This window comes from Pygocentrus nattereri, chromosome 11, assembly GCF_015220715.1.
Source record: "Pygocentrus nattereri isolate fPygNat1 chromosome 11, fPygNat1.pri, whole genome shotgun sequence".
NCBI classification, from domain to species: domain Eukaryota; kingdom Metazoa; phylum Chordata; class Actinopteri; order Characiformes; family Serrasalmidae; genus Pygocentrus; species Pygocentrus nattereri.
The window spans coordinates 39072903-39215969 of record NC_051221.1 but is presented as its reverse complement, the minus strand read 5'-3'; the positions used below and the strand labels follow the sequence as shown (position 1 = coordinate 39215969).

Sequence of the window (143067 nt, the reverse complement as noted above, 5' to 3'; positions counted from 1 at the left end):
TCAGAGACTGAAAGGAGTAAGCCCAATCCACGGGTAGAGGAGCTGCAGCAAGAGATTGCCGACCTCAAGGCACACTTTAATCAGCAGATTCAGCATGAAATTAGGAAGGTATGGCTTTAAAAAACGATAGTCCTACTATTCTGTTAAACCTCACTTATGACCATTATGCAGGTTTCTAATGAAATGTGAGCTTTTGATCAGTCGGAAAATCCCATTTTTCCTTACCTCATACTTTGTGTGCATCATGTTTGGCGTCTGAAGTTTCTTTCTTTAGTCTTTCGGTGGCACGGCAGTAATGTTGCTTAAATTTAGCATTGAAACCACGCAGTCAAACCACGTGCCTAAATCATGGCACACTTGCCTCAAATGACATCAAGTTGTTGAGTAGTCTGTTTATATATTGCTGCTGTCGGAAGAAAACCTCGCATCTCCGTTTTTGACGTTTTTTTTAGTTCATGTCATAATATGAAAATGCCTGTTCTTTACATTGTGTGTAAATTTCATGATGAATGGACCAAAAGAAACGGCCCACAATTCCTTAGAAAAATGTCTGGTTCCATTGACTTACATTAAAAGTAAAGTATGTTTTTTCCTTCTCCTGTAAAGTTACCTTTTTGGAGATACAAGGTTTTCATCCGACTATATATATATATATATATATATATATATATATCAAATAGACTTGATTACTTAGATTCTGACAATGTATATCATCTGTAATGTTAGCCTAAGGTATAGGGCCATTTGTCCATTTTTATAGATAATATCTCCTTTCTATATCTTTTTTTTGCTCTGTATGCTAAATTTAATGTAATCAAGATTTATATAATAGCATTTTATATTTACACGCATCTTTGCAGGTTACTCAGACAGAAGAGCGTTTGCGGGAGCAGGCACAGTTGGAGGAGGCGCGAGTGGCCAGTCTAGAGGAGAGGGTCTCTGAGCTGTCGGAATTGCTGGGTGCTTGCGAGAAGGCCAGGCAAAAAGACCAACAGAATGCTCAGAGGCTACGGGAGCGCATCCTTCAGCTGGACACGGAGAACAAGACTCTGGCCATCGCAGCCAGCACTAGGACCACTACATCGGACCTCAGTATTGATGAAACAAACCTAGATGTGAATGTGCTGAAGGACAAGCTGGAGAAGGTGAAGAAGCTGCTACAGCTGGCTGCACAAAGGTCTCAGGACCAAACTTTAGAGATTGAGAAGCTAATAGAGGGGGATGCAGGGCGAGGAGGTGAAGTCTCGGATGGAGAGAAGGCCTCAGTGCTGTACTACCAACAAGAGCTGCGTCAGCTGAAGGAGGAGTTTGAGCGCTACAAAGTACGGGCACAAGTGGTTCTGAAGAACAAAAACACAAAAGATGGCAACCAAGCCAAGGAGCTAGAGGAGGCCCGCGACCAGCTGGCTGAACTGAAAGAGAAATACATCAACCTGCGTATTCACTCCGACGAGGCAGAGGCCCGGCACAAGCGAGAGCTGGAGGAGCGCCAGCAGGGGCTGATGGCCCTTCAGCAGGCCCATAAACAGGAGCAGGAGAAACTAGATGCTCAACACAGAGAGAACTTTCTACGTCTGGAGGAAGAGATGCACAAGCAGAGGGATCGCACCATGGCCCTGCTCGCAGAGAAGGACCTCGAGCTGGAGCAGCTCCGAGCCACTACAATGATTGGCCTTCGAAGGCAGAGTGCAGGTGATGGCACAGCAGAGAGAGGAGGTGGAGTGGACGGAGATGACGTAGAAGGTGGTGATCCTGCTTATGATGATAGTGAGATCATTGCTCAGGCGCTGAAGCTGGCTGGCCCAAACGAGCCCACTTTATTGCTGTACGCTGAACAGCTGGCCCGGAAGGAGGTGGAGATTGCCGCCTTGCGCAAACAGAAGCATCGGCTGGAGGAAGACGTGCATCAGCTGCAAGGGAAGTTGATCGCCAACGGTGAGAGACATGAGGAGGAGGTGGCCGAGCTACGTGCACAGCTGGACAAGCGTATTCGCGACCAGGGCAGAGATGGAGCCAACTTGGAATATCTTAAGAATGTCATCTACAGGTTCCTCACACTCCAGGACTCGAGAGGGCGTCAGCAGACACTCACAGCCATCCTGACCATCCTTCACTTCAGCCCTCAAGAAAAACAGGCTGTTGTGAAGCAGCAAGCACAGAGCTGGTGGACAGCTGGGAAGAGATGATGAATCAAGTCAGAGAAAGCTGCAACGGTTTATTTATTTTGTAGTAGTTAAGAGTCACGTTTTTCAGGGTTTCCATTTTCTGTTCTGAGGTACCAAATTATGCGCATTACCTGTATGACGATTCTGACGAAAGCTCATAATGTTTGTGCTGTCTCTCACAATCCATATGAATAAGCGCTTTATCTTGCTACTAACTAAGGAAAGACATTTACTAGGACATACAATCAAGAGACCGAGACAGCCGTTATTTGGTTTTTCTCTCTTTTGAAACTTCTGTGCGCTCCAGGAGCTACAACCACTACTATTAGAACTTGTATAGCCGTGTGTAATTATTATAACATTATTAAGCAATACCAAAGAAAGTGTCAGGTGTGCTGCTGCTTTGCAGTGACCTGTGAACCTTAAATAAATAAATAAAGATTTAGCCAGAGCAAGTGTCGCACTTCATAACCATGCAGCCAGTTATTCTTTTGGTTTTTTGGTAAGGATCCTCAATAATCTCTTTATCCATGCGTATTGATATTGAGATTATGGTTGTAATTAGGGGTGGGAAATATGACCATATTTAATCATATGACATCACACACTAGAATATGCTTTTATGAGCATTGTAGATATCATCAGTACTTAAGGACATTGACCAACTGCATGTTTTATTAGGTGGCTGGCAAGAAAGCTTTTTTAATTGAATTTAGTGCAGCTCACGGATGAGAACACTGAGGAAGTGCTGGGGCATTCTGTCAGCTCTAACTTCAGACCTCAGAAGAATTAAGTAGCGTGATACAGATCATACATTACGAAGATGTCTTTGTTACTATGATCTTTTGCCATATTGCCCACCCCTAGTCATAAAAGCATTATACAACAACCCTTCATAACATTCCAGTGTAGTGTTTGCCCTGCACAAAGATTTCTGATTGAAAACATCAGTTAATTATCAAACCCTCTGTGAGGTCAATCGTGCATGATGGCGTCCGTGTTATCCTCGGCCTCTACTTAGGCTTTATATTTGTCCATTTTCCTCATTGTCCAAATGTCACCTAATTGCAGTGTTGCACCTTCTGTATCTAATAGTAATAATTAGTGGTATGTTTTGTACCGATTTTTGATTTTTTTTGCTATAGATGGGTTGTAGAGTATCCTTATAATGTATATTTTGGATCCTTGATTTAAAACCGTGAAATTAAAACTACTTTCTCCCCTTCTCGAGGTGTTGGAATCTGTTTAGTGATGGGACGCCTGTGTAGTGCAGCCTGTCAGGTTTCTTTTCAGGGTTTTGACCAGGAATAATTATGCAACTATGAACAGTAACACCTTTATTCTACCACATGTTCATGAACACACTCGTACATCCATACATTACAATCCAAACAAGAGCGGCTCTTCCACGACCGACAACAATCTCACAGTAAACACAAAATAGATAAATAATATAAATACATAAATAATAAAAGATCTGATGCGAGTTGGGTGACTGTGAAATGAGACGTTCCAAATATTTCAGTATAAATACTGGGAACTAACACACCAGCTGTCTACTGACATTGTACTTAATAATCCAGATACTAATCCATACATTCATGATTGTTTAAGCTTTCAAAAATGTTACAATATTCAGAATGCACCAGTGTGCGCTCTTTGTAGGTATTACATTCAGCTCATCTCATATCTAACAACATCTCACTGCTTGGCAATGTATTCGGGGAAAAAAGCAGGTAGTTGGACCATATTAACAGAAGGAGATGCACAAAAACTGTAGAGAAACAGAAATAATGACGAAGTACAAGTTGAGGTTCGGTTTTCTAGTTGTATAAACACACTGGTGCTGGCACAGCTGCAGATTTCAAGTCTTCTGAAACCTGGCCCAAGATATCAGAGTAAGGCATTCACTTAAGCAGACAGACAACACTCGTACTCTACAAAGCAATATTCACAGAGATTCAAGTAGCTTGTAGTGAAGGTGACGTCGTCCTTTGCGTGACGGTAGTAGTGATGAGATGAGTCGTGTTCGTCTTAAAGTGGCTGATTAAACCCTCATTTCAGTCTGGAGCTACAAACGGCGAACTAGAATAAATAAAGCCACAGATTCATTCACAACTTATTATTAACTCTAAGCAGCCCAAGTCTGCACTGAACACTAAAGTAAAGGCAATGAATCTAGAGCCATTTCATGCTCAAGTGGTTCTTTGCGTGGTGAAAAGGTTCTTCCGATTGATGGAGAACGTGTTGAGGGGTAGCACCAAAAAGGGTCAAGCTTGTAATCTTACACAACACATTCTCCATCAATCTGGTCAAGTTTCACCCTGCACAGAACAATTTAAGCATGAAATGGTTCTATATAGAACCGATGGCTGTAAACAGAATCATGGCCTTTACTCAAACCCTTGAGGAACATCTTTTTAAAGTGTGTATTTCAGTGTAAGCTTTATTTCTTAACGTCTAAACGATGATAGTGTTCCAAACGTGTGCCTGTAGGGTTGTGGCACCTCTGAGATCATATAAAGTGCTAGAACAAAATATAGACCGTGCTAAAGTAGAAGAAACGTTTTTTTTATTTCTGTGGCCACAATGAAAGACTGAAAAGTCAGGTATCGTGAGGTCAGTACTGCATTTGTGTTTTGAAAGGTCTCGTTTTGCTTGTACGTCCACATTACGGGCTCACTGTTGTCTACAAGGCTTGTACCAGTGGGGGGTAATGGGAGGTCACTTGGTTACTTGCTGCACCTAAAGAAAGGCATTCATCCTGGACACAGATCTGTGTGAACACTACTCTCCGTAATATCTTCTACATCTACTAATGGGAATTCTAAAAAAGCATTGAGATGTAAACGAATTCATTCAGAGTGGTTTGATGTAAAATGATTAACTACAGAAAAACGTACAGGCTCAGATGTGTTCAAAGTGGTGGCAAGAGCACAAACACAGCCATTTCATTTACTGCCCATAACCACCGGTGAACCTGCACGTGGTTTATAGGTCATGTTTATGATGCTAAAATAGTGGAAAAGCTTAAAAATATTTTTCCTTCAATTCCTTGGGGACTATTTTGCCTAACAACACCCTGCATGTGCCGCTCCCTCATGAATAGATTAAAATGAGCTGATTACAATGCTTTTAGGACAAAACTATCATAAAACTACCGTAAAACAAAGTCTGGTTCGTATCACTGCTCGTGAACAATTCTGACTCTGCAAGTTTGTCTAGAACAAAGCATTTTACACCACATCACTCTGAATGAATGTGTTCATACCTTAACCACTAAAACATGCAGAACTTTAGAATAATTGATGGAGTTCCCATTTAAGAGTCTTAATAATAACTAAACTTTATATTAGCTGCATCGTCTCGACAAGCTCTAATTGTCTTGACACATTACCTCGTGAACATATGGATTTGAGGACCGCTTGACCGAGGCTGATGAGTTGTGCGTGAATTAACGTGTACCCACATTCTGTTTCATAACAGTGGTGCTACTAAAAAGGTTGGATGTCTATTAGACTTTTATTCTTTTTTTCTGTGCTGTTTTACAACTTCTAAATAACAACTCTGACATTTTAACATACAGTCGTAGGCGAAAGTTCGGCGCCTCTGGTCAAATCAGGTTTCGTTGATTTTCTTAGTGAAAATATGTTGCACGTTGTTTACAGAACACGCTTCTGCACATTTAATGCAGAAATACTGTTCATCTGATCGATTTCAACATTTTGGGGAAAGTGTATAAAATATGGCCCGTCATTTTAGTTTATTTGCATAAAAATTTGTTTCCTGGCAAGGATGTGTTTTACTTAGAAAATCAACAAAACATCATTTGGGTACTTAGGGGTACTTAAACTTTTGCATATCACTGTAGAGGCCTGAGATATTAAAGCACGTTTGGAATGAAAAGGGTTTCTATGAGAAGTTTGCAGCATGGAATGTGAGCTTAGGCATTTTGAATGGTAACTGGTGGGAGCCCACTATTTATACTTGGTCTGAGTAAAACAGAACGAATGGAGAACCTTGTTTTCAACTAGTAGTTCTCCAGCATGAGCAAAGGCTCCAAAGCCAAGTATTACAAAGCTGGTATTAACCCCCCCCCGCCCCCCCCCAACCCCATTTCCAATATACAATCAGTTATTGTCACCTGTCTCTAATTTATGACTTACCACACAAGTGAAATGCAAAATCTGCCAAAATGTCAGAGTTGTACCATTTTCTTCTTATTCTGAATGTGTAAGTGCACAGCTACTGTGATCAGCACTGCAGGGATGCACCGATACTCAATATTGTTTATGTACATATCTGCTGATGCCAACACATAACCACTTATAAAATGTAGAAATTGGGCCTAAATCTACCTGGATGAGCATTACAGAGAAACGTAGCGTGTCGTTACAAATGCAGTAAGATGAATCAAATGCAGGCATTTTAGCACAGTAGCTCAGCAAAGATGTTGGTCAACATGCCAAATCAGATGTTTGACCACCCTAAAAGTGATTTAAGAGCATTTTCATAAACTGTGCTTGGACCCAGTGTGACCATATACTAATCACTGCAACTAATGATCATTACAAAATGTATCAGCTCAATTATGGAGTAACTTAAATTGCAGGTGTCTGGATCAAACACGAGGACTGATTTGGCACCACACCTTCATTTTTACAGGACTGAACAGAGAACCTGAAAACCATTCTTGATCTATCACAGCAATGATAGTCTTACAGTCTTGAGTGGCGAACAATTGGTACCTGTTCATTTCTCAGGTGCTTTGCTGGTGCTGGTTAATGTCAGCACCGTATTGTGTGGTTCTGTCAGTCAGTCTCCTGGTAATTGTGTAGTTGATGGTCCTTGTAAGTAGCTTTGTTTTTTGGGGGTTTTTTAAAAGCCCCTTTTGATCAGTGAGCGTGGGTTTGTATGTCTCTTTGTCAGTGTTTGTGTAGTACTGTCTGCAGATCCTCAGGCAGAGAGCTGATGACAATCTGAATGTAGTTTTCCAGCTTCTCTACCAGCTCCTCCTTCACTGGAAGGTGATGTTTACGAGCTCTCATCTGGAGCAGAGGAAGAAAAGAAGGAGAGAGTAGCCCACAGTTAGTTCCATTCTTTCACAAGGAGTGAAATTAGTACACAAGATTAAGAATCAAGCTAAGACAAATAAACAACAACGTGGCGGACACTGAACTGCACTGAAAATAATAGTGACTGCGATGAAAGTTGTAAAATTATAAATGATTTGTTTGTCCCAACAAGCACAATCTAGATTCCACTGAAGAAAAAACAAACTATTAGGAGCACAAACGTTACTGTTAATGAATAGGTGGGAAATGTAGCTCATAAAATAGCTCAAAAGATCACAAACACCCTTCACATCCACATTCAGTGAAACTAAGCCTAGTGTGATGTAACAGCACACATTACAAGAATTATGCAGGCAAACTCTGCAACAAGTACAAATGTACGGTGTTATAAGTCCAAGAACTCAACCATCTCCCACCCACTGAAGTAGGAAAACATCAGCAGCCTCTTTATAGAGAAAACCCACCAGAGGCTTCTTACAGAAACTGTTTGGATGGTGCAGTGAGAGAGCATAATTACAAATGACAGGCGTGTGCTATTAGGACTGATGCCATTTTCAAATCTCTCTGTGCTCTTTCAGTTTTTTTCCACAGTAACTGCAAATTCCCCAAAAGAACACAGTGTTATCACTAACCAGCTTCTCCCGCAATTTTAAAACGAGGTCAACGATCTCCACTTCTGACTTGTCTTTGGTCCAAGTCAGCAGATCCTAAAAGCAATAAAAAGCGTAGTGATTAGCAACAATAAAACCAGCATAAAGTACATGAATACGCTGATTATGCAAACATAATACACATGAATATGCAGTCTTGTGCAAAAGTTGGAATATCCCTGGTCAAATGACATGTTCTGTTGATTTTTTGAAATAAGTTCAAACAAATAAGTGAAATAAGTGAAAATAAGTTAATATCCTCTACAGAGAACATGCTTTTTCACATTTTAATGCACAAATACGGTTTATTTGCTGTTTAATATATATTGGAGGGGGTGGGGGCATGAAAATGTGGCCTGTGCAAAAGATTTATTATAAAAATGATTTTAAAAATTTTGCATTGTATTTATTTCCAACATGTTAAACTCAGCAAATAAAGAGAAACTGTGCACTAAAATTAACAAAGAAATGCCATATTTAAATGTGTTTAATGTATTTAATGTTTACTTATTTTCACTTAGAAAATCAACAAAACATCATTTCAGTAGGGGTGTTTAAACTTTTGCATATGATGGTGCAGTGCTGTGGGAACGTCTTGGGCCTCTGGCACAAAGACGTAAACCCATTTATCTGGGCAGTAAGTGTGTATTTGTTAAAAAAAAAATCACTAAAATTAGAGTTAATACAAATAACCAAACAAACTAACTAACGATACATTGTAATATTATGTGTGTTAGTCTAACCATTTCTATAGCTCTCCTTGAAGTCCAGTATTTACATTTACCATCCAGTACCGCTTCAGCTAATCAGTCCTTTATTAAATGAAATCAGGTGCTGCTGATGAAACTTAACAAACACATACAGTGGAGAGCAACAAGAAGAGCTAAACTAGTGTTTTAACTGTATTCTCCTAACATAATAATAACAATTCTTGTTATATTTTACTGTTCTTATGTTATTTGTGTTTATCCTACTGCAATATAATGTTTAACTGCTAAAAACATGTTTTCTGCTGAGATTAATCGCAAACAAATTTTTCAGCTGCCCATTTTTAACAGGACCATGTATTTGAAAATGGAAAATATTTTATTCTGAATTAATGACATACTCTGAACTGATTTTGCTTTTGATTCAGTACTTACAGAATCACAGACAGCTTCTAAATGAAGACATTCCACTTTCTGAGTCATTTCCCGATGCCGGAGACGATACCAGCCATCGAAGTTAGGAGACCGGAAGAATCGCCTTAAAAACAACACAAAAATCTGTGCGTTAATACTGACTCCGAAAATGTAACTGCACAGCAAACACCACTGAAGTACTAAGTATTTATAAAGATTCATTTATAAAAAGATTCTGAAGATGAAGCACTACATAGGCATGTAAGTATTTTTAAAGCCAGTGTGAATGAATCCACTGAAAACCTCAAAAATAGTGTGTTACTTGTAAAGGCCCATCCAGTCCCCTTTGAGCATGGAGGTAAGTTGTGGCCCAGCGTGATCCAGAGTGGCCATGAACTCGTCCTGACTGAAGGGTCGGATCTGAGGAGGAGTCTAGAAGATGCACAAATAGTGGCTTTATCTACTCAATTTTACTGTTCCATACAGTCCATGTGTTTCAGTATGTGTGTGCTCCGTCAGCTAACCTTCCAAGGAGTCACAGATCTCTGCAGTGGCATCAGGCTGGCCAGGTATCGCTCCTACAAAACAACACAAGCGTGTGGTAGATAGACAGCCAAGAGATTTATCCACAGTTATGAGGGATGCACGATGAATCTGAATTGTATTGGCATCTGCAGATAATCGCTTAACAAACAAATACCAGCATCAGACACAGGTTTAGATTTGACCTACATTGAATATCTGATATTTATGTTTATTATACTCTGGAAAAGCAGAAAGCTTGGGCAATGCTGGGCTAATATTCTAAAATGGCTGTATTTTAAGATTAAGATTAAGTGACCCTTATTAGTCCTACAACGGGGAAATTTCACCTCCGCATTTAACCCATCTGGGCAGTGAAACACCACATACACACTAGTGAGCACACACACACTAGGGGGCAGTGAGCACACTTGCCCGGAGCGGTGGGCAGCGCCCGGGGAGCAGTTGGGGGTTAGGTGTCTTGCTCAAGGACACCTCAGTCATGTGCTGGCGGCTCTGGGGATCGAACCGGCGACCTTCCGGTCACGAGGCTGGATCCCTAACCTCCAGCCCACGACTGCCCCTTTATTTATTTATTTTTTTCAATTTTATTCATTATACTGCATTTATAATCCTCTCTCAAGTACCAATTTCTACACTCCTATGCAAAAAATGGGCCAAGGAAAAAATACAGTGGTTTTTACCGATGGTTTTGAGCTTATAACCCTTATAGAGGATATTTGGTCTCACATTAAACACAAACTTGACTGGCAATGTTTTTCAACAGTTTGAAGCCATCAGAGCTGAGTGGAAAATGTTTGACTCTTCTTTCTGTAAAAGGTTGCCCACCTACAACGTTTACCTACAAGACTTTAACATTTCAAGAAATTAAAGAGAAAAGCTCTCCCATGCTAAGTCACTTTACCTGTTTATTAATTGATTGATTGATTTGTTGTTAATACATTGAAAGTTTCATGTTTTGCCATTTTAGGCTTGGACATTTTTTTTTTGCACGGGAGTGTACATGTTTTTAAATATTTCTGTATAAACACCTTCGGTGATTTATAAAGTTAAATAAATAAAATCATCTGGTTGGCCTCCACTTTCAGAACAAAGACAAACACATTTGATTACTTTTGTGTATGAAGCTATTATTGGTTAGCTTCCTACATATTTGTCCATATTTTATTAACAAAAAGAATCCATACAATTGCACTGTAATGGCTATTTTTAAGTAAACGTTCTATTAGTATGTTAGTATTATGTTAGTACAGTCTGAATACGGTAGGGCAGGTTTTAGTTATAGTGCTTCATCGATCTGGAATATCCAACTTGGAATTAACAATGAAACGTGAAGCTGGATCAATTTATCTCCCTGAGTGATTCTAAGATAACTAATAAACAACCGTATTATTATGTTTGCTTTCACTATTAACTGGCTTACAGCTGTGCTTTTTTTTTGGTCCCTCTACTGCTTGTCCTTTTAGTTCTGTGTTCTGCCTTCTTGTCTAGGGCTCACATGTAAAACAGATTTTAATCTCAATGTGTCTACTCTGGGCGGCACGGTGGCGTGGTGGGTAGCGCTGTCGCCTCACAGCGAGGAGGGCCTGGGTTTGATTCGGTCCTCTCTGTGTGGAGTTTGCATGTTCTCCCCGTGTCTGCGTGGGTTTCCTCCGGGTTCTCCGGTTTCCCCCCACAGTCCAAAGACATGCAGTCAGGCCGATTGGACATGTTACATTGTCCCTAGGTGTGAGTGACTGTCTGTGTCTGTCTGTCTGCCCTGCGATGGACTGGCAACCTGTCCAGGGTGTATCCTGCCTTCCGCCCGATGACTGCTGGGATAGGCTCCGGAACCCCCGGTGACCCTGAGGGGGAAGCGGCTTAGAAAATGTGTGTGTGTGTGTGTGTGTGTGTGTGTGTGTGTGTGTGTCTACTTTGGTTCAACATAGCCTAAAAAAAGGAAACAATTCAATCCGCACACAACTCTCATATCGGTGCATCCCTCATTGCTATATATTATTATCCTTGACAGTGTCAACTCACAAAAAAACCCCAAATAGTAGTAAACTGAGACAAGTAATGACACAAAGGCCAACAGTGTCCTCACCAGTGGAATGATGAAGCTCTGAGTCAGCTCTAACAGATGCCGCCTTAAGATGGCGCTCTGCACCTCTGAAGGCCTTTTCCTCTGGATTCCCTAAAAAGTCAGAGAGAGAGAGAGAGAGAGAGAGAGAGAGAGAGAGAGAGAGAGAGAGAGAGAGAGAGAGAGAGAGGTTACACAGGGAGAACTTAATAAGACTATCATACCATCCACAGCTCTGCCCTACCTTTAAGAGTCTCTTGATGAGGGCTTTGTCTTTATGGAGAAATGTTTTGTAAGCCGTGTATATGCCTTGATGTAAATACAGAAAACAGAAATGAGATGGACACAGACAGATATTCATTTTACAATGTTCAGTCCAATTTGGTGAGAAAAGCTGAGTGACTGCTTTCAGACGTACCTGGTTTTGTGTCCAGTGTTTTCAACTTGGCCAGCTTCTTAACCTTAACCTGCTTTGGCAAATCCCCTGAAATTAGAGGGGCATCAAACATTAGATGCAACAAGACAGAACTGTTTGGAACCACAAGGGATTCAGAGGATGGATCTCTCACCGGACATCTTTACCTCCCCGAGACGCAATACATGAGGCCAGCACTGAAAGGTCTTGATGAAGAAGGGGTTAGTAACACCCAGTATTACATTAGGCCTGTAAATACAAACAAACAAACAAACAAACAAACAAACAAGACGTCGGGTCTTCTATCAGGTACAAAATGATCCTATAATGAAGCCAGTGCATAATAACATTCACTAAACCAGTCCTAACAATGTTAAATCATTACACTGAAACTCTGATCTCCCAGGGTAGCTTGGTTAATGAGTATTCTGTTCACAACGTTTAATTACGTGGCAATTAAATTTACTGACAATACAACAACTGTGTATAATAATTATTTGTGCTTACGGTGCCTGAGTCCTGGTGGTGTACTCTTTAAACTCACTGTCATGGATAGTAAAGTAGGGACGAAAATCACAGCAGTATCTCAGTGGACAGATGGAGCTGGGAAGAAAGGAACAGGAACAATTTAAACAACCTCATATACGATGGCCAAAACAATGCTGACACTCAAACATCACATCCATCTATGTTTAATGAGCATCTCGCCTCAAAAGCACAGGCATTTTGTATGAAGTTAGTCCCCCTTCACTGCTACTTCGCCGCCCCCACTCTTCTGGAAAGGCTTACCCAGATTTTGGAACATGGCTGTGGGGATTCACTTGCGTTCAGCCACAAGAGCATTATGAAGATGAGGTACTGATGCTGGGCGATAAGCCCTGGGTGATAGTGGGCAGTCCAGTTCACCAGAAAGGTGTTGAATGAGTTGAGGTCAGGTTCTTCCACACCAAGCTCAGCAAAGCATGTCTTTATGGACATTGCTTTGTACATGGAGACATCATCATGCTGAAACAGGAAAGGGCCTTACTCAAACTTTACACTAAGTTTGAAGCACACAGTTCTCTGGAATGCTATTTATTTTGCATCATTAAGATTTCTTCTTGCATTCACCAAACTCAGGATCATCCTTCAGACTACAAGACGGTGAAACGTTATTCATTAATCCAGAAGATGCATTTCCTCTTCGAGAGTCCTGCAGCAGCCTGCTTTACAGCACTTTAGGCAATGTTTAGAATTGCACATGATGCTCTTAGGTTGATGTGCAGCTGTTCAGAAACCCAGCTCATGAAGCCCCTGATTAACAGTTCGTGTTGACAGTTCTTGGGTTTTCCAAAAGCATGCTTTAGCACTCGCTGGTCCGTTTCTGTGAGCTTCTGTAGACATTAATAGTACTTACAGTTGATCGGGGCAGTTTTAGCAGGACAGGAACTGATAAACGGATAAACTGACTCGTTGGAAAGGTAGCATCCTACGATCGTCACATTGAAAGTCAATGAGCTCCTCAATACAACCCATTACACTGCCAGCGTTTTTTTTTTTTTTTTTAAACCTTTATTTTACCAGGTAAAATGTTTGAGAACCAGTTCTCATTTACAAACATGACCTGGCCGAAAGGCCCCAATAAAAATAGGTCCACGGCACATAAAAACAGATACATACAAAAACAAGTATGCATACCAAAAGTAAAACATAACAGAACAAACAAAAAAAATACAGATTTACTTAAAACAAACCAAAAAATATGAAAAAAGCAGGAGTAAGGATAGAGAAAAATGAGTATGTATGAGTATGTGCATTATTTTTATCCATGATTATTAACAAGAGCAACAGTCTACTATTGTATGTTTAATTGTATGCTTGAAAGTGGTAAGAGGTGTTAAAATTGCAAGTTTAAGGGTGGTTTGTAAAGTATTCCAATCATTTGCTGCTGAAAAACGAAAGGAATTGCAGCCAAAGGTACTGCAAGTTTTGGGAATGGTGAGCTTGATGTATTCACTTGACCTTGTGCGATATTTATTATTGGCTACGTGAAGAAGAGACGACAGATATGGTGGTGTTATGGCCAAGGTCGTCTTGTAGATGAAGTGAAACCAATGATGGAGCCGCCGAGTATGAAGTGAGGGCAAGCCCACCAGTTTATAGAGATCACAGTGATGAGTATTGAAAGGTGCATTAGTGGCAAAGCGGATGGCAGAATGATAAAGTGTGTCTAGTTTTCGAAGAACAGTGCATGATGCCATTTTATAGATGATGTCACCATAGTCCAAAATTGGAAGTTCCTCTAAGGAGATTGCATAGCTGTGTGCCCTTTTTACGCTCATGTTAGTAATGAACGTGAGTAAACTATCCAAACCCAGCCATAAGGAGTGTCTACATACTTTTGGCCACGTAGTGTGTTTTAGTTTAACACATCATGAATGTGCTTAAGCAGTTAATCAAAACAGTAAACAATGGACAATGGTTTGGAAGTTGTTTTGTTTTTTTGAGCTTTTAGAATTTCATTCTTTCTACGCTCTCAGCCTCATGTGTGCACAAAAGGGTACAAGACAGCAATGACCAAAAGCTAAAGGCCATACCTGACTAACGCCAGCACCGTCTCCGAGGAGATGGTTGGAGAGGGTGCCATGACCACGAGTGGCTCTCCTAGCAACATTAACTCCCAGAGCATCTGCAGGTGAATCAGGACGGACTGGAAGCACCTGATCGGGTCAAATGAAGGTTAAGTCACTCCAGAGCTGTGATGTAATAGTAGCGCCTTTATTTGTTTTTAACGTTAGAAGCGGACGGTTAAATAGCCATAAAACAGACACAAGCACGCAGCCTCACACTTACTTAAAAAGATCCAGCTCATGGATTGTAGGGAGAACCATGGGGGCAGGGAGAAGATTCTGAAACACCAAAGAAACAGAAAAGCTAATATAGACTACATCAACACGTCAACCTTGGCATCCCTAATGACTGCATATTTGCATATGAAAGCTGAGCTCACACCTCCTTCTGTCCCTGTCTAGTAGGACTTCCTCCTGGTTTGTCATCCTTTGAAGGAATCCTGGCCTGAAAGCAGAGCATTACATGGACCATAAATATAACCAGATCTTTATCTCTTTAATGGTGATTTTACAGTGTCTTCAGGGACTAAAAAACTATTTTTTTCTTCTTTGAAAAATTAAATATACACAAATTTCACCGCAAATGCAGTCAATGTGCTAAGACATGGAGTTGAACGTAATGGAAGTCTATATCACTGAAAACGTCCATTACTTGTTAGATACGATAGCCGTGTAAAACTATTTTTTTTTTTTTTAAGTTTTTACCTTTTTTTACCGTTTTAAACCTTTTTGGTGAACTATTCCTTTAAGAAGGCTTGCAAAACGTAACCCAAATATTCTGTACTGTTTTCATTGTGGGCAATATTTAATATTTCAATAAAAGTGGTCAAACACAAGCCATTAAACCCATTTTCAGTGAGAGAACACGTTCCATTCTTGCAGTAAGCTACAACCTGGATATACTTATAATATTTCAGGCAGGATATTCTTATACATTTATGCCTCATCTAGTGGATCTTCACCTGCATCACAACACCCATCACAGGTAGATTGAGGGTCTGGCCTGGCACAGGTGGGGGCCACTGGTCAATCTCATTACAGACTGCAACAGATTTACACATTTTATTAAATTTTCAATAAATTGCATTATAAAAAAGCTTATATCATGACTAAACAGTGCTTTAAATCTAGATTAGAGTTTTATAATCTATGTAAATGTAAGCAAAATAACAGATAGTAGGAGACTAAACAGAAAGTAGTCCAGCTGTCCTCACCGGCCTCCAAACAAGGCTCTAGCTTCTCAAAGTACTCCGGAGCAATAATCTGCAGCAGAGACTGGAAAAGCTGCACATATGGCAGTCTGGAAACCAGGACCAGTGACTAGAACAGAGAAACGAATAATAAGTGGAGCTGAAGACCAGGGACACGCCAAGGAAAAAGGTATTGTACAACATTTTTTTTACAACCCCTTGGGACACAAATTGTAACCCAAGTGTTCAAGAAGAACACTTCTCAATATAAAATAGCAAAGAATATGGGGATTTCAACCTCTACAGTACATGATATTATTAAAAGAATCAGAGAATCCAGAGAAATCACTCAGGCAGCACTGCAGTAAAAACAAGCATGAATCTCTATGGGCATTAGTGCACATTGCATGGGTGACTTGCACATCTGTGAAGGCTCCATCAATGCTGAACGATAAATATAGGTGCGGCGGGACGGGCTGCCATTCAGACAACGTCTTTTTCAGGCCTTTCTATTACGGCAAGATAAAGCCAAACCACAATATGCATGTATTACAGCCGCATGGCTCCATAGTGTAAGAGTCCAGGAGCTAAACTGGCCTTCATGCAGTCCAGACCTGTCACCACCGAAAACATTATGAAACGAAAATACGATAAAGGAAACCCTGAATTGTTGAGCAGCTGAAATCCTATATCAAGCAAGAATGGGAAAACATTTCAGAACTGCAGCAGTTGGTCTCTTCAGTTACCCAACGCTTTCAGCGTGTCGTTAAAAGAAGAGGTGACGCAAGTGGAAAACATGTATCGATATTTGATATGTTATCTTAACTAAATATAGCTTTACATGGTTTGCACATCACTGCAAACTATTTTTATTTACATTTTGCACAGCGTCTCATGAGCGAGGAATTCATGGTGTGGTGCTCAGAGCAAGCTGAGCACACAATTATTTAAGCACTCAAAAGGAATGCTGTTGTGTGAAATGGTGTAAAATACATACACATATAAATACTTTACACTAACCTTTTGTTCATTAATTCAACAGATTTCTGTTCTGCTTGTTTTTCTTAAAATATTTCAGAATCAGGTAATGTTGCTTAAGCATTTTTTACTCTAGGACATGAAATTAAGTAACATATTTATTTATTTATTTATCCCTTTTGTAAAATATTTTATATTTTGATAAATGGACACCGGCTTTACATTTATATTTCTATACATAAAAAACAAATACAGGACAGTTTGTTAATCTTCTTCTTCTTTCGGCTGCTCCCTTTAGGGGTCGCCACAGCGGATCATCTGCCTCCATCTTGCCCTATCCACTGCCTCCTCTACTTTCACACCAACCATCTCCATGTCCACCTTCACTACATCCATAAACCTTCTCTGAGGTCTACCTCTTCTCCTTCTACCCAGCAGCTCCATCTCCAACATTCTTTGCCCAATATATCCACTATTCCTCCTCAACACATGTCCAAACCATCTTAACCTGGCCTCTCTGGCTTTATCTCCAAACTGCTCCACCTTCACTGTCCCTCTGATCTGCTCATTTCTAATCTTGTCCAGCCTCGTCACTCCCAACGAAAATCTCAGCATCTTCATCTCCGCCACCTCCAGCTCAGCCTCCTGTCTTTTAGACAGAGCCACAGTCTCCAAACCGTACATCATAGCAGGACGCACTGCTGTCTTGTAGACCTTCCCTTTCACTCTTGCTGCTATCCTTCTGTCACACATCAGCCCTGACACCCGTCTCCACCCACTCCATCCTGCCTGCACCCTCTTCTTCACCTCTTTTCTACACTGTTCATTGCTCCGGATGGTTGACCCAAGATATTTGAAGTCATCCACCTTTACGACCTCTACTCCTTGCATCTTCTCCTTTCCACCTGCCTCCCTCTCATTCACACACATGTATTCCGTCTTGTCTCTACTGACCTTCATTCCTCTCCTCTCCAGTGCAAACCTCCACCTCTCCAGATTCTCTTCCACCTGCTCTCTACTCTCACCACAGATACAGTACACAGGACAGTTTGTTAACGCCCTTGTTTAAATGCAGCTGATTCAACTCATCAGGCAATTACCAGGTTCATTAAGATGTTTTTGTTATTTCTGTGCTCAAATCTCACCAAAATGAGTTGACCCTCCATGTTCAGAATTGATGACTGCTGACTAAGTGTAATATTAAAAAGCTGAATAATTCATCGAAAGCTAAAATCTACTAATACAGACTGATCTCCAATAACTAAATAAAAGCTATATAAGTTCCAGGCCATTTCCTGTGAACTAAAGACATTTATCCCTGTATGCTCTTTAATAAATTAGCTCCTGCATGCAGGTCTAAGGTGTTAAGCTCATACACTCACCTTTTGAAAGTAGCCCCTTTTGACAGAGACATCTTTGACTTGCCTGAAGTACACATAGCCGTAGAAATGTGCCAGTTCCTTCTAAAAAAAAAAAAAAAAGAGCAAAACACAAACAGAGAAGTGATTCCCTAAAAATGGTGAACTGATCTACTCTGATTGGTTCCTTCTCACGTGTTTCTTACCTGCAGTATTAGTGGCGCATCTCTGTTGTATTTGTCCTCCTCTCCAAACCACGAACCGCTGACTCGTCCCACAGACTGCCGCAGCCTGAAGCTGAATTGTGTGTCTCCAAGACAACCTGCAAAAGAAAATTATTCAGCCTATGAAACTCCTCTTTTACAATCGTTACCCACCCAAAACACCTGCCTCACCACCTCTTACAGATTCAGGAGCCACAATGTTAAAAGACATGGGACAATATAAAAGGAACTGTACGGGATATTTTTAACCACAAAGTTCCCTGAACACAAAGAAAGCCCTTTTCTAAATGGTAAAGCCAACTGATACTTCTCATCTGAAACGGTCATCTAATTTGTGGTCTGATATTTAATTTAACTCTCTGTTTTTGATAATAATGGTTCTCTGGCCAAAATGAAACACTTCAGCAAAAAAGAAAAACTGTTGTAAATATTCCCAATCGCCTCCGACGGCAGCTCAGCCGTCTCTAGGGTAAGAATTCTCAGTTCAGAAGCTAAAAAAACCCTTTCCGACAATGTACTTTAAAGGTGGGAGGAACTTTTGAAAACAGTGGGACTTTTTGAGCTATTTTTTCCCCTAGCTGGTGAATACAGAATGAAGCCAGGTAGATACCTTTACTGCTAGGAAGCCTAATATCTTATTGCAGCAATATAACTGTGGCAACTGCCTTCAGATCATCACTACAATACAATGGAGATAATGGATTATCAAAATGACAGAACTGTCTCACCAGATGTGAAGGACAACAAACTAAAAGCTAAAATTAGAAGCTGGCTGTATAGAAACCGTCCCTCAGTCTGACCCATCTTCGCTACCTGAGACTCTAAAAAACTTGTCTCGTGTGCATTTTGTACTGAAAAATGGTAGAAATAATAGCCAAGGTAGCCTCAAACCAGTCTGGCTATTCTTTGCCTGCGTCTCTCATCATCAAGGTGTTTCCACCAGCAGAACTGACACCCACTGGCCGTTTTTTCTTTATTGCACCATTTTGAATAAACCCTGAGCACTGTTGTGTGTGAAAGACCCAGGAGATCAGCAGTTATAGGAATACTCAAACCAACCTGTCTGGCCCAACAACCACGGTCACAGCCACAGTCAAAATTACTGACATCACATTTTCCCCCCATTCTGGTGGCTGATGTGAACAAGACCTGAAGCTGCAGGTCTGTGCCAAATGTTATTTATTGCGTAAAACAACAAAACAAATAATATAATATTAAAAGCTCATTTTAGACAGGAATGCACTACTAAAATGAAAACCCGAAACCTAAACTCAACATCTTATAACATATTTTTATTGTATTAGATTATTTACAACTTTAGATATTTCAGACCCACACACTGAAACCAGGCTTTTCATAGTTGGGATGCCTCCAGCTTACCTGAGTATGAATCGGGGAATGACAAGTAGCATATGCTTGTTTTCTGGGAAAGAAAATAAGTAAAAACATTGTAAACATATCGGACAGTGCACAGCAATTATTCACAAATCATCCATAATCGGCTAAGAAGTGGTCAAGCAAAATCTCCACTCACCTCCTTTTCTGTAAGTTTCACATCGTGTGGATAGATGAGCTGGATAACGAACAGAAAAAGCAAATGACTACACAGTGTGGACACACTTCAGTTAAATCCATGAAGCAGACTCTGAGACACCAGGACCAAAACAAGCAAATCCTGTGACAAACAAACAGTTACGAAGGGAAAATCTTTCTACAGGTCTAATAAGGAAAAATCTCTTAGAGCTCATGGTGTAATCATAAAGTACTGTGAGCAGTTTACAGGCAAGAATTATAATATCACGATCCTTCAAGACCTTTTCACAACACAAAATACGTATAATGATGTTTAGCTTTTCTGAGGCGTGATTAACTGGAACTGACATAGAAGTCAGTTCATGCAGCTGGTCGGAATTTTTTAGCCAGGTACTAACTACATCCATGGGATACACGAAAGGCATACTATAACTTTATTTATCATGATGATAAAATATCTTCATAGTGCCCAGCCCTACTATCAGTGATCCATTAGTTCTCTTAGTACAACTATTTGAACACTGCAGTTTGCAATCGATCAGCTTTAATAAAAACGGAATTCCACAGTATTTTCTATATTTCTCCATAGATGAACTGTTTAGATGTAAACTATCAGAAGCGTTTGATGTGAAAGACTCTATTCTGAAGAAAGTTAATTAGTCAGAATTGTTCACAGTGGTGGTGATAGGAACCAGACATCTCAAAAGTATCCTGCCTCTAAAAGCTCCATCATGAAAAGTTATTACACAAAAGAGCTATGAGCAAGATTTCCGTTAGGACTGACTGACTGACTGACTGACCACCACTGTAAAGAGATCTTCTTCTTCTTCTTCTTTCAGCTGCTCCCTTTAGGGGTCTGCCTCCATCTTGCCCTATCCACTGCCTCCTCTACTTTCACACCAACCATCTCCATGTCCACCTTCACTACATCCATAAACCTTCTCTGAGGTCTACCTCTTCTCCTTCTGCCCGGCAGCTCCATCTCCAACATTCTTTGCCCAATATATCCACTATTCCTCCTCAACACATGTCCAAACCATCTCAACCTGGCCTCTCTGGCTTTATCTCCAAACTGCTCCACCTTCACCTTGTCACTCCCAACGAAAATCTCAGCATCTTCATCTCCGCCACCTCCAGCTCAGCCTCCTGTCTTTTAGACAGAGCCACAGTCTCCAAACCGTACATCATAGCAGGACGCACTGCTGTCTTGTAAACCTTCCCTTTCACTCTTGCTGCTATCCTTCTGTCACACATCAGCCCTGACATCCGTCTCCACCCACTCCATCCTGCCTGCACCCTCTTCTTCACCTCTTTTCTACACTGTCCATTGCTCTGGATGGTTGACCCAAGATATTTGAAGTCATCCATCTTTACAACCTCTACTCCTTGCATCTTCACCTTTCCACCTGCCTCCCTCTCATTCACACACATGTATTCCGTCTTGTCTCTACTGACCTTCATTCCTCTCCTCTCCAGTGCAAACCTCCACCTCTCCAGATTCTCTTCCACCTGCTCTCTACTCTCACCACAGATTACAATGTCATCTGCTAACATCATGGTCCATGGAGCCTCCTGCCTGACCTCATCTGTCAACCTTTCCATCACCATTGCAAACAAGAAGGGGCTCAAAGCTGATCCCTGATGTAACCCCACCTTCACCTTGAAACCATTTGTCACTCCAACTGCACACCTCACCACTGTCTCACTATCCTCATACATGTCCTGCACCACCCTAACATACTTTTCAGCTACACCTGACTTCCTCATACAGTACCACATTTCCTCTCTTGGCACCCTATCATCTGCCTTCTCTAGGTCCACAAAGACACAATGCAGCTCCTTCTGACCTTCTCTGTACTTCTCTACCAACACTCTCAACGCAAAAATTGCATCTGTGGTGCTCTTTCTGGGCATGAAACCAAACTGCTGCTCACTGATCTGAACCTCTCCCCTTAGCCTTGCTTCAACAACTCTTTCCCATACCTTCATGGTGTGGCTCATCAACTTTATACCTCTGTAGTTACTGCAGCTCTGCACATCACCCTTATGAGCCTGTAAATGTCTATACAGAGAACCAGTTCACATCACACCACTTTGAATGACTTTGTCTACATCTCAGTGATTGAATTATGCAAACATTTTGAAATATTGCTGGAATTCCCCTTTAAAATCTCACCCCAGTACTCATTTTCCTTTGTGCAAATTTCGTTCAAAATATCTTGAGAACAGTGACTTGTGAAGCCAGTGTTGAGAATCAACCTGTGTATCAGCACACCCTGACGTGCTACAGCATAGCATCTTTTATCTAATGGGAAAGACTGACAAGGAAGAACAGCTTAAAGGGGAACTCCACTGATTCTTCAAAAATTCTACATAATTAAATGGTTAACATGTAAACAAAGCCAATCAGAGTGATTTGGTGTGAAAAGCTGCATTCCAGAGAAACGTACAGAGTCAGAATTGTTCAGTGGTGGTGATAGGAACCAGACGTCCATCTCTAAAAGCTCCCTCACTGAATGCTCTTACATGAACAAGATATTCATTGTTTAATGTTTGAAACATTGTTTTACTATCATGTGTGATAAAAATGTTGGCTTAAAATGTATCTGATTCCATCCATCCATCCGTCCATTTTCTAAGCCGCTTCTCCATCAGGGTTGCGAGGGGGTGCTGGAGCCCATCCCAGCGGTCATCGGGCAGAAGGCAGGATACACCCTGGACAGGTCGCCAGTCCATCACAGGGCAGACAGACAGACACAGACAGTCACTCACACCCAGGGGCAATTTAGCATGTCCAATTGGCCTGACTGCATGTCTTTGGACTGTGGGAGGAAACCCACGCAGACATAGGGAGAACATACAAACTCACACAGAGAGGACCCTGGTCACCCGGCTGGGGAATCGAACCCAGGCCCTCCTCGCTGTGAGGCGACAGCGCCACCCACCGCGCCCTTTTAATTTATTCATGGCAGAGGGGTACATGCAGGGTGATGTTAGATGAACAGTCCCCAAAAAATAACTTATTATTTTCGGTTCTATGACTACCATCATCAACAGACACGTGTAGGTTGACTGGTGGTTTTGGACGGAGTAACTAAAATGGCTATAGTTTTGTTGAATTCATTGCGACCCCTGGTTCCCATCACCTCCACTGTAAAGAAATCTGAGTCTGTAAGTTTACAAATGAACACCAGACCAGACCACTGTGACTCTGTTTACATCTCAAGGGCTGAGTTATTCAGAAATCTTGGAAAATTGGTAGGATTCCTCTTTAATTGCAAAAATCAGTATTTCTTTTATTGGATAATACAGAGTCGCTCCGCCTCCATCAGCTACAGAGCTTTAAATGACTAACATGAATACAGATGCATGCTGTCCTTATTCATTTATTAATAACACGCCAATATAACCGTTAACCGACCGGCAGCCTTCAGAGGCACCTTATCAGCTCCTCGCCGGGGGTCCAGGACTCCCTGTCACTGTGTTACCTCTATGGCCTGTCCGAGCTCCAGGTCGAAGGTGACCACGCACACACACTCCAGCCAGGCGGAGAAGCGGCTCCACGGCACACACGCCTCCTCCGCGCTGGCCTCCAGCTTTATCTTGTGAGACTCGGGACCGTCAAACGGATCCATGACGGGGTGAAACTCCCATTTCACTGTCGCTCCGAGGCAGCGCGCAGCCCTCAGCTCTTCCCCGAGCGGCGTCCTCAGCGCCGCCCCGCGGAGAGGAGGAGGAGCAGCAGCAGCAGCAGCAGCAGCGCGCTCTGCCTACAGTAAATAACCGGAGAGCGCGCTCCCGTCACACTTCGCCATTTTGAATCGAAAATATGACCGATTTCTTCTCGACTCGCATGTGAGCGCCTGAGTCCGTCGAGCCTCGCAAAGCTGCGTGAGCCGCTCCGTTTGACAGAGTGAGAGGTCCAGCGCAGCATGCGCCGTCCTCTGGAGAGATAGCCGCTTCTCGAGGGTCGGCGGCGGGAGAGAAATCAGCCGAGCAGCGTTAGCGTCGGAGCGGAGCTTCACGGCCAAAACACATCGGTTCTCCAACTCCACACCGAGCTGAGAGGTAAGTTCAGGCACCCCCGGAGAGCTGTGAAGCTGGGCCGGGCCGGGCCCGGCCGTCGGCTCCCCGGCTCAGCGGCTCTGCGTCTGCGTTCCCGCTGAGCTGAAATCGCTGGAGAGTTTGTGCCGCGGAGACTCACTTCGCTAACGCGCTAACTCACTGACTTCTCCAGCGGTGTCGGAAGCGCAACGAAAACCAGGATAATACCTCCAAACTCTGTCAGACACACGCGTACTGCCTCCAGACAGAGCACTCCCGGCTTAATTTGCGGGGGGAACGAGCTTGTTTAATGGATTAATTCGTGCCGTCCGGGTCTGTTGTTCCTAAAGTTAGTAGCACGGATAGCCTAGCTTAGCTTAGCTAGCGGTGCTAAAGCTAACGCCAGCTAGGTTAACCGTCTGGTCTCGCTCGGCGAGGCCCCGTATAGTTCAGCATGTACCCAAAACAGGCTGAACAGCACAATTAGCTCATGTTTTAAATGGTTTCGGGTTTTTTTTATCAGCATTCATACTACGCCTAAATGCGGTTATTACTTATTTGGTCGTTTGTTTTGCTACTTGCGCCCCAGAGAACGAGTGGTCGGGCAGTTCTCTGAGAACAACCGTCGCTCCCTTCAACTTAAACCCAACATTAGTTCTGCATTTCACACTAAGGCTCCACACAGGCCCGTAACCTCAATGCATCCACGCTTAGTTGGTGCGAAGTTGCCTTTTTTAGTGGTTTCTGTGGGATATAAACAGCCCAGCGAGGCGCAGGGGCTCTGTGGAATTGCTGTATCAGTTTTCCGGAGTTAAGATGCCTCTGGACGCCGCTGAGTTGTGCAATAAATGGCCACTTGTTTTTGCTCTTAAGTGCTGCCACAGCCCCTCACTCATCTTCTCGGCGTCTTCGCCCTGCTTAGGCCCGTGTCTTACGGCCTGTATTGTTTAAAATCACAACTGCTCGGTTCTATTTTAGTTTTCTTTCCTGTTTGGAGTGAGCCGAGGCGGGGGGGGGGTACATACTCGAGGGGCTGCTGTTTTACTGGGCTGCGTATTGTAATAGTATTTGCAGGGTGGACATTTGTGCATGTGCAGTGTGTGACGTCCACATAAAAGCAGGAAGCAGTTATTGCCCCCCACACCCCCAACACACACACACACTTTTTACAGGTCACTTTTCCCCCTAATGACATTTTCTGTCCGGTCAGTCTTGTCATCACGCCTTGTCCACTTTCAAGCATTGTTCCTTTCATCTGTCATCACCAGGGTGTTTAATGCTTAAGGAAGCATGTACCAGCTGCCGTCTTGAGTGTGCCATATGTACATGAATTGTAGTGAGGGGTGGACGCGTCCTTTGGCATAAATATCGTGTCAGATGGCGTGATCTTTTTGCCCATGAGAGATTTATGACTGCTTTATTTTCACGTTAGTGTTGTGGTACGCAGAACAGACTGAATGGGCTCTGCAGGGCTTATGGTGTACACACCAGTACAGAGGAACTGTGTGTGTGTGTGTGTGTGTGTGTGTGTGTGTGTGTGTTTACTGTTGGCAAGGAAGTGACCGTTGTATTGAACATTGTGTGTAAGAGGAACATTTCTCAAATTGATTTGCTGTGCATGCAAGCGAATGTGGTATCTGCGCACAGGATGAAGTTAGACTGAAAAGGACATTGTTCGTTTTATTTCATGTTTGTTTTTTCTTTCTTTCTCTCTCTCTCTCTCTCTCTCTCACTCTCACCTCTGGTCTCCCAGTGTCCTTCTAAGGCGTGTGTTCTGAGGAGGCCCTGGTGGGAAGTGGACCCCATGCTGATTAATGCCAGGCCGCTCTGTGCTCTCTGCATTCTGCCACTCAAATGCCTGTCTGCTTGTGGAGGAGGTGTAATTAAGGATTCGCTTATTTCATCTGCTGGTAAATCACCATGTTTATTCAAAACTTATCACTCATCCACAAGAAGTTGGATCGCGAGATGACTGGTCCTCATTGTTGCTCGGACGAAGTGTTGGAGTTTAATGCAGCTTGACCTTAATTTTGTGCTCTTTCTGGCTGAATCAAGTGCATAATAGTCTAACTCGGTATGTGTTCAGAATTAAACGTCTTCTCTACTTTACAAGTAGGGATGTCATAAGAAGGCTAATTTGGTGACAAGTCTGTGCTCCTTGGCTGGGAGGGGTACTTTCAAAATGTATTGGCTTCCAGATACGTGTAACTGTAACCTAGTCCAAAGGATTACTGTATTAAAGTAATTGTATTACTTTCCATTACATGTGGATTACTAATCTTTAATTAAAGATGTTTAGTTAAGTTTAAAAAAAAAAGAGAAAAATAATTCTAAGACTTGTTAACATGAATTTAACATAACCACACATCAAAAACAAAATCTGTGCTGTTTTATGAAACAGAATGAGAGGTAATGGGTAAGTTCAGAAATCAAGCTTTGCTCTCCAGAGAAAAAACGTGATTTTAACAGGGGGGGAAAACTAAAAGCTCTGATACTGAAACACAAGGGAAAAGGCTATTGATGTAGAATGGTCCAGTACATTGGAAACTCAATCCAGTACTATTGCCAAACTCAAGAGATCAGTCTGTTAGAAATCCTCTCTTGAGACACGTCACCAACAATAATTATAAATAGAGGCCATCATGTGTGTTCAATCTGCTAAAAGGCTGTACAGAATCATAAGGGTTCCTGTTGGTGTGTCATGCTGGGCTTTGATGATCGTAAATTTGAAGATGCTCCCTAATCAGCTCTCCACGGTTTCAGTCCTCAGAAATCCTAAGAGTTTAAGTGGGCATTAAAATAGGCATTGAGCTGATTGATACAAATAATAATGATCAACACAGATTAACGTTTTGCGTATGTCATTCGTGAACTGCTAAAGAAAGGAAGCATACAAGTGAAAGCGAAACTAACGTTGCTACTCATGAGACTTAATTTGCTGTCTCTCCACATTTCACATTGTTACTTAAAAGCAGTCAGGTTAAGGTTTTCTAAAGAAATATAGTTTACGGTCAGATCAGATCAATTTACCGCAGTAGAATCTGGTGACGTGGAAATCCAGGTGTTTAAAACAACACCTGATTTAAATATCTTCAGGAAAACGCTGCAGATCTCAGTTCTGCCTATAAAAAATAAAAATACTTAATAAAAATCAATAGATGGGCTGAATACGAGGTTGTGTTGCTGCTGCTGAGTGGGGGAGTCTTCAGAAGTCTCTGTAAAAGAACGAGATGGTGCCGTCTAAATGTTCTGCTGCTGAGAGAGCACTGCCAATTAACATTAACCTAGAACAAAATATCCTGCTTTTTGAGGCTGATGAATAAAGTATCATCTGCAGTGCCGTGTAAACATCAATCAATCAATTCTAAGTGAAAGTAAAGCAGGTGACAGGTTTCAAACAGGTCACTTTAAGTTCAGTTTGACGATTAATTAACTGCAGTCATTTAACTAAGTCATTATTGTTTTTGTTGGCATACAACATTTGATAGGCTTAGTTAATAGGGCCCATATCCTACACTAGTCTAGGATTTTAGTTTTCCCCCCTTTGAATCCCTTAATGACATTTTTGTGGGTCCATATATGGAAAAATAGTTCATTTGTAGTTCGCCTCTTTTTATCCCTTAGAATGAAACGGGCCGTTTTTGTGACTGTGCCTTTAAGACTGGAATATGTAAATAAGCTCTGTTTTAGGTCCAGTTTCCCAAAAGCATAGTGTCAGGATCATCTTAACTGGTAGAGAGAGTGTTCAGCACGAATTTTTGGGCTACAGTGCTTTCAGGAAACCCAGCTCTGATTGGCTGCCCAACTTCAGTGTGAACTGGTGGAGCTAAACTGCTTTAGGCTAAATAGATATGTAAATATCGTTTTTGTGACATCACAAAAACAGTGGCTTAAATAGGCTGTTTTTGCAGCTTAGTTTCCATAGATGTGCTGTGTGGAGAGGTGTGTTTTGAAACTGTTGTAAGGCATTGTTTACAGGCTAAATCAAGCTGTTATTTCAAAATTGAGGAAATATCAGTTTTTCATTTTGTGGACCTTTTAAACTACCTTACTTTTTCAGCTGTATTGTGTTGTATCATCCTTATCGTGCAGTCATGTGTGAGCTAGATGTTACAATTTTAGGTGGATTTTATTACAAACAAGCTTCTTTCCCCATGTCAGTAAATTGCCCTAGTTTTATATAGAGGGCGGGTGTGTGGATGCGTTCAGGCAGGCTTTCCTACAGTCATTGAGCTACAGAAGCTCTGACTACAGAAGTTTCAATTTTACTTTCACAGTCTCGAGATGCGGTTACTGTCAGTCCAGCAGCTGTATGTTTATGGATAACGGAAACGTATGTAGTGTTTACTAAATGAGATTTCTGTTTTTGTTGTGACAGCAAATGAGGTCTGTGAATCATTTTCTGTGGTTTAGTATCTGTAGTATTTAGTATTGACGTCTCTGCAGATTGATTTAAGTGGAATAGGCAGGGTAATGCATTTTTTTTTTTTTTGCTGATGGTATTAGCATTTGTGTTCCTTTAACCTTTGCTTTGCTTCTGCTTTTCCCATTCCTTTATCTTCAACCAATAATGCATGCATGTCTTTGTTCTCCTATACTGCTCTTTTGTCCTTTTTCTTTTTTTTTTTTTAAAGAGTGTGGTACTTATAGTCTAAATCTTTTTTTTTTTTTTTTTTTTTTTTTTTTTTTTTTAAACCTGTCATGTCTGGCAATTTTTGCAATCGGAATGGAAATCCGAATGCACTGATGTACCAAACATATTTGTTTTCACAAGAACAGCTCTATAGGTTACTAAAGCCTATTCTTGTTAATGTTTGTGTTTTATTTGTTTGGCCAGGCCTGACAGGCAATAAAGGAGAGAAAAAAGAGGACAGGAAAGAAAGAGAAGAAGGGAGGAAAAAAAAAAAAAATTATAATCAATAAATAAATCAAAAAAGAAAGAGAAAAAATAAATAAAATAAGTAAATAAATAGACAACTAAATAAACAAAAAAAGGAAAAAAAAATAGATATACATACATACACATATTCACATATCTATACATATGCATATACACATACACACACACACACACACACACACACAATTCTACTTATAGTCTAAATCTGCCTTGTACTGATCAAATTTAAGAAACTGATATTAGCTTGAGTTTGGTTAATAATTATTAAATTTTTTTTTTTTCATTCTTTTTCTATTAAAGAAAAAATCCAAGTTGTCAATGCTGATGGTAAACTGTGCTGTTTAGTGCATTTGTGCATAAATAAATGGTAAAAAAACATGACAGTTACAAAATAAAAATTGATATTTGATATAGATTATTTAAGTGTTTAGACGTGATTCATATTTTGATCACATGCTTACAGCTACTCGTGCTCTTTTTCCAGGTCTGTGCTTCCTTCTGCAGCCGCCACCATGTTCTGGAAGTTTGACCTGCACACCACCTCCCATATCGACCAGCTGCTGGACCGGGAGGACGTGACTCTGAGGGAGTTGATGGAGGAGGAAGATGTATTGCAGGAGTGCAAGGCACAGAATCGCAGGCTCCTACTCTTCCTGTCCCAGGATCACAGCATGCAGGAGTTGGTCAACCTGATCACAGAGGAACCCTCTTCTGACCTGGAGGAAAAAACACGCTTCAAGTAAGGCGTTGAGGAGTTAACGTGGCATTTTGTTTGGATTTTTACTTTCCAGAAAACTAGAAATTAAAAGTTGGCTAAAATCTACTTGAGCTGTTGAACAGATTGTGTTAGTATTGGATGCATGTCGGTCAAAAAAACGTGACTCTGTTGAATTGAGCTGTAGAGTCTCATACTATAGGTGCTGTAAGGTCTTGTGTGATGCTCTAATAAGCAAAATACATTTAGTGGCCTCTGTCAGTCAGGCCGATGGTAACCAGGGTTAAAATAAGGCTAACTGTGTGTGTGTGTATAATAATAATAATAATAATAATAATAATATAATTGGGATTCAAAAAAGGCAGCTATAAGCCAGGCCTGGCAAATCCTGGAAAATAATAGTTTGAAAATGTACACAATGTTCAAGGAATTTCTGATTTGAGCCACTACAGAATCTAGAAGACAAAAATACAGTGACGCCCAAGGCTAATGTTTGTAAAACCGACTGTAAATCTCAGCTAGCTGAGGGGAAGCATTCAGGATGTACATGTTGCAAACTTTGTGGAAGATGTTTTGACATTCAAACGCTGGAAGTGGAGAATTAACAAGCCAAATGAAAGGGAAACGCACACCACTGCTGCTTCTCACACCAAGACCTGCATGACTGGCTTCTTCAATGCGAGTCACTGCTCTCTGTCTGCACCACGGCTGCTAACCGAATACCAAGTGCTGCAGCTGCATTAAGAAAGTCTTGCTGACTAAAGAAATGTCTCTACTGTTGTTGACTCACTGGATTTACTATCATATGTAACTTTAGACATAATGAAATGGGGAGAGGTGTGTGTGTGTGTGTGTGTGTGTGTGTGTGTGTGTGTGTGTGTGTAAACAATGTGACTGTGTTATGTTTTTGACAAGATGCCAAACCGCTCATTAGGAAACCGGTGGAGGTGTTTGCATGAGATCTGACTGTTAAATATAGATATCTATACATTCAGAATTGTCAAATTGCAATTCCGTTCAAACTGCACTCTGACTAGGTAATCGTTTGTAAATCAATATGTAATGAACATTTAAATGTAGTGAGCAGCTGAGTTGTCTACATGTGAGATTAGTGCTGGGAGGCATTGATAACATGCGATATCTCATGCTCATATCACAGCATTAGGTGCTAAAGTTTAGCACTGCTGAAGTTAATAAACTCAGGCTTCATGAGGTTTTTATAATTATTATTATTATTAGTAAATAAATGACTTAGTTAACTATCAGGACTTGCGTACTGTTAGTAAAATGGACAAAATAAAATTTTATCTGTCAAATATATTGATTAAAATATCATGAACAGGAAAGCAGCATCATATGGTAAGTCAGAATCACAGTATACCAGTATAGATGTTATATCGTCCTACACTGCGCCACCTGTTGAGCATCGAAATGTCATTTTTGTCATGATTTTTTCCCACTGTGATGTATTTATTTTATTTATTTTTAATTGTTGTCAACAATAACAAGCCTCAGAGCAGTTGCACGCAGCCATTTCAGACTCATTTAGACTAAAAGCTGTAGTGAAATCTGCATCGTTCCCATAAATGCATTTTGAAGGGTGAATTGCCTTGCACTACAGAATAGGAAGGCAAAGCCGAAGTGCTCGGTATTCCAGTATTTCATTTTTATGTTCTCTTCTACATAAGCCTTTCTTTAATACAGGATTTACGTATAAAGCACTGACATGCGTCACCAATGTTTTTTCCGTGTGTTTGTTTATCTTGGGTTCGGAAATTGTGCTGCTGAAATTCTCTGGTATTTATTCAATCATGTGCCTTTAACAATACAAGAAATCCAAATGTAACACCAAACAATCAGTTTACATTACTTTAGCATAGGAATCCTTTGGATTAAGTTAAAGTTGTTTTTACTTGAATTTTTATTACGTTTGTACTGGAATGCATTAGACCATAAATGTACAAGTACATATCAGACCCTGTGTAAATAGGCCTTTGATCCTGCAACTTGACACTTAAAATGCATATTTATCAATTCAGATCTCTAGGTAATTCTACATTATAATAGAGACTCTTATAGCAGGCAGGGTGCACCACGCTGTCAGCACTCCTGGCGCTCATGATGCTGGCTCATCTGTCAGCCCAAATTGTGAAAAAATCATCATCATCATCAGGGGTGTGGCAAAAAATATCTTCAGTCTGTTTCCCTTCCAGTTTTAACTTCAGAAAGTTTCGTTCGTAGTTTTCTGAGAGAACCAATGTAGATCTCATTGCATCAAGACTATGTACATGCCATTGTGCTGTGTGGTCAGTGGTAGTCTTGTGTAAATAGGAAACCAATATGGTTAGTTTATAAAAATAGAGCAGAGTCATTAGCGTGTCAACTAGGTGTTGTTGATACAGTATTGAATGACATGTATTTTGCATTTGCACTTGGCATAGACAGGCATTTATATTGACTGCATGGTGGACTAGATTTTACTGTCTCGAATTATTTGCATGAAACAATGCAAACAAAGCAAGTCTGTTAATATGTGTACATCCAATTGCTCTTACTTTAAATCAGTAGTCAAGCAGTGCATGTGTATACTGGTCACTTTTACTACCAAGTGAAAAAGGAAAACAAATAGGCCACTATCCTCAGTTTAAGGGTTTGTTGTGATTAATTTAATTCTCTGTTCACATAGGTTTCCAAATATCGCCTGTGAACTCCTCACTTCTGATGTTACCCTCATTAATGATAAGCTGGGTGGAGATGAATCTCTGCTGGAGAAACTCTACCATTTCCTTGAGCAGGACCCACCCCTCAACCCCCTGCTGGCTTCCTTTTTCAGCAAGACCATCGGCAACCTGATCGCACGCAAAACGGAGCAGGTAGTCTCAGATCAGTTGTAGGACCATGATTTTAATCTTCACTGACAGACAGTGTGGTGATACGTGATATTGAGTGTGCCTGACTGTGTGCATGACTATTAAATTGTTGTTGTTGTTGTTGTTGTTGTTAATAATAATAATGTAGACTTATCACTTCTGGGCAAAGCGTGCCTGTTTGAATTCTGAATATGCTGTTCACGTGAATCATGTTGTTTCGAGGACTTTTTAATTTTAGGATGGGGGGGGGGTTGGGGGTTTGCTGTTTGCTATCCGCCAACAGTTCTGAGACAGAATCTCTTCTCACCCTAAACATAGCGCAGCAGCAGTAACTGTCATTATTTGGCCAGTCCACAGTTATAGTATTGGCCTTTCAGAACAAGATATCACTCAGAAATCATCGGGGTCAAAGCACTTCACACCTTATGAAGCCAGTAGAGTGTAAATGATGGGCAGAATTTTTATAATGGACGATTTATTATGAGGTGAGGTCTCAAAAGGCAATGTCTGACACTGACCTTTTGACCTTGGTATAGTAAGCAACAATTGTTTGCCAAATAAATGAAAATACCTAGAAAATAGTACAATTTAGTGTATAGTGAGGCAATTACTCCTGTATCACAATCTCAGAATGCGCAAGAATGTTAAAATGTAAAATCAGTACAGTGTTTGTTTTGTTTGTTTGTTTTTTCCCCCTCTCTCTCTCCCTCTCCAGGAATGATGCCACCAGTCCTGATACAGGGGATTGGTTTCTGAAGTTGTTAACGATTTTACTGCTGCATAAGTTTTCTTGTCATTCAAATAGTCATTCAAAAAAGTGCTCAACTCGTCATTGTTTGTCATAGTTGAGAAATTAGTATTCATGTATAGAAATAATTTTGTTAGTAGTTTCCTACTGTGGTCTAGTGGCAGACAGTGCATTTTGAAGTGGATATGCATTACAGGAGAACGCTTGTTGTAGGGTTTTTTTTGGACTTCTGCAATTCATTACTAAACTTGGGCACTGCGTTTGACTGCTGCCCAGAGCGCCAACTAGTGGATATATTAATTGACTAGTCTATGCAACCCCTCACTCAGAGCTTGTAATCAAAGGCATGCATGATTGAACATTTAGTAATTCTCAAGAACAACTGAAAATCTGTGTTCTTCCAGGTGATTTCGTTCCTGAGGAAAAAACATAACTTTATCGGTTTGGTGCTGAACCACTTGGATGCATCAGCTATGATGGACCTCCTTCTGCGCCTCATCAGCTGTGTGGAGCCAGCCCCACTCAGACAAGAGGTCCTCACTGTAAGTGCACAAACACCTTTTTAAGCTGGTTCCTTTTCCAGTATTTCATTTAGTTTCTTACACTTTCTGATCAGCAGTGGACCTGCTGTTCAAAACCTGCTCTTAGTCAACATGAACATCAAAATAGTGTGGTTTTCCATAGAAAATGTATTTTTCATAGTTTACATACAAAGGATGGGCATCAATTTGGCACAAGTTAATATTTTGAAACTCAAAAACTAAACAAATACAGCTCTTCCCTTTGGTGTTCCTTCCGAAGCTTTGCCCCCAGAACACATGCTCACGTGCTGCGGAGAATAGAGCGCTTAAATGCTGGTACTGACTGAGTTGTGAACAATTGATAAATCGATAAATAAATGAATTGATGACACAAGTGGACATACACTTAGCGTCCCAACATCAGCTAACACAGACACTTGCTAATTCTGCCTTTTTTTGAGTCTCTAGGATTTTATTAGTTTTTGATCCACTTCTATCTGAAGCTGATTTTCTTGCCCAGCATTGCAGCATGTATTACCAGACACTGTTCACAGGCAACTACATTAATTAACCACTTGGCAAAGTCACTTAGAGGGAAATGTGCTATAAAGTGTCTTGCACATCAGTGTGAGTGTCACTCTTAATACCATTCAAAGCCACACCATTGTTCACTCTTTTCTACCCTAGTTTGGTCATATTCTTTTCTTTGGTAAGAGTCATCATTGGTGGTGGCAGAATTGGCGGTTTTCACTACCATGGATGTAGGGCTTGATGCTCATATTAAATCATTTAAATTGTTTGAGCAAAATGTATCGATCGCTCTGATCTCAGTCACTTTTCACATGACCTTAGTCTCAGGAATGTATCAGGATTGTTTATATATTTGGTACGAGCTGAGCAAAGTAGGTTTAATTTCAGCCTCAACGTTACTTATATTTTCTGTGCATGGAGTGGAGCCCCTTCATAGGTTTGATGTATGTGGAAGGACAAATAAGGAATAATATACTCCAGTAAGCTTTGCTGGTTTGGGCAAACGCTGAATCCTGTGTATGATGACAGTTAGTTAATGTGCTTTTCAAGCTGTTTAGAAACCGCTTCCTTTTGTACCATCATTACTTTGAACAGCTACCCGGCTGTCACAATGAGTCTCATCGGTAGATTTATGAATGGCTAGATATGTAGCTAGGATATGGCTGGTTGACACACAATATGATTGACTACCAAGTAATTACGCCTCCTTGTGAATGTTGATTTTTGTAGTTTTTTTTCCCCCTGTTCCATTTATAGAGCCTGAGGAAGCTACAGAGACCAGATTGTTGTGTGGTTTTCTTTTTTTCTTGCACTAAACAGCTGTAACCACCACCTCGTTTCTACGCTCACTGTCCATTTTATCAGCTCCACTTACTGTAGTTTTTGTAGTTTTACAGTTACAGACTGTAGTCCATCTGTTTCTCTGATACGTTACCCCCTGTCACCCTGTCCCATCACAGAGCAGGCATTATTTGAGTGGTACATCATTCTCAACACTGCGGTAACACTGATGTGGCTTGTGAGTGTGTTTCACTAAAATGAGTGGTACTGCAGTATTTAAACACTGTCTCCACTCCATTTGACTCTCCTCCTTCGTTTGATCCACCTTGTAGATGTAAAGTCAAAGACAGTAGCTCATCTGTTGCTGTGCTGTTTGTGTTAGTCATTGTCTAGTCCTTTATCAGTGGTCACATGATGCTGTTGGCTAGGTATTTTTGATTGGTGGACTGTTCTCAGTCCAGCAGCGACACTCAGGTGTTTTTAAAAAAAAACAAAAAAAAAAAACTCAAACCTAAAAGTTGATGTCACTTAGAATAGATGGGATAAGCTTGTTTAATGTGATGAGCTTTAATTTGCAGGGGATAGATTTCTAAATGTGCGTTTCTGTTTGTTTGTTACTGTTTGTTCTACCAGTGCAAGATGTTTATGAATTACTTGTGATTTGACCAGCTTGAGGCTAAAAAGCTGACTTTTCACATAATTAATACATTTCTTTAATATTAAAAGCATTTGTCAGCACCGACTTTGTAGTGATTTCAGATTTCAGCTATAGGTGTTTTGTATGTCTTGTTGGTTGTATAGTTGTGGCAAGAATATTGTGATTCATTTTACTGTTTTACAGCGATCTCGCTTGTCCAGTTTTCTCCTTACTCTGTCTTGTTCAGCAATTACATATTATATAACTTTTGGCACAGGTGATCGGAACATTTACTAGCGGTCTTACCAAATCACGCTTCTCCGCTTTTTCCTTCTGGATTGCTTGCTGCTTTGTTTGTTTCCTTTTTGCTGAGTGCAGTTGAGCACAACAAAATTAAGCTTACTGAATTGAACTCTTAAGCATGTGTTTCTAGTGTATTGCCTTCTGAATGCAAAGGCTCATATGGCAAAGGCCCAAAGTTTGAAGAGTATGTTCCTTCTACAGTGGCTGAATGAAGAGCAGCTGATCCAGAGGCTGACCGAGCTCATGCAGACGGAGAGAGATGAAGAGGTGAGGACGTTGCTGGCTGACCCAGACCCCTTGGTTAAATTAACACTTCTTGGCTAGATAGGCTTCTTTGGTTTGCATGAACAGTGTGTATCGAGTGCTGGAGTATTTGCTTTTAAATCAGTACTTTACAAAACATAAATTGTATTTTATTAGAACTGCCTTTGTGTTCTTGACTGCAAAAAGTTAACATGCTGCATTTGTAAAGCTTGGACATATATTCTGTCTGTTGTGAAGTAATAATCTTTCATCTTTATTGGTTTTGCTTGTTTCCTGCAGAGACAATCGAATGCGTCCCAGACTCTTTGTGACATCATCCGTCTCAGTAGAGACCAGGCCAATCAGATGCCAGAGGCCATGGAGCCAGACCCTTTATTGACGGTCCTAGAGTCGTAAGTTTACTTGTCAGATGTCACAGATATTATCTTTAGTCTGCTTTTTTTTTTTTTTTGTTAAAAAGGCAGAAAAAGTGATTAATCAGTACCACAGGTAACTCAGAACTAGGCTTCCTCATTGTGCAAAGCTGGACTGTTATATTTTGCATGCATGGCAGCAGTACTTACATTTACATTTATGGCATTTGGCTGACGCTCTTATCCAGAGCGACTTACAACTTGATCATTTTACACAGGGGGGGCCAAGGAGTCTTGCCCAAGGACCCTTATTGGTATAGTGTAGGGTGTTCACCCAGGTGGGGATTGAACCCCAGTCTACAGCATAGAAGGCAGAGGTGTTAACCACTACACTAAGTAACCACCATGTGCTTAATATGATTTTTAAACACTACTTGTAATCAGGTTGAGATGTTGGTTACTAAACTTACGAAATGCCTCTGTTAAAACAAGCTTAGTTATAGAATCTTTCCCTTTTGTGGTTTTACAGAGTGGAAATGTAACTAATGAATGAGGTTCTTCTGTTTTGTTTTGTTTTTTCTCTCATACTGGTGAAATTAATCTTATGATGTATTGCATGAAATATTTATAAATATAGTGTGGCGCTGTCACTTGTGGTTATTACTAATAGCTTAATCTGTTGTTTTGATGGCAAATCATGTAATCAGCAGAAGATTACATGATTTACAAAGAAGACTCACAGTAGTCTGGGGACGGTGAACGCTGTTTCAAAACTATGATCTTTTGTTTCTTGAAATTCTGTTTCTTGAAGTTCAAGGTTGATTTGATGTATGTTTTGGATCTGTGTCTTGTAATTTTTGTTTTGTTCATTTACATATCAAGTAAACATGCGTAATCAAGTTGTAATTGAAAGTTGTGTTGAACATATATCTTGGAAAGGATTACTAATAAGTTTTATTTTTCTTTAGAGAAGAGAATGTGGCGCGACTTCTAAAGAGCATGTTTGAGGGGGAGAAGAGCGAAGCTTCTATTGTCAATGGAACTCAAGTGCTTCTTACCTTACTGGAGTCTAGGAGGTCAGGGTGAGTGGAGCTACATATGTAAACTCTCTCTGCTCTGTTTTATATATTACACATACACACACATGCAGTCCTTTGCAAAAATATTCAGCCCTTAAGTGATCAGCTTTGTCTAGATTACAACTGACACTCAGATTATTCTAGCTATTTTTAATTGCAGTCCAATATGCCATTAAAGTGCACTTTAGCAGATAAAAACGGGGTCAACTGGCGAGTCTCCGCATACAGCTTTCCTTCAGATTCACTGCCTGATCAGTGATCCTTGAATTAAGGGGAGCTTTAATGCAGATATGTACGCACATACGTACACACGCGCACCTGTACATAAGATGGAAATTAAGAAGGAGGCTTTTGTCTTTCTGTTTCAGGCTGGAGGGGCTAATGGAACTGTATTCTCAGGGATGTGAAAGGTCTTACACTGTCAGTGGCAGTATTCTACGTGCTATTGAGCCTCATCTAAAAGACTTCCAGCAACTCCTACTGGACCCTCCTAAGGTAAGATGAAGGGGAATGGAGTCTGTTATTTAGAACTGAGGTGCTGGGTAATATTTGCGTTGTGTACTTACGCACTTATTTACACGGTGGATAGTCTAGAAGTAACTGACATTGGCATCCCTTTCATTCCTGCTCCTTTTTCCTCGGGTATGGAACAGAAAAGTGCAATACTTACAACCGTTGGCGTTCTGGAGCAACCGCTGGGGAACGCCCGCCTTCATGTGGCCAGATTGGTGGCCTCCCTGCTGCAGACCAGCGACCACAGCGTCTGCCAGGAGCTCTGCAGACTTAACACCATGGACTTGCTGCTGGTGAGGGTTAAGCATTACTTGCATGCACACCATACACAACAAGACCATGTCATTATTATACCTTCATGTCTGTTGTTAAGTTCCTTCCACTGTCTAATTTCATATTTACTCCTTGCTCCTCTACTTTAATCTTAGGTAGCCAATTTCACCAGCGGAGCACAAGTTCAGTCGTAGCCTAGTATGAATGTAAATTGCCCCATGTTTGAATTTGAAAATATTAAAATTTAAATGGTTGCACCAGGTAAAATGGTTTCAGAGAGCGAAACATCACGTTAATTGAAATTGAACTACTCCCTGAGAAATGCGCTGTTTGCAATGAAAGGGATTTCTCAGAATGTTTTACATGTAATTTACATTACTAACATTGGTCTCTGAAATGTTCTAAACTCAGTTGCTGTTATTTAGAATTGTTTGGTAGCTATAATATTTTTGCAGCTCATCTTGCATTACATACGTTAGCTAGCTAGTTTAATTAGTAGAATAGAATACAACTCATTATTCAAACGCAGTTTTCATGTGGAGGAGGGAAAGCCGTCTGCCCATCCTGGAAATTTGTCCACATATAGCCTGTCTAGCATTTTAAAACTATGCTGCAGTCTGAAGAGCTGTAAAATTAATCTACAAACTTGCATTATTCCTTGTTTTTGACTATCGCATATTACTTATTGTAGCTTAAAATTATGGGCATTCCTGAACAAAACACCAAATTTTCTTCCCCCTGTCTTGGAATTTTAGCTCTCAGTGAACAGAACCTCAGTTTATCAGAAGATTGCCAAATGTTTTATTGTTAGAGCTTTTTACATTTACACACCACATTAAAGCAGATTAATGAATTATTACCGGATTAATTCACATAAATAATTTAATATCAAAGTAGCCATCTAGTTTGCCATGTAATAAACTCTTGTTTCTGTAATTATGCCTGTTCTGGGAGTAAAGCAGTACCTAAATTTTGCAGTCTTGTCAGACTGCTCTTCAGTAGTTGAATGCCGATAGTTAAATTCCGGTTCATGTAGTTCCAAAAGACCAGTGTTAATTCCCATTACTGTGTCTTGGTTATGGCTGTAGTCATTATCAGTTACTTGGCTGTTGTCAGTGAAAAACATAATTCTGTACACAGTGATCTGCAGTCATTTTATCCTCTACCAATTAAATGCTTGTGGTGCAATTTTATTTTAAAGTTACACATTTGACTTGCAGTTGCACTTACATTCACCTGGTGCAACAGAAGACGGTACTCCTTCTTTTTCACTTTTTTTTTCTGTTTTTCTTCATTTGATTTTTTTGTCGTATTGTAATGCACAGCCTCCCTTTGTAAATTTGAAAATACAAACTAATTTAAAATTGCTGACTCATTTTTTTTCCCTTTCTGCTTGCAGGATTTATTCTTCAAATACACCTGGAATAACTTCTTGCACTTCCAAGTGGAGCTGTGTGTGGCATCAATTCTAAACCACTCTGCTCACACGGGTCTCCAGATCCCAACTCTTCAGAACCACGATGAGAAAGCTGTTCAGGGCTCTGAAAGCCAGAAAGAGGAGGGGACTCCAGGCCAGGATAGCAATGCAGACCCAGCACACACACCCATCCACGATGCCTTGGTGGTCAATGTAATTACCACAGCATTCAGTGCAGGGCTGGGTGGTGGTGATTATTAGATGTGGCAAGATTTTTATAATAATAATTAAAAAAAAAAATTTAAAAAAATCAGGGTTATTTGGTAACTTTTTATTTATGCGTGGTAAATAAGAGAGTAAGATTACATATAGACCTTAAGATTATAAATGGCTTAAAGTCTCATTAATGGCCTATAAAACAAGTTGGTTATAACAGTAAATGAGAACGAAACTTGTAAATACATTTCAAATTATTTTAATGTAATGATTATAAAGTTATATGTTTATTTACAGCAGTTAATGTACCCCCATATGTAGTAAGTTATGCTATTTTTGTGCTATATGCTCTTTTAGTGATGCTATTTGTCTTTTTGCATTCTTCAGCTTTTCCAGCAGTGCCGTTTGGTGCAAAGGATCCTGGATGCCTGGGAGGAAAATGACAGAATTCAGTATGAGCTGCTTGAGTTTTGACTCGATAGTAATTATGTAGTATGATAGTAGATACTCGATTTTAATTATGGATGTCTGTATTATAAATGCTCTTCTACTTGTCCTTGACAACTGTGTTATTGTTGTCTGTAGGGCTGAAGGTGGCACCAGGAGAGGAAACATGGGGCATCTGACTAGAATTGCCAACACTGTGGTTCAGAACCTGGAGAAGGGACAGGTGCAGTCTCAAATTAGTGATTTGATTAAAGGTAGGTTTTTGTGTGTGGTGCTGTGTTGCATGAGCTTCAGTTTTGCATATTTTGTGTTATTGTATGTTGAAATTTATAATGGGTTTTGTTTTTTTTTCCCTTCACTAATTGCTGGTTGATCTATATAGGAATGGCGCTATAATTTTTTTCTTTAGTATTTTGAGTGTGCTACAAGAACTCTTATCTTAATTTATTCACAGAACTGCCTGAGGACTGCAGAGGGCGTTGGGAGAGTTTTGTTGGTCAAACTCTGAGAGAAACAAACCGGAGAAACACAGTTGACTTGGTACAAAGGACACGCAGGCTTAGCATTCATAAAACACTGTAGAAGACCGAATATATTCCAGTAAACTTGCACATCGCCTAAATAATCCACTTGTATCATGAACAAGAGCAACGAATGAACGAACTTGGCAGCACAAAGATCATTTCCTCTGAACAGCTCACACTCAGATTTTAAATAATTTTTTTTTATTATTTAAACACTGCAAAAACACACATGACTAGAAATGGCACATTGCATTCTTTTTATTTTGACTGCTGAAATAGCATCCAGTGATTTATCAAATGAAATTCATAATTCAGTGAATTCATTTTGAAATCTCACTCTCATCTGAACTCACATTTATAGCAGGTAAAAGATTCTTCAAAAATGTAATTAATAGTAGGACGTTAACTCGCATCAGCAGGATCCAATAAATGCAAATGTAAGCATGTTATCCAGATGTCACAAGGACAATTTACACAAAATGTTTAATATGTTTAGAATTTTTGTAATCGAACCAAATCTCCAAATTCTATGCTATTTCATATTTATACTTGAATTTGGAGTTCTCCACGTTGTGGATGTCAGAGGGCCCTAAACATTGGATGATAATGGTACAGTGGGCATGCAAGGGTTGGTGGTGGTGGGGGGGGGTCTAGATCAGAGTCTAGGATCAGAGTTTGAGCATTCACAGTTCTTTAAAAAAAAAAAAAAAGTGACCCAGATCCTATTCAAGGCAAAAAAATCCGATTTGTGCTCACCTGGTAAAGTGAAAACAATCTTTGGTTAGTGCAGTTAAACAATATGCTACTATGTGTTAATGTATTTTGTGAGAACACTGTAGCCTTGCTCTTAATTTGTGCCGGATGAATAGCATCCTGATGGTTTGCCTCATGTGTCTTGCCTGGTTGTAGGTGAGCACGCATAATCTGCATTCCTCCAGTGAGGATGATGACATGGAGAGCCCCTTCCCTAATGACCTGTCCATCCAACAGGTAAAGATAAGCAGTCAGTGACTGTATTTGACAAAACTTTATTTTTTTTTTTTTGTAGTTTTCTGGCAGTCATGTTTAATTTGGAATGTCATAATGTTGGATCTTCTGATCACAACTGACCACAAAAGTTTTTAATCTTCATTCCCCCTCATTATTTCATATTTCATATTCCCCTCCAGGCATTCTCTGATTATCAGATCCAGCAGATGACTGCTAACTTTGTAGATCAGTTTGGCTTTAATGATGAGGAGTTCAGTGAACATGATGAAAACATCAAGTGAGTTTTCTGACTCAGAATGTTGGTTTTTTTTTTTTGTTGTTTTTGTTTGTTTTGTTTTTTGTTTTTTTGCATATTTATTTTGATCCCTTGTGTTGGCTGAAATCATCCGATATGCCCTACATGGGTAAAGATGTGTTGACGCCCAGATATGTCATCCATCACATGGCTATTAATAGTAGAGATTTTGAAACATAGCCAGGCTCCCTTATTTGGATTGCCCACATACATTTGCCATGTAGTATAGCTTCATCGTTTATACGGTGTTTTGAATAGAATGGCTTGCTAAAAATGTATAGTAGTCTTTATTAAAAGGTCACTTTTGAGCATTCATGTTTTTCTTCCTTATGAAATCTTATGTTTGGTTTCTCTTTCAGTGCTACTTTTGATCGGATTGCTGAGATTAACTTCAATATCGATGCAGATGATAATAGTGTAAGTGCCTGTAGGTGCATGTGTCAAGCATATATCAATTCATATTTCATTCTTGATGAGCTGTAGTTAGTGTTTGAAAATGCAATTGTAATTGTAGGCCAATGCTGCTGCCTTTGAGGCATGTTTCAAAGAGAGAATACAGCAGTTTGATGACTGTGAAGAGGAAGAGGACATTTGGGAGGATAAAGAGATAAACTATGCAACTCAAGTGAAATCCCGATCTAGGTATTCCACCCAGCTGTAGATTTGTTGATTTAATATTTATTAGCCATGTTATTATCATGAGTAATGTTTAGTATTATTAGTTAACTATTAGTAAATGGTAATTATACACAGACCAGCCACTTCATTAAGTACGTCTACCTTGTATCTACAGTCTTTATCCATTCTATCAGGGGCGTTTACCATACAGGTGTACTTTATAGTTCTACAATTAGTCTACATTGTAGATGCAGAGGGACAGTAGTTCATCTGTTGCTGCACAGTTTGTTAGTCATCCTCTAGTCTTTCATCAGGGGGTCACAGGACACTGTTTGACTGTTCTCAGTCCAGCAGTGAGACTGAGGTGTTTAAAACCTCCAGCAGCACTACTGTGTCTGATCTACTCTCTATACTTGATCTTTACCAGCACAGCACATACTAACAGACTACATCAGTGTCACTGCAGTGCTGAGAATGATCCACTACCCACATAATACCTGTGATGGTCCTGACAATCTAAAATATGCAGAGAAACAGATGGACTATAGTCTATAATTGTAGAAATATATGGTAAGCGCTTGTGTGACCAGTGAAGCTAAAGCAGACAATAAGTGTAGAAACAAGTATCTGATTTTATTCTTATGGCTGATGAGTGTTTGAGATTTTATTTTTATATATGCATCTGTCTCCATCCATATATCCTTAATAACTAGGATCTCTCTCTCAGGTTTGGGGTGTCTTCGTCCTCGGACAGCTCACCTAAGGGTCCTGTGAGGAATGGGCAAAGGGGCCGCGGGTCGGCCTCAGAGGAAGAGGAAGACGAAGAAGGAGCCGCTCAACCCCCCACGCAAACGGCTACAAGCAAGAAGATGGGGTCACCACAGACTCCACAGAGTAAGTCTTTCTCTAAGCCAGTGGTCTCCAACCCCGGTCCTGGAGAGCTGTTTTCCTGCAGAGTTTAGTTCCAGCCTGTATCCAATAAGCTGCCCTGTCACTTAAATCTAATACACCTGATCCAGCCTGTCAGGGACTTGGGAATAGATCGATTAGCTGGAGGCGGTGTGGCAAATTGTGGTTGAAACTAGGCTGTGCTGGAAGGCTCTCCAGCACCAGGGTTGGAGACCACTGCTCTAAGGCATTGCTCACCAAACATTTCATCTTAAAGAGTGCTGGTCTACTGAGCTTCCATGCTCTCAGCCTTCAGGTTACATGAGTTCTGAATATAACTTGGAGTATAAAAATGTTTTTTTACCTGTGTGTGGTTTAGGTCCTGGCTGGGCAGCAAGTTTTGTTCAGGCAGAAGACCGCTCCTCCGGTTCCTGGGCCTCTGCTTCTGAGCAGGGCGGTGAGGAGCAGCGGAACACGGGTTGGGCCAATTTCACGGAGTTCCAGCCTTTCTGCAGGTAAGCTGAGACAGTGTGTTCTTAAACCTAGGCATTAGCCTTTTCTAGGTGCAGTCCAAAATGTAAACGCTGTAAAACTGTAAAAGCTATAGAACACGAGAGCTGAAAAATGGTTTTATTGTTCTGTTGATTATGGGTTTACTGCTCTTTTACACAAATGTGAAATGGAAGTTCTTTTTGAATCAAAGAACACGATTTAAAAATCAGGATTTCATACTTCTCTGTGTTTTCTGCTACCTTTCAAACCTGAATACACTGTTTTTGTTTTTTAACCACTTAATTTCTGTCGCAGCAGCTCAGAGTCCAGTAACTTAGAGAGCCAGCCAGAGCAGAACCAAGAGAAGAAATGTAAGTATTTTCTTTTCTTTCTCGGCCTGTGTAAATACAGTTAGTAAAAAAAAAAAATGTTAATAAATAAAACCTCTCTCCAGGCCCAGGAGAATGGGAGGGGTGTGGAGAACGGAAGGCTCCTCTAGTAGCCTCAGATAGCAGCTCTTCTGGTGGCTCAGACAGTGAAGAAGAGATGGGAAACGACAAGACCGAAGGCTCTCCTAAGACAGCCACCGGTCAGAAAACAGCAACCCAGAGGTACGTTATTGTAACAGTTTGGGGAGAGACATAATATAAGACATTTGTTCTTTAAAGCCACAGAGTAACTGAAGTTTGGGATATTAGGGATTACTTGGGAAGCAACTCTGGATGTGCACTTGTAGTAGCTCCAAATAATCGTAGTATATTTTATAAGCAAATAAATGAGTGAACAGAAACAAATAAACTTGCCTCACTGCCTCAAGCAGCTGTTTGAGTCTTATAAAATACCTTTTTGTCTTGTGGCCTTGAAGTGAGGTGCCTGCTGAATCTATGGAGAAGCTCACTATTACCGATGGGGCCCCTAAGGTCACAGAGTCGACAACGCCTACAGAGCCTGAGGCACCCAAAGGCGATTCAGAAAACACCACTGTGACAGACAAGAGGTAAGAGTCATTAGTAAACCTGATACCATGTGCACGTTGTAAAATTGAGCATTAGTTATTTTGCCATCGTTTGCGCTGGCGCAGTAAAGAAGCAACAGGTAAAGCATATTTAAGTGAGGGTCATGGCTGTAAATGATTAGTGCCGTAGGTCTTAGAATTTTTGATGTACACGCAATCAGCCGTGCTTGTGCCTTAAACTCGGCACAGTAAAAAGCTTCACCACATGCCAGTTTTCTTAGTTCACTTGCTACTTTTTTGTGCTGTCAGTTTTCCTTGGCTGTTGGAAGATTTACCTGACCAGATGACACTCAAACTTAGGTGGAAAAAAATCTAACATTTGATGCAGTCTGAGTGGTTTGAAAGTCAAAGGAGAGGCGATAAGTCTGATTGTCCGCTATTCGCACCGTTGTTCTGTTATCTCTTCCAACTGCTCCAAAATCTGACTAGAGCCAACCAGCACAGACTCGGCCAGACTGTGAATCTGGGCTAAAATTGGAGTAAAGGTCATGTAGTCCATCACCTGCTTAAGCGAACAGTGGTGGACGTTATATTTGGCAGCTTAAACTTAAACACAGATATTTGACACTTGTAACAGGCATTTAGGTAACTAAGCCTTTTACGCACTGTAGCGGTCTTAGTGACTTTTCAGTAAAAAGCTTGAAGCTTGACTGGTGGAGCCTGTTAGCCGAGTTATCTGCTGATCCTTTCGATCGGCTTGTCTGTTGGCTCTCTTCACTTAAAGAATGCAGACTATTTAAAGAGCCTTTTAACAGCAAACTGTGAACACATTGAGAAGGATGAACGTTTAATTATAGATCGAGAAACGTTGTTTTGATGGGATTCGTTTTACACGGGGTGCTGGGGTAATTCATGTTTTTCTGTGATTTTAGTCCCATTCATATCCACCATGTCTGAAATTTCGATGGACTGCCCACTCCAATCATTTTTACCTACTGTGAAACGAACTGTAGAAAAACCCCATGTATGAATTGCTGAATGGATTGTGGGAAAGGAGTTTTTCTTTGCCTGTTTTCTTAAGAATTGAGGCTCTTTTAGCATTTACTTACTATTTGCTGCTGCCCAAGCAGATTGTCCTATCTCAGGTGTGTGACTCCAAACTTTAAATCATTTAATTATTTAAGTGTAATGGTTTTTTCTTTATAGAAGAAAGTTTTGTTTTTTTTGGGCAAAGTTTAATGTTGGCTCTAAATGCCCAAGCTAATGTTAATGGCACACTGAATGCAGTGAAGACAGCTAGGTAGATGGTTGGAGTAAATTATGATTACACTCTTGCACTTTTACACCGTCTTCTTCCTCTGAACAGCTGAATGGAGTGTGTGTGTGTGTGTGTGTGTGTGTGTGTGTGTGTGTGTGTGTGTGTGTGTGTGTGTGTGTGTGTGTGTGTGTGTGCGTCTGCTATGCAGGAGGGTTATGATTAGATATCACAATCTTTTTTTCCCCCAATAGAAAGAATAAAATAGATATTTTGGTTCATTTTTAATGGTGCATTAGGAGTTGCTCTTCCTTCCTAAATATAAACTTTCATAACCAACCTGTTCATAGTGGTGTCTTTTTAGATTCTCTCAGATTTTTGTCTTACTTGATCTGACATGATCTCAGTCAAATGCTTGAATGATATTTGAACTGTGTAGAGCAGTGAAATATCAAGGATGGTGAAAATTTAGAAAACCTCTGCTGAGGCATTTTCATAGTTTAGGAAAGTGTAGTCTTAAGATGGACAGTCTGTCTGTTAAAGAATGCATCATCAAGGGAGTCCAATGCAACAGATGGAAACTACATAATAGGAAGGTGAAAAACATGCTGTTTTGTCTTTAACAAGATTTAATGCTTCTTTATCCCTCACAAACCTCAAAGCTAGACTTGGACATAATAAGGATGCATTAATGTGTAATGGAATGGCATTAAGGTCTTGTTAACTGCCGTCGTCCTTCTGTTCTTACACAACCCCTCTTATTTTTTCCCCCCTCAGAGTTGATGCACCCTCTGAAATCACACCCAATGGACCGATCTGAAAGCTTTTACTACAAAGCCAGACAAAAACCTGGTCAAACCCACTTTTGCCGCTTCCATTCTTAACCCCCAAAACCTCAATACCACTTTTGGTGTTAAAATAAATGATGCTGCCATGTTATTGGACCTGGATACTGCCAATCAGCACCCGCCAATGCAGGAAGAGGAGGCGAGGGGCATGTAACACAAACCAGTAACCAGAACAGTGCTCAGAGGAGTTAGTCTTTTTAATCCTTTTAACTTTGTATGAAATATGCACAGTTTTAATGTAGCAGTGATCTTTCAGTTATTGGAACATTAAGGATTCTTCTTTTTGTATGTTTGGTTTCCCCTCTTAATTCATTTGTGGCTGGAATGTTCACATGCAAGCAGACCGTTGAAACTGGGATGTAAAGGCCCTCATAGGAAAGCACAGGTCAATAAACCCTTCTGTAACTTAAGCCTCTTACAGGTCCTCACTCAAATCAAAATGTTGTTGCTTAATAAGCACTTATGCAAGCATTCACTGTATATTTAAGCACAACTGAAAAGTATTATTTAAACCTTTGTCCTTACTGAAGTGCATCCCGTTGATTCAGAGCGAATGAGGGTTTTTTTTCTTTTCAAAAACACCTTATCATGTTTATTTAGATAATCGAATGTTTTCAAAGTGCTTTGGGTGTTTGGTTTTTTTTTAATGATCGGTTATGGGTCGATATTCCAACTCTGAAATGGTGTCACTGCTTCTCCTCATTGTGTGCAATAATGAAATTTGAAATTTTGCCGTTTAATTTAAATTTTGAACCATTTGATATCAGAGCGTGATCGTGGAGCGGACTTTTTTTTTGCGCATGCATGCAGAGCATTATAAATCAAGCATATACAAACAACTGGTTTCTGTTGGCATCCTTTCTAAGCCGTCTGCTCACATAGAACTTTCTTTTTGTTTTAATTTTGGCTTTTCTCTTCAAGCCAGCACAACCTTTGCCTGTATGTATATTACCAAACATACTGCTTACCTTAACGAAATTGGGTCTCCTGAAAAAGCACTTCCATGAGGTGAACGTGTTCAACATTAGCCTTAAAATCCAGATCCTTCAAAGATGGGATGGAGTCGCTCCAGTACGTAGTGTTTCTTTAAACTTTGGCATTTATGTGAAATACTTTTTCCCACGATATCTTCCTGTGTTCTCACAGCCGGTGTGCGTTTCAAGTTGACCTGCTGCTGTTGTTTTGTTTTTGTTTTTTGTTTGTTTGTTTTTTTCCTCTCTCTACCAGAGGCAGGCACAAGAAGACAGCTGGATCGGTCCTAAATACGTCATACCTTCTCTGATCTCTACACGGACAATGCTGTGTACCCTGATAACAGACTGATGTTAAAGCAGTTCTATTCGTTTGAATCTGTCCGTAGCTCTAGTGCACTCAGTCGTGTAGTGTTTCATCACAGCCATCGTTTGTTTCAGGAACTTTTGGTCTGTTTTAGTTCATCATATCTCTACAAGTTTAAGATGGTACCAAATCCGTTGGATTACAGGATAGGGTTTTTTTTTGTTTTGTTTTGTTTTTGCATTATTTATTTTGCACTTAAAAAGGTGTTAATGTGGAAACCTGTGCACCCTTGATGCAGTGTAACACCGTTATTGTAAGCTCTTAAGTTCTCTGCCTCGGGCGTATGAAGCCTCAGTCGATTCTGCTTCTCTATCTATGACATTTTCAGTAGGTTTGTTTCCAAAGCCAAAAGTATGTGTTGCCTTCTTTTTGTTTTACTGTATACTGTTTTAAAGAATCTTATTTTTCATTTTAACCAACATTATTTTACATATTGTAGAGATTCTAATTTATGTGATCTTCTTCAGCAACCAAAATACCGCTTTCTGTTCAATTTTCTTCTCGTGTCTGGACTGGTTCTGTGTGTAGATAGCTTTCATACCCACGTGTGATGGTCTTCAGCCCCGTACACCAATCTTTAAAACGTCTCCTCTGTTTTATCAGGTCATGGATTTCTCTCAAAGGCTGCAGTAACTAAGTTTTAATCAGCAGTTGTAGTTTTAATTTAACTAATGACGTGACAGATGCTGCAGTTCTGCCTGCGTTTCTCAGGCGTGCTCCTGTAGTAGCACCGTTATAGTGTTGGACTCTGCTCCAACGCTCCTCATTCAAGAAACGCTTTCTTAAAATGTGTGGGAGCAGAGTAATCTCTAAACTAGGACCCATATTCACAAAGCTTCACACAGCGGGACCGCTGAGCTGGTCTCAGATTCCTCTTGTATTTACTAGGATTTAGTGAGGGGAGCAGATCTTGGAGCAGCACTCCTGTTCTGAGATGCTTTGGGAATCCAGGCCCAGCTTTGGGAACCAGTGGTTCATAGTTCAGGATCACTGGATCATCTCTCCTTGGTATAAAACATAACACCTTTTTAGTTCTGGCACAAAGTACTTTGTCATCAAGTAGGACGTGTTTGTGAAGAGCAGATGAAGGAGAGGCGTTACTGTAGTTCACATTTGAGTTTCACGGCTTAATTACTGCAGCTTTTGGTGGCTAGTATTTTTATGATTATTAACGCTTTTAAGACTATTCTACAAGTGTAGATCGTGTGTATTTCTACAATTATGTAATGAGATCTGCCCTCGAAAATGCGAGCAAGTTCCCAGACCGCAATAAGACGATGCAATTTTGGGAAAGGAAAAAAATGGGAGAGAATATCGATGATGCCTGTGATGCATATCATTCCTATAAACACAAATTATAATTGATTATATCCAACAGAGGAAAAAAAAAAACAACTACCATCTACGTTGACTTCTGTATAGACTGGGTCTATACAAGATTGTTGACTACAGCTGTATCTATATATTTTGCTAGATATTTTCAGATTTGTTTGATAAAATTATGTTCAATATCAGAAGTTTAATAAATCTGTTCTCATCAGAATTGAATTTACTATCCTCAGAGTGCAAAGGGCTGCTGTTCTGCCCACAGATGAAGCCGCGCTGAACCGTTACCGAGGAGACAACAGGTATCATGGGTTAAAAAACCTTTTAATGGGTCATCTTTTGTGTTCCAATCAAACTATGAGCTACGGCTTTTTAAGTTGGTGATGCTCAGGGTCGATTGCATTATGAAGCCTGAGGGAGTCTTTTGTTAGACTGACCTTCGTACAGCTGTGAACCAAGGATGTCATACCTTCACATATTGGCCAGTCATGGTGTAATTATGTTCTCAACACGATTCAGCTGCTTTCGTAGCCCCCTGTAAATCAAATTAGGTCCATTAGAAAAGCCACTAACCTGTGCAGTGCTGTGAACTCTAGGACGAGTAGAACACCCCCCAGTTTAGGATGTGGCTGACTGCTGAATTAGTGTTTGGGCTGTGCGTGACGTGGTGTGGCTGGTGAAGCTGCTGGTTATATGGCTCCGTGTAAGAACCATACAAACTACTCACTGTACTTTTATTATTATAGCTTGGGGAAAAAATAGCCGAGCCATACAGTGTAGGATTATTCCAGCTGTCCTTAAAATGTTGAATGAAAGCTAAAGATCTCCTGCATCAGTCTTATTAATTTTTTAAAAGCATGATTAAATCACGAAGATGTAAACAGTCATTCAAAGTGGTTTTAATGCAACATGCAACTGTGAGTTGTTTGCAGCAGTGGTGAGGAACCAGACCTCTGCAGCCTTTGTCACATCACAGAAGTGATCACATGAAAGGTTTTCTAAGGCGCTCTAAGCCAAAATAGTCCCCAAATGCAGCTTCATTTTCCAGATTTACTGTTATTTCACAGTCATCAGCGTTACTTACTCTCTCAGGGGGAAAAACAGTTCTGAGACTGTCACTGGGTCAGTTCCCCTCTTGTCACTGGAGTGGTTCCCTCAAAGGTACATCTCAGTATCTTCAGTCAGGGAACGTAACTGAACCATAATCCACACCCCGTCTCGCCTCCAGGCTTTTACTTTATTGTTCCGTTTTAAAACGTAAGATCATAAAAAGGTATAAATACACACTTTTCACCTGGAAAAACATTTAAGGCACTGTTGGGGGAAAAAACTGGATCTTTTAGGGAACATTTACATTGTACCTTGAATGAAAAATTATTTATACTGTATAAAAATGTGTAGATTCACTGGTTATTTTGCATAGTAGATCAAAAAAATCTATGTTGTAGCCATCACAACACCTGGTTATCACCACTAAAGAAAAACCTGAAATTTGAGGCGGTTTGAACCATTTCACATCAAACCACTGTGAACGGCTGCACATCTCAGTGACTGAGGTATAACTGTTTTGGTGGTGATGTATTTTATGGTTACATATTTTTAGTGAAGTCTAAAGAGAACACGTAACTGGTAAATTCCTCTGAACTGCGTCTTCATCCATTAGGAATCGGACACCACAGTGAGCGTCTCCTGGTCTACATTCACTTTGTAAAGCATTCCTGGGTTCTACAAATCCTGCAAGAGACATTAGAAACCCACTGGTGACTAAATATAAGGCTTTGAAAATCTCTTCATTCTAGGATGTAACAAAACAAGTGAATTGTGAAGCCAACACATATTTAATGAAGACCAAGTGAGCTTTAAAACAACAATCATTCATTCATGTTACAATTCAGAATTCCAGAAAAACGTAGCTCTCGGCTGGAGTAAGGACGGAAATTTGGCTTCTGGCTGGCTTGTTTGGGGTAAAACAAGGCACGTCGTTGGTTCTCCCATAACTCGAATCACACATTTCTCACTAAAACTCAAATGTACTGATGGACTCTCTAGTTCAACTAAAGGCAAACCAGATTTTACAATGTATCGGATGACAAGACTGACAGAAGTCACCATATAGACAAGACATAGAACTGTAGACGTAATACAGGTGACAGGCTTACATGTGACAAATCCACAAGGTGTCAAAAACAGCCGGCCACGCTACATTTGAGCAGAGACGCTGGAACGCCACAGCAGAGGAAGCTCAACCGAGGAGTCTTTTCCGCAGATCGTGACCGTCTTAGCTACTCCCGTCACAAGAGAAGCTGCAGATGTGAACAGCTACGATTACATCCTTCATTCGGTTTACAGGCATGATTTTATTTCAAAGAAAAGACGAGACGATGAAACAGAAATAAAGTATCAACATGTTGTCTAGAAAACATTCACATTTAAAATCGGATCCTTTGAACTACGTACAGACAGCAACAATCACTCACTGTAGTCTTTCCACAAAAACAACATTCTCAGACAAGGGCTGCACTTTCACACAGAGGGGACCTCAAATAGTTCAACGTTTTACAGTAGAGTGGACAGTTCCAGTACAAGAGATGCCATGCTTGGTTAGGGCAATGTGCAATGCATGGACCCCTAAAGACTGGGCTTAAGACCAACTACAGAGGAGTAAAGATACTAAGCTTTTTTAGGATTTTGCATAGAATCTCTGAGCCTGTGACGCTGTTTTTCACACATGCTGGCGTTTGAGCCAGTCTGCTTGTGCACTGTCTTCAAGAATATAAACCAGTACGCCCGTTCATTTAGACAGAAACCGAACGCAGTGGCAAAAGTAAAGACGGGTGCTTTACGATATCTGCGAAGGAGCTACAATCTTTTCTTCAAAAGAGATCACTAAAATAAATAAATAAATACAAAAGGAGGAGGAGGAGTGTGGCGTATGTTCATCACAACAATCTTTCCACTAAAAACCAGCCCAGATTCATTCCCGCAGCCACCCGACACCAAAACGATTGTCAAACCTTCCACAACACTAATCCCTCACAAACACCCGGAGAATATAAAAAGTAATGAACGCGTCACTCGGATCTCTCAAATCTGTCTCATCTGCTGTTTTTTTTATATTTTATATAGCTCAGCAGTGTCACAGTGGTGTAAATATATATTTAGGGCAGTTAAACGTGGGCGGGGCTTGGACAGAAGAACACGAAGGGGAGCGGTCACAGCAAGCAAACATACGAACAACCTGCTCAAATTACCGGTTTTGATGATTCTTCCAAGTAAAAATGCACACGCTCTACAGACAACACACTTACACACATACGCTATTTATCTGTAGACCTTAGTGCACCTGTTCTATTATAACTGCTTTAAGTTAACAGGAATAAAAATAAAAATCATTCTTGCAAAAAAAGTTAAAAATATAAAAATCTTTTTTTTTTTACTCCCACTATGTTCAATTCAGCAAATTAACAGTAACTGTTAGCAGTATAAAATGTGCACCCTGTAGAAGATGTTTAACATTTTTACTTCACGAAACCAAAAAAAAAAAAAAAACCTTAACTTGACCACCGACGCTCAAACGTTTGCATACAGCTGCAATTTAAGTGACCAAATACAACGAGCAAAATAAATCTACCAATGAAAGCTATAAACGTCATTGTTATCAGTACAGTACTAGCATGGATTCCCAACAGGAATTTCCCTAATGCAGCCAATAAGAGCCTATTATTGCACCTTTGGGGGCTATTCTGGAATGCTGTGTCTGATCCACTCGTACCAGTGCAACACACACTAACACACCACCACCACGTCAGTGTTACTGCAGTGCTGAGAATGATCCACCAACCAAATAGTACCTTCTCTGTGGTGGTCCGGTGGGGTCCTGACCACTGAAGAACAGGGTAACAGAGTATCAGAGAAACAGATGGACTACAGTCTGGAACTGTAGAACTACAGAGTGCAGCTATACAGTAAGTGGAGCTGATAAAATTAGTGTAGAAACAAGGAAGGTGGCTTTGGCTACGAACTACGCTGCCGTTTTATGTTGCATTAGAGATTTTAAGCCTCATTCATCAACCATCATTAGGGATGCTATCAGAGCTAATAAGTATAACTCATTAATAGTTATTAACTCATTAATAGTACAGAAATCTTAATACCACTGCGATACAGAGCGAACGGACTTGGCAAACACTCTGAAACCCTTTTTTGGTTTTCCAGCACACTCAATTGATGAGCAATGCTGTATGTAAATACAAATAGCCAGTTTAACAGGCATAATAATAAAAGATGAACTGCAGCACTGTAAATTTACGCTGGTGCTCATAACACATAAATGTAAAGACCTTTTCCATATAGTGGTGGAAGCTGGAAGAATTTTCAATCTTACTGGAGTTTGCTTTCTTTGTTTTTTAAGCTTTGACTGACTGGGCACATAGACTGTAGGTTAGTTGGTCCAAGAGAGCTGATGTTTCAGTCTTGTCTTCGAGGAATACATCCCTCCATTTCCAGAACTTCAGGCCAGCCTTCATACTTGTTGGACTCTGCGTTGTTCTTGATGTGCTGAGGACAATAAACCAGGTTTATTTGCCTTACACTGAATGAAAATTGTACAGACTACCGAACCTTACAGACTACTCTTTTAATAAATCTTACTTTTACTTGTCTATTAGCTTGGAATGACTGGAACAAGATGGTCCCAAATAAGCTGTATTTGGAAGACAAGGTGTGCTCCTTTTCCAACACTGATGTGAACACAAATGTCCAGACCACAGCTTCCTCTGACAATGTTTAACAGTTAGATTAACTGTGCAAATTCACCTGTTCAAAGGGACTCTTTGTTTTGATCCCCTTTCCTCCAACGAAGATCCAGTTGTCCCTGAAGCCCAGTGAACTGATATTTGAACTTCCCAGGTCTGATATTAGCTGCTTTGCCACATCATTCAGCCTGTTTGTGACCAAAGGAAATGATGAGACGTCAGAAACAATCGTTTTATTTTCTGACATGACACCTTCCGAATGAACTTTAGGCTGTAGTTTAGGTGGAGTTGAGACTGCAAATAGTAGGGATGCAAGAACTGGAAGGTTTTTGGCTAGAAACACACATTCAGACAATTTATTATTTAGATTTTGAGTGACATGGATGGATGGATGGATGGATGGATGTGTGTGTACATACATACATTTTTTGTATTTTATATATATACACATATATACATACATACACACACACACGCATACATACATACATACACACACAATTCTGGCAAGTTTGTCTTGTTAGTGAGCAAATAATGTTTTTTATTTTGTGTCCTTTGTTTCGTTTAGCGCACTCAGTGAGAGCTTTGGCTGTAAAGAATTTAGAATCGGCCATAAAAATAATATCAGCGATGCATCTCTAACAAATAACACGTTTTGTAAATAAATTCAAATACCACCTCCATTTCAACCTCAAATATCTTTCAAGACAAAAACTATATTGATAACTATAAATAACTCCACATGAAAAAGCAGACACTTTTCACAGAGAACATTCCTATTCCAGGTCTGGCTAAAAGAAAGCAGCACTCACTTTGTAGCGGAGTCATCAAAAGTGGCCATCATGACGATGGTTCCATCTTCGATTTTGTTAAGAAACTGGATAAGCGGGTTGACATCTGGAGAGAGTTGTATTTATCCAACAATTAAATCATGAAACGTCTATAAAAGAGTAGCTGCTTTAAAAACTGGAGCATTGGATCTTTTAAGGTTGCACTGTTGTGCCATCTACTGTCTGGCACTGGATGCAAACAACTTAGACTTGACTTCATATGTACATGCTACATGTCCACATGCAGGTCTACATGCTCTACAGCAATGCAGAATCCCTGAAAAAGCAAATGAATAGTGTGAGCATGGATGGGGGGAACAAATCCTTACCTCCAGCCCACAGGTCAAAGAATTCAGTCTTCATGAGCAGGCCAGTCCTTCCTGTAACCAAGTTCATGCATTACAGTGATTACCAGTGATGATGGCTAATTCAAGTCCACGTCTTCATTATAAAGCAGCAGAGCCCTACCATTGACCAGAGCGATGTTCAAACCCCTTCCCACGTTGTTCTTCACCCCACTCATCAATCTGAGGACAGAAATATCATGAATAAAACTGTAAAGCTCATGAAGGACTTTTTATTTCCCTCAAATTTGCACATCACAAATATGTGTATGGCTAAAAGTCTCGTTAACAGGTAATAATAGTAAGATCATTTTAAAAAATGCTGAGTCTCATCATTCGGGCCCAAGTTTAGTTGTCAGCAAAGCCGCAACCATCCATGGCCAGCAGCACAAGAGCACAACTGGTTTAGTTCCTCTTTCACCGTTGCAAACTGTGAGTGTCTATTAAGCCTCATGTTAGGACTCTTCCAATGTTACAGCAGTTTAAGCTGCTTTTATGCTGCTTGGCACTTCATAATGCAAAGTTGAGACGGAGGTTGGCAAGTAAACAGCTGCGGGAACTGGCAACATTATGGGCTAAAACAACAAAAACCTTTAGAACTGGATGCAAGATCCCACATTTTTTCTTTCATTTGAGGTCCATTCTCTCTTTATCCCCTAGAATTAAATAGGTTGTTTTTGTTACTGTACCTTTAAGACAGACATATGTAAATATGCTCTGTTCTGACTGGGTGCTCTGTACTGCATTTAAAAAGCAGTTTAGGCTGAAACACAAACAGTGAAAAACTACTTCAGTGTGAATGAGTGAGGCTAAACAGCCACGCTCCACACCCATTGATAAAATTAAGCACATAGCCTTGCAGTCTCAATGGACAAAGCCCAGCAGTAGAATGGGCTGTGCTGATGAGCTCAGTGACTTTAAACATGGCACGGACATAGGATGCCACCTCTGCCACGAGTCAGTCTGTGAATTTTCTGTCCTATTAGATCTGCTCGTGTCAACTGCAAGTGTTATTATTGTGAAATGGAAGCACCCCGGAGCAACAGCAGCTCTAGAGCAGTGGAAATCTATTCTGTGGAGTGATGAATCACAGTTCTCTCACTGGCGGGCTGGGATGATGGACGAGTCTGGGTTTGGTGAATACCAATTAAACGTTACCTGACTGACTGCATTGTTCCAACTGTAGTTGTGGAGGAGGAATACTGCTATGGCGTTATTTTTCGAGGCCCCTTAGTTCCAGTGAAGGGAAATCTTAAAGCTTCAGCAGGCCAAGACATTTTGGACAATTACATGCTTCCAACTTTGTGGGAACAATATGGGGAAGAACCTCTCCTGTTCTAGCATGAATGAGCCACCAGTGCACAAAGCAGGGTCAACAAAAAGGCGTAGCTGGGTGGGTTTGGTGTAGAAGAACTTGACTGACCTGCACCTCAACCCTATCACACACCTTTGGGAAACGCTTGTCTGGATGAATGGACAAAATTCCCCCAGACACACTCCAAAATCAGAAGAGTGGAAGCTATTACACCTGAAAAGGGGGGGACCAATTCCGTATTATTGCCTTTGGATTTAGAAGATAATGTCATAAAAGCTCCTGTGGGTGTAATTTGTAGGTGTCACAATACTTTTGTCCATATAGTGTATAATAATAATAATAATAATAATAATTATTATTATTATTATTATTAGTATTATTGTTATTATTATTGTTATTATTATTGTTATTATATATAAATAATAACACACACACAATCAAATTTGGGGTCATCAGTCTTCTAAAACTTTGAAGCCACAATAACACAGTCAACCGGAAGGCTTGCCAAAAGACCTGGAGTCACTGGAACACAGACTGAAACTAGGTTATGTGTTCAAATCAGACCAAAACACAGCTGTTTGCCCACAAAGGCAGATTAACTTGTAAAAGGGGAAAAGCACATATACTGTGTGAAATACACTGTGAGAACTGATCAGACCGTTCTGTGGTCTAAACACTGTGACGATCCTGGCGTCGAGCACTCTCAAGCAAAATCTGGTTGCTTCTACCAAAAGACTAAACTGGATCATCGCTGATTTTCCACCAATAAAATGAGCCAAGCAAACGTCTCCCAAATGACCACACTGCAACGACCAGGGCAGCATTCTGAGCTAAACCACACTGAAAACCTTCAGGACAACCGGAAGAGGAAAGGCTCAATCTAAAGCACATGGAGATACTCCGCATGGAGCTTGCTTGCTACATCTTCTCCATCCTCAATAGCAATACAGCTGAACTCAGTGATGCTCTCTCAGCAAAGAAATAGCAATGCATTGCATACCAGACAAAACGTAAGTTAAACAACACATATTATTGTATTTATATATTTGTATTGTATTTTACAACCATTTGTCTCTGTGTTTGCACACTGTGAAATTAGACCTCTGCATTTAACCCATCCGTGCAGTGAAACACCCACACACATGCACACTAGTGAACACGCACACTTGGGGGCAGTGAGCACACTTGCCGGGAGCAGTGGGCAGCCCTATACACAGCACCCAGAGCACAGAAGGTTATTGGACACTCCCTCCCCTCCCTGGAAGACCTCTACAGAACTTGCTGTCTCAGGAGGGCTTACACAATCATCAAGGACAGTACACACCCAGGACATAGGATGTTTGAACTGCTGCCCTCAGGCAGACGTTACCGACACCTCAAAACAAGGACAAACCGTTTTTTTTGAGGGGCAGTTTTTATAACAGGGCCGTATCCCTGTTAAACAAAAACTATACAGTTCACCGGTGGGCAGATGTTTCTGTCTGCCTACAGGGATAAGTGCAATGACCCATGCTGCTAAAAACAAAATATAATGTGCAATAATTGATGCTGCATATGTCAATTCTTCACTGTGTATATAGGAAAGCTTAGTGTGTAAATTGGAGAACTTAGTTAATTTATGCTTACGCCTGTATAGTTAACCGAAGCTCTAATCTGTTATTTAATTTGTTTATACTTTAAAACTTTTCTATTTTATATTTTAACTTTCTATTTCTATTGCACCAAGAGGGGAGGGGGGGGGCTGTAAACCAATTTCGTTGCGCAAATGTACAAGCACAATGTGTAATGACAACAAAGGTTAATTTCATTTCATTTTCATTTCATTTCATTTCATTTCAAGGGGATCGAACCGGCAACCTTCCGGTCACAGGGCCGGTTCCCTAACCTCCAGCCCACGACTGCCCCCTATTATTTGAGAGTGCCAATGATTTCTGAAGAACAGAAAAGTCAGATGTGTTTCACAGTAAAACCCCTTCTTGTCTTCTTGCCACCATGACTTCAGCACTTCCAAAACAGCCACTGCACACACATAACTTACACAGTGGACAGGCAGATGGGGGGGGGGCACATACTGGGCAGAAAACAAAGAGATACTTACATATGGTCGTCTAGGCATATTTTGGGTCCAACTACACTGGCAGCTCCACTGGCCATCTTAAAGGAGAAGTGGCCTTCAGGACAGGGCTTCGACAGACCGCATTTGTAACGTGACTGCTTTGTGGCTAAAGAGAATGAATATGAATCAGCTTATGCTTCTTATTTATTTTCACATGCATCCTTTCTTTTCTGCAATGAATGATCAAACGCACTTGTGAAGTACCGCCGTGCCCAGCTTAATGTTTTTCTTGCAACATCACAGCTGTTCTAAGTCATAAAGCATGTGTGTTAGTCAAGTGTTTAACTGAACCAGGTGTGCTGGAGCAGGTCAAACACTAGACTGTGCATGGCAGAGGAACTTCACGACCAGATCCGAGAAGGACAAAGCTGTAAACAGGGAATTTCTAGTGAGAAGAACTGCTAATGAGTAACATCATCTGGGTTTGTCAGATGAGTCCAATATGAATGGGTTCCTATGGAGTTTTTGTGCAAAATCAGTTTGTAAATCATTTTTGTAGAATAAAAAAAACACTCATTTCAACACCACGGTTACATTTTTTGAATGTTCTTTAACTTCAGTTATAGGACTTTCTAGCTGTGCTTCGTGTACGTTCATGACTGCAGTGAGCAAGAACTGCTTCACTCAGCCAATGAGCTGATCAGCTCACCAACCAATCAGCACTCAGTAGCAGTAACACTACTAGGCACCCTACTACTCCTACTGTTCGCTGTAGAAAGAACATACTGGTGTTTTCTTTCATTTATTTACAGAAAGAAAGACAGAAAGACAGAAAGACAAAGACAAAGCCAGAAAGTCAGACAGAAAGACAAAGAAAGACACAGAAAGACAGGCAGAAAGACAAAGGCAGAAAGACAAAGGCAGAAAGACACAGACAGACAGAAAAAGGCAGAAAGACAGACAGAAAGACACACAGAAAGACAGACAGAAAGAAAGACAAAGACAGACAGACAGAAAAAGACAGAAAGAAAGACAGACAGACAGAAAAAGGCAGAAAGACAGACAGACACACAGAAAAAGGCAGAAAGACAGACAGACACACAGAAAAAGGCAGAAAGACAGACAGACACACAGAAAGAAAAACAGAAAGAAAGACAGACAGAAAGAAAAACAGAAAGACAGACAGAAAGAAAAAGACAGAAAGAAAGACAAAGAAAGACAAAGAAAGACAGACAGAAAGAAAGACAAAGAAAGACAGACAGAAAGAAAGACAAAGAAAGACAGACAGAAAGAAAGACAAAGAAAGACAGACAGAAAGACAGACAGAAAAAGGCAGAAAGACAGACAGAAAAAGGCAGAAAGACAGACAGAAAAAGGCAGAAAGACAGAAAGAAAGAAAGAAAGAAAGAAAGACAGACAGAAAAAGACAGAAAGAAAGACACAGAAAGAAAGACAGACACAGAAAGAAAGACAGACGCAGAAAGAAAGACAGACACAGAAAGAATGAATACTCCCAAAAGCAAAAAGGCCAGATAAATGTGACAAAGTAAACACCAGTGTTATACCACACCCTGTGTTAATACCTCAGTTATAACACCCAGATCCTGTTAATGCCCATTGCGCAATACCACCTGCAAACCCAGAGGAATGTTTCGATCCCCAACATAGAAATATTATCACAGACTGACGGGTTTAGAATAAGTATAGTGGGTTAATCGATCCTGGGTGAGAACTACAAGCCTAAAAACCTAAAAACCTAAAAACTCTATGGCTTAGCTAAAGAAAGCACTAACAGAGGGTCCTCACTCGAGCCCTGTTAAAGTGATTCAGACTTTCTGATCATCTAAATTTGCAAAAATACATTTAATTCGTAACCTATACAGAACACCACTGACAACAAGGTCCCAAAGTGTACCTGTGTTCACGATACTGACAAAAACGGCCAAAGTCTAGCCTATCAGAGCCTGTTCTTTAAGAAATCCTACACAGGGCAGACAGGCTTTGTTCCCATCCAGCGCATGCATGGATTTGAAACAAAAGACAGAATCATATCATTTATATTAGTTATTTACTGAAGTAGTGAACATCACTGAACTGGTATTAGTGAAGGGTAATAAATTAATAGACTCACCAGCCTCTTCAACGGGGGCAGATCTTGCTGCAGTGAAAAGGGGAAAAAAAAAGTCAAATGTGCTGTTCGTGCTACAAAACATGGATCGTATAACATGGAAATTAAATCCGGAGCACAAAAACAGCAAAAACACATTTTCATCCTAATAACAGCTAAATTGCCACTTGAATACAAAAAAGTTCTCTTAATCAAACACTTAACTTCGGTTTCACATACGCTATATGGACAAAAGTACTGGGACATCTAGATGAGCTTGTAAATCCATGGTCATTAATATGGAGCTGGTCCCCTCTTTGCAGCTATAAAAACTTCCACTCTTCTGGGAAGATTTCTGCAAGATGTTTGCGTGTCTGTGGGAATTTTCTGCCCATTCATCCAGAGGAGCATTTGTGAGGTCAGACACTGATGTTGGACGAGAGGGCCTGGCTCAAAATCTCCGTTCTAGTTTGTCCCAAATGTGTTTAAAGGGTTGAGGTCAGATCTCTGAGCGGGCCAGTCAACTCACCCACACATGCCTTATGGACCTTGCTTTGTGCACTGGGGGCACAGTCATGCTGGGATAGAAAAGGGCCATCCCAAACTGTTCCGACAAAGTTGGAAGGGTACGATTGACCAAAAAGGCTTGATATGCTGAACCATTAAGATTTCCCTTCGCTGGAACTAAGGAGCCTAGGCCAACCTCTGTAAAACAACCCCATAGCATTACCTCTTCTCCACCATGCAGTCAGCCAGGTACCGTTCTCCTGGCATTTGCTCAGAGAAGCGCGATTCATCAGTCCATTCAATATGTTTCCACTGCTCCAGACTCAGGTGGTGATGTGCTTTACACCAATCCATCTGACGCTTGGCATCGCTCTTAGTGATGCATGGCTTGCACGCACCTGCTCGGCCACGGAAACCCATGCCATGAGGCTGCCAGTGGAGATTTGTGTTGATGTTAAAGCCAGAGGAGGTGTGAAGCTCAGCAATCATTGACTTACATTTACATTTACGGCATTTGGCTGACGTTCTTATCCAGAGCGAATTACAATTTGATCATTTTACACAAGTAGGCGAAGGCAGTGTTGGGAGTCTTGCCCAAGGACTCTTATTGGTGTAGTGTAGGGTGCTCAGTGAGTCAGCAGAGCGTTGGTGACTTGCTCAGCATTCAGCAACCCGCTCTGTAACTTTACATGGTCTGACACTTGGTGGCCGAGTTGCTGGGGTTTCTAAATGCTTCCATTTTTCAATACCACCACATCAAGCTCTTCAGAAAGACCTTTTCTTTTACAAACGTCTGTAAAGGCAGACTGCATGGCTAGGTGCTCGACTGTACACACCTGTGGCAATGGGACTGACAAACACCCGATTCAGAGATTAAGAGGGGCTCCCAATACTTTTGTCCATATAGTGCATCTGCCCATGTCAATGTTTTCTCCGCTCGAACACAGAAGAGCAGTTTCAGGTGTGTAAGAAGTTCAAGTGAAATGCCTACAATGCTGAGCGCTTCCACAGTAGAAAAAAATAAAGATCCAGATCACAGGCTGGGTATATTTACCGAACATACGGGCGAAATGAAAGTCCAAGTTAATTTCTAGGAGCTCAAAAGCCAGAAAAGCAGCCAAGAAGAAGACAGAAACCAACGCTGCCAGCTTCAGGATTCCTGTAAAAGAACACAGCGATGCCGAAGTGAAATAGGCGTTACTCAATTTATAAATAACCATAAAGCCTCACACAGTAAATTCAAATTAAAACTGACCTCCCGTTCTCATCATTTTCAGACACGTCAGGGAAAAGTGACTCAAACACCTGAAACACAAGGACAGACGTTAGGCTAAGTAGCCAGGTAAGTACCAGCTAACAGAGGTGGTTTGGTTTTACCCAAGGTAAAATATCACTCCAGTAAAAGTAGAAGTCCTTACTCTAGACCTCCACTTGAGTAAAAGTACTAAAGTATTTGCCTTCAAATGTACTTAAGTATAAAGTAAAAGTACTAAACGAGTAATTCTGGCTCTGATGTCCTGTTATCATTTCTATAACCAGACTGGCTTCATGAACTCATTTCAGGTGAAAGTCCTCCAGCGTCTCTCTTGGTAAACCAGTCTTTTAATAGAACGTCATTAATTAGTGACGCTGACGTCTATTAAAATGATCAGAAGCACAAAACACTGAAGGTAAACAGTTTCCATCAGGGAGAACCGAGTGGCTCTGAAATCACTTTTTACACACAAGCAAAGTTTCAGTTTAAGATTACTTTGTAAATTAGTTACAAGCTGAATAAAAACTGGCTTTAAACTCAGGATCACAGATGAGCTCCTTTACTGTGTTGATCTGTAGGCCTCTGTTCATAAACATAAACCAGCCCAAACTCATTTACTATAAAATGAAAGTGTTTGTATGAATTCAGAAAAAAAGAAACGCGTCAGTCTCGACTGCATATGTGGACATATTTCTATATTGAGCTCTATTTACACAAAGTTATGTTAGTTCATCATTTATGTTGAACAGACTCTCCCAAAGTTTTACGCTGCTGCGCTGACGTTGAACCGCGTGCTGCACTGGGTCGGTATGACCAACAGGTCAAAACCAGCTCTAAACAAAGTGACCGCTGGGCCCTGATTGGTGCTCTGGCTTTGCGCTTCTTTTGTTTTGACATGTTACATTTTTAAACACAGAGAAACCAAAAGGAACGACAGATTTCTCAAAATGCAGGAGGAAAAAATCGGATATTAGACTCTGAAATGTAGTGGAGTGAAAGGAAAAAGTCGCCCAATAATGGAAAATAGAAAGTAAAGTACAGATACACGAAAAAAAAAAACTACTTAAGTACAGAAACTAATTACATTTACTCAGTTACTCTCCGCCACTGGTAGCTAGCAACCTAGCGATATCCACAGATACATTTAATCCGACAACAAGCTGCTCTTTGTAATGAGGCAGATGACCGTGTCTTTATCGGCGTGGATGAAGTTTAAACGGGGAAAATTTCCTACAGCGAAGACACTCTGACCAGGAAGTTACATGCTAGCAAGGTTAGCTAGCTAGCTAGAAACTTCAGTAAAATCAACATCGAGGAAGCAAAGCAGGTCCTGCACATTCAGCGGAAACACTGCGCTAAAAGAGTAAAGTTATTACACAAACGCTCATGAACTAAGTTTAGCGGTTAACTGGGTTAACTAACTAAACTAACTAGCAAACAGAAGCAGCTGGCGTTAGCCGTGCTGGCGTTAGCGTTAGCTTCTCCCGCTTAGCTCCCCACACGCAGGGCTGTCCACCGACCCGGAGAGCCCGTTCACCCAACACACCTGCGCTGCCGGGCTGTAGTCGTTAACTACACGGCCAGGGCGGTATAACTACACAGCAGCGCTGACGCGGTTAGGCAGTGCTCCGGCTGAGATCCACCGGCGCTGGGTTAACGATAATTCGCCTCCTACAGAACCGCATCAGCAGCACAGCCTCCACAGAGCCTCCTCAGGCACCAGCGAAGCGACACACATCCAAAAGAAAGTAAATGCGAATCTGCTCCAAAGCGCACAAAGGATACAGCCATTCAAGAAAGTTCGGGAAACGACTAACCTGAGTCGGTCCGGTCACAGCACCTAACTGCCACGAACACGCCAACACGCAACCCCGAGATATGCAGGTCTTCCACAGACCGCGGAGGGGGCGTGGCCTTCAGTGACTGACAGTTCACGGGGCGTGTTTTCAGTAACTGACAGAGCATGGGGGCGCGGCCTTCAGTGATTGACAGCTCACGGGGCGTGTTTTCAGTAACCCACAGAGTCTGGCGGCGCGGCCTTCAGTGACTGACAGCTCACGGGGCGTGTTTTCAGTAACTGACATAGCATGGGGGCGCGGCCTTCAGTGACTGACAGCTCACGGGGCGTGTTTTCAGTAACTGACATAGCATGGGGGCGCGGCCTTCAGTGACTGACAGCACACGGGGCGTGTTTTCAGTTACTGACAGAGCATGGGGGCATGTTTTCAGTAACTGACAGAGCATGGGGGCGCGGCCTTCAGTGACTGACAGCACACGGGGCGTGTTTTCAGTTACTGACAGAGCATGGGGGCATGTTTTCAGTAACTGACAGAGCATGGGGGCATGTTTTCAGTAACTGACAGAGCATGGGGGCGCGGCCTTCAGTGACTGACAGCACACGGGGCGTGTTTTCAGTAACTGACAGAGGTATGGGCGCGTGTTTTCAGTGACTGGCAGCATGAGAGGGCGTGGCCTCTAGTGACTGACAGCGATTTGAGCAGATTTTCCAACCACAATCTAGACGGTAGGAGGAAGAATGTTGTTCAACGCTTTTTGTTGTTTCTTTTTGTCAAAAAAATCCACCCAGACTGGAAACGTGAAGAAACTATTGTGTCCGTGCGTCTCCAGAACCTGAAGTTCTGCTGCAATTACACAATATCAGCAACTGGGTAAAACTGGAATTCCATCGGTTTTTACATGGAATTCCATTTGTTTTGGATTTACCTCACTTACCATGATCAATATCATACATTAAAAAAAAACTTTTACATGTATAGGTTCACTGATTGTTTCAGGTAGCAACTAAAGTTGTTGTAAAACTACAAACTATATCTGTAGTAGTCATTGTGAGCCCTGGATCCTATCACTACCACTGTAAAGGAATCTGAGTCAGTAAGTTCCTCTACATTGAACCATTTCATCAGTGACCGCTGACCTTGTTCATATCTCAGCCACACAATTAGAGAAATGATTAGGTCTGTGAAGTGAATGACCCACAGCACAAAGTCATAAATTCAGTCTTGCTCCTAGAAGCTGCTTCATGTCACCTCATTCAGTTGGTGAATATTGGCGAGTCTCTCTCCAAAGCAGCAAGCTACCACAATATACTGTGGTTCGAAAGAAACAGGGTGATGGCAGCTCTGCTCCATACCATGGAGAAGTGTGATGCCCAGCCAAGACATGTGTCTGTGAGAATAGATCTCGAGCATGGACACCCACTCGGTTTGTGTCTAGGGCTGCAACATGCTGGACTAGCATCCCTGAGTTCACATGAACATTGTACTTGCTTTTCCTCTTAAGAGCCTCAAAGCATGAAAACAGACAATCTCAAACCATTGGACTCAGCTGGAGGCTCTCAGGAACCCAGCGAAGATAGCCAGGGTGACTACCTTGACGTGGTTTCTCCATTAGCTGATGAACTAGACACCAGCATCCTGGCTCTGCGCCACGTGGCCCCAAAAGCTTGGTATCCCTTAGTCAGACATCTTCAAGGAAGCCCATGCCTTACTACGAGCCGCCAGTTTGCCACACGGTCAAAGAGCAGTCCTTTTTCTGCAAAGGAGGTTCAGCACTCAAATGGGTCAACATGGAGAGCAGCAACCTGCCACCTAGAAGTTGACTGTCTCCAGTCCTCAGTGACTGAAAGGCAGTCATCATGTCCGTAAGGGCCATGAACTCATAATCATTGCTGATGGCCTACCGGGCAGAACTGGAGCTGCAAGATGAGTTTGTGGACACCAGAGGCCTCTTCAGCCCAGCAGTCGCCACTGTGCAGAAGCAGTGTGAAGAAAGTGAGAAGAAGACACCCCAGGAAGGTATGAATGCTGCTTTCATTGGGACCTCGGCAGAGGCTCGAATTGGCACTCACACACTACAGGCTGGGGCTCAGGATCAGAGCAAAGCCGAAGGAGGTCACCCTGCACCCAACCCCGATGTGGAGCCATCAGCAGCCTATTACTCAAAATTGATGTACACCTCGTCAGCAGGTCCATAGGTGGTGTTAATATGGACATGCCATGTATCAATGGCATCTACACATTTTGAGAAGAGGGGATTGTTCATCTATCAGCTCAAACCTCATTATAACCTCAACCAACCTCATCAGGCTCCTGAGTGTTGGCCAGCTTTGACCTCATTGACCTACATTGACCTCAAACTCAAAATGTCTTTCTATTTATTTCCTTCCTCAAACATAATTGCATCTATTACATTAGCATAAAAACATCTAGAATCTTGACATGAAAACAGCAGCATTGTTTATCCCTCAGGATTAAATGTGCAGCTTGTCAATTGGCCCCTCCCAGTCCAGTCCAAGTGTTCGTGTTGTTTGGATCTTCCATGTGTGTTTTTGTTTTGGTTTCCTAGTCCGGCCCCTTGTTATGGTCACACCTCCCCTGATTATTCTCACCTGTGTTTCCACCTGTGTCTTGTGAACCCTTGTTAACCCTCTTGTATTTAAGTCCTGTGATTTCATTAGCCTGGTGCTGGTCTTTGTTGGTGTTATCTTCTGTGTACCCCCCCCCCCCCGCCGTTCAATCCGTGTTGGCTCTATGACCCTGGACTGTCTCGACCCTGATTTTGGATTTGCCCATAATAAATCTCGCTTATCTCCGCATATGCGTCCGCCTCCTCGCTCCCCGTTACACAGCTTCTGATTTTTTTTTTTTTTAATACACAATGAGTATACACAATGACTGTTTATTTCAAGCACATTTTCAGGAAAACTTTTCTAGCAGCAGCTTCAAGGACAGTGTAAAGTACAGAGCTGAAATGATGGCATGTGAAAAGGAAGTTTACTCATGATAATATCCTATGCAGATTTCCTTGCATTAAGTACGTAACTGACACTAAAATGAACAGTTGAATGTTAAATAAGTTCTTTAGCCTGTTGGTGCAGCAGTTCTTCTGTAACAGTTTTGTTTCAGTGCATCAAACATGATCTGGTGGTTAAATGATGATATTTAGAAGGCAGGTGCAAAAACCTCAGACTCTTGACAAAACCAGACGGAAGACTTGCTCATTCAATGAGATCCTAAAGAGAGAAAAAGTGCAAGATTAATGTGATTAATTTGTGAAAGTCCACTGTAGACAGTTTGTAGAATATCACATTAACATTCAATTAAATACACATATTGCCAAAATTATTCAGTGACCCATCCAAATCAGTGAACTTAGGTGTTCCAATCACTTCCATGGCCACAGGTGTATAAAGCCGAGCCCCTCGGCCTGCAGACTGCTTCTACAGACATTAGTGAAAGAATGGGTCGCTCTCAGGAGCTCAGTGAATTCCAGCGTGGTACCGTGATCGGACGCCACCTGTGCAGCAAGTCCAGTCGTGAAATTTCCTCACTACTAAATATTCCACAGTCAACTGTCAGTGGGATTATAACAAAGTGGAAGTGATTGGGGACGACAGCAACTCAGCCACGAAGTGGACAGCCATGTAAAATGACAGAGCGGGGTCAGCGGATGCTGAGGGGCATAGTGCGCCAACTTTCTGCAGACCTCCAAACTTTATGAGGCCTTTAGATCAGCTCGAGAACAGCGTAGAGAGCTTCATGGAATGGGTTTCCTTGGCCGAGCAGCAGCATCCAAGTCTTACATCACCAAGCGCAATGCAAAGCGTGGAATGCAGTGGTGTAAAGCGCTGCCACTGGACTCTAGAGCAGTGGAGACGTGTTCTCTGGAGTGACCAATCACGCTTCTACATCTGGCAATCCAATGGGCGAGTCTGGGTTTGGCAGTTGCCAGGAGACAGTACTTGTCTGACTGCATTGTGCCGAGTGTAAAGTTTGGTGGAGGGGGGATTATGGTGTGGGGTTGTTTTTCAGGAGTTGGGCTCGGCCCCTTAGTTCCAGTGAAAGGAACTCTTAAAGCTTCAGCACCAAGAGATTTTGGACAATTTCATGCTCCCAACTTCGTGGGAACAGTTTGGGGACGGCCCCTTCCTGCTCCAACATGACTGCGCACCAGTGCACAAAGCAGGTCCATAAAGACACGGATGAGCCAGTTTGGTGTGGAAGAACTTGACTGGCCTGCTCAGAGTCCTGACCTCAACCCGATAGAACACTTTTGGGATGAATTGAGAGCCAGTCCTTCTCGTCCAACATCAGTGCCTGACTTCATGAATGCGCTTCTGGAAGAATGATCATAAATTCCCATAAATACACTCCTAAACCTTGTGGAAGGCCTTCCCAGAAGAGTTGAAGCTGTTACAGCTGCAAAGGGTGGGTCGACATCATATTAAACCCTATGGATTAAGAATGAAATGTCACTCAAGTTCTTATGCGTGTGAAGGCAAATAAGCGAATATTTATATAGAAATAAAGTGTATCTCTTAAATCCAAATGAACTTTAAGATTACTTTAATGGATTATTATTTCAGTGTTCATAGTCTTTTTAGGGAATCATTTTCCAGGACAACTTCCTTGACTTACAAATGCAACAGCTGTTGATCACCGAAGCTCATCCTGGAACAATGCACAACTGCAGATATGCTTAAGATTAAAGTAAACAGTACAGCCCCTGATTACCTCTTATTGACTGAGTGACACAATGCTGTACTCACACAAACCCTTTCTTCAACTAGTAATCATTTTATTATAAGCTGTGCTAATACGTCAGAAGTGAATGTTACACACTTTAAGAAGATTTAGTCTTTTAATGTAGCCTTGGTCTACCAGTGGTTCCAACGCAGTGTCCATGTGCTGTCTAGTTTGTCTACATGCAACACTGTAGCATTGCAAACTACACTAGATGTGAATGGCCAATCCAACTGGGCATCAGCAGCTAATAGGAAGAAAATCTTGTATCTCCATTTTCAGTTTTTAACATAATTTTAAAAAATACCTGTTACCCTTTGCATTGACTGTAAATTTCATGATAAATGGATTGAAGGAAATTACTCAAAATTACTTGGAAAAATGTCTGGTTCCATTGACTTATATTAAAAGTGAAGTAGGTTTTTTCCTTCTCCTGTAAAATTATCATTTTGGCGATATGAGGTTTTGTTTTCCGACAGTTTTTCTTAATGGGCCCAATTTTTCCATGACCTTACTAATATTTCAAGAGCTTATTTTCAAGTTTCTTATTTTCCAGTTGTTTTCATTAACTGGAAAACTAGTTTACAAAATGCCAGGTTGGCCAGAACACGTGGACTCGAAACCCAAACCTGACCCTAACTAAAATGTTGTTAAAAATCGATAGTGTTTGGTAACAATGTGATCATTTGAACCCAATCTATACACGACTATCAATATAAAATGTGGCTAAAATCAAGATATTTAGAAAAACCTTAACAGGATACAGCTTAAGGAGTTCTTTAATGGTGCGTCCATGGCCAGATCTACCATATGGCTTATGTGACTTGAGTGACTGCCCAGGGGCATCCAATGTCCAGGAGCACCAAAATGTTCACAAAAAAAATTAATAAAATAAGAATAAAGTAAAAATTACTTCAACTTAATACTTGTTGAAACATTCAGTTTGCTTCAAATCTATTCACACACCAGGCTTGTCAGTAACTGTCTGAAAAACAGATGTAAATAAGCAATAAGTAGCAGCGATATGGATGCCTTAAATTTGTTAGACAATTTTGTTAGTGTCTTTGTGTAAAACGTTAATTTGAAATATTAGGGAATGTTATATTCTTCGGCAAGCTTGAGCCCTGGTTGGCCTATCGATTTTGCCAAGGTCTTAACTGAGGAGCTAATTTTAGTTCAGTTTTTCTTGTGATGCATGAACATGACATGAACATACCAGCAAGCTGTTACAAGATTTCATGGAGATGTGGTACCATAAATACAAATACAAAGCCCAGGGGCACCAGAGTTTAATCTGGCCCAGAGCCCAGATGCAGTTGTATGCATTTGAACACCCCAGTCAAATTACATGTTTTGTTGTTGTTCTAAGTGAAACACATCCTCCATAGAGAAAAATCAAAATTTTAACTTTGTAACAAAATTATAACTTCTGCACAGGCCACTGTCACGATTGGCCTGTCCATGTGCTCGTGTTGTGTTTACTTCCCAGTCATGGCCATCTGCTTCTTTGTTTTGGTTTTCAGTCCAGCCCCTCGTTTTGTGACACCGCCCCTGATTGTTCCCACCTGCCCCTCGTTATCCTGGCATGTATTTAAGCCCTGTGTTTGCCCTGGTCTGTGCTGGTCTTTATTTGATGTTTGAGTTGTTTGTAAGCCTGTTCTGATGTGCTGTTTGTATAGTTTGGATTCCGGTGTGCTTTGTCATGTCTGTCCCTGAACCTGGACTGTCACGACCATGACCCTGGATTTGCCCTCAATAAAAGTTGCTTATCTCAGCGTATGCATCCGCCTCATCACTCACCACCGTTTAATCCAAAGACACAAAAACCAGAGTCAGACTCAAAAACAGTCCAAAGGTTCCAATCCAAAACCAGCAAAAGCACCAAAGGGAGATCCAAAAGAAGAATCAAAGAGTACAGAAAAGGTTCAAGGCAATCCAAATACATAAACAATGAGGAGCCGCGGCTTGGTATGCAGGTATGCAGGCAATACTTCACACTGAGTCAGTGTGCTGAAGGTCCTTAAATAGTCAGGTGAAATGAGCTGCAGGTGAGGGGTCAGGGTGCAACGAGGGAGAATGTCAGTATTCGGTGAGCCTCTGGTGGTGAGGACGGGTATCACACCTGACAGCCACATTTATGTTTTATTTTTCAGCCAAAAATATAAATAGAACATTATATATATATATATATACATAGAGAGAGAGAGAGATACAAATAACTGTTGATGTGGTTGAACTGAATGCTTGGCAAAGAGATTATGATGGAATTTCACACTCACATCATCTGAATCTTCTTGGAAGCTGGCTCGGTTACTGCTGGGTCCACTTATAGAGGTGATGCAGGGCTCGTCCTCATGTAGCTGAAGAGCAGAAAATCGGTATGTTGTTGACCTGTAGGGGGCAGAGAGGGCCAGTGAAATAAACAAATCTGCAACAGTGCACAATCACCAAGGGACTCTGAAGCTGTACCTTTGCCTGTAGTTCATTCTCCGGACTGTATTGGCAACTGCAGTAATGACGGCCAGCACTACGACCCCCACACTGACACCTATCACAATCTGCAACCACACCTGATCCTGTAAATCAATTGTTAGTATCGTAAATGGTACTACCATAATATATAAATAGAAATAGAATATATATATATTCTATTTCTATTTATATATGATGGTATGCCATAAAATACCAGAAATCACATACTTAAGATTACTGAACAACTAGACATTGTTTGAGGCAAGTGTGTGATTATTTAGGCATGCGATCTGCACGCTGCTAATTAGTGGGGTATAAGCTTCCATGTGACACAAAAGAAGATTCTTGAAGGGTTCATAAGGATCCATGAATACAGAACCATCAGTTCTATATAGATCCATTTCATGCTTAAACAGTTTTTACATGGTGAAAAGGTTCTTCAGATTGAAAGAGAGTGTGTTGTACACGATTCTATAAAGAACCTTTCTGAAAACGGTTCTATAAGGCCCAAAAAGGGCTCTCATTCTCACAATGTCAAGGTGTCAAGCTTATAACAATAAGCATGTCTATGTTCCCTGGGCAGAATGTAGAGCTCTTTATATGACACACCATGCATGAATACGATACGTAAAGGGAAACTATGGAAGAGTTTCCAAGGTAGAGTTTACCATCATTTATGTTTATCTCCTGTTCTTAGCTTAGCCTCTTTTCTTTGTCCCAATGTGTGTTAAACCATATAAGGAGAGTTTAAAGCCATTTATATACAAGATGTGTAATCTGTAAATGCAGTTTGCATAGCTTTAAGACGCTTATTCTGCTAAATGTTAAGCTGACAGTAAGTAAGTTTGATAAACAGCAGGACATTGTATTCTCCTAGCCTTCTCCAGTCGCCCTGCACTGTTGTATATTACTGAGTATATACTCTCACCGGCCACTTTATTAGGTACACCGGTTCAGTTGCTTGATTTTTTTGCTTGCTGTTGAATTGTGGACATACATACACACAAGAAGAACAGCATGAGCCAGCTAAACAAGTTTTGCAAATTAGAGCGTAGAATTGCATAACTGCTTTTCTGGTTTATGTGCAGTGGACTGCCCTTCCTTTTTTGTTGTTGCTAGTTATGTAGCCCTTAGCTTGCTAACTAGTAAATTAGCAGAATAAAGGAAAAAACTTGCCGTAATAAAAAATTAAAAAAAAAAAAGGTGAGGGCAAGTTGATGGGGCATCTTAAAAGCAGTATTGAAATGGAGGGTATATGTTGTCATTGAGGATATGCTCAAAGATTCCATTGTTAGCATGAATGCCAATTTTTTTAATGTTGTTAATCAGTGGCGGAGAGTAACTGAGTAAATGTAATTAGTTTCTGTACATATGTAGTTTTTTTGTGTATCTGTACTTAAGTTTTTCCATTCTGGGCAACTTTTTCCTTTCACTCCACTACATTTCAGAGTCTAATATCCGACTTTTTCCTCCTACATTTTGAGAAATCTGTCGTTCCTTTTGGTTTCTGTGTGTATAAAAACGTAACATGTCAAAACAAAAGAAGCGCAAAGCCAGAGCACCAATCAGGGCCCAGCGGTCACTTTGTTCTGAGCTGGTTTTGACCTGTTGGTCATACCGACCCAGTGCAGCACACGGTTCAACGTCAGCGCAGCAGCGTAAAAACTTTGGGAGCACATCCGTCACCTAAATGATGAACTAACCTAACTTTGTGTAAATAGAGCACAATATAGAAATATGTCCACATATGCAGTCGAGACGGACACGTTTCTTTTTTTCTGAATTCATACAAACACTTTCATTTTATAGTAAATGAGTTTGGGCTGGTTTATGTTTATGAACAGAGGCCTACAGATCAACACAGTAAAGGAGCTCATCTGTGATCCTGAGTTTAAAGCCAGTTTTTATTCAACTTAGTAACTAATTTATAAAGTAATCTGAAACTGAAACTTTGCTTGTGTGTAAAAAGTGATTTCAGAGCCACTCGGTTCTCCCTGATGGAAACTGTTTACCTTCAGTGTTTTGTGCTTATGATCATTTTAATAGACGTCAGCGTCACTAATTAATGACGTTCTATTAAAAGACTGGTTTACCAAGAGAGACGCTGGAGGACTTTCACCTGAAATGAGTTCATGAAGCCAGTCTGGTTATAAAAATGATAACAGGACATCAGAGCCAGAATTACTCTTTTAGTACTTTTACTTTATACTTAAATACATTTGAAGGCAAATACTTTAGTACTTTTACTCAAGTGGAGGTCTAAAGGGAGGAACTTCTACTTTTACTGGAGTGATATTTTACCTTGGGTGTCTCTACTTTAACTCAAGTACAGGATTTGTGTACTTCATCCACCTCTCTTGTTTACTGAAATGTAAATTTGGAGCATGTTTTAATTAGGGATCTACATAGAAGTATTATATATCTATCATAGAACCCTGGGAACATAGAACCCTGGATACATAGCCATGATCCCAGCCTCTGTTTCAGTGCGAAAAAATAAAAACGTAAACCTTGGACACCAAACATCTTGATGTTTTCCTGTTTTTTACTTTAAGCCCAAACACTGCCAATCTGCTTGATTTGAAAAACACCCAAAACCCATGATCACTACTTCTGAATGAGGAAATGTACTAATGTAAATGCAAATGTAATATTACACACTAGTCTAGGAAGGTGATGGCCTGAAGAGGAACCTTCACTGGAGTTACCACAATGCTTATTGGATGCATCCATATGACGCAGGGGACTGAAACCACCTTGACACTTATCACTGGGGATCTTGCGATACCTGTACACAATGCACATAAAGGTAAAATCATAGGGGTGTGACAATTCACAAAATGAATATTGCTTATACACTAGGGTCTTCATCTGATGCACTTTTAAATAGATTAAAATACACACTCACCGGCCACTTTATTAGGTACACCTGTTCAGTTGCTTGTTAACATAAATAGCTAATCAGCCAATCACACGGCCACAACTCAATGCATTTAGGCATGTAGAGGTGGTCAAGACAACTTGCTGAAGTGCAGGCCGAGCATCAGAACGGGGAAGAAAGGGGATTTAAGGAACTTTGAACGTGGCGTGGTTGTTGGTGCCAGACGGGCTGGTCTGAGTATTTCAGAAACTGCTGATCTGGGATTTTCACGCACAACCATCTCTTGACAGAGAACGGTCCGAAAAAGAGGAAATATCCAGTAAGTGGTCAGTTGTGTGGACGAAAATGCCTTGTTGATGTGAGAGGTCAGAGGAGAACGGGCAGACTGGTTCCAGATGATAGAAAGGCAGCAGGAACTCAAATAACCAACCAGAATCTCTGAGGAACGTTTCCAACACCTTGCTGAAAGTGTGCCATGAAGAATTAAGGCAGTTCTGAAGGCAAAAGGGGGTCCAACCTTTTACTAGCAAGGTACCTAATAAAGTGGCCAGGGAATGTATGTTGTATTCTGACATCCCTACATATTGGTGAGCTGCATGAGTGGGAGAGTGAAATAACACATGGTAAATGGCCCATACCCTTTTGTATAAAGCTCCTCCATCTCTCCATTTAAACAGATCTCCAGTTTCTTGTCTGAGAAGTTGGCTTCTTCCACACACTCAGAGCTGTTTTCATGACGATAGTAACCATAATCACTGCCATAAAGAGATATGGAGCTGTTACTGAGACTCAATAAAAGTTCACAATTCTATCTAACATGATTTTTTCATCACTCATCAAAGTGTCTCAGGCTATTGTGATTCAAATTCTCTCACCACATGTAATCTTCCCTGGTACAGGGACATGGGGTCTGTTGCTTGCTGACCACATAGTTCCGTCCATTTCTGCAGACAGACATCTTTCTCAACCTCCTATATGTTTCTTTGTAACCAAGGACACATCCATCCGTCTCTGAGGCTCCTCCATCATCAGAATGGGCCAGCCACTCCTCATAGTCATCCTCATTACCTGAGACATGAAGATCACAAATATTTAATATAAAGTGTGTATGTTTGAATGATTGAAAAACATTGTTTGGAACATTATTTTCAAACATACTTCTCAACAAAAGACAGATGTTTTATCTCCCAATACATGGCTATTAAATTGAAGATAGGTAATACATAGAAACTGGGATATAATACTGCATAATGCTTTAGACGGATATTGATTCTAATTTCTAGTAGTAGAATTTCTATTTTTTTAATGTAATGAAATATAATACAGTCAGAAAATAACCATTCCTACCAACAACTTCACAGTTAGTAATGAGACACTTCAATGTAATGTACCTAAAATGTAAAATGTCAAAATGTACACTTAGTATGAGTGCATTATGTTGCTCTCTTTACTACGAACCACAGATGCTCATTATCATTACTGTTAACGATGACAGAGGTAATGTTTTCTCACACTCTCTGGTTAGCAGTTGCTCAAAGTCAATGGTAACCGCGACCCACATGGGCCGATCATCATCTTCAGGTCGGTATCCAAACACACCGATGTTCATGGACTTAGTGCCAGGTTCAGACGCCAGGCCAGCAATAAAAAAGGGCTGCACAGTGAAATTATAAGTCTTCCAACACTGGCCCTCATCTGTGGAGAATCTGGGGAAAAAATTATGCATTTCCATAATAATGTCATATAGCATGTTTAATAGCAGATATCAAATGAATATATACATTTTTTTTCTTAGTGTAATTAAATGCATTCAGTAATCAATACATTATTTGTACGATCAGAATAGATTCATTTTAATTTCCATTATCCAGTGACTAATGATGTCACTAAAACTATCATACTGTATTATTCTCAAACCTGGTCCCAATTCATGAAGGTTTCTCAGATAGTCTACATGTGCACTGACAAGAGCTACGATATGATGACTTTCTACAGACACGATATATTTATTAGGCAGTTGTAAAAGATGAGTTCTAAGAGATATGAGATCTAAGATAAACTATGAGAAATTCTCTTCACCCCAATGTAGCCATAACAAGTCTCACTTTATGGAGTTAACTGGCCGGTCTTTATGAGCCTCCACGGCCACTATCAGGCCCCCTGAATCTAGTATGCTGTAGTGGTGGGGCCCCCTCAGCGTGCCAATCCAGTTGTAGCCCCCATCCGAGGACACATACACATCTGGTTTAGATGCTGAAATGGAGTCGCCGACACTACCTGCAAAAAGCAGAAGGTGCAGGTTACTGACAAATTCTGGACAGATGTGCCTTAACCTGCAGATTTATTACTCAGTTATTAATGTTTACGACTTATCATTCAGTAGCAACGATGAAACTAATACACTTTATGTCCAGAAGTTTGTAGACACCTGCTAATCCAACATTTCTGAAATCGAGAGTGCTAAGAGAGAGATTACATTCAGCCAGATTCAGTTAGTAAGACAGTCCAATTACTTTGACTGTCTGGGTCAATGATGTCAAATATATTATTACATAGATTATGGTTCTCATTCAGTCTGCTAGATTCATTTAGAATCTATGTTCTAAATTAAAATCATCTTATGGACCGCAATGTACCATTAGGAAAATATTTTTCGACACAACGACCAACAATTTTTTTAATATTATCATCGTCATCATCATAATTGACCGTTAGTCCAGATAGGGTCGCAGTAGCAGTTGAGAGAGCAGAGAATCCCAGATGACCCTGTCCCCTGCAACTTCCTCCAGCTCATTCCCGGGGACCCCAAGCTGCTCCCAGGCCAACTTGGAGATATAATCCCTCCAGCGGGTCCTAGGACGACCCTGGGGTCTTGTCCCGGTAGGCCTTCCCTGGGAGGCATCCAGGGGGCATCCGGATCAGATGCCCGAACCACCTCAGCTGGCTCCTCTCAATGCAGAGGAGTAGCGGCTCTACTCTGAGCTCCTCCTGGATGACCGAGCTCTTCACTCTATCAGATAGTGTGTAGCACGCCACCAGAAGAAGAAAGCTCATTTCCACTGCTTGTATTCGCGATCTTGTTCTTTTGGTCATTACCCACAGTTCATGACCATAGGTGAGGGTTGGGATGTAGTTCGCCTTTTGGCTCAGCTCCCTCTTCCTTACTACAGACCGGTACTGTGACCGCATTACTGCTGCCGCCTGTCCCAGCCTGCGGCCGATCCCTCTTCCCATCACTCGTGAACAAGACCCCAAGATACTTAAACTCCTCCACCTGGGGCAAGTCCTTTCCCCTTACCTGGAGTGGGCATGCCATCCTTTTCCGGGCCAAGACCATGGACTCTTGGAGGTGCTGATCCACATACCAACCACTTCACACTCAGCTGCAAACCACTCCAGCGAGCGCTGGAGGCATCCATGTGATTCTGCCAAAAGAACAACATCATCTGCAAATAGCAGAGACGCCACCCCAAGTCCACAAAACACGTGTAGACTGGGTTGGCAAACTCCCATGCCCCCTCAACAATCTGTGAGAGGGTGAAAAGCTGGTCCATTGTTCCACGGCCGGGACGGAATCCGCATTGTTCCTCCTCAATCTGAGGTTCAACTATCAGTCAGAGTCTCCTTTCCAGCACCTTTGCATAAACTTTCCCAGGGAGGCTGAGCAGTGTGATACCCCGATAGTTAGCACACACCCTCCGGTCCCCCTTTTTAAAAATAGGGACCACCACCCCGGTCTGCCAGTCCAAGGGTACTGTTCCCGAGGTCCATGCAAAATTGCAGAGGCATGTTAGCCACAACAGCCCCACAATATCCAGAGCCTTAAGCATCTCTGGACGAATCTCATCCACCCCCGGTGCCTTGCCACTGACGAGCTTACCAACTACCTCAGTGACCTCCTCCAGGGAAATGGAACTTGACACCCCAGAAGCCTCTGGCCCTGACTCCCGTGAGGGAGGCACGTCTCCCGGATTAAGAAGTTCCTCAAAGTGCTCCTTCCACCGACCGAACAATATCCTCATTTGAAGTCAGAGTTTTTCCACCCTTGCCGATTACAGCTTGTGCGCAGCCACCCCGACCGCTCCTGAGTCGCTGGACTTTAATATTAATGTTTTCATATTAATGCAATTCTTTGTATTCTCTGTGGTTCACCTTAAGACTTCATGTAAAAAAACAACATATTCTCGACATCTAATGTACCTCGTAACTTTAGTCTGACAGCTTAAAATGTTTTGTAGGTGATCTCTGTCTGATCAATTAGTTCATTCAGAACGTATCAGATAACTGATGATAAAATAACGAAGATTTGTTGGCAAGTTATCGGTCTATTAAACTCATTTTGGTCCAGCCCACTTGACATCGGACTGAGTGTGGCCTGTTGCCTAAAAGGAGTTTGACGCTCCTGGTCTGAGTACTTTTGGACATATAGTGTACACATGTTATGTAGTTAGGCGACAAACACTGGAAAGTGGGTCACATATAGTCTCTCAGAGATTAAGGAGTTAGTGAATGACTGAGGTTAGCTTGAGAAGGACCACTACCATGAGCAATGATCAGTCCAACAGCAGAAGGGTCAGACAGAGGCAGCATGGGAGCAATGCTGCTGTGGAGACTGTGCTCTCCATGGATGTGCAAGTTACACTGGAAAACACAAAGAAAGACATTTATCACCACTTCTACAGTCACAGTATTTCATGCCATGTCTGCTAATGCTGTGCTGTGTGAAGGTACCCTTTCAACACCTCTTCCACATTCAACGTTTTCTGGCTTTTTTAGTGGTCTCCATTCTCCACCCTTGTTAAAGGAGATGACTGTGGAAATACGTCCATCTGTAGCAAACAAAGTCAGCAATTAAAATGATTTTTTATGGTAAGATCTGCATAAGGCTGGAGACTTTCTCTTTGTTGATACTTAATCCTTAGAATGCAGTTATTGTTGGTGATAAGAAAAACATGCTGTAAGTCCATGTTTTGCACTTTACACTATGCGTTTTGGAATGAAAGCCTTCATATCGCTGCTGTCGGAAGAAAACCTTGTATCTCCAAAATAGTGACTTTACAGGAGAAGGAAAAAAACATACTTCACTTTCAATGTAAGTCAATGGAACCAGAATTTTTCCCATGTCATTTTGGGTAATTTCTTTTAGGCCATTCATCATAAAATTTACAAACAATGTAAAGAGTAACAGATACTTTCAAATTATGTCAAAAACTGAAAAATGCCAAAAATGGACATACAAGGTTTTCTTCTGACAGCAATGATATATTTAATAGAAAATTACACAGAAATCTGCAAAACAAAAATATCAAATGTTTCAGTATTTAGTATTAGAGTCAGCGTCCACTCATTGCCTTTACTACATTCCATTCTTTTTGGTAGATTTGCTTAAAGTTTATTCAAAGAAATCTGCAGAGATACTTTTCCACACCTCCAAAGTTCAGTCTTAGAAGTTGGTTGCTTTCAGTCTTGCTGAAGTCTGGACTGGAGTGGTCAGTCCATTGTTCTTGGACCTGGGTTGCTCTTTTAGGAAACTCTGGTTTTTTCACTTATTTTCTTTTGACTTTCCCCTTTATTATGCACACGGATTCCCTTGCATCTAATCTCCTCTGAAATTTCTAATGAAAAACAACTTTTGTTGTTCCATTTTGACTGGAAATTAAATGACCTTTGCCTAGTATTGATGTTCATTAAAACAAGAGGATGAATGAAGGTGCAGAATACTATCGTTTGTTGTTTTAATTTCCTTTAAAGTTATTGATGTGAAATAACTTTCTTGCAGAAATAAAAAATTGAAATAATCTTTTATTTCAGTGCCCTTCTTTTGTCATTCAGTGGTATTAAAAGGGGGACTCAAACCTGTCGATACAAAATAATAAACCACTTATGAATATATTACTCATTCAGAATGTAATTACATAATAACATTTGCACAGTTATGCAAAATGAAAGCAATAACCCTAGATTTAATCAGTTTGTAAGTGATCACAGTGCATGATAGGTGCCCATACCCTCCACCAGGACATTGGTAAGATAGACTCCTCTCAGTGATGTCACATTGATAAAGTCACTCTTCCTTTCAATGCCGAACAGGTGATGTTCTAGAGACTTTGAATACAGGATGCCACGGTCATCTGAGGTATAGATCGTTCCGAAATATGAGTTGTCTGCAAGCATGAGAGATCACACACATACGCACTGCTGACACAGCTTTTTACCTTGCAGATTGGAGATAAGATAATATTCGCCATTCACACACAAATCATACAGAGACATTCACATATTTCGCCAGCATTTAAAACGTTTTCACTACGTTGAAAGAGCCTCAGAGAGAGATTTAAAAGAGAAAAGGGATTACAAATAAAGTGTAACATGACATTCCCAAATTCTCTCAGTGTGGCTCAGGTTATAAAACACTTTCTTTGTCTGATATGCGTGTCACGCTTCTCTTCATGCGGGTGAACCCTGATGCACATATCAATGTGTCAGCTATTCTAACAAGGCCACAACACCACCTCCACTGCATTGTAGGTGAAAGAGAACACCATCCTCAGCCTTATCTTGCTCGTTAACCACCACTACACAAAAGCCTCAAGGCTTACCTAAATATGAATAGTGTGTTGACCCAAAAGAGTCAGTTGTCTGCCCTCTCATGCTATTAGCAGGAAATAGTTGTCAGCACTATGAAAAACTTGTTCAGCAAGAACTGAGACTGTAAAACTGATGTGTGAAACTGCAGCGTTAAAACATCAGCACTATGACTGAGTTTCCTTAAAGGCCCAAAAGCTGCCAACTTGATAAAAGCTCACCCTTTATGCCTGAACACAAACAGCCAGTTTGCATTGTTTTTCATTTAGTTTACTGAATAAAAAGCCTTTAGGATGTAATAAGCCTGGAAATTTAAGGGATTCAAGACAAACTCAGGCCAAAATCTGATTAACTGACCATTTATAAATAATGATTGACTCGCCTGACCATCTGTAAGCAAAACTTCAACAAAACTGCTCACAACAAACCTGCAGTGAGAACAGTGGTGGAAGTAAATCAGCCAGAATTAGTAGGCTAAGAGAAGTTTAAAAATTGTGGCTGGGGATTGCGTAATTCAGACACACTCGATCCTGATAATCTGGAGGATGGTGCTGTTTTTTTATTTCATTCTTGATGATGAAAAAGTTTTAGATTAAACTCTTTGGAACTAATAAAAGACTCTAGGGTAAGCTACACTTATTGTGTAGGTAGGTTCATGTATTCACTAATACCCATTTTAATATTATGTCTAACAATAAGTAACATTGCAGAACAACGAGTTGAGTTTTTCTAGCTCCGGTGTCAGAATTAACTTTAGTATTTGTTCATGTAAAAGTGTAATACCTGTCACAAAAACTTCCTTCTTATTGGTAATCTTTAGCAAGAGTCCCTTGATTTTTTGCTTTAAACATCCCTACATTCACCCTTTGTCCATTTTTTAACACACACACACACACACACACACACACACACACACACACACACACACACACACACACACACACACACATACACTCATCGGCCACTTTATTAGCCTTGCTAGTGAAAGGCTGGACCCCCTTTTGCCTTCAGAACTGCCTTAATTCTTCGTGGCAGACTTTCAACAATGTGTTGGAAACGTTCCTCAGAGATTTTGGTTGGTTATTTGAGTTCCTGCTGCCTTTCTATCATCTGGAACCAGTCTGCCCATTCTCCTCTGTCCTCTCACGTCAACAAGGCATTTTCATCCACACAACTGACCGCTCACTGGATGTTTCCTCTTTTTCGGACCGTTCTCTGTAAACCCTAGAGATGGTTGTGCGTGAAAATCCCAGTAGATCAGCAGTTTCTGAAATACTCAGACCAGCCCGTCTGGCACCAACAACCACGCCACGTTCAAAGTCCCTTAAATCCCCTTTCTTCCCCGTTCTGATGCTCGGTCTGCACTTCAGCAAGTTGTCTTGACCACCTCTACATGCCTAAATGCAGTGAGTTGCGGCCGTGTGATTGGCTGATTAGCTATTTGTGTTAACAAGCACTTAATAAAGTGTACCTAATAAAGTGGCCGGTGAGTGTATATACATATATATAAAAAGTCAGTTCATAATCCAATAAAAATATTTTCAGTGTACTATTCTGTGTGTTTTTACATTTTCCTAAGTATTACTAAACTAATGCTACTTGGTGGCGTTAGCGGAAGGTTTGACAGCCACAGCCAAAGTAACTAAGAGAGAAAAGACTTTGCATCTGTGAGAATTTGGCAAACGTTCATGTGGACAAATGTTACATGGTATTAAGCATCTAACGTGTCACCAGAGTGATGAAAATGAAGAGTGATATAATGTGGGGGTTTCTACCTCCTGGGCTGTCCACATGTATAAAGATCATGTCTTCATCACCATCCAAAAGCGAGTAGAACTGCAAACACAGAGTAGGAACATGCGGGCATGATAACGAGTGAATGACATACAGGTAAGTGTGGGCACGTAGGTGTGTCTTCAACCTTGGTGAGAGAAGGCCTCTTTTTCTGTTGAATCAGCAAGATGCAGTCTGGCTGGCTGTTAAGACAAACCAGTCTGTGTCTCGTTTGTGTATTGCTGTGACTGTTTTGCTTATTTGTTGAGACTCTCCCCTACCTGCTCTGAGGAGGCTGTTGGCAGCAGAGCTTTGTTGAAGTAATCTCCTTGATCTGAAGATACATAGATAACCCGTGGAGAACCCTACAAACAAACACCACACTCTGAAGAACACAGCTGCCCAACACTGCTTTTTACAATGGTCAAATATTAAAGGGGAACTTCACAGATTTTTCGCAATATCTGAAAAAAAAAGCCAATACTTCATCTTGTCACTGTCGTAACTATAACTTACATTGTGATTTGACAGTAGTTACCGGAAAGTTTATAGTACTTACTGAACAATTCATAGCAGTTACAAGTAATTCATTGTGGTTACTGAATAATGCACAGTAGTTACTGAATAATAAACCTGGCGTTGTTAATTGTTCATATGTAAACAAAGTAATCATTTTAAATTTATTTTATTTATTTATACGTGTATTGTAGTTTGTTCATGGCTCAGCATACGTGTGTTTGGAAAATCAATAAAACAATGTGAAAAAAAAGAAAGAGAGGCTGTCAGAGGCGTAAAAAGGCTCTAATTTGTGTAGATACTGTGAATCCGGGTTCCTATTGACACAACTGTAAAAACATCAATACGAGTTGGTAAATTTCTCTACAAAGACACCTTTCAAGTCAAATCACTGTGTTGTATATGCCAATGACTGAATTACGCAGACATTTCAAACATTTTGAAAATAAACTCACATTTATAAAGCAACCTCCTGCTTTTCTGCATTAACCTAAAATAAGTGTGCCACTCTGGAACTGAAACTACTTGAAAAAAAGAATAAAAAGATTTTCAAAAGCTTTTTAAAATAAAAAGTGTAAACTTTTCTCTCTGTAAATTTATCACAGCATGACTTTTTTATGTGTAATAATATTCTCTGTCTGAGCATAAGGAAACTTCTCATCATTTCTGTTGCACACAAAAATTTAAGCAACGTTGAGGCTCCTGGTTGGCACAACAGGGTATTTAGGCTTTTTATCACCACTGTCAATAACACCACTCAGAAAAAGGTTAATTACAAAGAAACTTAGAAACTCCGATTTCCTTACAGTGGTGGTGATAGGAACCAGGGATCGTGACATCTACAACACAAAAATTTCATTTACCACCCAAAACAACCAGTGAACCTACACATGCCTTCTGATTTTTTATACGTAAGGTTGACAATGATAAAACAGTGATGAATCAAAAAATCTATGTTTTGTTTGGGGGCTTTTTTGCATGTACCTCTCCACTATGAATGGCAATAAAAAAATATATAATATAATATGTTTCTTGGGCATCAGTCAACATATCTGCTCCCATTTCAAAGGTGGCTTCTAATGTCTCATTCCCATCACCGTTGCTGCAAACAGTATCTGACTCTAGAAGGGAGCATTTTACATCAAGCCACTCTGAATTACCTCATTCAAATCATAATGATTTAATTATTTAGAAAATTAGAAAAAATCGACTAAATTCACCTTTAAGTTAAGGTAGAATAACATAACAAACTTTTTTCCGTATTAAGTCTTCTTTTGTTGGTATATGATTTTGTTACAACATTGACAAAACAATGGTAGAATCAGTAGAAAACACTGAAATAGGGCGCCTTTTTGCGCTGAACATATTGTTGATGCTGTCTATTTATGTGCATGTACTGTTTTGTGTTTAACATGCTGTCCGCATTTTTCCCCCACCTGTTTCTCCATGACGGAGGTGAATAAGAAGCCTCCAATGTAGCCGAAGGTGAAGACGTTCTGTGCGATGGTAGTGAATGTTTGGCCCAGGTCTCGTGTGCGTCTCAGAAAAAGTTCTCCTCGTTTATCCGCCTCCACTACACTCAGTTTACAGCATTTACAGTCCGGTGGAAACACAGAAAAACAGAAAACAGATTAGAGATAAGTGTGGGCTTCATTTATTCATCATTTGAATTTTTTGTGCCATAGCCTAGCAGAAATACTTCATCTTTATGTGGTAACAATTGATGAAAAATCTTATGCATTTACTTTTTACTACAGATTACTTTTCACTTTTATATTATTATTTTTCTTTAATGGGTAATTTGTATGTGATTTAGTGAAACAGTTTGACGGTTTTGAGTAAAAAAAAAAACTCACCAGTGTTTTCAGGGCTGTAACTGAAAAAAAGGGTGTTGCCAGGTCCCCTTCAGTAAAAACAACACAATAAGAAAGTATAAACAACCAAAAATGCAGTGCCGTTCAGAAAGACAATGCCTATTTAATGGGAGATACTGGGGAAAATGAACAGGACTCAAATATCAAAAGGAAAAAAGAGCATGAAATGTGAGAATTACAGGAATTACATCGATAAAGATGATCAAGCTAAAGTATTAACTTGTACGGTAACACTTTATTTGAAGGCTACCTACATAAGGGCTTTATGACGCATTCATAAGCGCTGAATAATGTGTTTATGAAGCGCTACTTGAACATTTATTAAGTGCTTATGTCGGTTCTCGCAACCTGACATAAGATGTTTTATGAAATAAATGACATTGTAATGACATAATAAGAATAAACGGTGAACATATTTACAGCACTAAACATATTTAAACCCTGTACATAATTGCATCAATCATCTTATCCACGCCATGGAGGGAAGAGGGGGTGGTTTCCAGGCATATTTAACCTGATATCAGTACAATGTCATCTTAGGAATGCTGACATAAATAGTTATGTATAGTGTTTTAAATATGTTTGTCATTTATTTCATAAAACATCTTATGTCAGGTTGCGAGAACCGACATAAGCACTTAATAAATGTTCAAGTAGTGCTTCATAAACACATTATTCAGTGCTTATGAATGCGTCATGAAGCCCTTATGTAGGTAGCCTTCAAATAAAGTGTAACCACTTGTACTAAAAAGTGTTGCAGGGAGTTTTTGATCTCACCATGTGAAAGAGTAGACCCCATCATGGATTTTAGACCAACTATTCCCAAAGTCTTGCGAGAGCCATAGACCACTCTGGGAAAATGTTACAAGAATGAAGCTGTCATTATTATTTCTGATAGGAATTAACTGGCGAGTTGAATCAGGTGATTCTGAGCAGGGAAAGCATTAAACTGTGCTGGACACCAGCCCTCCAGGACCAGAGTTGATGACCCCTGGACTGTATGATTTGGGGAAAGGCATGAAACAATATTCCTTGGACACAGAAAGCAAAAGAGCTCAATGAATACATCTACACATATTTAAATCTGAAGTCTGAAGGTGTTTTAAATTAGGCCTATGTTCAGCAATGTAAAATTCATTTTGCCACAGTACATGCTTGAAGTGAGCATAGCTGTCTGCATTAGCCACCAGCATTTCTCAGAATCCCTCACAAGATTTTTATCTACTCAAATCTTTGAGGCCAAATGATGTGCACATAGTTTAGGTACACACTGTATGTGCATGGCATTTTGATAAATGAGGCCATAGGACTAAAGACCAGACAACCGTGAACAAACACAAACGTCTGGTTGGTGTGACATAACCTTATTTGATCGTTGAGCAGATTGAGAATGTTCTCTCCTCCAGTCACCCTGCTTGATTTAGTGTTTTCTAGACATTCAGACGTCAGACTGTTCATGTTTGTCGTGGTTGGTTGCTGGTGTGCTCTAGCTTTAACAATCACTTAGTGAGCTGTCAAACGTTGAAAAAAAATCCAACACTCTCCTAACAAAGAATCTTACTGAAAAAAAGACTATAGACCAGACCTGAGATCTTCAGTTTAGACTACATGTTAATTCAATGGAGGCTTGACTGAGCAAAAAGGTGAGCTCACGTCTGTGCCGATGACCAGCAGGCATTGTTGGTTCTGGTCGTGGAAGGATATGGGCTGCGCTGGGTGGAACGGCAGCTGCACTGATTTGAACGTCACCCCTGAGTCCACTGAGGTGAATATGACTCCTCCTGGGGTGTGGGTAATTGGCAGCTCAGCTGTCAGAATCACCTATGAAAACAGCACCACAGCTGTGAGAAGGTTTTACATAAAAAGAAAAAAAAACATGCTTTGTAATAAAGTTCAATTAATCACTGGCAGATTCTAAAGGAAAAGATGAAGATGAGATAAACTACACACTGTGTGTCAATGCGGTCTTACGCTCTAAGTCTATCCAGGCCAGATAACGATGACTTCATCACCACTGATTCCACCTCTCTCAACTCTAAATAGTTGAGTGAGGGTCTCTTGTTAGATGACTGTTATCGGAATTCTCACCTACCACCCCCTCCTCCTTGCATGCTAAACTGTGGTTTGGCGGTGTGAAGACACTCTGTCACAAGAGAATGGCTTTTGTCAGCAAAAGCCTATTGCACCACTTGTAAAGTGACACAGATGAGCTGAGGTTAACTGACTGAAGCTGTCCCTTTCATTTCTGATTGGACAGTATGACTCACAGAGGTACTTCATTAGTAAGAAAACCTATCAGGCTCGTACACATACAGACACTGACATGAAAGGCAAATTCCATAGTGTAGGTCAATGCACTGCGTTACTACAAAATGACGCTTATCTTTAGGTGCCTTTGCATTTCAGTGGTTTGGGTCCACTAGACCCTCAACACAGTACTGTCCAAAAATCAGAGACCTCCATAAATTTATTTTATTTCAGCTACTACACGTTATTCTTTTTTCAGATGAAGAGTTAATATATACATATATATATATATATATACTTTCAAAGATTTGGACCACCAAAACTATTAACAATTAAAGCTTTATAGTGTTCTCAACACAATAGACTGACCACACCAGAGTCCAGACCTCAACATCTCTGAATGTGTTTGGCATTACTTCGATCGTGAGAAGCAGAAAATGCAACCAACTCCTAAGACTGAACTTTGGAGGTGTGGAAAAATATCCCTGTAAATATCTTTGAAAAACTGGAGGCAAGTCTCCTGAAAAGAAGTAAAATAATTCATATCATAGTTACTTCTGTGTCATTTTAAGTCCCTGAAAAATGAATCATTTCATACATATCGAAGTGTGGTCTCTGATTTTCCTACAGTTCTGTAAATATCATGAATACAGTGTTATAGTTACCTGCTGAGAATTCCCGGGGCCTGCACATATGCCAAAATCCTTTTTTATAAAGGAACTGTTGATGGCATGGGAGATATCATGGAATGATTTCCCATAGTCTTCACTGTGAGGAAACATAGTAATATCAAATTATGAAACCCTAAGTATATTAATGAGTTGTCCATTGAATATACAGTAAGGGGAGATTTCTAATGGATATGTGTTTCAGATACAAGCAAAATGAACGATGACACTCCTAATGCTGTGCACTAACCTCCTGTAAAGTCGAGTGGAGCCTCCTTCATAAAAGGACTCGAGCGGAGTGCTGACAGTGGACAACACCAGAATTACCTGACCAGAGTCAGAGAAAAGACCAAAATACAAGGTTTTTTGGTTTTTTTTTACTCAGAAGTACATTAAGGGTTGAGCAAGTAAAACAAGAAAAGCTCAAATGAAATTTATCAGCTAAAACCAATAAAAATCAGCCAATTAAGACGTTTACATGTTCAAGCACCATCATGTTCAAGCATCACATGGCGTGCTGATGCAGGTTCCATCAGAACATAACCAAGAAAAGAGATGTGGTTAGTAACACTTCCTCTCGCTGAAGTGTTGCACGAAATGTGGGCGAACATTCGCACATATTCACAACAGTGACATCGTGGGATGTCGACGTTATCCCAACAACTGCACTTCTGAATTTAACTCGTCCAGGGAGATAAAGTGACTTACCCCAGTCCCATCTCCTACCCACGTGAGACTAAAAGTGAAGCCGTCATCTCCGTGAAACCCGGTCTGGAAGAGAAGATGAAAGAGATCATCTTTAAAATTGCTGAAATTGACAGTTTCGAGGTTCTGATGATATTTTCCTCAGTACTGCTGAAGCCAGTCAGCACTTCCATCACTCAGAAATCACACCCTTATATCCAATCAGTCCTACAGCCCTAAAAAAGAACCAGGGACGCTCGGAGAACCACTTGCACGCTTAAAAGGTTCTTCGCATGATGAAACGGTTCTTCTTTTTCTTCAAAGTGTTTTTATTGAACATCTTAAGCATTAATACACTATATAATACACGTTTTATTTTTTGTTATCAAAAATCAAAAAATTTGTAGGCAATGAAACGGTTCTTCAGAATAATGGAGAACGTGTTAGCACCAAATACTTGACATTGTAACAACAGCAGAACCATTTAGGTGCTACACAGAACCAGGCTCAATACAGACCACCTACAACGTTCTCCACCAAGCTGAAGAACCATTTCACCATGCAAAGAACCACATAACCTTGCCAGTGGTTCTGCGTGTTCGTGGTTCTATATAGAACCATTGTTTTTACTGAAGAACCCTTGTGTGCTTGTGTTAGAGTTAACCACAAATTCATCATTTAATTCATAAGAAAATACGTTTTACTGGCTTTAATGGCTTCAACAGGTCCCTGTTTACAGATATAAACATCTGACGAGGTGCTTTTTCTTCATTACACACACAACAGAAAAGATTTGACCTCAGCCTGAGGTAAAAGTCTACGCTGCTTATGAGCTGACAAGAAACAGAAAATGTATTCCCTCGCCTTTAGATGGTCCTGCTCTTACCTCGTATGTGTTCCTGCCCAGGGTCTTCTGCTCTCTGGGGCTGAGGGCAGTTTTACAGGTCGTGAAGCTGGACTTCACCGCCCAGCTGTCTCGTTTTTGTCTCGGATTTCTGGGCTGCTCGTCCGAAACACGACGGGAGAAAGTCACAGCTTCAGCAGAGACCGCGAAACACGCCACCATTAATGCTGTGAGTCTCCAAATCATTCCTAACGCTGGAGATGCTGAGAGCGCGAAGAGATGCCAGTGCGCGGTGAGGTGAGGCGAGGTGAGCTGAGGAGCTGAGGGGAAACTTTCAGTCGGAGTTCAGCTGTCACTCTGAGGGGAGGAGACGAGGCTGCTTAGCATAGCAGGTTGTAGCTCACTGACCCACAGACGACGCTTCAGGCCTTTCCAGTCATACTGGGAGTGGACTTTTCTATCCCTGAGCAGAGCCCACTACAAACATCTCATTTTCTCCGTAAGTGAAATAAAAACCGTGTATTTCTTTAAAAGCAAGAGCTTCGAAGAGCTGCTTCTGCTGTAAACGACCACCTGTTAATCCCCAGCATTGACCTTGTGGTGCAGCATCTGTCTGGAAACAGCAGCACTGAGTGGGCGTGTCAGTGGGGGTCTAACCTGAAAGCACGAGTTCCGAGAAATGAGATGTTACCAGTCAAGACTCAATTACCACAGAGATACTGAGGAACTCTGGGCGGAGGTAAAGCAGCTTGTATTACCTGGACATGCTCTGTTGTATCTGCATGTGCTGGATGATTCTGAGGGCAGCAGCGGTTAGTCTCACTGCTGACTGCTGAACAGGTGTAACTAACATTGGTTCTAGGCACCCTTGTGATCAGTGGAGCGCTATAATAGCCTAGGTATCTTTTAATGGGCTGGAGCGCAGCACACTGAAATTAACTGTAAGATGACAGTAAATTCCTGGCTACCAATTGCAAATCACTTTCAAAGTAATTTGCTGAGCCATATAAACAGTAAATAACAGTCAAATAGCAGCTGTACTCTGGTTCTGTACTAAGATCACTGTAAAGTGGCTTTATTCTTCTCTACACCTACAACCCCAATTCCAATGAAGTTGGGACGTTGTGTAAAACATCAATAAAAACAGAATACGATGATTTGCAAATCCTTTTCAACCTATATTCAATTGAATACACTACAAAGACGAGATATTTAATGTTCAAACACATAAACTTTAGTTTTTTGCAAATATTCACTCATTTTGAATTTGATGCCTGCAACACGTTCCTAAGAAGTTGGGACAGGGGCAACAAAAGATTGGGAAAGTTGAGGAATGCTAAAAAAAAAACACCTGTTTGGAACATTCCACAGGTGAACAGGTTAATTGGAAACAGGTGAGTGTCATGACTGGGTATAAAGGGAGCATCCCTGAAAGGCTCAGTCATTCACGAGCAAGGATGAGGCGAGGTTCACCACTTCATGAACAACTGCGTGAGCAAATAGTCAAACAGTTTAAGAACAACGTTTCTCAACGTCCGATTGCAAGGAATTTAGGGATTTCATCATCTACAGTCCACAATATCATCAAAAGATTCAGAGAATCTGGAGAAATCTCTGCAAGTAAGCAGCAAGGCAGAAAACCAACACTGAATGCCCGTGACCTTCGATCCCTCAGGAGGAACTGCATTAAAAACCCACATCATTCTGTAATGGATATTCCCACATGGGCTCAGGAACGCTTCAGAAAACCACTGTCAGTGAACTCAGTTCGTCGCTCCATCTACAAGCATAAGATAAAACTCTGCCAGTAAAGCGAAAGCCAAATATCAACACCACCCAGAAACGCCGCCGGCTTCTCTGGGCCCAAGCTCATCTGAGATGGACTGACGCAAAGTGGAAAAGTGTCCTGTGGTCTGACGAGTCCACATTTCACACTGTTTTTGGAAATCATGGACGTCGTGTCCTCCGGGCCAAAGAGGAAAAGGACTGTCTGGATTGTTATCAGCACAAAGTTCAAAAGCCAGCATCTCTGATGGTGTGGGGGTGTGTTAGTGCCCATGGCAGGGGTAACTGGCACATCTGTGAAGGCCCCATTAATACTGAAAGGTACATACAGGTTTTGGAGCAACATCTGTTGCCATCCAAGCAGCGTCTTTTTCAGGGACGTCCTGCTTATTTCAGCAAGACGATGCCAAGCCACATTCTGCATGCGTTACAACAGCGTGGCTTCGTAGTAAAAGAGTGCGGGTACTAGACTGGCCTGCCTGCAGTCCAGACCCGTCTCCCATTGAAAATGTGTGGCGCATTATGAAGCGCAAAATACGACAACGGAGACCCCGGACTGCTGAGCAACTGAAGCTGTACATCAAGCAAGAATGGGAAAGAATTCCACCTACAAAGCTTCAACAATCAGTGTCCTCAGTTCCCAAACGCTTATTGAGTGTTAAAAGGAAAGGTGATGTAACACAGTGGTAAACACACCCCTGTCCCAACTTCTTTGGAACGTGTTGCAGGCATCAAATTCAAAAAGAGTGAATATTTGCAAAAAACAATAAAGTTTATCCGTTTGAACATTAAATATCTTGTAGTGTATTCAATTGAATAGAGGTTGAAAAGGATTTGCAAATTGTATTCTGTTTTTATGTATGTTGTACACAACGTCCCAACTTCAGTGGAATTGGGGTTGTGCACACAATAAGCTGAAATTGAAATGCGATTGATGTCAGAAAGGAAGAAACATTGGCTTTAGTGCTCTTTTATTTACAGGTAGGAAGAGAGAACCACCACTCAGCGCAGAGGTAGAGGGCACCTCACTGCTAGTCACACACTTTCACCTGATGGGCACTAACACAGCACCAACTACCCCCCAGCACAGAACAGCACAAACATGCACATCACTAAGCTAACAGCAAGAACTTCTTCACAATAAAGTCACTCCTACTGCAAGTATAGTACCTCCAGAGAGCCTCTGTGCTTGGCCATGGCTCCCACACTGCCCAGTAGAGGGACGCTGCAATATTGTCTTTTCCTGTAACAACTGAGGATATGCAGCTTAGTAGCCAGTAATGTACTGCAATTTTACATACAAAACAAATTACTTTTAATTTTACCAGACTTATAAATACGTTATTTTTAAAAAGCTATGTCAATGAACGTATGAACACACACATTTTCTAAGCCGCTTCTCCCTCAGGGTCGTGGGGGGTGCTGGAGCCTATCCCAGGAGTCATCGGGCAGAAGGCAGGACACACCCTGGACAGATCGCCAGTCCATCGCAGGGCAGAAAGACAGACACACACAGTCACTCACACACTCACACTGTCCAAAGAAAAACAAGTATCTCCAAAATAGTAAGTTTACAGGAGAGGGCAAAAACTCTCTTACCTTTCAATGTAAGTCAATGTAAAGAGGTTTTATTCCAAGTGATTTTAGAGCTTTTCTATTGGTCCATGCATCGTGTGATTTGTACGTAATGTAAAAGGCAGCTGGTGCGTTGAAATGATATAGAAAACTAAAAATCAACAAACATGGAGATACGTGGTTTTCTCTGGACAGTGACAATATACAGTCACCATTTTTGCACTATGCATGAATATCGTAAATATTATCTATTGTTAACAATGAACTTTATCTTTGCCAAAAGCGTAAATCTGGCAATATTAATAAACAAAACATTTTCATCAACACACACACACAAAACCTGAATGCTTATACTGAAAACTCTTGTACATGTAGAGGATTTTAAATGGTTAACTCCTTTTTAACTATCATATCCCAAAATGCTGTGCAGTACAGCTCAATATCAACCTCACAGTAATTTGCTCTGATCTTGCAGAAAATATTTTAAGTTGATATGGCAGTAAAATAATGAATTCAGTATTTTACTATGAAAAATTAGTGTTACATAGTGTAATACCATGGCAATAATTTACAGTGCACATTTTTTAAAAGTGCCTTTCTTTGAGTCGCCTACTAAACCTGGCCACGGGTTCAGGTATTCGGAAATTCGCCAAACTGTGCTTTTTTTTCTTCTTTTTTCTGTTGGACCAGAGAATAACCTTACAAACCATTACAGTCATAAAACTACATGTTGTGTTCTGCACTTCACTCAAAATTGGCAACATTAGCGATTAACAGCACCTAAATGGTACAAGAATTAATAACACCACTATAACATAATGTGTCTATATACACTGATCAGCTATAACATTAGAACCAAATCCTTGTTTCTACACTCTTTGTCCATTTTTTTCAGCTCCACTTACCATTAGGTGCGGTTTGTAGTTCTACAATAACGGACTGTAATTGATCTGTTTCTCTGATACTTTATTTACCCTTTTACCCTGTTCTTCAGTGGTCAGGACCACCACAGGACTGTAAACACTGTGTCCACTCACTTCACTATATTAGACTCTCCTACTTTGTTGGTTAAACTTCTAGATGTAAAGTCAGGGACAGTAGCTCATCTGCTGCTGCACAGTTTGTGTTGGTCCCCTTCTAGTCCTTCATCAGTGGTCACAGGACGCTGTTGGCTGGATATTTTTGGTTTGTGAACTATTCTCAGTCTAGCAGTGACACCAAGGTATTAAATAACTCCATCATCACTGCCTTTTGCACAAGCCACATTTTATTATTATTATTTTTTTTTAAAATTCAAATTTAAATTCAGCAAATAAACAGTGAGTGTGCTTTAAAATGAAGTGTGTTCTCTGTGGAGGATTTATTGACTGAATTTCGTTTAGAGAATTAAAAACAGATGAGCAGGTTTGTAGACTAATTTCTAAAAAAATCTTTAGAATAACCAGGTGAGATTATAGCAAGTTGGAGCATCGAGGTGCACAGCTCAGCTACAGGAGCTGATGTACAACTTGACAAGAAGAAAATAGTTGTTTGTTAGTTGTGTTTGGAGCACATAGTGCTTGTGTATGTGGTGAACATAGTGCAGGGATGTCACCTTCCCAGCTATAACACTGTAATTAAAAGAGTAGAAGTAGAAGGTAACGGGCATGAGGGAAAACTGAGACATCAGTGATACTTCCTCCAAACCTGAGTGTACACAAGACAGCGGTGGGACCACATCATCCACAACATCACAGTTTGAAACAACTCTATGGCCCAGGTTCCCAGACAGCAATCCTAGACTGCACTGTTATGAATGGAGACTTTCTTCTGAAAGGAAAGGATAGTCCGTGACTGGGCCTAATCCCTGGCCAGGAAACAAGCCCTAGAAGGCCCAAAAGGCTTTCTAGGAAATTTCAGAATACTATTAAGAGTCTGCATCTTACTACATCTTATGAAGCAGGCCTGACAGATCATAACAGGTGCTCATGTAGAGGCTGTGAGGCAGGATCATGCAGCCATCTAAAGGTATTTAGCCACAACTGGACTCGTGCTGGACTGGCGACCTGTCCAGGGTGTATCCTGCCTTCCGCCCGATGACCGCTGGGATAGGCTCCAGCCACCCCCCCCCTCCCCCCAGAAAATGGATGGATGGATGGGTGGACTCTGTTCCACTGGTCACAGGTGCTTTATCAGTTCAGATGTGACAGTGAACCACAGAGTTTTAAATGCCAAGAAATCTCACCTCCTGCAATGCAAGCAAAACATCCTAAAACATACACTGTGCCTTGATTTACTGCTGTTAAATGAACTTCCACAGATAAAGAGATACACTATGGAGTTTAATGCTATAGTTCGTTGTAAAAGCTAGAAAGCTGTGGACATTTATAATATACTTCAACAGCTTGTTTCTAAACTAAACTGAACTTCTGTTTCTCTGAACTAAGTTGGAGGAAGTTACTCAACATCTAGAATTCAATGTCCTTACACAATCCCCAGTCTTATCACATACAATTATACATACAGTTGTGTATGATCAGCACAGCACTGAAAACTAGTCTGTGTGACTATAGATAAATGTAGCCAGTGGTAGCGTTCAATGTAGTCCTTTCAAGTAGTTTGACAATGACAATTTTCTGAGACGTTAAGGAATGACAATCCTTTACAGAGCCCTTTTCAAAAAGGTTCTGTGTAGAACCATCTACAGCACATTTTCTCTCAATCTGAAGAACACTTTCACAATGTAAAGCACCCTTTAATCATGCAAAGGGTTTTTTGCATGTTCATGGTTCTATACAGAACCATTTTATTTACTGAAGAACCCTCAGTGCAGAGAATCAAGAGTGAATCCTTAATCATGGAGAGCTCACCATCATAGTAAAGCATATAGTTTGCTTGTGTGTTACATCAAAGTTTCCAAGAAAGACACTATAAAGACCCAATTTCTTAAAATATAATAAATCGGGCCTTTATAAAGTATATATACTTTAGTATATATATATATATATACACACTTTAAAGTTTTGTGTTGCAAAATCATGTCTATAATTTTAGAAAATGAAAAGAAAAATGAAGACATTTCATAGTTCAATGAAATTACAAACTACTTGATATGAAATATTTCCTAGTTTTTACATGGCCTTTGATGATCATCATTTTGTGAAGGCCCACCTTTGTGTAATTTGTTATACTTTTGTCAAGGATGTACATGGAAATGATGTTCAATCAAAACAGCTACGAGAGGCACAGATACCTAACAAAAAGTGCATGCAGTAAAATGTGATTATTATGCTTTTTTGCTTGTGTGATTGCGTGCCAGACATTTCCAACCCAAGAATGCAAGCTGTGTATCCAGGGAAGCACTTAACCTAGGTATAGCTATGGTTCGCTGACAAACAGGTTAGTGTCAAAGACCTTTTTAAGTTCCCTGCATAAAAGAATTTCACAACTTATGCTTTTATTTTTTCAAATACTGTTTCATAAAGCATTCTTTCATAACACGTAAAAAAAAATCTGATTTATTGATATGTCTGGTCAGCAAGACCGGCTTTCTTAAGCCGTATGACCGGTTTTGCAAATTAATTTACAGTGAAGCTTACAATATACTGGATCATTTTCAGCACTGCAATAACACTGATGTGGTGGTGGTATGTTGGTGTGTGTTGTGCTGGCACAAGTGGATCAGACACAGCAGTGCTGCTGGAGTTTTTAGACACCTGTGTCACTGCACTGCTGGACTGAGAATAGTCCATCAACCAAAAATATCCAGCCAACAGCGTCCAGTGACCACTAATGAGGGACTAGAGGACAACTAAAACAAACTGTGCAGCAGCAGATGAGCTGTCGTCTCTGACTTTCCATCTACAAGGTGGACCAGCAAGGTAGGAGTGTCTAAAAGAGTGGACAGTGAGTGGACACAGTGTTTAAAAACTCCAGCAGCACTGCTGTGTCTGATCCACTTGTACCAGCACAACACACACTAAAACTCCACCACCACATCAGTGACACTGCAGTGCTGAGAATAACCTAACCACCCAAATAGTACCTGCTCTGTGATATTATTTAAGAGGAAGTGTGGTCCTGTGAACAGGGTGAAATGGGACTAAGAAGTATGCAGAGAAACAGATGGACGACAGTCTGTAACTGTAGAACTACAAAGTGCTCCTGTATGGTAGGTGGAGCTGATAAAATGGACAAAAAATATAGGTGGACAGCTAAAAAAGTGCTCAGTTCATGCATATGTAAAGAAAAACTACAAAAAAAAAAGTTTTCACCTTTATGATGTTTGAATAAAATCAGCAACGTTTCATTTAATTTCTATCATTTTGATGAAAAATTATTGCAGATTTATAATACAAAAGAACCCAAATGTAAAAACCTACTTCAGCAAAACAAAAAAAAGTTTAATGAACAGTTTAAATTCGTAAAAGGTACCGAATGAGTCAAGGAAGCCTGCAATGGTAATGAGTATTTCAGATTTGCATGGGAAAAGTTAAAAAAGATGACAATGACAAATGCTACATATAAATAATGCAATTCATTTTTCAAATATGTCTCATCAAAATTCATCGTAGTTCATCCTGAATAAAAAGCACGCGTACAAAAAAAAAAAAAAAAAAAAGTACAGTATTTGAACCTGGATCTCACTGGTCTTTGGCACAGTACAAACGGCTATAGACCCAGAGGGCCAATGGGATTAGAGGTCAGGCAGGCCATTTTGAGGTCCTACAAGCCTTTCTCTGTCCCGATCCAGAGGAGCAGTCAACTCCTCCAACTGCTGCTGCTGACTACTCTCCAGCTCCTCCAGTCTCTTCCTCAGCACTGACAGTTCCCTCTGGTGCTGCTCCTCCTGGGATGAGGATGAGTGAGGGGAAGAGAAGAGTTTATCACAGAGAACGTAGAAAAGAGGAGCGGAATTTAATCTGGACTCCAGATTCGTATCCGTTATGATGAAGTACCATGAAGTTAAAATAACCTGCAGGTTTGAGAAGCTGGACTCAGGGCCTGGGATGAACACAGAGGGAGGAAGAGGTGTAGAGGCCATGTGGTTGCCCAGCAATAGTCGGCGGAACTCACTGTGTCTCCTCTGCAGCTCCTTTAGTCGTCTGCTAAGCTGAGCTTGCTCTTCAGAATATGAAGGATTTCTGGTGCGCGCACACGCACACACACACACACACACACACACACACACACACACACACACACACACAATATATAAACACATCAAGAAAATAAGTTAATACTTATTTAAAATCCTCTACAGGGAACAAAGTTAATTCTGGCATTTTTCTGCAAATTTCAAAGCCTGATCTCAATTTAATTGCCAAGTTTAAAATTTGAAAACATAAAACGTTCCACAACTTTTGCACAGGCCACATTTTATGTTATTTTTTTTAACATATTAAATTATGCAAATGAACAGAAATTGTGCAGAAGTTGGTTCTATAGAGAAGATGTGTTAACTTATTTTCCCTTATTAAATAAATAAATAAACAAAGAGTGCCCAAGCTTTTACATGACTGTATACACATACTTCAGAAATGATCCAAAGACAAATTCTTTCAATGAATAAATATCTTTTGCTCAGGGAAAGCTGTACTTTTTTGCCATGTGAGCCTCAATTTCCAATTCTTCTATCTTGGCCTCCAGCAGCTGAATCTTATCCTGTAGTTTCTTCTCTTTCGCTTCAGTCATGGTCTTTCTCTACAAAAACAGGAAGAAATTAAATTGGGCAAAAAAGTCCCTCTTGTTAGTTCAGTGAAAATACCCATGCATATTTAAAGGAACGATCCACTTAATCCCCGATGTAATCGATCAGATTTTGTTTCTTTAGTTTAGCACTGGAGCTATGAGGCTAACAATGCTTACATATACTCGAGGTCAGCAGACACCCACATTTCCATAAAAACATCCCCAAAACTTAGTTAACATAATTTCCCACCTCACCCATTTCAGGAGAGAATAAGAAAAGAGAACCTTTTTCTGAGCAAGGGAAGCCCTCTGCAGGCGCTCCTTGGCTTGGCTGTATTTCTCCTGCAGCTCTGCCTCTCTTTCCTGGAGTTTGTGTTTCTCCTCCAACCACTCCACCCGCCTCTCCTCCACCAGCCTTCAACAGAAAGGACATCTAGTAGTAGCGGCCGGTATACCAGTTCATCCAGGACAGCGGCTGAAATTCTGACAAGTTTTCTCGTAACCTTTATACACAAACTGTAATCCACACTAATGTTATGCCATTTGGCTGAACAGCTGAGACTGCAATGTTTCCCAAATTCCGGCGGCGTCCGACAGTCAGGGGCCCAAGTGTATGGGATGCATGTACAAGGGAAATGACTTGAGAAATTCAACACAACTGAATTTACCTGCTTACTCAAAATCCCATTCCACCTTAAAAGGTTCAGCAGTTTCATGAAGGTGCATGTACTGGTGCCGGAATAAAGCTGCTGCTCTATTTAAGGCAGCATGGAAAATTGAAACAAACAAAAAAAAACTGTGAATTAAGAAGCTTCACCCTTGTAAAAACAACGTTTAGCACGGTTCTTGCATGTGACAGGGAATAGCAGGGCAGTGGGTCCCCAGGAGAAATCTCACTTCTGTGCTCTGAAATCACCAAAAACCTCACTCTTCTAGCCACAGGTTAGAAAACAGATACTCTCATTCACGCAAGGAAATGAAGAGATGAAGAAACAGCGGAAGGTTATAGGGGGTACCTCTCTGCCTCCTGCTGGGTTCTTTCCATTTGTGAGCGAGCACTTCTTAGCTCCTCTCTCACCCTTTCCAGGCTGTCCCTCAGCCTAGCATTTGCCTCCATCAGCTCACTCTCGGAATGAGACAGAGTGCTGATCTGCAGATTCAGCTCTGCATTTTGCTGAGAGATCAGCAGAAACATGCCATCAGGAAGTAGTTAGGAAGGAACATGGCTTATCATTAACTAAACTAACCAGTCAAATCTCCTTTTTAGACATCAGACACAGATTTCTTTACTCTGTTGTGTTATTGAAAGCAGGTAAGCGCATGAGTTTGGTACATACTCGTCTCAGCTCAGCACTCTCAGTCTTCTGTCCCTCCAGTTCCTCTAGCTGCAGTCCCTGCTGCTGCACCTTAGCTCTACGAAACAAAGGACACACGGTCATCACATTATAATCACATATAATTAAAATTGAAGAAATAATGTAACATTTTTAGTTAAATCTACAAGGTCATACATTTTTGTTGTGCTGTATTTTTCCCCTTACTACATTTCCATTTCTCCTCACTACATTTATGTGGTTTATTGTACTAAAAACAGTCACTGAACTAAACAGGCTGCTTTTTACTGTGTCTTTAAGCCTGATATATGCAAAAGACCTGCATTCTGAATAGCTGTCTTTTATTGTGCTTCATTAAAAAGCAGCCTGGACTAAACTACTCCTTAGAACTTCAGGCTAAACTGCAGTAGGCTTGAATAGGGGATAAATGCTTTCCATATATGGAGCATATGGACTGAGGAACAGTTTTTCATATATTCATATATTGTTCATATATTTCATTAAATTCTTTATTTGAAAAAAAAAAAAAAAACAAGGAAAATTCAGTCTTCCACGATAGGGGCCCTTTAACCTGGAGTCTTTTCAGATAGATCTGGGCAGATAGGGAAAGATCAGTTCAACCTTAGTGGTGCAGGTGAATGGAAAATGGGAACCAGGCTTGCACAGAATTACGATTAATCTTTTGATGAGGTGCTGGAGCCTATAGTAAAATGTTAGTCAGTCAAGATCATTTTTCTCTAAACTAAAGGCTGAAAAGACTTACCTGATATTTTGCAGTTCTTTGCGAGCAGCCTCCTCCCCCAGCTGAGCAGAACGGACACGATCCTCCCACTCCTCTTTCAGGGAGTTTCCTGTAGCCTCCTGCAGAGCTCTCTGCTGCTCCAGCTCAGAGAGACGATTCTCCAGTTCCAACCTGATAAACACACATACATATGCGAGTATAGAAACTGCATTATTTGAATAGTAGAAAACTAACCCTCTTGCCTCTGGGCTTAAGGGAAGGATTAACAGAAAAATCTAAATGATTTACACACCAAATGTAACTATGAGGCTCACACTGCTAACAAACAAAAGCCAATAGTCACCCAAATCTTTTCTGTAAATTCTCCAAAAATTCCAGTCTTCTTTAAGGTAGCAATAATTTGTCAATGTAGTTTAGGACACAGTTTGACTTACTGTGTACTACAAAAAAAACGAACAAAACTTCAAAATCGGATTGTGTGCAGAATTTAATAAACATTTGTCTAAAACAGCTGCCCACGCTGTTCAGTTACACAGTGAAGTTTTGTTCATTTTTATAGTTCACAGTATGTTATACTGGGTCCTAAGCCTCACTAGCCACGTTTACATGCAGCCTGATAATCCGTTAATAATCCGACTAACAGCTCAATCGGAATAGAATACGTCCATGTAAATACCTCAATCGGAATAGACTTATCAGATTGAGGCCATTCGGAATACAGTTTCTATCCGACTGAACGAGGTGGGTAAACCTCAAAATAATCTGTTAAATAGAAGAATAATATCCGTGTAAACGGCTGAATCCGAATACATTCCCTATCGGAAGGTGTAAGAACGTTCTCCGCATGCGCGGCACGTCAGAGCGAAAGGTTTATACCGGTCAACACGGCGGAGCAGAAACTGGTCAGCAGAGGAGACGAGGTTCATACTCTGAGCTTTAAAAGACGGCGGTGGGACGGACGTCCAGCTTATGTCCAGCACGACGTCTTCCTTTATAAGTACATGTGAAGGACGTTTTTCTGAGTCTGATGTCAGTTTAAAGCTATTAAAATCACAAACGTGCCAACTGGAAACTCGTCTCACTCTGACTGGTCTTCACGTGATGTTCGCCGTCATGGTAACGTTCACTCTCAGCGCTGCTCCACGCATGCGCGTCACTCTGCATCGGATTACTAGTAGTGGGCACGTAAACGAAGATTTTCATCATGGACATTAAGATTAAGAGACCCTTATTAGTCCCACGACAGGGAAATTTCACCTCCGCATTTAACCCATCCACATACACTCTAGTGAGCGCACACACACACTAGGAGGCAGTGAGCACACTTGCCTGGAGCGGTGGGCAGCCCAATCTGCAGTGCCCGGGGAGCATCAGACTGTTGAGTAGAGCGAGCAGAAACACCTCAGTCTGAATCTGTAATCCGATTGAATTCAATCGGATTGGCCAAAATCTGTGCATGTAAACACAGCCACTGTCAGGTCTGCATGACCCTAATGAAGACCTGGATGTGGTTTGACAGGGTTGAGAGAAGTTGGTGTTGTAGTTACAGAAATTTGTGTGACTATTCACATAGTGTTTATTAGCTGCATTAGACTTGTAGCTCTGGTGCTAAACTAAAAAAAGCAAAATGTAGACACTAAAATTTTGGCTGAGATGAGTGGAAAACTGTAATTTACTTCTCTTCTTGAACAGCAGTCATTTTCTGTATCTCTTCTTCTCTGGCTGCCTGCACCCTGCGGACCAATTCTCGCTCTTTCTCTGACAGCAGTTCTTTATTTCTGTCCACGGCTGCCTTCCAAACGTCAATATCTGACTGCAGACCTGAGACAGAAAAATGAATGAAGTCTTTCTTGACAGCAGGCCAGTAAGAAATGATTTGCATAACAAAAAATTAAAAGCAAAAATGATTTTTTTGGTTTTGAAAAGTGAAGCAAGAGAGATTGACCAGAATAAAGAAATACGGCGAGCACGTAACAGAACGCTGACGTTTACCCTCCAGCTGGGCTTGCAGTGCGTCTCGCTCTCTCTCCACCTCTCCTCTGGCTCTCACGCACTCCAACTTCACATTAGCCAACTCCAGCTTATGAGTGTGCCTCATCCCTTCAACCTGTTTAGTGTTGAATTCAATATTAATATTTAAGGCACTGTGTATAAAACATCTAAGATATAAACCTGGTCAGCTCAAGATCCACAGTCAAAGTGGTTCTTTGAGCAATCAGAATGAACCCACCTGACTATTGAGGGTGCTGATTTCCCGCTCAGCCTTGTGTAGTTTGCCCGTGAGCAGGGTGTTCTGCTCCTGGGTTGAACGCAGCTCTTTCTCCACTCGCTCCAGCTGCATGCGTGCAGACTGCTTCTCTGACTGCGTAATAAACATACACACTAATCAGTCACAAAATAACCACATAAATATTTTATCACTTACATCATTACCTGAAATGACTGGCTGTATCATACGAGGCAAAGAAAGCCTTTTGATTTCAATTATATTTTGCACTTCGGCCCTGTAAATTGTGAATTTTGTCATTTCAAAAACTGTGACTACAGATGGTGTCTGCATTCTAACAGTGACTTTCCTTTTTATTTCTGTTGCTTTGCTTTGTTCTGCATATCATGCAGAATGTCATGTTTTCAAAATGTTGTATAAAAACTGTAGTGAAAAAGTCCTGGGGCACTGCACCCTCTCGTGATACTTAGTACGAACAGAGATTACAAATCGCTTGTATAATGTCCCCTGTGGTTCCTGAAGGCTGACATTAAGATTAAGAGACCCTTATTAGTCCCACGACAGGGAAATTTCACCTCCGCATTTAACCCATCCACATACACTCTAGTGAGCGCACACACACTAGGGGGCAGTGAGCACACTTGCCCGGAGCGGTGGGCAGCCCAATCCGCAGCGCCCGGGGAGCAGTTGGGGGTTAGGTGTCTTGCTCAAGGACACCTCAGCACCTCAGTCATGTGCTGTCGGCTCTGGGGATCGAACCGGCAACCTTCCGGTCACAAGGCTGTTTCCCTAACCTCCAGCCCACGACTGCCCCCAACATTTTCACTGTTTTGTGAACAATGACATTTTCACTGTTCAGCTGCTGTAACTTTTTGAACACATCTATGCTGACCAGTGACCAACAAAGTAAAAAGAAACAGTATTTTCCTCATTTTCATTACCAAAAAATTATTAGCAATAGATGTTAGACTGTTAGATTTTGACACTATTAGTTTTTTAATTTTTTTTTCTCTCAGACTAAAACCAAGTGCCATTCTTGACCATTTTGGGCTGTAAATTTAGTTTATGCAATCATAAAAAATAATAAATAAATAAATAAAACATAACCACACTTACACAACCGAACAAAAGTAATTTAAAGAATTGTAGTTTTATATACAGCGACAATGTATATTTGACAATGTATACAAAACAGACACCAAAAGTTATTTTTAGAGATCCATATTTGGAACATTATGGAAACAAGAAGTTATTAAATGATGGATAACACACTGTAATTGTAATAGACACAGCTGGGCCTGTCACGATAACAAAATTTTCAGAACGATATATTATCCCAGAAATGATTGCGATAAACGATAATATTGTCATTTTAAAGTGCCATTATAGAATTTTTTCTTGCTTCTGGGCTCCCCAAAGGAGCTTTAAGACAATGTGCCACAATAATAATATAGTAGCATAATAATACAATTACACCATTTTAACATGAAATGAACTTTTTTATTATTAAGAACAGACATTTGGCTTCAAAGATGAAAATATTTTAATATCCCAAATAAATAAAACACAACCACACTTGGGCTCTGTGGATTCTGAGAAAATTGCACAAAATATACAAACAGACCTTTATAACAAAATAAACTCTTTAACCAAAAGTGCAGAAGAATGGCATTGCAACATTAAGTAACAACATAAATATTAAAGTAACATTTACATTAATTCAACTTTTTAAAACTCTGAACATAACACAAAGGTACTTGGAGTCTCTCTTATCTGATCATATATGTATATGCTATAAATTACAGTGATATGAATCACAAATTCACAAAAAGTGTCCATATGATCAAAGACACGGGTGGCTCAGCAGGCCATAGCTCCGGCTATATATGCATTTTAACTGTCAGACAAATTCCGAGCAAGGAACACCAACATGTTTACCTTGTGGGGCTTGAGGCAGGATCTCTCTGGGGTAACAATATTCCCAGCTGTGCTGAACATTCTCTCTGAGCTAGTGCTTGTTGCACAAATGCACATATATTTTTGTGCCAGCTTGCCTATAAGAGGAAATCTTCTGTGATTGTCACGCCACCACATCAGAGGATCAGATGTTGCATCCACAACTTCTTCCTGGATGAATTTGGTCAGCTCTGCATCAGCCTGCACTCTTTTCGGTACTGATACTGTCTGCGTCTGAAGACTTGTGAGTTTCGCTCTTCTGTTCTGAAGAAGGTCACTCAGCCTTTTCTTCTGGGATGCTGCATGTTCAGAACCACCATCTCCATCGTTTTCACTACTGGCACTTTCTTCACTTCGTCCCTCTTCTTTCATGTCAAGTAGCTCTTGCACAAGCTGATGTTTGACATCATCCAAGACCTCTTCACCCTTCATGCTACCACGATACCTCGGATCCAAGATGGTGGCTTTTCTCAGGAGGTCTTGGATTTCAGGAGGGCTGTATTTCTCTGTCAGTACTCTGCACGTTTTCCTTTATCTTTGCTGTAAGTTCAGTGTCGCTGGGGTCTGGAGATAACAGTTCACCTTTGAGAAGTTCCAACACAGGCTTTACTGAGGACACAGTGGCATATTTTTCCCCTGAGAGAACGTTTGTGAAATCAGCCACTGGCTTCATTGCTGCATTAATGGATTCTAACACAGACACATCCTGTCAGGTTGGGTTGAGATGGCCATGCTTCCGGTCTTCAACCAAGACTCGTCTTATGGTTGGCAGTTGCTCTAGCACCCTGTCTATCATCTTTTGCTTGCTGCCCCATCTTGTAGCAACATCCTGTGGGAAAGATAACATTGTTCTTTTTTTAATAGTTAGTCTACATCAGCATGTTGCTTTAAATGTCCATAAATCACAATTTTTCATGGATATGTAACATGTAACCAATTAGATAATACATACATACATACTCACTCAAAAAAATATGTATATTACAGGCCCCAAACTAAGTTATAAATTAAATATAATATTTTAAAATGAATATTTATGTATTAGTTACTCACCAGTACTAGACCGTGTTGAGGTAGACTGGCTTCAGTCTGTGCCTTCCTCAGGTCTTTCTTCTTTAGCCAGCTTAAATTGAAGGTCTTGACCAGATTTCTGCAGACTCCCATGGCATGTGCGGTGCGATCCTTGTCACTGTCCAAACCATGACAAACGGCCAAATGGAGGTTGTGGCCAAAGCAATTGAGCCATGGCCAGCCAAGACTGTGTACAGCTGCCACAATATTATGACCATTGTCTGTGGTTATACAGGCCTTCTTATGTTCATCCAAACCCCAGGCTGCTAAAGCAGACTGAAGGGCTTCTGTAAGGACATCAGCAGTATGGTTCTCCGGCACAAATCTGGTCTCTAAACATTTTGATTGCAGCGTCCAGTTAATGTAATGTATTGTAAAGCTCATGTATGGGGTCATATTTGAGCTTGACCACATATCTGTAGTGGCAGAGTAAAATGAGATGTCTTTAATCTCCTTCAGAATGCCATCTTTCACTTCATTATATAAGGTTGGAATGGCAGTTTGGGAGATATATGTTTTCTTTGGCAGTTCATACTGCTTGTCAAATCTTTGCAGCATGTTTATAAATGTTTGCTTTTCGACCGGATTTAACGGCAGCATCTCTTTGGCTATATAGCGAGTTACACTATCTGTGAGTGTGCGCCATTTTGCGCTATCGCGTTTGTATTTACACTGCTGAGCAAAGGCATCCGTAATAGCCACCTGACGGGAAGACCCCTCTCCAGCTCAGGAAGACCCCTCTCCAGCTGAAGTTTTTGTTTTCAGCTCGGAAAACTGGGCTGGATGGTTGTGCTTTAAATGTGACCTCAGGTTAGTTGTATTGCTTTCGTTGACACCGTTTTGAAACAAAGTCGACATACCGGCTCGTTCACATTGATGGGTTCTCCACGCTCATTTGGCTTAAAGCCAAAATACTCCCACACCGGAGCCGTGGAATGTGGCTTTGAAACAAAGTCCATCTGGACTGGACGACTCTAAACGTTCTTGCTGGAGCTGTTTAGTTTTAAGGGAGTCCTATTAGCCTCGAATACGTTCGCGAGCTAACACATCTCCACCTGTGTGTGTGGAGGCATTGTTATTGACGCATACGCTCTCCGTGTACTGCACTCATTTCCTAACTCATGTCGCTCTCTGATCACAGATTCGTCTTCCCTTCCCAAATTAGTGTTAAGGGGGGGGGCGAGAGAGCAGCACTGCGTGACTTTCTGAAATCTAACGTAGTTGTGGTTTATTCTCATGTAAACAAATTTGCGCGGAAACCCAGTGGCCAATTATCGACATCGGCGAAAATGATCGCGGTTAAAAAATTATCGTACGATAAGTCGATAATGTAATTATCGCGACAGGCCTAGACACAGCAATTTACAAAAATTTAAAAGATGTTAATAGATAAGTAATAAGTTAGTGAGTAACCTGCCTTGAGATTTGACCATCACTTAAGTCCTGAAACTTAAAACTTTTGATGATTCTAAAATGATAGATGCTGAAGTTCTGTTCAGCATTCTGGTCTCCAAGGACCAAAATCTATGCAGGTGTCTGCTCTCACCTCCAGGGCCTTTACTGCAGCCTGGGTCTCTGCTAGCTGGCGGATCTGGATTCGCTGCACATTTTCGGCCTGTGCTCCCGAGCTGTCCCTCTCTGCGCGGAGCTCAGCCACCTCAGCCTCCAGGCCACGGATTCGCTGGTGCAGCTGGGCCTTTTCCCTCAGCAGGGCTTCCACACGCTTCCCATCCCGTGCAGGGTCTGTGCTCTGCAGCTGCGCGCTCAGCTCCTCCTTATCCCTCTCCAGACGTGCCAGCTGAATGCGGTGCATCAAACACACATGTACACCAAGACGGGCATCATCATGGGATTACTATAACATGAAACACTTGGCGTGGATAAATACAATGTTACGTGTAACACACTTAACACAAAAGCATGAACACTCTTACAGAAGACATACATCAGCACTGTAGCGCATCTTCCTCTCCTCCAGGATGCGCTCATGTTCCTCTCGCTGGTGATCAAACTCCGATTTGAGGAAGGTGAGGTCGTAACGCAACTTATTGTATTCAGATCTATACTTCTCTGCTTCCTGCGATAGAAACAGGCAAAAAAAGTGAGATTAATGAACTACTCTACAGGCAAGGACTGTATTTTTTCCCCTCATACCAGTAACAGAGATCATTGTATGTAGGCCTGAAATTATTAAATCGCTGATAGTTTCCATGGATCATGATTGTCAATCAAGCCGGATGATATCAGTATTATTATACACACTGTCTGCGTTTTTTTTTTTTTTTTTAATGCATTATTTTTTTTTTTTTAATGCATTTTTAAATGCATAACATTAGTAAATGCCCTGAATCAGCCTTGACATGTCATCTGGGCTTTAGAACACGTTTTTTTCTTCTGGCTGGTTAAACTGACAAAGCAGCAGATCAAGTGGAGCAGCTTTCCACACATGGAACAACTTCCCTCATGAAACATCAATGAGAGAGTGAGTATCTTTTGCATGGGTATCCATAGTTCATGCAGGCAATGCATCTATTATTCAAGTTTCAAAAACCTAAGCATGTATCACCAGGCTAAAATCCATTTCATTCAAGAAAAGTCTTTTGACATTAAAGCTTTAACTGAAATATCACTCGATGCACAGTGTTCCTTAAGAGTGTATTCACAGACACTCCATAACAGCCTTAATAAATTAAAACAATTTTGACTTTCCAATACTTTTGGTTAAATTATTTCATCTATCCTAATCGCTCATTCCAAATCTGCTCTTTCCTCATCTTAGTAAAGTGAGTGAGCTTACTGAAGTTCTCTTACCTCCTCTAGCTTACTGAAGCGCTCTCTGATAGGAGCCTCCATCTCCTGCTGGACCTGGGCTTTCAACAGCTCCAACCGCTGAGGGGTCATCACCTACAATGGACACAGGTGCATAAAATCCCAACAAATATTTACCTATGAACTTGCAACCTAGTGTACCATAAATTAACAGAACCACAGCAGAAACAATGGCACAACTGAATGCAGAGCTGCATTCCTCTTCCAACATTCAACACATCAAGGTCTTTGTAATTGGCCTGAATTAGGTGTGTTAAATGATGCAGAAATGTTAAATGAGGCTAAACTCTTCAGGGCTGTGGCCCTCCTGGTATAGGGTTTATCACCCCTGCTTCATGCTGCTTTGAACGCTGTACAACCTCCAACTCATCTTTCCATCGATTTGCAGCTACGCATTTTTGGATCAGAAGTCAGGAATACTGACGGAAATATGTGACTTCTGGGGAAAGAGAGAATGCAGCGATAGCAGCACAGATTTCTCAAAAAACGTGTCATGCGTCCGACATGGTGGTCAGGGGCTCCGCAGGCGCACACATCCCCCTCCAGCAGGGAACATCCAGGGAACGGACATTGAAAGAGCGGACTCTTATAAGTACCTGGGTGTGCACCTTAACTATAAACTGGACTGGTCAGACAACACAGCTGCACTTTACAGGAAGGGACAGAGCAGACTCTAACTGCTCAGGAGACTGGGGTCATTTGGAGTGCAAGGGCCACTCCTGAGGAGGAGTGGTGGCATCAGCCATCCTCTATGGAGTGGTCTGCTAGGGCGGCAGCATCTCCACTGCAGACAGGAAGAAACTGGACAAACTGATCAGGAGGGCCGGCTCGGTCCTGGGAACTACTCTAGACCCAGTGCAGGCGGTGGGAGAAAGGAGGATGCTAAAGAAGCCAGCAGCCATGCTGGAGAACGAGAACGACTCCCACCCCATGCATGAGACTCTGGCAGCACTGGGCAGTTCCTTCAGTGACCGGCTCCTTCACCCCAAGTGTGTGAAGGAGCGCTATCGCAGGTCCTTCCTTCCTGCTGCTGTGAGACTGTTCAACCAGCACTGCTCCCAGTAGATGCTCCCATACACACATACAGTATACACACACACACACACACAAACAATATACACTTATATTCAGAATGTAAATATTTTTTATTGTGCAATATGTTCATAAGTGCAATGCAGATCTTATGCAACTTTTTTATTCTTATTCTTATTTTGTTGTAAATAGTCTAGAGATTTAACTGTAATTTTTATTATTTATAATGTTTATACTGTTCCCTATTACTGAGTGCCTTACTTCTATTACTCTGCTGCTGCTGTAATACTGTGAATTTCCCCACTGTGGGACTAATAAAGGATTATCTTATCTTATTTGGATAAACATGTCAGATTGTTTATTTCAGATATAACAAACAGCTGAAATATTAGATATTAGTCCTGTCTTACAACAACAAACAAGTCACAAGGTGCAAATGCACGTTTCACTCCTTTAAATGTTTGTATCCTACCTGCAGTTTGAGCTCTTCAAGCTCACGAGTCTTATCCAACAGCTCTCCTCTCAGCTCCGCCAGCAGCAGCTGCAGTTTCTCCTGACCAGCCTGCTTCTCACTCAGCATCCGTTTCAACTCTGACTGCACCCGCGTGTACTCATCCTGCAGCCTACACAGATAAACACTTTCTGCTTAATCCAGTAAAGCTTGAGAACAGATTTGGCAATTTGGTGACATTTATCGTCACTGTGACAAACGACATCACGTTACATAATAATACGCTTTTCTGATCAACTGCTGGGTCTTTTTTGTGCGAAACGACTCATCAAACATCAGAACAGTGAATTAAGTTAATCAATACTTTTTTAATCCCATAAACGGGGAAATTCCACCTCTGCATTTAACCATGAACCACATACACATTAGTGAATAAACACACACTAGGGGGCAGTGAGCACACTTGCCCGGAGCGGTGGGCAGCCCTATCCACGGCACCCAGGGAGCAATTGGGGGTTAGGTGTCTTGCTCAAGGACACCTCAGTCATGGACTGTCGGCACTGGGGATCGAACTGGCAACCTTCCGGTCACAGGGCCAGTTCCCTAACCTCCAGCCCACGACTGCCCCCTAATATAAGATAAAGATATAGATAATATAATAACGCATGTTGAGTATCATGAGAATGTGATGTTAGATTTTTGCCTCATCACTCCGACGTGAAACTAATACTTCAGCCTGCGATTCTCAACTATAAACATAATTAAACAAAACCAAGCTCATAGTCTCTGCCTCGCTTATTTGCAGACACAAGTAGCGTACCTCGTGTGCTCAGCCTTCAGGGTCTGGTAGTTGGTTTTGTGGTTCTCGCAGCGCATCCTCTCATCGATGAGCATCTTCTGCAGCTCCATGTCTGAGCTGCTAAGTCCCACAGGCCCTCCTAGCAGGGCTGCCACTCTGCCAGCCCCTCCAGCTTCCAGGTTCGGGAACATGGCAGAGGAGGACTGGCCTGCCGCAGGGCCGCTCATCTTGTTTGAGAGAAATGACAGAATGAGAGAGTGTATGAGATTGTGTAGCTTCTTCCCAACCAACGGGACCTCCTCGTGACCTTGACAAAAGAGGGAAAAGTGCAACCCTGCCACGCCTGTTCTCCAAAGCTCTTTCAGGCGAGAGGGAAATCGCAAAGGATTATTACAGCTTTTGTCAGAAACTCTTGTCGGGGAGAATGGTGGTGAAAGCAGGAGCAAATCAGAGAAGAATGAAGCTCCTAATCAAGGCAGGTCGAGCGCAAGGCTCCTGTTACCAAGGCAGTAAGAGTCCCAAAAGGCTCTGGAGTGATTGCCCACTCAACCACTCAGCCTGCAGTCATTCCTCAAGTGGTTTCTCTTCATTTTCTGTTGTGGAAACGTAACGACAACCAAGCAGCAAACGGCAAACAGGGAGGGTTCACATGTTGTGGGGGCAACTGAAACAGACAGTGGGCAGAAAGGCACGAGATGCACACCCAGAGGTGGATGAAGAACACAAATCATGTACTTGAGTTAAAGTAGAGACACCCAAGGTAAAATATTACTCCAGTAAAACTAGAAGTTCCTCCCTTTAGACCTCCACTTGAGTAAAAGTACTAAAGTATTTCCCTTCAAATGTACTTAAGTATAAAGTAAAAGTACTAAAAGAGTAATTCTGGCTCTGATGTCCTGTTATCATTTTTATAACCAGACTGGCTTCATGAACTCATTTCAGGTGAAAGTCCTCCAGCGTCTCTCTTGGTAAACCAGTCTTTTAATAGAACGTCATTAATTAGTGACGCTGACGTCTATTAAAATGATCAGAAGCACAAAACACTGAAGGTAAACAGTTTCCATCAGGGAGAACCGAGTGGCTCTGAAATCACTTTTTACACACAAGCAAAGTTTCAGTTTCAGATTTATTTACAACTTAGTTCCAAGTTTAAGTTGAATAAAAACTGGCTTTAAACTCAGGATCACAGATGAGCTCCTTTACTATGTTGATCTGTAGGCGTCTGTTCATAAACATAAACCAGCCCAAACTCATTTACTATAAAATGAAGTGGTGATTGTAGAAATTCAGAAAAAAGCCGCGTCAGTCTCGACTGCATATGTGGACATATTTCTATATTGTGCTCTATTTACACAAAGTTAGGTTAGTTCATCATTTAGGTGACGTATGTGCTCCCAAAGTTTTACGCTGCTGCGCTGACGTTGAACCGCGTGCTGCACTGGGTCGGTATGACCAACAGGTCAAAACAGATTTCTCAAAATGTAGGAGGAGAAAGTCGGATATTAGACTCTGAAATGTAGTGGAGTGAAAGGAAAAAGTCGCCCAATAATGGAAAAACTTAAGTAAAGTACAGATACACGAAAAAAACTACTTAAGTACAGAAACTAATTACATTTACTCAGTTACTGTCCACCACTAACCTACTTCAGAAGATCTGTGGGTTTTGTTTTGTTGACATCTCTCCAGTTCCCTCAAGAGCAGTAGCTACGTGATTTACCAGCTATGGCTTAAAAGAGGAAAACCAACACTTCCCCTCATGTTTAGGAGCTCTACTGAGATGTTTTCCTGACAGGTCTCTAAACTCCGTTTAAACGTGGCGCCTTTAGTCCGACCTGTAAACCGACGCGGCGCCTTCAAGCCACGGTTAGTCAGTTAGTTTGGCTTCGGTCACAAACCAGCGAGCGCTCTCGGTCATTCGGCAGGCCGTGGAGATGAAACCAGGGAGAACGTGGCCTAAACTGTAACGAAAGGGTGTTAATGGTGTATCTTCTCTTGCTGAACCCGAACTAAACGGGCGCTGTTTAATAAATATAACCCATCTTACCTCCTAGCAACGACCAGGCAGCCCCGTCCCCTTCTCAACCCTCAATATGATCGCCATCTCTGACCGCAACGCTTTCAAAATAAAAGTCCCACATTAACGTTCATCAAAGTCTGGGATCTGACAGCATAATTTATATTCGTTTTTAAGCAAGCGCTATGAGAAAAAGTGTAAAACGTAATATGATTTTAAAACATTTTATTCTTGGTGAAGCTTTTTTTTTTCCTTCTGAAAATTGGGTCTGTTCAGTGACACTAATGTGACAGCAGAGGGCGCCAAAATGTACCTTTTTATTTCATGACCGTCCGTGTCAGCTTATTGTCTGAGGATGACTGAATTAAGGTTAATTGATTCATTGATGAATGAACGGGTTGAAATGGTGAATAATTGCGGTTTGGCATAACTAGGATTTTATGGGCCCTAGTGGGAAAAAAGTATATATGTATATACATACACACTCACTGGCCACTTTATTAGGTACACCCATTCAATAGCTAATCAGCCAATCACATGGCCGCAACGAGGTGGTCAAGACAACTTGCTGAAGTGCAGGCCGAGCATCAGAACGGGGAAGAAAGGGGATTTAAGGGACTTTGAACGTGGCGTGGTTGTTGGAGCCAGACGGGCTGGTCTGAGTATTTCAGAAACTGCTGATCTACAGGGATTTTCACGCACAACCATCTCTAGGGTTTACAGAGAACGGTCCGAAAAAGAGGAAACATCCAGTGAGCGGTCAGTTGTGTGGACGAAAATGCCTTGTTGATGCGAGAGGTCAGAGGAGAATGGGCAGACTGGTTCCAGATGATAGAAAGGCAACAGGAACTCAAATAACCAACCAAAATCTCTGAGGAACGTTTCCAACACCTTGTTGAAAGTCTGCCATGAAGAATTAAAGCAGTTCTGAAGGCAAAATGGGGTCCAGCCTTTTACTAGCAAGGTGTACCTAATAAAGTGGCTGGTGAGTGTATGTATATATGTATATTTGTATATATACGCATATAGTGAGGTATGTTTTTAAGAAACTGTGTCTTTCTTTCTGGGAGTCATGGCTATAAACTTGCCATAGTATCTACATGTGCCACTATGTGACGTAACCAAGTGTGAGAAGTTGCAGACGGTACTGTCGTTTTCAGTCTGATCATATATGGATGTTTTTGAAGCTTCAGACTGAGTGTCTTTAAATAATGCAACGTAAACAGCATTGTAGCTCTTGGCAAATGCCTCCTTGACTTTTCTGCCCCCTGGAACCCAACTGCATCATGGTTACTTTGGCCATGTATTTGAATTCTCAAGTTTGCATGTTGGGAAAGTTATTTTCGTTGATAGCTGTGGGTCTGTGATTGTGGGTATGCTAAAACGGGCACAAAAATATCAGCACAGTGAGGCGAGTCCCTGTGTTTTAGGACTGTATCATCTAATCATCCATTCTGAACAAGTCTGTTATATTTTATTCATAATTCTGAGCTGTTTTAATGGCTAAATTGCCCTGTGCTGCTATGGGCTTCAGATTGCCTGTAACTTAGTATTGTGATCTGCCTGAATGAAATCCTTTCCCATCATTTTATGAATCAGCCTTCCTCTGTCTAATAAGTCTCTGGAAAATGTTACTGTATTTCTGTTTCCAGTCTTTGTTCTACCACTGGTTCTCGGTAGTCAAAACAAGGCAATGATTGAGACAGTTTGCATAGCAGAAGCTGGCCCACAGCAACAAAGTTTGGTTTTAATTAATGCAACTAATTGTGCCTTTTCTCCTCCTTTTGTTAGCATCAGTAAAGAGGGAGTATTGGAAAGAGTGCAGAACAAATAACGTTTAAAATGTCTGGTGCAAGGAGCAGAGAGGAAAGCCAGAAAGCTCTAAACATTCGAAAACCAAAGACGCCTCATTTGTTGTTTTTAATTAGGTATTGAAAAGTAATTCGATGTTTTGGATGCTTATCACCAGGAAAACGGGCCCCCGGAAGGCCCATTTGACCACAGTGCAGACAAGGATCTTAAGACATTTAGAGGCATGTAGTGCTCCAGGCAATGACTCGGTGAGATTTCTGCTAAAAGAGTAGTTTGCATCTGTTTCAGCTCTGGCTCAGCCCTCTTGCCCCCAGCCCCCTACACCAGCTCCACCCTCCTGCATATGTTCAGAATATGGCAGCAGCTCACGAGCTCAGCCCCCTTCACGAATAGGCCGTCCCGCAGGATATTACACTTTCTTGTTGCGCATGAACATCAAAGGGGTTTTCTAGGACATGCGTATACCAGCATGTGCAGTTAGGCTGGAAAACAGGAGGGCTGAGTTAACATATGGACTAGTAGAATCAAGTCAAGGCAACTGGCTGTCTCTAAATGTCTTCAAGATTTTACCACCACTTACTTTAATTTGCTGATACATGATTCAGTGGCATGGGTGACCGAAACCTTCACAGATGTGTTTGTGCATAGTATCACCTAAGGCTAGAAGTAGTAGAAGTAGTAGGCAGTGAATCTTACCAGGTATAGTGAGCCATGATTGAAGTATGGCTTAGTTTCACCAAGATCGATGTCGAAAATATCCCTTACCATATAGCTGTAAAGGAAATTGCTTCAGAGATGGGCAACACCAGAAATGTGAAGTGCGTGACTGTTCTGGCCTCTTTCTGATCTATTGAAGCAGTATAGCTCATCCCGATCACTTCAGTCAGCTGCAAACTTCTAGCATCATGTACAGCTTAGTTGGTACAAGATCACTTTCCTATACAGCTCATAAACCTTGGAATTGCGCTCCAGAGAATATTAGGAATGCATGCACATTAAAGACAGGTTTGTAATGGCTTGCATGGGTACTGTGTCTCATTTTTGCCTGTGGTCTGTGAGTTTTCAGATAAAAAGTGGTGTTTTTATCTTTCCAGTGTTTTACTTATTTTTAGATTATTTTAGATTTTCTAACTAAAGCTGAAGTGCTATATAAGTAAAGATTTATTATCAATCAAGATTATTATTAATTTGCACAGGATAAATTTAAGAGCATAAAGTCACATTATACTTTACTGTAAAAAGACAACCAGAAAAATAAAACTAAAGATGTTTCAAGTAATTTTCTGTTTGTAAGACGGGATGTTTTACTAGGGAGATGTGTTATTTAGGAATTGATACTGTAGTAAAAGTATTGGTATAAGCAAAATGTTGAATAATACTCCAGTGCCAACACAGAAAGTGGTCTATGTACTTAAAGCATTGCCAACATACACTCACCGGCCACTTTATTAGGTAGTAAAAGGTTGGACCCCCTTTTGCCTTCAGAACTGCCTTAATTCTTCGTGGCACCTTCAACAAGGTGTTGGAAACGTTCCTCAGAGATTTTGGTTGGTTATTTGAGTTCCTGTTGTCTTTCTATCATCGGGAACCAGTCTGCCCATTCTCCTCTGACCTCTCACATCAACAAGGCCTTTTCGTCCACACAACTGACCGCTCACTGGATGTTTCCTCTTTTTCGGACCGTTCTCTGTAAACCCTAGAGATGGTTGTGCGTGAAAATCCCAGTAGATCAGCAGTTTCTGAAATACTCAGACCAGCCCGTCTGGCTCCAACAACCACGCCACGTTCAAAGTCCCTTAAATCCCCTTTCTTCCCCGTTCTGATGCTCGGTCTGCACTTCAGCAAGTTGTCTTGACCACCTCTACATGACTAAATGCACTGAGCCGTGTCCGTGTGATTGGCTGATTAGCTATTGAACTATTGAGCTATTGTACCTAATAAAGTGGCCAGTGAGTGTATCTTCATCAGTTTAATGTTAATTTTGCATTTGACATTTACGGCACTTGGCTGACGCTCTTATCCAGAGCGACTTACAATTTGATCATTTTACACAATTGGCCTGACTGCATGTCTTTGAACTGTGGGAGGAAACCGGAGAACCTGGAGGAAACCCACGCAGACACGGGGAGAACATGCAAACTCCACACAGAGAGGAGCCTGATCACCCGGCCGGGGAATCGAACCCAGGCCCTCCTTGCTGTGAGGCGACAGCGCTACCCACCACGCCACCGTGCCGCAGAGCCCTCAATGTTGAGCCAGATCTTTTTGGGTCTGTTTGTGTGACGTGAATATGTAAAGATGCATGACGTGGTCCGAAATATTCCCACCAAATCCGGCACAACTCCTCTTGTGTTTAAATTGCTATTTCAGGCTTTTTGTCCACAGCAACACACGCACCATATTCCTGAGTGTTTTTTCCTGACTCAGTAAGTAAAACTTTTACCATAAGAAACCCAGTAATAGAAAAAAAATCAACTTTTATTAATTATGATTCATTTTTTTACAGATCAATCAGAAACTCCAAAGAGCGAACGCATGAAACTGTGATATAGAGGGTCTAAAGCAGGGGTGTCCAGTTTCAGTCCTGGAGGGCTGAAGTCCAGCACAGTTTGGTGACTTCCTTGCTCAAACACACCTACTATAAACCTGGGAACTCATGAAATGAGTAAGATGAAGAACATCACCAAACTATGCTGGACCAGGTGGTCGGATAACGTAGTGCCTCCACATGCAAGATCAAAGGTCTGATTTCCCCATCTAGACGATGCGCCAATGCTATACCTTTACATTACCATTGCATATGTTATCACTGTAACGTATATGGCTTAGGCGCTCTGAGACCAGAGCTGGACACTCCTGTTCTGGATCTAATCTGGTCCAGACTGAATCAGAACTGTTCTAAAGGAAAGTTAAGAGTTCACCAAGAAAGAGCGGAAATCCCTCTAGTAGAGTCTTCTCCTTAACTCAGACGATAGATCTCAAATTTCTTGGGCCGCCTGTCTCGGAGTGGGCTGGGCACCAGGATGGGCTCCTCGTCAGTCTCTGCTGTAAGCTCCTGTGAGGTGGTGCCCGTTCCCGTCTGCTGGCTCACCTGCTTGTCTTTGGGACAGTCTGCGTTGTAGGTTTTGACATAGTTCTCCACGGGCCAGCCCTGGAACTCTGAGGGCTCGCTGCACACCAGCCCTGTGTAGGCCACAGCTGGGTGGTGCTTAAGCCAGTAGATCAGGTAGTGGATGTTGTAGTCACAGATCCAGGGGTTGCCCCCCAGAGACAGCGTCCGGAGGTAGTACAGGTCTTCCAGGACACCGTAGTCGAAGTAGCGTAGGCTGTTGTTGGAGAGGTCCAGGTCTCGCAGGTAGAGGAGGCTCACAAAAGCAGCTGTGGAGTGTGAAAACAAAGGGGGACACAACTGAGTTGAATGAGGTCCAGGGGAGTTGTTGTCAATCAGTTGTTGATAACATTGCTGAACTTTTCTGTCTTCATGCTGTGTTTAGCCTATTATGCACTCACCACATTCAGAATTGTTCTAAGTTGGAGATCGAATGGTTTCCATTCTTTCTCTGTTTCTATTTATACTTTTTATTAAGGTGCAATTGACAGTAGCTAGAGAGCTGAACTAATAGTAGCCTCTAATTAGGGCTGCATATATTCACTGTCAGAACAAAACCTTGTATATTTTTTTTTGTCATTTTTATGAATTTTAGGAAGAATGGACCGATGGAAATGCTCCAAAATGACAAAATAGTTGTTTTATTAACTTTGATTGTAAGTCAGAATGTTTTTTTTTTCTTTTCCTCTAAATCTACCATTTTGGAGTTACAAGGTTTTGTTGTGACAAAGATGCATTTATCCCTATTGTGATCAATTACATTAAAATACACTTTTGAGATATCGTCAGTGCTTAGAGAACACTGACCAACTGCATGTGTCATTACAAAAGAGGTTAAAATAGGTTAAATAAATGGGTCTGTTCAGGTTTAAGACAGCACAGTATGCACAATGTTGAACACAAGTCATAGTATTCATAGTTTTTGATGGCAATTTAGGGAATTACTTTAGGTTTGGGAACCACTGTTCTATTGCATACCTACACCATATAGATGCTGACAGGTTTTGCATCAGTTCTGGTAGGCTTAAATCCCAGCATGTGAAATCAGAACTCGGTGTTTAGTGTGAGGTGACTGTATTGGTCAGTAATGCTGGGTGGTCACACCACAGAACTCTGTAAATCAAACTTGGGAATGTAAGATTTACATTAATGGCAGTGAGAAGCATTTTAGCAAAAGCAAAGAAGCGTGGGAAAACCTTGAGACTGCTCAGCTAGAATTATCATCACAGTCTTGGCCTTTGCATCAGTGACATTGCCAAGGCTTGTAATATGTAAATATAAGCTCCTATAAGATTTTTTTTTCCATGTGCTGTGAGCATAAACTCAGATGATCCACTGTTTTCCTGGGTGTTGGGATGAATCAAGGTATTGACATGATCCATTTTGGTCAAAATAATAGTCACCTTAATAATTAACCAGTAACTGTTAAAGATGCTCAGATGGATCCATCACCTCAGATTTGATCTTAATTCAAGCAGGATTCTCTTCAATACAGTGCCTGATTTCTGTGATTCGGTGTCTATTTATAGCAAGATCATTTGTCTAAATATTAGCATGCACGAAAAATGCTTGATACGGGGATTAACTACAAATACTGTGATTTGCATGATGAATACAATGATTAGACGTCCGATAAGTCAAGGCCGAAATGTTTCATTTTACAGCATGAATGGTCTTGTCACTCTCCAACCAGCACTGCTCCCAGTAGACCATACACACATACAATATACACACACACAGACACACAATATACACTTATATTCAGAATGCAAATATTTTTCATTGTGCAACATGTTCAAAAGAGCAATACAGATCTTATGCAACTCTATTTTTTTATTCTTATTCTTATTTTGTTGTAAGTAGTCGAGACTTAACTTTAATTTTTATCATTTATAATGTTTATAAAGTTTATACTGTTTCCCGTTTCTATTACCGAGTGCCTTACTTCTATTACTCTGCTGCTGTAATACTGTGAATTTCCCTGCTGTGGGACTAATAAAGGATTATCTTATCTTATCTTATCTTATCTTAAGTCAGATGTCTACAGGCATTCAAGGAAAGGACAATGAAAGAACCTGTGTGTAACAGACTGAAGTTTGGCCATATCCGTCCATCATTTACATTTACAGCATTTAGCAGACGCTCTTATCCAGAGCGATTTACAAGAAGTGCTTTGTCTGTCTAGAGACAGTATCATGTCCCTCAGGGATTACTGAAATACACACCCAGCCTGTCAGTTCATTTGGCAAAATCAGATCGCGGTCAACGCCTATTTAGTCAGTTTTGGAAGCCTGGGTATCTTCTAATTATGTCAGTCTGTGAATAGTTGGCTTATTTTCTGCTTCTTTTTGGAGGAGAGTGCTACAGAGTGCAGCCTTTGTATATTTTGCAATAAAATTAATTTGCCAGTCTGTTAGTTGCTTTCATAAGACTGAGCTCTACCTAATCATAAGCGCTTTTAAAATTACTTTAATGAAAGCACTGCTGTCAGCCTTATGGGGTCTTGTTAAAATGAGTGTAATGAGGCTGTCTCACTCTTTCAAACTCTGCAGCGTAGGGTAGAAATGTCTACTCAGCAAGAAGTGCATAAAGCTTGCCATTTTACTGTACCCCGAGCTTTAAAAAAAATCCACTTTAACAATGTAAAATAATAGCAAGTGTGAGGGTTTATGGCTTTTTGGTTTGCACAGGGCTCATAATGTTGCAGTGCATGGCTACATGTGTTGTACTGATGCCTTCAAGACTTCTATGTGTTTATCAACCTGGCATTTTTTTATGTAACACACACATGCAAGTCACCTATGATGCAACGTGACAACCAACATCTCCATATTTGGGTTTGGGTTCAAACCAGAGTCTTGTAATCAAATCCTCCAGCAAATGTTCTACATTAAGGCCTTTCTGCTTTTGCATACCTTTGTTTTTCGCATGATCATATCCCTATTTTTGACAGCAACACTAAGGCCCAATCACATTTCTTCTTTTTACCCCTACCCCTTGGAACTGAGGAATAAAAAAGAAAAAAGAAAATTAAAAAAAAAAAAAGTCACTTCATTAACAGGCTACTAGTGTCGCTCTGTAGGCGACCCGGCCCGTCTTCAGTGTCAGCAGAGAAGGGAAAAGTTCAGCTCCTCACTGCTGGACTTTCGTTACATATATCAGAACTAATACTGGGGATTAGGACTGTCACTGTCAGTTATGTTAGTAGTCAAGTATTCAAGTCATTTCTTGAACTTATCATGTCAGTGCACATCGTTATACAGCAGTGTTTCATGTGGAAATCTCTGCTTTATGTTTAAATGTTTTACTGTTTTGCTTGGGTCAAGCTTGCAGTGGTTTATATTCACTTCCCACTTTGGCCAGCTCTATTTAAACATGGACATCTGAAGATTTGAAGAATTTGAAGCTTGTAATCGACATTTGAATGTTATATTCTTATGGTTTTTTACTTTAGTATGTAAATGTGTGTGTGTATATATATATATATATTTTTTTTTTTTTTTAATTTTATTATCGACTTTTATCTCTGGGGTCATCTCAAACAAATTGTGTATGCTGAGCCACCTTCAGTACCGCATTGTGGAGGCTTGTGACGGCATAAAAAATAAAATAAAATAAAAAGGTGTCTTGTGACTTTTGACTCACCCTCTGTGTGTGTGTGTCTATATATGTGTATTTTATATATATATATATATATATATACACACACACACACTCGTACACTCACCAGCCACTTTATTAGGTACACCTTGCTAGTAAAAGGTTGGACCCCCTTTTGCCTTCAGAGCTGTCTTAATTCTTCGTGACAGACTTTCAACAAGGTGCTGGAAACGTTCCTCAGAGATTTTGGTTGGTTATTTGAGTTCCTGTTGCCTTTCTATCATCTGGAACCAGTCTGCCCATTCTCCTCTGACCTCTCACATCAACAAGGCATTTTCGTCCACACAACTGACCGCTCACTGGATGTTTCCTCTTTTTCGGACCGTTCTCTGTAAAGCCTAGAGATGGTTGTGCGTGAAAATCCCAGTAGATCAGCAGTTTCTGAAATACTCAGACCAGCCCGTCTGGCACCAACAACCACGCCACGTTCAAAGTCCCTTAAATCCCCTTTCTTCCCCGTTCTGATGCTCGGTCTGCACTTCAGCAAGTTGTCTTGACCACCTCTACATGCCTAAATGCATTGAGCTGCAGCCGTGTGATTGGCTGATTAGCTATTTGTGTTAACAAGCAACTGAACAGGTGAATCTAATAAAGTGGCCAGTGAGTGTATATAATGTATGTATCTGCAAACATTTAATTTTCCAATGCAACCACCCACACAAGTGCATTCGTTAGATCCTGCTGGTGTGGATTTTTTGTGGGTTTTTCAGTCGTGCTCACGCAACTATAATGCTAATAAACAGGGTTATTCAGCTTTTCACTCAAATGTGAACTACTCACCACGCCGATTCATAGAGAATGTATATTTTAATTAATATTTTTTTAACTGAGTAATCAACTGAAATAAAGCGTTCATGACAGCCTTACAGCTGTTAAGATTGTATTAAATTTTAAGATGAGGAGCTGTCTATGAAGCCTTGCTAGTGACATCCTATATAAATAAAAACAATGTGTGGCCAAGACTTAGGCATGGGAATGAGATCATGCCTTATTAAGCTATGGTCAAGGCTTAATTATCTCATTCCCACACCTTAATAAGTTCTGGCCACGCACTAGCATCTCTTCCCCAGGCCTTACTAAGTCATGGCCACACATTATTTTCATTTATACGGGATGTCACCAGCAGGGCATTTGTAAAACAGTCCGTCAGCCAGAAGAGCTACTCAACAGAATGATGTCTTGGGGGCTTCTGATGTGTGTTCTGTGTCCCGTTAGACTAGTTCACCTGTGTCAATGCGCTCCAGACCGTTGCTGCTGAGGTTCAGAAGTTTCAAATCTTTGACACCAACAAATTCTTTAGGCCTCAGCTCTGTGATGTTGTTGAAGGACAGGTCAATTTTCACAATGCTTGCTGGGATCTCAGTCGGAATAGTCTTCAGCCCTGAAAAGAGAACATTTATAAACTGTTACTGTCTTAATTGCACTTTCAGGAGATAAAGAGCAGCAGATCAGGCCTTTGATTGGCTAACAGCCAACAAAAAGAGCTGTCCAATAGAATTACCATCTTTGAGGCATTGGAGCTTTGACAAAACATTGTATGGCTGAGGGTTTCCAAAGGCACTTTAAAGGCCTCTTTGCGTTTTAAAATTATTTCCAGCAGGCTAACCATAGATGGAAACATCTGCCACAGTAATTGCTGAAACCTGTGTACAGTTTGGTCAACGTTGGTGGTCCATAAAATCCCAAACTTATTTTTGTAACACTTACTGATAATGGAGCTAACAAAAATAGATTATCTATGCCATTCACTGTGTTTGGGATAGAGAGCTGAAACAAAGTGCTAAGCACAAAATAGCCAACAATCAGTGGCTATGGAAATCTCCCTTTGTTTATTTTACGAGTATTCTTGCCTTTGCATGTTCTTAAGCACGGCCTGCAAACTTGAGTGGGATCCAACAAACAGTTTTAGCTTTGTTTATTTATTACACCATTACGCCATGAGCTGCTTGAAACTTTATGGCACTGCAGGTTTTAACAGAAGCATTTGTGGCCCATGTGAAACATCAATCACCCAGTGACATGAGGAAATGTCATCAGGAGGTGACCATGTGGGCAGAAGAATCAGTGACATGTAAAACGGAGTCAGTCCGTCTTCTTCCCACGATCCTAACAGAACACCTGCCTTGTGGCTTAAGTGAGCGTGCATTATCAGATTAATGTACACAAGCTTAATGGATCCTCCTCTAGTTTGACTACAGTACTTACAGCATAGTGTTCCTTTTTCTCACCATGTCTAAACAGCTTCTGAATGATGTGTAAGAGAACGTACAAGACATTACTTCAAACGAGGGAAAAGCCTGTAGATGAAATGACTAAGGCAGAGCTATCGCTCTTCCTCTGTTTTCACTAACTCCTCCAGGATTCCTGTGCTGGAGTTTCACTTTTCAGTAGATCCCAGAGCAAGATGACATCACGGCACAAGAGAGTGCTGGAGTTTCACGGCAGATTCCCTCCGCTGACTCAACTTTTCTGATTGAGGCAGAGAAAGCCCAGATTCTTTTGTAATCTATCCAACTTAATGAGAAGCTGTTATTTCTCAAACTAGACCAGTTCTGTACAAACCTGACTGTAATACGTCTCTCTGTTTGGCCACTATATAAGTTTGTAATCATTACAATCAGAGGGCTGATAACAATAACTGATATTTTAAGCCGCACTACATAGGTTTTGGGGATTTATTTGGAGACCTATCTGGTGGACCTCCACAAGAACACCACAGAGCAGGTACTATTTGGGTGGTGGATCATTCTCAGCACTAAAGTAACACTAATGTGGTGGTGGTGTGTTAGTGTGTGTTGCACTGGTTTGAGTGGATCAGACTCAGCAGTGCTGCTGGAGTTTTTAAACGCCTCAGTGTTGCTGCTGGACTGAGAATAGTCCACCAACCAAAAATATCCAGCCATCAGCGTCCTGTGGGCAGCGTCCTGTGACCACTGATGAAGGACTAGAGAATGACCAACACAAACTGTGCAGCAGCAGATGAGCTGTCGTCTCTGACTTTACATCTACAAGGTGGACCAGCAAGGTAGGAGTGTCTAATAGAGTGGACAGTGAGTGGACACAGTGTTTAAAAACTCTAGCAGCTCTGCTGTGTCTGATCCACTCGTAGCAACGTAAAACACACTAACACGCCACCACTGTACCGCTGAGAATGATCTGCCATCCAATTAAGACTGCTCTGTGGGGGCCCTGACCACTGAGGAACAGGGTAAAAAGGGTGTAATGAACTTTTATGATGTATAAACGAATAGAAATAGTCCAAAACAACATGGCAATTATAGGGGCGTTATATTGGATAATGATGGACTTTTCTAATCAGGGCTCCTCCTGAATGGGTGGCCCTATAAAAGCCTCGGAAATAATTGATTTTGGTTTCTAATTCTGTTGCTATATGCTATTCCATCCATCCATCCATCCATTTTCTAAGCCGCTTCTCTGCCAAGGTCGCGAGGAGGGGGGTGCTGGAGCCTATCCCAGCAGTCATTGGGCGGAAGGCAGAATACACCCTGGACAGGTCGCCAGTCCATCGCAGGGCAGACAGACAGACACAGACAGTCACTCACACCCAGGGGCAATGTAGCATGTCCAATCAGCCTGACTGCATGTCTTTGGACTGTGGGAGGAAACTGGAGAAGCCGGACGGAAACCCACGCAGACACGGGGAGAACCCCGGTCACCCGGCCGGGAAATCGAACCCAGGCCCCCCTCGCTGTGAGGCGACAGCGCTACCCATATGCTATTTGCTACTATGCAAATAAATAATACAAGACTGCATTTTGGATTATCATCTAGTAATTTCTGCTTATGTTCCTGTCATTTTTGTTTGATCCTCCAGCTGTTCAGCAGTTCTGACCTGGTTAAAATTAAACCAAAATCAGGATTTTACAAATGAAAGGAGTGGAGAGAGCGAGAGAGAAGGCAAAAGGAGGGCAGACAAATTCTGACCTGTTTCTTTTAGAAAACAGGTGAGCCTGAAGTGATGAACTGTCTGTTCACTCAGTCTGTTCACTCAGCAGCCATCTTTGCAACCCTACTGGCCAGTTATTTCCAGTCATTTAAGACCTTTAAATGGGTAGGAACCTAAATATTGGAAACTGAAGGTCAAATTACTGTTCAAAAAATGTATTTGAAAGGATTAGTTTGTAGTTTTTGGCTCAGTAACGCAGAAAAAAATGTGGGTTCTCCTAGCTATTATCCACAATGAGGAGCTTTCCCCATTAGCACCACAAGTCAGCCCATCGCCATCAAATAGCTTGAGAAGCAATTGTAAATTGTGTTGGATCAATCACTTCGTCCCAAAGGACAGGAGAATGGATTTCTTTTCAAGTAGTGCCCCGATCAGGGGATAAGCTATTTAAAATCTTATAGGCCACCATGGCAGGTGATTTTATGCTGACTGCGACTAACACTGTTTGTGTAATGTGGGTCAGAGGGTTGAGGTTTACAGTCACGGTTTGCTACTGGCCTTGGGCCAGGTTTGCAGGGGTAGGGAGGTGGGCCTGGAGAAGGCATGCTCATGGTGGAGGACAAGGACTCTCTCTGGCCAGAATGGCTTCTATGGCCTGACACTTACACACTGCCAGGGGCTCTGGAGAGAACCTCAGAATCACCACCAGCATCAAGAGCACCGCCACCAGCCACCAGACCTCACCTTTGACCTTGGTGGCTGTGTACTAAGGGGAGGGGAATGTGGTGGTGGAGAGGAACCGCTGCCTAGCCCCAAGCAATTGGCTCTTCCTTCAATTGCGCACAGCTGCACTGAATCAGAGGAGGAGCATAGACTCTTTAAAACTGGCTCTCTCTCCAGCCCTGGCCATGCCACAACATATTTAAGTGTTTTTATCTTCACATTTTAGTGTAAAAATGTTTTTCTCTTTAGAATTTCCCAACAATTGCATGGTTTGTTTTGTGAAGAGACCAAGTTTAGGTGTAATCCTCACTGAAATACAGAAAGATACACACCTACTGTATTGTCAGGTCTTCTACCCTTAATGCACTCCAACCAACCACATAAAGAAATACAGCATAATAAAGATAAATTTTCTTTTGTTTTGCTGAAAAAGGGGGTGGTTGGTGCTACGTCCCTGTCAGTGAGCGTGCAAGCTAAAATAGTGCACCAAATTACCTGTGTCATTTTCAGGTGTAATTCCTACATAGAACCAATAGCAATTTCCCAGTTTATCAGGAGACAACATTATGGTTGCCAATATATGAGGCATATGTGATGTTTGCCAACCATACTGTCCCTGGAAGAAAGGTGAAGAATTTTTTTGGGATGATTTGCTAACAAAGTGGCACAGACTGGAGTTGGGACTTGATATTTTAAGAAACTCTCTGGAGAGGGAGCAATGATTTCACTGTCCTTTCTATTGAGAGACAATACTGTATAGTGCACAAAACACAAAATTCTTTGTTGCCAGGCTGAAAGCTGAATGATGCATTTCACTGCCACTGACAGCCTTTTCATTCAACTCATCTCTTGTGATCAAAGCAGTCCTGCTTCCTCCGCTGCGTATCATAGAGACATAACAGAAACCAGCATTGAAGCATTGATTTAGTAACTATGGAATCACTGAAGCGTCATGGTTAGGAATATGATTATGGATGGGCACACAAGGGGACCTTATGTGGAATCTGCTTCTGCTTTGTTGCTGATGTCCTGGGCATGGATGTGTTTTAAATACTATATTGAAACTCAAGGTTTTGGAGGAGTGATATCAGCCTCATATCAGCCTGAATGTGGCATTTATATAGCTTCTAAAAGACAAACCAGATGTATTATCTGGGAAACATAGTTCTATTTCTTTCCCGAGGAACTTATATTTCATTGTTGTGACTGGATGGACTGCCAATTGTCTGTTTCCAGATGCACAGATGCCTTTCTTCTCTCATATAGTGCCTTTCACCGTGTACTCACTTGACAAAATTGTAAATCAGGAGGTTCAGGAAGGAGGATGACAAATCAAATACAGTCTCCTTGACTTCATCGGGTTATTATGTAATACTATCAAGGTGAGAAAATCAGCTGTAAACTACTTGGTTAAAAAGAACCTTTAAATATCTCTTAAATAGTATAGCAACAATTTCAAACAAAAGCAACAAGGCCTTTTGTTGGTGTTTTCTGGCATCATGTTCAGATTTAAAATGGTAAAATGTTTTAAAAAGTAAAGCGCCATGTCTTCTGAGACTTACCACCAAAAGCCAGTGTTAACTCAGCTTGCAGGGAGCAAAAGTTAATTTACATTTACGGCAGACGCTCTTATCCAGAGCGACTTACAATTTGGTCATTTTACACAGGGAGGCCAAGGTGGTGTTAGGAGTCTTGCCCAAGGACTCTTACTGGTATAGTGTAGGGTGCTTGACCTCGTGGGATTGAACCCCAGTCTACAGTGTAGAAGTCAGAGGTGTTAACCACTACACTATCCCAACCATATGTCGTCCTAACCATAATGACAGCACATGTGTGTAAAAATCTTTCCGTGAATACTTTCTTAAAGCCCTCTTAAAATCTCGCGGGATAACATGCAGCGTGAACAGCTGTTGCTTGTTATTACTAGTGCATCTTTAACTGGCGCCCTGTTTTAAGGGAATGCTGGTGTGTTTCACTTGTAGGCCTTGTAACCAGAAATCTATATGACACGTAACCTCTCGATCACTGGCATATGCGTATACACACTTACATACACTTACATACAAAAACCTGTCTGATACATGTTTGGTCATTACTACCACTGTGTATACTATTTTATCACAAGACATAAATATAATAAATTAACACTGAAACTTGCTTCTCTCAGTTAAAGTGATTAATCAAAGGCAAAAAACAAGATGTTCCTCATGTGAGGGATATGAGCACTGCAACAACTTACTGCTAAGAACATTGTAAATAATTCAATATGAGTGCTGGGAGCTGTTAGTTGTCCTCGGAATATCAAAGTTCTTCCTCACTGTGAAATCCTTGTGTGCTTCAGCTTGCGTTGACCCTTGTGGCTTATGGACCCTTGTGTTAATGTTAGATAATGTGAGCCACTGTACCAATAGCTGTTTTAACCAGCCTTGTAGATTATAACTGAATTTATCCCACAATGATTATTACTTAAATTCACAAATGTTTAACTTCGTAGACGTACTTAAATCGAAACATTCTGAATTATATCAAAAGCCAAATTTAGCTGTCTATTAGTTTGTCTAGTCGTGCTAACAGCTAGCACTTGTTAACAGCTAGCACACTATGGCCACCCAGGACCTGTATAACACTTGTAACGTACCTTGGATACATTTTAGGTCAGATGCATGTTTTTAGATTTTTATCAAGAAAAAATGGTTTTATCAAGAAAAATTATATGTACAGTCCTTTGCAACAGTTTGATCTTCAGTCATATTACATGGTAAGGTAGCGTTATACATTCTACAGTGAATACACTTAAATATTATCTTGAAGATTTCAGTGCACAGTTTCTATTTTGCCTAGTTAAATATCCTTTTGGGTTTGCGGTGCTGGATCCTATCCCAGCTGTCATTGGGCATAAGGCAGGACACACCCTGGACAGCTCACCAGTCCATCGCAGGGCAGACAGACAGATATATACATTCACGCACACAATCACACCTAGGGGCAATTTAGCATGTCCAGTTGCCCTGACTGCATGTCTTTGTACTGGGGGGATGGGGTGGGGGGGTAATGCAGACTCCACACAGAAAAGACCCTGGTCACCCGGCTGGGAACTGAAGCTGTGAGGCAACCAGCTGTGTGTCACCGTGCTGCCCTGAGTTTAATATACTGGGAAAAAATATCAAATACAAAATGTGGCACAGATTTTGCACAGGCCACATTTTATGTTCATTTCAATGTGTTACATTTAGCAAATAAACCGTATTTGTGATTTAACATGTACAGAAGTGTGCTCTCTGTAGAAAACGTGGTAATTTATTTTCACTTAGAAATTCAACAAAATGTGCATTTTTGGTCACCCAAACATTTGCATATGATTATAGTTAAAGTTATAGTTCACATTCTAACTATAGAAAATATCAGCAGTGAAAGACTGTAGAGCACATTTTACTGCACATAGTTTTTCAGCTCTAGAAAGCTGATGGGTTATTTAAACTGTTCAAGGTCATTTAGTGAGGCAGTGCCCCACCAACCAATCCTCATGCCCTGCAAAACTCATTATGCTGTAAGTTAACTATGTGCACTTTTATGCATCCCAGATTCAGCAATAACATCAACATAACATCACTGATTAAACAGATAAAATTCGGCTGAAAAGCCACTCTCACCTCGGCCCCTGCAGTCCAGCAGTGGTTTGGGGAAGACATAAGTGTAACACAGCGATGTCGCATCAGGGTGCTTTTGCATCCCTGGTGGCCTTGGGTGAAGTTCTTGAGCCTCCGCAGGGGGCGAGCACAGTAACTTTGCATCCAGCGCTTTAAGCTTCTGCCCCCTCAGCCCTGTTGGCTCAGCGCACTTCGCAAAGTTGCCCATGTAGCGGTTGCTGGGCACCTGCAGGAAGCGCACTAGGCTGTCAAGCTGGCAGCTGCACTTCCAGGGGTTGTCGTGGAGGCGCAGGTAGGTGAGCTGTGGCATGGGGATGAGCATGGCCTCGGTGATCACCTGCAGGAGGTTGTGTTGCAGCAGTAAAGTCTTGAGCTTGGTTAGGCCACTGAAAGCACCCTCCTCAATGAGCGAAATCTCATTCTGCTGTAGGTCCAAACTCTGCAGGTTCCTGAAGTGGCTGAACGTGTTGTCCTGCAGCGCCTGGATCCTGTTCCGTGCCAGCAGGAGGTGGTCAATATCCTCTGGCCATCCTAGCAGGACAGCGGTCAGGCGGCGGTCCTGGCAGTCCAGATACTTGTCTCCATCCTCCATGTACTCCTTGCAATTGACTATAAAGCGCTTGACAGCGCTTGCCCTCCCTCGGCCCCGTGCCCTGTCCCGCCTTCTCCGGCCTTCCCTCCGTGCCTCGGCCCCTCCGAGTACCAGAAGCAGCAGCAGGACAGTGAGCAGCCGCATGATGGGAGCTGCAGCTGCCTCACACGTTTGAGCTGAAACCCTGGAGAAATCTCAGTCTGCAGCTTAGAGAGCTCACTGCAGTCAGAGTGCACGGTACAGCTGCAGTCCCTGATCAGAAGCAAAACAGAAAGCAGGGTCTTTCAGACAGTGGCATCAGGCCCATTGACTTTTTGTGACAAGTAAACAAATATATCAGTAAATACTTTTACAAACTTTGGTTTCGATATTGCCTGGGAGGTGGAACAAGCATATAGGGATATCGCCTACTCATTATCGCTCATTAAAAAGATTTCAAAGGGCATAGCCACCAATCATCATGCCCCAAAAAAACCCATTACATTATACATGCTTTAGTGGAGGCAGCTGGCAAGAAACCAAAGTTAAACTGAATTTGTCTGCACCTCTCTCTGGTATAAACGTCTACATCAATTAACATGAGGCCATCAGGTTGTATTGGTTGCATTGTAGGTATTCAAGTGTTTGAATATTTCCTGGATGGGAAAGACCTTGAGCAATTTTGCAATTTGTAATCGTAGTTTGTAATTGTAGAGGATGTAGATTATAGATAATTTAGTTCTGGACCAGGTCCTGGAACACAGCGAAGAGTTTTGAGGTACAATGACCGACATAAAAAGTGCATGTCAAGCTTTGATGATGGTCACATGCTTATTAATGCCGTCTTTCACTTGAGTCAAAAACTGATTAACCACTATTCCTTCCATTTTCTAAGCCGCTTCTCCGTCAGGGTCGCGGGGGGGGTGCTGGAGCCTATCCCAGCAGTCTTCGGGCAGAAGGCAGGATACACCCTGGACAGGTCACCAGTCCATCGCAGGGCAGACAGACAGTCACTCACACCTAGGGGCAATTTAGCATGTCCAATCAGCCTAACTGCATATCTTTGGACTGTGGGAGGAAACTGGAGAACCCGGAGGAAACCCACACAGACACGGGGAGAACATGCAGACTCCACACAGAGAGGACCCTGGTCAACCGGCCGGGGAATCGAACCCAGGCCCTCCTCACTGTGAGGCGACAGCGCTACCCACCACACCACCGCGCCACCCAATCACTGTTCCACTAATTGGAATCAGCTTGACTTTCAGTGCTGTACAAACATAGTAAAAGCTCATGGGTGCAGTCCAAACAAATGTGTGTTCATGGTTCAAGTGAACCTGTCACAATTATGAGATTTCTGCAGATTATTAAATCGTTGCTGTCGGAAGAAAACCTTGTATCTCCATTTTGGGCATTTTTCAGTTTTTGACATAATTTGAAACTATCTGTTACTCTTTACATTGTTTGTAAATTTTATGATGAGTGGCCTAAAAGAAATGACCCAAAACGACATGGGAAAAATTCTGGTTCCATTGACTTACTTTGAAAGTGAACTATGTTTTTTCCTTCTCCTGTAAAGTCACTATTTTGGAGATACAAGGTTTTCTTCTGACAGCAGTGAAATGTAACATAAATAATTGTGATGAACAATTTGTCTGTTTTGTTTACTTTATGTGATGAATGAAGCACAAGTCTAAAGCAGCTACATTGGCTTATTAGATATCTTGCTTAACTAATTATTTTCTTTGCAGCTAACAAGATGTGACTACAGTTATACAGTTAACCAAAGATTATATATTACAGTGTAAAAATGTGAGCTAAAAACACTGCAAGCATACACTCACTGACCACTTTACTGACCTCACCTGTTCAATTGCTTGTTAACACAAATAGCTGATCAGCCAATCACACGGCCGCAACTCAGTGCATTTAGGCATGTAGAGGTGGTCAAGACAACTTGCTGAAGTGCAGACCGAGCATCAGAACGGGGAAGAAAGGGGATTTAAGGGACTTTGAACGTGGCGTGGTTGTTGGTGCCAGACGGGCTGGTCTGAGTATTTCAGAAACTGCTGATCTGCTGGGATTTTCACACACAACCATCTCTAGGGTTTACAGAGAACGGTCCGAAAAAGAGGAAATATCCAGTGAGCGGTCAGTTGTGTGGACGAAAATGCCTTGTTGATGTGAGAGGTCAGAGGAGAATGAGCAGACTGGTTCCAGATGATAGTAAGGCAGCAGAAGCTCAAATAACCAACCAAAATCTCTGTGGAGCATTTCCAACACCTTGTTGAAAGTAGGCCACGAAGAATTAAGACAGTTCTGAAGGCAAAAGGGGGTCCAACCTTTTACTAGCAAGGTGTACCTAATAAAGTAAACCTAATAAAAAATGTTGTTTGTCAGTGCTCTCAGAGAGTGCTAAACACAAAAACACTACACTCGAACCTTTGGACCTTTTTTATATTGTGTTTTCCTTGTTGTGTTTCAAGCATTTGCTGAGAAGAGCTCGAACATTCATCTACGGGAAGGAACTTCCATTTCATAAACAGATCTATTTATGAGTCTTCTCATCACCGTGAGCTGATAAATAAGGTGCAAGCACAGTTTACAGTCTTTTACCTAAGAGGTGCAGAGTTCCTGTGAAAAATGGTACTGTAAACACAGACCAGGATTACCCTGCAAATAAGGACCTTAAAAAGTCTTCGGCACAAAACACACTGGTTTTCTGATCAATAGTGTAGAAACCATGTGGATGACGTTGTAAAGCATGACATCAGTGCCGTATCAAAACCTTTAAAACTTTTTAATAGGCCTTGAACGCCAGGATAATTGAGTTTCCCTGTTAATACAAAAAAGCAACTTGTAAAAAGCCCATTTTATTTTCATTACTATGCTTTATTCGGTCCACGGCCCCTCGATAAATGTTTCCATTGTGGGCTGAGTAGGTGTCTATTTATGGTTTAACACACTAACAATGACAAATGATGACTCCATCTTTTCTTCTGCAATGGCAGTTGGGACATCTTGCCCTGCTCACGAGCTGCTGTCTTGCTCTGCCCCACTACACTGAATCATAGGTCCCTTATGTGATGTTAGGCAGCAGGCACGGTCACACCGCCTGCCAAGCCACAACCAGCTAACTCCATCCAACTGTATCCAGATCAGCTCTATGACGGGAACACATCAAGTTGCACAGTAGGTTTTTTCCACTTGGCTGACTCAGGTTCAGCAGATGTTATAAAGACAGATTTACCATCTTCCTAACTAAGCTTACTGTGTTGTCAGTGAGAAACTGAGCTCCCTCTGACTCCAGGAAAGACAGAGTGAAGTAAATCTCTGTGTAGGCTTAATGAAACTCAAGCTCTTTGCCAGTGTGTTCAAGTGGAAGGTGAAGCTTAATGCCAGACCATTTCAGTCTGCACCTCGGCTAGTGTAAACCAGGCTAACCCAAACAGGCATTCCAATGAGCTCAGAAGCTGTGGGCTTTGGGGGCCGTTCAGGGCAGGCTGAGCTATGTGGAGAGCCAAAGGCCGCTTGAAGCTGGTGCTGGAGGTCCGGCCGGGCCAGTGTAAACACATTGGCATATGAGGAACACATGGAGGGATGTGGGTCCGCTGTCTGGAGTGCGGGGGAGTCCAGAGTACTGGTTTGGCATCAGATATGAGATACTGCTATACGCAGTGGGGGCCCAGTAGGGCTGCAGCAATTAGTTGACAAAGTTGATTAGGCCTTTGATTATGATGTTAACTTAGAAATGAACGTTGTTTACTTAAAAAATGAATACACTCTATGCAATGCTATATACACTCACCGCACACTTTATTAGGTAGGTTCAGTTGCTTGTTAACACAAATAGCTAATCAGCCAATCACACAGCAGCAACTCAAAGCATTTAGGCATGTAGAGGTGGTCAAGACAACTTGCTGAAGTGTAGACCGAGCATCAGAACGGAGAAGAAAGGGGATTTAAGGGGCTTTGAACGTGGCGTGGTTGTTGGTGCCAGACGGGCTGGTCTGAGTATTTCAGAAACTGCTGATCTGCTGGGATTTTCACGCACAACCATCACTAGGGTTTACAGAGAACGGTCCGAAAAAGAGGAAATATCCAGTGAGCGGTCAGTTGTGTGGATGAAAATGCCTTGTTGATGTGAGAGGTCAGAAGAGAATGGGCAGACTGGTTCCAGATGATAGAAAGACAACAGGAACTCAAATAACCAACCAAAATCTCTGAGGAACGTTTCCAACACCTTGTTGAAAGTTTGCCATGAAGAATTAAAGCAGTTCTGAAGGCAAAAGGGTGGCCAGCCTTTTACTATTATTACCTAATTATGTACCTAATAAAGTGGCCGGTGAGTGTAATGTTCATGTCACTGCTGTAATTAAAAACCATGTGCGTACATATTGAACTTTACAAGAGAAGGAAAAAGCCATTTTGGATGATTTTTATTGATGCATTGATTAAAAAAATGTTCACACAATGTAATAGGCCTCTGCTGTTTTCAAATGGTTTAAAATGTCTGATGCAGAACATAATTCAGTGGTTAAAGTTGCACTGTTAAAATAAAAAGGAGCAGCATTACTGAGCCAGGATTAAAATATGTGCTAAAATATGGTGTGCTGCTGAGGGTCAGCCTATAATTATGCAAAAATGTGTTTTCCACACTACGTTCGAAACGTTTGGCACTCTCTGAGTTCTCTTTCAACATGCTCACATTTATCATATTCATCCACTCGAGGAACAAATGCACAGCCCAACTGGTGTTCCCAAATGTTCCTCTGCACATTCCATGCAATTACACTTTTCCACCAGAGATGTCTCCAAATCCCAAAAGCTTGTGCAGTGCAGCTCTAATTTGTGTTTTGATTTGATCTGTGGTGAAAAGATCCAGACGTTTGAAGAGTTTAATGACTATTTGACTTGACTGCTATATTCTACAGGAAGCAAAACTAATATTCCTTCTATAGAACCATAAAAGGAAAATTACGGCAGAAGCCGGAACTTTGAATGATGGTGGTATTGTGTGGTGCTAGATAAGAGTGTGAAGAAACCACAGAAGGCATAGTGGTTCAGTTGGTCAATTAATTGAATAGAAGACAGTCTTTATAAATAACTGTCAGCTCACGAGCTCTGCACAGACTGAACATATTTCTGTACATATTTCTGCAGAACGTATTCCTCTGTAAAGCTGGTTATGTAACAGCTCCTCCCCCAAATGCACTGCTCTCACACTCTCTCTGGAACTTACTCTGTTCCACAAAATCACCACCTACAAGTTTATCAGCGAACTGCACAGTACAAGAATTATTTTACTGAGTGCAGCAGCATTACAGATCAATAATTTAGAGAAATGGTTTTCACAACTGCTTCCAGAAGCCTATCATGTTGTCAGAAGGATGAAAAGGCTCTTGGCAAGGTTTGCTGCTGTGATAGATAACACATCCCTGAGTGTGTTCCTTTGTGGCTGTTTTCACAGGTGAAGCTCAGTTGAACATGCAGCTTTAGATTTGCAGAAAGTGCTCCACTTCAATAACACTTGGTACTGGTGGCATAATGCGAAGAGTGTATTTCACTGATCCATCAGAATTTTGACAAAGTAAAACAACACCAGGGCCCATATATAACCCTTACCCCTTAGAGTAAGAATGCTTTTCTGTTTAGAATTACATGGACTGATCTCAGATCAGTGATCTTACTTGAAAAATAGGGGCCCAGGAGGTCTACGTGGTTTGGTGTCTGGCTTGCACTCTCGGCAAGATAAAAGAAGACCGCAAGCCGATCAAAGTGCAGCCTGGGTGGGTGAATGAACTCTCCTTCTGTCTTTCTGAACCTCTGTGTCTATAGTGAATGTCCCTGTGTGTTGATGTGTTACATAAACTCTTCCCAAAGAAGCTGCAGGGATCAACAGGATTGGAGCCGTAGTGCGGTTCAGCCAGCACAGCACAGTACTTGTGCTTTCCTCTTAAGCTTCTGCTTACTTTAATAACACAGGTGCTTGAGAAGTTCTGCAAGGAGCAGAGAAACTGTTCACAGTGCTATGAAAAAGGAACTTGGGCAAAGTAGAGCTTTTCTCCCTTCTAATATAACTTCGAGCGATCTGAATGGGCTTTTTTTCCCCCCACAGTGGCCACTGTGTCTACAGTGAAGAATTCATCCCCCACTTCCCACACATAACTACACCCCCAAAACCATGACCAAATACATCCATCAGCAAAATCCAGAGAGAGTGTGGGAAGGACAGTGAGACAAAGAGAGAGAGAGAGGCAGGGAGAGGGAGGGAGAGGAGCTCACATAGCCTTCAGTGGTTAATTAAAACCATTTGAGCTTTCTTGCAAGGAAAGGAAAGAGGGTCATACAAGCGTTATTTTCATTTCTTTATTTAGAGCCCAGCTTCTCACAAAGGGGTTTCGCGTAAGAGTGTTTTGAAATGAGCTAAAGACGAGATAAATGCAATCACTCCCCTCACTCTACAGACATGTATCGACTCATTCAGACGCTTAGCAGACACGTCAAACCCCCCACCAACTGGGGAAGAACCGGAAAAAAGTTGGAATTTGGAATAAAATCCCTTTGAAAGTGTTCTCCATAGTCTACTCGCTGTCTGCTTCCACACAGCCAATTCGGTTCAGTCCAATTCAGTCCAATTCAATTCAATGAATCCCTTTAAAACTGCTCTCCATAATCTACGTCCTGCCTGCTCGCACAATCCAATTCAGTTCATCCATTTCTTTTTTATATTGAGATTACTGTATTGACCACAAAGCAGACATTGCTCAGCAACTTTTACATTTATATATCATCACTGTCCAAAAAACATATATCTCCAAAATATGAACTTACCAGGAGAAAGCAAAAATGTCATTTAATGTAACTTTTACTGTAAGTCAATGTAAGGACTTGATCTTGGAGCAATCCTTTTGGTCCATTCATCATGAAATGTTCACACTGAATAACTGCTGCGTTCAAAAGATGTGGAGAAAGAAGTCACAGACGAAAGAGGAGAATCTTTTCTTTTGTTTTGGACTGAGACGTAGAAATGATACTTCTGACATGCAAGAACACAGAAGACCTTCTAACATGCATTTCAGAGTGATTACCTGAGACTGTTCCTTATTACTTGTCACAGATGCCCATATTCCAGCAGAGGAGGTTGGTGCTAAAGTTGCATTGGAGGCAACGTGCATACGAGAGCCATTGTACAGTGCAGCTTTCCAGCAGACATCAGAGTGTACTGTAACTTCTTATGCACGGGCAGTGGAGAGAATGAACCCCCCCCCCCCCACCCCACCACCACCACCACCACTCTGCAAACCTACACACACACACACACACACACACACCGCCACTCCATGCCCTCCTCACCCAATCATGCACACACATGCACATGTACCTGTTCACAGGGAAGCTCTGTCAGAGCGTCATCCAGTCAGTGTCCAGGGCTCTTCTGTCTTTGTGCTGGGTGCTGGAACAAAGCCTGCTCGCTCAGTTCTGCCCTAGTGTGTGTGTATATATGTGTGTATGTGAGGAGCTGTGAGCAGTCTGGTTTTAAATTACAGCGCGACTCCTCAGCGCAGGCAGCCTAACCCTCATATTCAGCAGAGGAATAACTTGGCCCGCCTCCAGCCCAGCCTAGTACTATTGCCTCTGCACTCTGTTACTGTGTTAATGAGCTTATGGCAAAAGGGCTTGAAGATAAGCCTGGTTACCCTGAGAAATAGTGACTGAACAACTGATTCTACTCAACTAAGATGTGTTTAAATGTGTGCATAATTTCATCAGGAATAAAATGTGTCAATAGAAGGAGTCCGAGATGGGCGAGGTGGCAAAGTTGTAATATGAAAATTCAAGACGTTTTGGCTTTTTTGTGGCACCTGATAACTTGGAGTAATGCTATATTTAAAAATCCTATTGAAATGAATGATACAGTAATTTGTATTCAGTGTGGCACATATTGTGTCCAGTTAAACAGGACGAATTATGCTCTTTTTGTAATCAAACATGATGTGTTTTCTAAATACTGACATCTATGATATGCTCAGAAAAGTGAGGTAATTTATCACAATAATGATGAATATTGTCAAATTGCCCAACCCTGTAATCTGACATTTGTTCTTGTCCAAATGATGTACTAAGTAAATGGTTGGGTGCTCCAATATCTACTTATTTGAAGAGTAAAGTAAAACAAAAGTAAAACACAAAATCTAAAATGCTCCATAACGTCTGCGAGGTCCAGGTTTTATGTTTTATTCTGTTCGCGCAGTATGTTAAATACAGCAAATAAACAGTAATTGTATATCAAAATGTGCATTTTTTGTAGAAGATCATTGAATAAATCAACACAAAATGTTACATGACCGGGCGCCCAAACTTTAACACTTTTCAACTAAGTAAATTCCATGCTTCACTGTTTTTTTTTTCAGTGTCGCCTCCTACCAGCTGCACTCAAACCAGAAAAACTCATTCTTTTGGGTCATAAAAAATGGTTTTGGAAGAAGAGTTTATATCATCTCTGAGTATTGTCTTGAGCAAGCATGCTGCGCTTTCAGCATCTGTTCCAAAGCTTTTCCTCAAAAAATGATCTAGTGTGACAGAGTTTGTGCAATTACCGTGCCCGCATAAATAACATTCCTGCCAAAAGATAAGTTGACTGCCTCTGTGCTTTCAAGTCTGAGATGATGATCAATGGATTGGCCTTGAGTGTGGGATATTTTCTGCACTGGCCAGCTTAAGAACACTAATGAACAGCCTCACCCTGCTCACTGGTCTTCTGAAAAAAATACACACACACAAAAAAGAAGGAAAATAAGAGCAAGAAAATAAGAGGAATCCTGTTGGGGGATTCTGTCAGCGTGTTTCCAAAGGCTATTTGTAACGGTCTCCGACTGGCCCAAATAAGGAACAGCTCCTCTCCGACCGTTGAAGCATAAATATTTTAAATGTGAATGAAAGCAAAAGCAGGTAAGCTCTGGCCCTAACGTTATCGGTGCTGTTTAGAACGTCAGAGGCGCATGCTGTTTTTAATAGGACTCTCTGGTGGTTGTTTTCTTTCAGTGTGACCTCATTTGATCCTGTCCCAGCTGCAAGAAATATGCACAAACCCACTTTGAAAAAAGTTGGGACAGTAGGTAGAATGTACATGAATGTACATGAACAGCAATGATGGACTTTCTGTCTTTCTGACCTGTGTTTACTTTAACGACAAGATATTTAACATTTCAACCAATTCATTTGTTTTTTGTTTACTTATTTTCTAAAGTTGATGCGTGTAACCTGATCCAAATAAAATCACTTTTCCTTTCAGGTATTCAGTAATCATTTGGGAACTGAGGACACCAACTGTTTTAGTTGTGAAAGGGAATATTTCCCAGTTTTTACTTGATGTAACACTTCAGCAGTTATAATGCACCTTACAACCAGGACTGTTAAATGTTACCCAAACAACAAGCCGTGGGTAACAAAGGACATTAAAGCTCTCCTTAACAACAAGAAGAGGGCCTTCACAGCTGAAGACAGGAAGGAGGTGAGAATGATCCTGAGGGAACTGAAGACAACTATCAGGGAGGCTAAGAACAAATATAGGAGGAAGCTGGAGTGGAAACTCCAGCAGAACAACATGAGGGAGGTTTGCAGTGGAATGAGGACCATCACCAGCTTCAGGTCCAGCAACAACAGAGGAGTAGAAGGCAGCGTGGATGGGGCCAACAAGCTAAATCTGTTGTTTAACAGATTTGACACTGCAGGCTCTGTCCTCCCCCGTCCTGACTCCTCTGCTGCCGGTCCTCAGCAGCCCATTCCACTCACCCTCCCTCCTCCTCCTGATAGTCTGCCCCTCTCCTGTGACTGTCCATCTCACACCTTCACCCCTCCCCCACCCGTCACCTCTACAGTGAGTCTCACTGCTGACCAGGTGAGAAGACAACTGAAGAGACTCCACACAAACAAGGCTGCAGGCCCTGATGGGGTCCCCCCCCCAGTGTTAAAGCCTGTGCCGCCCAGCTTTGTGGAGTACTGCAACATGTTGTCAACATGAGCCGGAGTCCCCAGAGGGTCCCTATGATGCGGAAGACGTCCTGCATTGTTCTTGTTCCAAAGATGCCGCGACCGAGTGACGCCAACAACCACAGGCCAGTGGCACTGATGTCCCATGTCATGAAGACCATGGAGAGGCTTCTCTTGGATCAGCTCCGGCCCATGGTCCAGCCACTTCTGGCCCCCCTCCAGTTCGCCTATCAGCCCCTCCTGGGAGTTGAGAACACTATCATCTACCTGCTCAACTGAGTCTACACTCACCTGGACAAGCCAGCCAGCACTGTGAGGATCATGCTTTTTGACTTCTCCAGTGCATTCAATACCATTCAGCCTGTTCTTATGGGTGATAAGCTGACAATGATGCAAGCAGATGCTCCCCTCGTGTTCTGGATTGTTGACTACCTGACTGGCAGACCACAGTATGTACGCCTGCAGCTCTGTGTGTCGGGCAGAGCAGTCAGTAACATTGGTGTCCTGCAGGGAGCTGTCCTCTCTCCCTTCCTCTTCACCCTCTACACCATGGAGAGTGTGGACACTGTGGACGATTACAAATATCTGGGAGTGTAAATTGACAATAAACTGGACTGGGCTAAGAACAATGATGCCCTCTACAGGAAGGGCCAATGTCGTCTGTATTTTCGGAGGCGCCTGAGGTCCTTCAACATCTGCTGGACCATGCTCAGGATCTTCTATGAGTCTGTGGTGGCCAGTGCTATCCTCTATGCTGTTGTATACTGGGGAAGCAGGCTGAGGGCGGGAGACACCAACAGACTCAACAAACTGATCCACTAGGCCGGTGATGTTGCAGGTGTGGAGCTGGACTCGCTGACGGCCGTGTCGGAGAGGAGGACACTGTCTAAGCTGCAGGCCATTATGGACAATGGCTCCCACCCACTCTACGACACAGTGATGAGACACAGGAGCTCATTCAGTGCAAGACTCATTCTACCAAAATGCACCACCGAGCGCCACAGGAGTGCCACATTCTTACCTGTAGCCATTAAACTCTATAACTCCTCCCTAAATGTACAATAACTCAGAGGTGCAACAATTTGAACTGTTTTATACAGTATGTTTCATATTTATTATCACAGCCACTGCCACTGTATTTGTAAGAATTTAAACTTGTACATATTGCAAATTTCTCTTTTTTATCTTAAATTATTAAAGTGTTTATTCTTTTAAAAAAATGGTTGCAACTGTAATTCCCCCCTGGGATCAATAAAGTATTCTGATTCTGATTCTGTTTCACTGGGAAATGTGAAGACACGCTGTTTTAACAAATAGAGAATGTGGTCTGGCATTGTCTTGCTGAAACTAGCAGGGATGTTCCTGAAAAAGACGTCATCTGGATGGCAGCACACATTACACCAAAATGTGTATGTATCCCTCAGCATTCACGGTGCCTTCATAGTTACTCATGTCATTCTCTCTAATACTTCACTCACCCCCAAAGTGTTTATTGACAGGAGTTTTCTGAAGTATTCTGGCAAACATATTCATCACAGAAGCCAGTCTGTTTTAGTGCAGTGTCATCTGAGGGATCACAGGCAGTATTAGGATTTAGTATTGTTTTTTTTGGCCTTGCCCTCAAACGTGTAATGATAGAATCCAGCATGGGGGTTAAATACCCCAAATTCTTGCAAAGCCTTGATGAGTAATATTGAAGCTCACTCACTAATATCTTCCTATAGTTTTCTCTTAAATTTGTTCTTGAATAAGGTCCTAACAAAAAGTCTATGTCAGATTCATGACGTGAATATCCACACCTTTGTGCTCGAGTGTGTAGATTCTGTTCTTACCTAAGAACCAA

At 41.3% G+C, this 143067-nt stretch overlaps 7 protein-coding genes and 1 long non-coding RNA gene across 18 annotated transcripts in view; 2 read left to right on the top strand and 6 right to left on the bottom strand.

The window, feature by feature from the left end:
• Positions 1 to 3391, top strand: part of gcc1 (GRIP and coiled-coil domain containing 1) — a 6088-nt gene extending 2697 nt beyond the window's left edge. For all 6 annotated transcript variants that reach the window (XM_017706443.2, XM_017706442.2, XM_017706440.1 and 3 more), the window contains exons 2-3: positions 1 to 108; positions 861 to 3391. The exon at positions 1 to 108 is cut by the window's left edge and continues 1040 nt beyond it. In XM_017706443.2, coding sequence (XP_017561932.1) covers positions 1 to 108; positions 861 to 2186 — 1434 coding nt within the window. In that variant the 3' untranslated portion in view covers positions 2187 to 3391. The remainder of the gene's footprint in view (positions 109 to 860) is intronic.
• A 2891-nt stretch (positions 3392 to 6282) lies between these two features.
• dennd6b (DENN/MADD domain containing 6B) lies at positions 6283 to 23683 on the bottom strand. The gene is made up of 20 exons (XM_017706437.2): positions 23412 to 23683; positions 19925 to 19963; positions 19771 to 19813; positions 18373 to 18488; positions 18191 to 18271; positions 15855 to 15960; positions 15603 to 15682; positions 15023 to 15085; positions 14864 to 14919; positions 14608 to 14730; positions 12539 to 12634; positions 12186 to 12280; positions 12035 to 12100; positions 11861 to 11925; positions 11641 to 11730; positions 9536 to 9589; positions 9334 to 9443; positions 9033 to 9135; positions 7873 to 7947; positions 6283 to 7213 (listed from the first exon to the last, which is right to left on the bottom strand). Exons 1-20 carry the CDS (start codon positions 23556 to 23558, stop codon positions 7091 to 7093), a joined length of 1731 nt encoding a protein of 576 aa, XP_017561926.1. The 5' UTR covers positions 23559 to 23683; the 3' UTR covers positions 6283 to 7090.
• A 60-nt stretch (positions 23684 to 23743) lies between these two features.
• ppp6r2a (protein phosphatase 6, regulatory subunit 2a) lies at positions 23744 to 50280 on the top strand. 2 transcript variants are annotated; one of them, XM_017706436.2, is made up of 24 exons: positions 23744 to 23991; positions 25721 to 25877; positions 29352 to 29606; positions 32269 to 32455; positions 33605 to 33742; positions 36174 to 36239; positions 36516 to 36628; positions 37558 to 37671; positions 38037 to 38163; positions 38322 to 38474; positions 39854 to 40084; positions 40475 to 40539; positions 40673 to 40788; positions 40989 to 41074; positions 41968 to 42048; positions 42228 to 42325; positions 42703 to 42760; positions 42858 to 42985; positions 43689 to 43855; positions 44229 to 44364; positions 44660 to 44712; positions 44796 to 44952; positions 45207 to 45338; positions 47329 to 50280. In XM_017706436.2, the coding sequence occupies exons 3-24, from the start codon at positions 29380 to 29382 to the stop codon at positions 47369 to 47371; spliced, it is 2676 nt and encodes an 891-aa protein (XP_017561925.1). In that variant the 5' UTR covers positions 23744 to 23991; positions 25721 to 25877; positions 29352 to 29379; the 3' UTR covers positions 47372 to 50280. The 2 variants fall into 2 exon arrangements, with proteins under 2 accessions (XP_017561925.1, XP_017561923.1); XM_017706434.2 differs by having other exon boundaries at positions 23745 to 23991; positions 44657 to 44712.
• A 3659-nt stretch (positions 50281 to 53939) lies between these two features.
• fam3c (FAM3 metabolism regulating signaling molecule C) lies at positions 53940 to 65144 on the bottom strand. 2 transcript variants are annotated; one of them, XM_017706433.2, is made up of 10 exons: positions 65049 to 65144; positions 63232 to 63281; positions 63031 to 63135; positions 61494 to 61520; positions 59405 to 59528; positions 56116 to 56174; positions 55977 to 56027; positions 55630 to 55714; positions 54879 to 55005; positions 53940 to 54620 (listed from the first exon to the last, which is right to left on the bottom strand). In XM_017706433.2, the coding sequence occupies exons 2-10, from the start codon at positions 63245 to 63247 to the stop codon at positions 54531 to 54533; spliced, it is 684 nt and encodes a 227-aa protein (XP_017561922.1). In that variant the 5' UTR covers positions 63248 to 63281; positions 65049 to 65144; the 3' UTR covers positions 53940 to 54530. The 2 variants fall into 2 exon arrangements, with proteins under 2 accessions (XP_017561922.1, XP_037398640.1); XM_037542743.1 differs by lacking the exon at positions 65049 to 65144 and adding an exon at positions 64778 to 64873.
• A 2769-nt stretch (positions 65145 to 67913) lies between these two features.
• On the bottom strand, positions 67914 to 90893 carry si:dkey-159a18.1 (sortilin). Of its 2 annotated transcripts, none has more exons than XM_017706431.1 (21): positions 90360 to 90893; positions 89498 to 89560; positions 89040 to 89116; positions 88787 to 88889; positions 87528 to 87695; positions 86652 to 86725; positions 85857 to 85903; positions 85437 to 85573; positions 83766 to 83849; positions 83487 to 83547; positions 81135 to 81290; positions 79858 to 79955; positions 79668 to 79767; positions 77232 to 77403; positions 76639 to 76832; positions 76002 to 76194; positions 75765 to 75881; positions 74907 to 75033; positions 72243 to 72349; positions 72053 to 72164; positions 67914 to 68263 (listed from the first exon to the last, which is right to left on the bottom strand). In XM_017706431.1, the coding sequence occupies exons 1-21, from the start codon at positions 90561 to 90563 to the stop codon at positions 68249 to 68251; spliced, it is 2409 nt and encodes an 802-aa protein (XP_017561920.1). In that variant the 5' UTR covers positions 90564 to 90893; the 3' UTR covers positions 67914 to 68248. The 2 variants fall into 2 exon arrangements, with proteins under 2 accessions (XP_017561920.1, XP_017561921.1); XM_017706432.1 differs by having other exon boundaries at positions 81135 to 81257.
• Positions 90894 to 98038: 7145 nt separating this feature from the next.
• Positions 98039 to 113916, bottom strand: cep83 (centrosomal protein 83). 2 transcript variants are annotated; one of them, XM_017706429.1, is made up of 16 exons: positions 113833 to 113916; positions 111810 to 112015; positions 111011 to 111161; positions 109489 to 109581; positions 108623 to 108754; positions 108224 to 108475; positions 103654 to 103785; positions 103416 to 103530; positions 103100 to 103244; positions 101445 to 101594; positions 100685 to 100760; positions 100364 to 100521; positions 99633 to 99762; positions 99256 to 99359; positions 98632 to 98800; positions 98039 to 98505 (listed from the first exon to the last, which is right to left on the bottom strand). In XM_017706429.1, exons 2-16 carry the CDS (start codon positions 112013 to 112015, stop codon positions 98353 to 98355), a joined length of 2166 nt encoding a protein of 721 aa, XP_017561918.1. In that variant the 5' UTR covers positions 113833 to 113916; the 3' UTR covers positions 98039 to 98352. The 2 variants fall into 2 exon arrangements, with proteins under 2 accessions (XP_017561918.1, XP_037398990.1); XM_037543093.1 differs by lacking the exons at positions 109489 to 109581; positions 111011 to 111161; positions 111810 to 112015; positions 113833 to 113916 and having other exon boundaries at positions 108612 to 108736.
• Positions 105701 to 107136, bottom strand: LOC119264444. Its single transcript, XR_005131024.1, has 2 exons — positions 106660 to 107136; positions 105701 to 106435 (listed from the first exon to the last, which is right to left on the bottom strand). It is a non-coding gene; the product is annotated as an uncharacterized LOC119264444 (long non-coding RNA).
• A 4155-nt stretch (positions 113917 to 118071) lies between the features above and the next one.
• lrrc17 (leucine rich repeat containing 17) lies at positions 118072 to 138797 on the bottom strand. Of its 2 annotated transcripts, none has more exons than XM_017706390.2 (4): positions 138616 to 138797; positions 130664 to 131504; positions 123609 to 123764; positions 118072 to 118992 (listed from the first exon to the last, which is right to left on the bottom strand). In XM_017706390.2, the coding sequence occupies exons 2-4, from the start codon at positions 131394 to 131396 to the stop codon at positions 118574 to 118576; spliced, it is 1308 nt and encodes a 435-aa protein (XP_017561879.1). In that variant the 5' UTR covers positions 131397 to 131504; positions 138616 to 138797; the 3' UTR covers positions 118072 to 118573. The 2 variants fall into 2 exon arrangements, with proteins under 2 accessions (XP_017561879.1, XP_017561880.1); XM_017706391.2 differs by lacking the exon at positions 138616 to 138797 and adding an exon at positions 138323 to 138451.
• Positions 138798 to 143067: the final 4270 nt, after the last annotated feature.

Bases quoted from the DNA above. Each gene is read 5' to 3' on its own strand.
- dennd6b (XM_017706437.2), bottom strand. From the start codon at position 23,558: ATGGATCCGTTTGACGGTCCCGAGTCTCACAAGATAAAGCTGGAGGCC. The intron at 18,272-18,372 runs GTAAGAAACACG...TTTTTTTTTTAG, and splicing joins ATGCGCCACTAATACTGCAG to AAGGAACTGGCACATTTCTA. The intron at 9,590-11,640 runs GTGAGGACACTG...GTTGTTTTGTAG, and splicing joins AGAGCTTCATCATTCCACTG to GAGCGATACCTGGCCAGCCT.
- cep83 (XM_017706429.1), bottom strand. From the start codon at position 112,015: ATGAGCGGCCCTGCGGCAGGCCAGTCCTCCTCTGCCATGTTCCCGAAC. The intron at 99,763-100,363 runs GTACCCCCTATA...TTTCTGTTGAAG, and splicing joins ACCCAGCAGGAGGCAGAGAG to GCTGGTGGAGGAGAGGCGGG. The intron at 99,360-99,632 runs GTTCTCTTTTCT...CTGTTTTTGTAG, and splicing joins CTTCCCTTGCTCAGAAAAAG to AGAAAGACCATGACTGAAGC.
- lrrc17 (XM_017706390.2), bottom strand. From the start codon at position 131,396: ATGCGGCTGCTCACTGTCCTGCTGCTGCTTCTGGTACTCGGAGGGGCC. The intron at 123,765-130,663 runs GTGAGAGTGGCT...TTCTCTTTTCAG, and splicing joins GCTGGACTGCAGGGGCCGAG to GGCTGAAGACTATTCCGACT. The intron at 118,993-123,608 runs GTGAACTAGTCT...CACACTCCACAG, and splicing joins TCTGGAGCGCATTGACACAG to CTGCTTTTGTGAGCCTCCTC.
- si:dkey-159a18.1 (XM_017706431.1), bottom strand. From the start codon at position 90,563: ATGATTTGGAGACTCACAGCATTAATGGTGGCGTGTTTCGCGGTCTCT. The intron at 86,726-87,527 runs GTGAGCTCACCT...ACATTTTCCCAG, and splicing joins TGCTGGTCATCGGCACAGAC to AGTGGTCTATGGCTCTCGCA. The intron at 81,291-83,486 runs GTAGAAACCCCC...TCATGCTTGCAG, and splicing joins ACATGTGGACAGCCCAGGAG to ACAACTCATATTTCGGAACG.
- ppp6r2a (XM_017706434.2), top strand. From the start codon at position 29,380: ATGTTCTGGAAGTTTGACCTGCACACCACCTCCCATATCGACCAGCTG. The intron at 33,743-36,173 runs GTAAGTGCACAA...TTCCTTCTACAG, and splicing joins TCAGACAAGAGGTCCTCACT to TGGCTGAATGAAGAGCAGCT. The intron at 36,629-37,557 runs GTAAGTTTACTT...ATTTTTCTTTAG, and splicing joins TTATTGACGGTCCTAGAGTC to AGAAGAGAATGTGGCGCGAC.
- fam3c (XM_017706433.2), bottom strand. The intron at 59,529-61,493 runs GTGAGTCTATTA...CATTCTCTTTAG, and splicing joins TGCCCCCGTTGAAGAGGCTG to CCACAAAGCAGTCACGTTAC. The intron at 55,006-55,629 runs GTGAGTGCTGCT...GGTCACAAACAG, and splicing joins TTTGATGACTCCGCTACAAA to GCTGAATGATGTGGCAAAGC.